Source organism: Cryptomeria japonica, chromosome 11 (assembly GCF_030272615.1).
Source record: "Cryptomeria japonica chromosome 11, Sugi_1.0, whole genome shotgun sequence".
Taxonomy (NCBI): domain Eukaryota; kingdom Viridiplantae; phylum Streptophyta; class Pinopsida; order Cupressales; family Cupressaceae; genus Cryptomeria; species Cryptomeria japonica.
Window position 1 is genome coordinate 145,346 of NC_081415.1, and position 122,689 is coordinate 268,034.

General features: G+C 37.5%; 1 protein-coding gene and 1 non-coding gene across 2 annotated transcripts; both read left to right on the forward strand.

The window, feature by feature from the left end:
- Nucleotides 1–14,474: 14,474 nt before the first annotated feature.
- On the forward strand, nt 14,475–117,847 carry LOC131075218 (protein DETOXIFICATION 46, chloroplastic). The gene is made up of 14 exons (XM_058012050.2): nt 14,475–15,506; nt 16,423–16,517; nt 24,678–24,786; nt 25,795–25,850; nt 76,489–76,544; nt 91,036–91,174; nt 91,292–91,429; nt 91,584–91,652; nt 91,822–91,932; nt 98,038–98,166; nt 114,769–114,846; nt 114,951–115,022; nt 117,376–117,438; nt 117,549–117,847. Exons 1-14 carry the CDS (start codon nt 14,732–14,734, stop codon nt 117,657–117,659), a joined length of 2,001 nt encoding a protein of 666 aa, XP_057868033.2. The 5' UTR covers nt 14,475–14,731; the 3' UTR covers nt 117,660–117,847.
- Nucleotides 88,619–88,689, forward strand: TRNAT-AGU (transfer RNA threonine (anticodon AGU)). The gene has a single exon. It is a non-coding gene; the product is annotated as a tRNA-Thr (tRNA).
- Nucleotides 117,848–122,689: the final 4,842 nt, after the last annotated feature.

Consider the following 122,689-nt stretch of genomic DNA (forward strand, 5'->3'; position numbering starts at 1 on the left):
ATGATTCCCCACAACCATCCATCACACGCACATACTATCAATTGATCAACCAATCAAACACAATCCAATGGACAATTACATCAATTGTCTACGTCTCAACGAGTATTTTGCTTCATATACCTTGACTTCATCGGGCAATTACATCAATTGTCTAAGTCACCATCAGGTCACTTTGATTCACTTACTCAGACTTTATCATGTCCAAGCGACCAACTGACATCAACTGTCACGCTTTGACTTGACCGGGGCAATTCAACCGATTGCACCAGATTGTCCAACCAATTTTGATCAATTGTATAGCATCAATCAAAACCCCACACTACATCTGCTATGTATCTCTTGCATGACCTCAGGGTACTCGCTGGCTTGTTGTTTCTTCATATTCACTCCATTTTCTCCCATTCTTTCATCATTAGTTCTAATTTCTTCTATTCTACCTCCCCTCCACTTTTCATTCTTTTTCGAGAGATCGCCCGATTTAAAAAAAAAAAAAAAAAAAACATTCGGCCCATCTCTCGAGGGGGCATACCACCCATTAAATTTACATTTTATGGGGCATTTCTTCACACCTATTTTTCTTTCTTTGAAACGACGCGATAAACCGCACCGTCTCAAAGAGGGGCAAATGTAGTCACATAAATCTGTCCACTTAATTAAATGAATACTTAGTATTTATTTGATTATTTAACCATCAATTAATAATTAATTAAATTAATATTTAATTAATTCATCTTAACCCCATTCTCCTATTAATTAAATAAATTATTCAATTTATTTGATTTAATTCACTTAACCAAATTCAGACCATTAATTAAATAAATAAATCATATTTATTTAATTAAATCTCCTCTCACATTTAAATAAATAAATCATTTATTTAAAATCACCTTTATCCTCCACCCACTTGCATTTTCCTACAAATACAACTTGCACACATTTATTGAAATAAATGAATTTTTATTTTAATAAAATCCTATTTTCCCTCACCCACCAAATCCACTTGCAAAATCTAATCCCCTTCTAGATTCTTCTAACCCCTTCCTAATTAGCTTAATCCATCCCCTAATTATTGTCACATTCCTAAGCAAATTGGAGTCACTTCTCAAAGACTCCAAAGTCTTTGAAAAGCAATTAATGCTTTTTGTGTTCAACAAATTAACCCTCAAAGTCTTTGATAACCATTGAAGGCTTTCAACCTTCAACCACTTAATCCCCAAAGTCTCCAATAACCATTAATGGTTACCTCAAACCCTCCCACATGGTTAAAACATTTGTTTTGACTCAACCTCTACCCAACCCAAAGGTCTCATCAAGCCTTTAATGCTTTGACCATGATTATCTCTTAATCATTTCCACAAAGGTTTATCCTTGGATTAACTCTTAATCCAATGGGTAATCTTAATTTAGACTTGACCCTTACCTTCTAGATAACCATGAGGTCTTCTCAGGCCTTTAATGCCTCCAACCTCTTCTCTCAACCCAATCCTATGTTGACACTTGTCACCATTTTATTGGTGCCAATTGTGCACATGGATCCCCAACTTTCAAACTTGGCCCTTGATTAAACCATTCAATCTTAACCCTTCATTTCCCCATTTCTTCTATAAATAGAACCCTTCTCCTCAAGCAAAAGGAAGCATTTAGAGTATTGTTGTTATACTGGCATTAGCATAGAGCTTTTTCATAGCATCACTATCTACTCTTGCATAGTATTTGCTTATCATATTCAACCATCTTGAATCTCCATGTGGCATCCATGGCTAGTGCTAAAAGCTGAGAGATACACTCATTTGGGACTTGGAGAGGAGAGGAACAAGGGAGGAGCAACTATGAGCATCTTGATTAGCTATTTCATTCTATGTTTATATGCTTTCTATTTCATGCTTAATATCTCTCTTGATATGCCTGTTTAGGATAATCTTTTGTTGCTAACACTAATGTTTGTTTCTTGTGCTCTTGTGTGTGTTGCCATCAAACAGATTTTCTAATCCTTTTTGCAGAGCATCAGGCCCAATGTGGGTTTAGGAGTCATGGAAAGCAACATTGAGAAAGTTGCTAAAGTTGCATGACAACTTTTAAAAGTTGTCAAGCAACTTTTCCACCAGGAGGTCAAAATCCTTAGTTTGGCATGGACAACCCTAATATGGGCACACAGACCAAGGCCAAGGTGGTATAAGTATTTTCAAACCCTAAATGAATGGGTTGGATGTCAGAGATTGTACTGCCCAAGCAAGAAGAGCTTGACTGTGATTGTTTGTTGGTTACCAGTCAGATTGAATGAAGTTACCGGGCAAGTAAATGAATTGAACTGCATGCAAAACTGTGTGAAATGTCTTCTATGGTGTAATTAATTTCATTGTGAGTGATTAGTTTAGGTTTTTGTTTACCGGTTGAGTGTGTTTGTAAATAGTTTGTAATTTGCAGTCTCATTGTCCAGTTTTGGACTGGTTGTGCAAATGAAGTCATAACTCCATTCCCCATTGTGGAATCACCATGAAACCATGGGGAATGGAAGTGAAGACTCTGTACTATAGTCCATGCAAGTAGGGCCCTTAAAAAAGCAGGAAGGCCAAGCAAAGACCCACTCCTAGGCGAGACTAGACAGTGCCCGGTTAGGAGAGGTCAAATTGCAGAGGTCTTGGAGAGCAAGGTTGGTCAGAGGAGAGTGCACCCTTTGGAGGAGGTGCAGAGGAGTGTGTGAAGCATTGCTGGTGTGAAGGAGGAGCCTCCACCAATCCAAACAATGTGGTTAAAACACAAAACCTTCATCGTGACCCAGGCAGACCCCAAAAACCCTCACAAAAACTCTTGAAAACCTTAAAATCCACCTAGGATGGTGTACGAACACTTGGAGGCCTAAAACCTAGAAAATCCTTGAGTCCTTTCCAAATGAATGGCAGTCCATTTTGGGAGTTAGGGTTGTTTGTGCATCATTTGTGAGAGGGATCCCTAAAAGACCGAGTAGGAGGCCTAATTGGTCCTAATCCTTGTAGCCCTATTTGAAGGCAAAAACACAAAATGGTGAAATCGGTAAGGGGTTGAAGGCTTGAAACCTCTTGGGGGAACATGAATGGGTGGGGAGATCATGAAATAGACCTGTTATAACATTGCTAAGACCTTGGAAGGTGTGGAACAAGCCTAGCCCTTATTAGCCATAGTAAGGGGTTTTGAGTCTCATGAGTAGGTGAGACCTTAGGAGCAACATAGCAACTCATTAGTGGGTGGATTGGGCAAGGTCAGGGGATTCCTCAAGCAAAGGAAGTCCTAGAGACCCTAGGGTGTGAGGAGAACAATAGGTGATCCAAGGAAAGGATCCAAGAGCATAGACTAGGCTAGTCTATCCCAAGCACCAACCCATCAGGTGCCTTAGCTCCCCCAGATTGATCCATATACTATGAATATGAGACAACCTACTGCGCTATTGGGACCACTACACTATAAGCTGCAACATAATAGGTTGTCCGACTCGTCCGATGTAACACCTCTCGCTGAAGAGCATCCCGCTCTGCTCTCACCTTAGCAAGGTGTTGATCATGCTCTACTTTGACCTCTGCAAGCTATTGATCTCACTTTACAAGCTATGTCTGCACCATTGTCAACTGTGATCACAAACCTGCCAATCTAGTCCTTAGAGACTGTACTGCGTCTGGTCCCCCCTACTCTCTCCCAGCCCCTCCGCCTCCCTCTTCGCCTCCCTGCTCATCCCTTCGCTACCTCACCTACCTAGGAGCTTCTCTCTCCTCCTCACCTCCATCCTCTACTGCCTTGGCACCGCCAGCCTCAACACCAATAGCTCCTAAGTATCCACCCTCCCCTCTCTGCCACTGTCTCACTCCAGCTGGTACTCTGCTACTACTAGCCCCGGGATCTCCTCCTGCTTGCCTAGGAACCTCCGCTCTCTATCCCTATACATGCCCTCATCCCTATCTTTGTACCTGTCCTGGTACCCATTCCTATGCTGGTGCCTCATCCTCAGCCTCCTCTATAAGAGGTGCATGCTCTCTGGGATCCGTAAACTGAGGAAAAGGATGTCTCTGAAACCAATCTTTTTACTGGGGCAATGCCCCCACATTTGCTACATCCTTTAGGTAATCCTACCTCTATCGCTGTAAACCGACTAACTCCTGCATGCTCAGCGCATACGATAGTCTTAGGGCCCATCCTCGTCTCTCCTCCTCTCCATACCAAGCATAAGCTATAAACTCCTCAGATATACCCTGTGGTCTCCCATACTGCCTCATCACCCTGGATACTATAAACCACTCAATGATAGAGATTGATCAACCAATGAGAGAACGAGTCATGAACATGTCCTTCCTCTGTGCTCTCCAATCATCCCACAGCTCTAGACCCCTATACGGTCTCCATACTACGACGATCAAATCATCCAGCTGCCTCCTCCAATTGTCCATCTTGCCCAGATGGGGCTGAGTAACATAACCTAAATAACAATACACAATAGGCTAGTGTGCCTCTCTCAAATCATCAACTATTGGCCTGCATACTGGGATATGCTCCCATGCCCATATCTGTAAAACTAAAACACCTACTGCCATGCTCTTTCCCTCATGATACACAATCTCGTGCATCTCATGATACATATGGACAAGCAAACATGATCCCCACCCTAATCTCTCAGGCTGGGTCAACAGTCTCTCAAGCTTCCTAGCCCAACCACAAAGAAAACCTCTCCAACTGGTAGATGGAAGGTGTTATGCTCTGAATGAAACTGCTCTACTAACGCAGTCAACATCCCATGATTCATACGGATATCCAACATCTGTAAAAGGTACCCAAAATTGCACAAATCAATATGTGCTCTATCTGCATCTGATAAACCACAGACTAGCCTCATTGTCGATGGATATACACACCGAAACAGGATATCTAACAACTGAATCTGCAAAATCAAACATAAAAACTATTAGCACGTGATCCAAATTGCGTTAAACTTATGCTAAAAACACTCACAAATCCAAATATGCAAAATGCCAAATCAAAAATTCATGTTTCGACCCTAAAAAATGCTTGTTGTTTTTCATACGAGTTTTCACCAAACAAGCAAAAACTCGTATGAGTAAATATTACACTCCGCACGATAAATTATCCCCATAAAATAAAACATCACATATCGCATGATATAATGGGCACCCAAGAACAATCTCGCACGAGACATGGAACCACATTAGATGACAAACCCTATATTACCATACGACAAAACACTAAAGGGATAGTTTGTCATACGAGAAAAAATGTCTCACCGCATGACAAAACGAGGCAAACCAACTTTGAATGAAAATAAAATACAAAAAAATCAACAAAAATTCAAAATTCAAGAAATGCACAGGCCTAAGATAGATCACTTACCGCTAGGTCATAGTTCCATGGTCGGTTATGTCATCTCTGGCACTCAAATTGATGCTCCTGGATCAGAATGGCCATTTTTCTTCAAAGAGGACTTTTCAAATTTCAAAATTTGGGAGGTGAAAATGAATTGAAAATGACACATGAACCCCTTATATAGCCTAAACCCCAATTTTCAAACTTTCTCTGATGGACGTGAAAACTATATCCTAAGCTACATTGACTGTCCTGAGTCCATTTTTTGGATCGAAATCGAAATCTGATGTCACTTCTCTAGTCGAAATTTCACGATGTTGACCACTTAGCACTTTCATCCTCAAGTCAATTTTTGAATCATTTTGCGCTTCAGTTCTAAATCTCAATTTAATTTCTCAAGTCAACTCTGATTTTAATCTTCAACATCAATCTTCATGCTCAAATAATTATCATCACTAAATATTGCTTATCATCGTTGTATCCTTGCTATCTTTCGATTTCGCTCCCGAGGGAGCATACTCATTACATCTTTTCAGTAATCATCATCATCAAAAGTCAAGAAATTTTTTTAAATCTTCATCTAAAGTCAAGCAAAAATCTTTTCAAACAAAGAAAATCAATTAAACCTTGTTACTGGGGGCATCTTAACTAAATCACGTTGTATCAAGTTGAGATTCTTTGATGTCAAATAAAGCAATCTCTAGGGGCATATCAATCTTTGTCCTTATCTGAATCAATCTTCAAATCGATGTTCAGTTTCATCATATCAAAATCGGTTCTTGTTCAATCAAGTTCAAAATCGGTTTTATCGCTTTGCTCAGTCGGTTCTTGTTCAATCAAGTTCGGAATGGGTTGCGTCTCTCGCTCAATCTAGTTCAATCAAGTTCTAGATTGATGCATGTTTCTTGATCAATCAAGTTCAAGAATGGTATCTCACTCTTTGTCGATTCTTGTTCAATCAAGTTCAGGATCGGTATCGCTTCAAATCAAGCTGAACGTCTCTCTCTTTATCGGTTTGTGATCTATCAAGTTCAGAACTGATTTCTCCTGGACATCAATTGTTCTTTGAATCAATGCGTTGCTCACACATTAATTCAGAGAGGGGAAAATGTAATACCCTAAAAATTGTCATCTAAACCATGGGCCCCTAATCTCAACAACGTCAACAAGGTCCTAACCAAAGACAATTAAAATTAATCTTGAGCACACAATTAATTTCTTAAATCATCAAATGTCACGTGGCAAATTAATCATTCAACATTAATTAAATATTTATTTAATTAATTAATCATTTCAAGTAAATCATTTTTAAACAATTATATTATTTATTTTATTAAATATCCTAGCATAATTTGCCATTAAATCATCAAAAAAGGAATTAATTGGGAAAAAAGAATTAAAAATTGAAAATAAATCAAATGGAGATAATCTTGAAAAAGAATTAAAAATTTGAAAAATATCAAGAAAAGCAATCAAAACAATTAAATCTCAAAATTGAATGAAATAGAGAATAAATCAGTTTTTTCTGATTTTATCTTAATTTTAGTTCAATTTCCCTTAAAACTGAGAAAATCAGCCAATCACATCAATTCATCTGGATTGTGCTTCTTCTTGGAAAATCTTGATCGCTCATCATCATTTGATCTCAGTCGTTGGTTTCTTTTTGAATTTTCTATAAATTCAGGCTCTCATCTCTCATTCAAGGATCCTGGAGAATATATTGTTATCATGTTGTTTTTTCTCTAGGTTCATTGAGATTTGTGCATTGAGATATTACATATTAGTTATTGCATACTTATTAAATCATCTAGCTTAATATTTCTTAAATCATGTTAGATTAATCATGCATATCTAGCTTAATCTTGCATCTATTTAGCTCAATTTCATACATATAGATTAAATCCTTTGTTTAGGTGTTGTCTAGTCATTGGTATTGCATATAAAAATCTGAAAGCAAGACTAAACTCGCATCTACTAGAAGGAAATAGGTCACTTTGTGATGGTTTATTGTTCATTGTTGATTGATTTATTAACCATGCATCTAATGACTTATTGAAGTGTTGTGTATTCCAGATATAGATACATGTCCACTTTCCACACACACATTATCTAGCAATGTGGTTTTGTAGGATGCTGTTCCTAATAGTGTACTACAGATACTGCTGGGGGCATCATTTGACACCTTATGCATATATCATTTTTCATGAATGTTTACTTTTCTGTACTTTAGCTTGCATATGCACGTAGTGTCATATGACCGCTAAAGTGGGGGCTAAATGGAGCATCGTAAATTGAACACCCTTAATTGGGTGGTACAATTCCATGCTTTGGTTAGCACTCGCTTTAGTGTGTTTTCATTTTGTATTTTAATTTTTATTTAAGCATTTAATTAATTAATTTAATTAAATTCTAAAGTCCTCTTTCATCCCTCTACACATCATAAAGTTGGGCCCTTTACCCTAAATGTTCCCCTTTTTATTTTATTCTTTCAATTAATTATTTCATCAAAAGCCCTAATTATGTCCTATTTCCACCTTCAAGGCCCAATTTCACATACCTAAACACCTTGAATTGTCCCATCCTTCTGGAATTGACTTTAGAATCACGATACCTCGCTTCTCTTAAAAATTGGGAAAAAGTTGGTCGGACTAGGATGATGCCTCTTGGTCCCTACTTTTTCTCCCCAAATTTTGAGAGCATGTTTTGATAGTATTTTTAAGTTTAAATCCAAAGGCTTGCAAAATTATATTGATTCTAGGTCGTCCTATGATCAAAAACAAAGTTAGGGTTTCATACATATAGCCTTTTCTTTCCTCATTTGAAGGATCCATCTAGCAATTTTGAAGGAGCCTCTTATGAAGTGAAAGTGCAGGTTTATGTGAAGTCTTCAATAAACAAATCAAGCATCTATCAAGTCTACATCAATCATTTTCATCATCAATTGAAGCTTTGAAGATATTGAAGAATAATAGGAGATCACTGACTGTTGATTGTCTTGTACCTCTCCCTTAGGGTTTGGTATGGTTTCATGTTATTTTCATATCTTTGTAAGAGTTTCATAACACTCATTTTCATATTTACATTCATTCTTTAGATCCATTATTGCATTTGTGTTTTGAAGCATTTACATTTACATTTACACTCATTTAGGGTTTACTCTCCAAGTGTAGGGTAGAACTCTAGATTTACTTTCTTGTTCATTTAGGATCTTGCACACACATTTTTCAGTACATTATTGGCTATTTGTGGAGGTGGAAATGACCAAAACAAGGGGTTTGACTAAAGAAAAACCCTATATAGCCACATAGACACCTCTTTTCAAGTTGCAGTTGTAGGTACAAAGATCCAATGGACACACGATCTTCAGGACCAAAAAAACACGTAGGTGCAAACTTAGTCTCAGAAGAAGATTCCAGTTTTCTGAGACCAAGGTGTGGCACCCTGGTCCTCTATGTTTTGTAGCTTTTTCTAGCAGTTCAACATTTCAGAGTCTTAGGATCCAAATTCCAAAAGTACAACTCTCTGTGGTATCAGGGACCAGGGCATGTCATCCTGGTCCTACTCAGTCAGCCTCCGATTTTAGTGAAAAGTGCACCTTTGAGTTCCTTTTCCTGATTTGTATTCAATCTCTTAGTTTCAGATCTGAAAATTTCAGTATTTATAGTTTATGTTTGCATCCTTGCTCATCTCCTAACATAGTTGATCATTGCATTGCATTTTTCACATCTCCTCTTCATAGAAGCAAAGGAATAGAAACCCTAAAGATATTCCTTGATTCTCTCTCTCTCTCTCTCTCTCTCTCTCTCTTGCAAAAAGTAGTCAAAGTGAATCATCAACTTGAGCTCTTTCATATTCCAATGTGTGCATGGGAGTGGGATTAGGTCTTAGTCTTCTCAATTCCATTTTTGTCCTACACACAGGGGTTTTGACTTGTAGTGGTGAAAATTTAGGGTTTCTACCATAGAAGGAAGAAACCACTAATTTATAACTTAAAGGCCATTACATTCAAAAGAGAGTTCCAATCCAATTGATCTAGTCATAAACCAGCAAGGATTAGGACTGAGAATTCTTATTGGATTGGGGGTTTTTGATGATGTGAATTAATAAACCTTTTTTTGTAAGTTGAATTGTTGAAATTAGGGTAAAAGTGTTGGAAATTGAAGTAGAAATGCATAAACAGTAAGCTACAATCACCGAATTGAGCCACAAACCTAGATATAAGCAATGTATGTAGATTCAAACCTGTTCCTAGATAGAGCTCCCAAAACGCTAGGACCATGGTGCTGATCACCCTAGTCCTTTGAACTTTTTGCATTCCAATGGGGGATCGATTCATCACTGTAAATAATGCTTATTCTGAAGATTATAACTCCGTACTTGTTTCCTACACACAAAAAGAAGGGGAAATAGGCTGGGAATAGGGGCTTGCCTAAGTCAAACCCTGGTTTATAAATTAACCTTGAATGAAATATTAAAAATATTGAAATAAATGATGGAAAGATATACCTCAGATCTGCAATGACTAGTAATGATGCTTTGCTTCCTGAATGTAACCATGTATATCTTATATGAAATGATATGAATATAGCAAAACCCTAATCACACACACATTCTTGCATATGAATGATGTAATGTTGCTCCACAATAGATAAGATCTCTAGAAATTCTTGAATGCGGTTTTGATTAGATGCCTTATGATTCTCCTATTATTTGAAATGAGAGGGATGTACCTCCTTTTATACTTGTTCACCGAAAAGTATCTTAATTTTCTGACATAGGCTGACATGGAGATCACATTCCCGCTAACTCATTATGATCATTAAGGGAGGCCAAATTAAGGTCCCAATTGAGAGGAACAAGGCGACATGCCCTGGTCCCATTGAGGACCATGGCACCACGCCTTGGTCCTACCCTATTTAAGGGATAAAACAAAGAGGTCATGTTATGTACAAAGAGAAAAGGAGGCTAGATTTGAATGGTATGAGCAGAATTAGGTCCTAGTCTAGCTTTGGGATATGAATGTTGAGATGAGGGCCCAAATTGTAAGGGAGTACAATTTAGGATGCTATATGACCTTTAGGTCATCTAGGGGTGGAAGGTGCTAGGGATGTTCTAAGGCTGTGTCTTCTACTTTGGATGGTGGCCTCCTCCTTAATGGTACTGGTTTGCTGTTGTTTGTGGGTGGGGTTTGGATGCAAAATGAGGGCTGGTTTCCCTGCAGACACTTAACCAGAGAGCATTTTGCGTCCCTCACACTTGCTTCAATGATGATTGTTGTCTTCTTTTGGTGGATGTTGTCCTGTGGGGTTCTAACACCATCTTTTTCTATTCTTTGACCTCTTGGCTAATCTATGAGGAAAATGTGCTTAGATGCTCCTGTTTGCTGGATGGAGAGGGGCCTTTCAAGTGGATTGTTGTCTTTCTCAGGCTCTACGACTATCAGACCTATTGAGGTGGTTCACACTAGGTTTAAGGATTCCAGTCAAAATCCTATGAGTTCTTTGGTTTGGATCCAGTCCTTAAGTTGTCAGGGATGGAGGATATGAGCCTGCATGAGGAGAGTCTGCATAGGTGAGGATTAGACCGGGCCTTAAAACCTATACTTAAAACACCAATCCCAATTTTTGATGTAAGAACCTTGAGCAAAATATTGTTCTATAATGAAAATGAGAGTTGATGATGCAAAAAAGAACCTATCCATAACAAACATGAAGAACCCTCACACAAAGAAGAAGATAACTGATCTACACAGATTTGAAGCCACCTCTAAATCATTTATGTGCCTAAGGAAGATCTCTATAAATGCATAAAAGACTCCATCATTACTAAAAAAAGATCACAAAGCCTACATGAGAGCCCACAATGTAGAATGAGGTGGCTAATTAGCATGACTTGAACATGTAGATGGCCACCTAACAAGCCAAAACAACATTAGTTGCAACAAAGTAGCCAAACAGAATAGATAATTTTGACAGTATAAAAAATAAGCAATAAAACATAGAGAGTAATCGATTTGTGCCAAATGATAATGATATAACAACTACTAAAAAAATGACCTCATTGGAAAAAATAATTGGACCTCACACCCTTATGGAAACTCAGTTGCCAAGAATGAGTTCCAAGGTCATAAGCTTTAATACCATGTTGATACACTTAGAATCTTGACCTGCAAATCAAAACAAACCTATGCAATGACAACAGGAAGCGACACATAAGAAGTTATTTCACTTGTCAATGAACTATTTCATTAATGACAATGAGACATGTTACAATGTACAAAGCTCGTGCTTATAAAGAAAAAGACAAGAGGTGAGAGAGTGTCTGATAAAGACACGTGTCTCAATCACAAAGGAAAGTAGATTATAACCACTCCCATCTACCCAACAACAAAAATTAATGCACCTAACATTATTAGCTAATGTACAACTGTATGCAACTAAATGATTTTAACTAAGTAAACTTAAATAAATGTGCAAGAAATACACGCGTACACCAACAATGATGAATATTGTCAATTTTGCATCATTTTATGTAAGGAAGTTAAGTAGTGGAACAACTTCCTACACTAACCTTGAGAGGAGGGTAATGCAAAAACTTTTACAGATTGTTACAATGGTTACAAAAACTTAACAAATATAAACATAAATATCATTCATACCACAACATAGTGATTTATGTGGGGAAAACTCTTTTGGGAAAAAAACCCCACACTCCAAAAGCAACTCAATATATTATTCAACAATCAATAACTGATTATAATATACTTGCAGAGCAAGCTCTTCATAGGAGTACCACTAATCAGAGATTCAGATGTAACTCAATAGCCATAAGACTCTTACCCACAACCTATATTTCACGCACCTCATATATAGGAGACACATTACAAGAAACCGTCAAACGATATTACAAAACCATGGGATAAAACCACCCAATAAAATAGAGCCGACCTTATCTCCAATCTAGATGCTTTATGATGTGTCAAAATGCACATCGACACATGTTCCTCCCTTTTACAACTCATTTATGTGTCCAATGCAATTTATATTTCCTATTTTAGGAGTCCAAACTTCTGGAGGCCATAACTTGTGAACTGCGTGTCCGATTGATGAACCGTTTGATGCATTGGAAAGTTTGCGAAGTTATCTATCACCTTGTAACCTTCTATGATGGTTATACCTACTTTTCAGGGCATTTCAGAGCCTCTAAAGTCCTCAAAATTAAATTTAAACCTTTTATCACACCCTTCCAAAATGAAAACTTCAATATCTTCAAAATTAGCTATGATCTTGTGACAAAAAATTTACCGCCATGCTTATCTAGCCAATTTGAAGCTTTGGGGAGAATTTCGCATCATTTCGTGCTCAAACGAAAACTTACTATGAATATTAACCTCATGTAAATGCAAGGTTGAGACACCATTTTCCCAACATTTTACGTAGTCATTACATATTCATATCAAATCAAATAAAAAAGAGGAAATGATCATACACAACATCTAGCTCTCCTCTAGGATTGAAGTTGGATCTTGGGGGCTATTTTCTCCAATAAATGATATTGATTTGGGATCTTAGTTTATGTCTCTAGGCTAGGACCCCACTTCAACACATTTCACTTGCCAAGCACACTTTGCTAAAAAATTACAGCAACATTTCAATTCACATAGATTATATAAAATGCCCAAGCAAACATAAGTCATCCTTTTTGTTTACCACAACACTAACTCAAACTCAATTATCAAGTATTTCTACTTTTGTAAACTAGCCTAACATACATATGCATAACAAAAAAAAGTAGAAAGAAAATCCCCTTGCTCGATATCACTTTCAATTGCTTTCAACAAAGTTCTTGAACCTCCATTTATCACTTTCAATTGCTTTCATCAAAGTTCTTGCACCTCCATTGTCTATAATAATGCACAATAAACCAATTAGACCAAACAAGCCAAAAAATAAGACACAACATTCTGATTCAAACATGCTTTCTTCAAAATCAATAATTCCTCTTGTTTTGCGCATCTTCACATAGAAAATGACTCTTTGAACCTCAATCATGAAAGAAAAATCAAAACAAAATATGACAAATCTTTTGAAAAGACATAATATCAAAAAAAACATAAAATTGTAATATCGCCATATATAAATTAGTGCATTTCAATATGCTTTAAAAAATACTATACAATCTTTAATAACAGTCTTTCACCATGTTGAATTGACTTTTAATTAAATAATAACAAGTAACATAATGTCATTAGTGACATTAATTAACTTTAATTACCACCTCACTTTATATTGTATCCAATCACATATGTATTGAAAAATAATGATAATAACTAAAAATACTTTCTACTATCAATTTTTTTTCGAAACCTTATTCTTCATTGACAAGAACTAAACAGCTAATTAAAATTAATCAAAAATTAAATTTTATCTCTACAATTTTCAAAATTAGTCAATAAGAAAAACAATAAATCATAAAATAAAATTATAAAAAAAAACAAAAACTTTTCAAACAATATTTAAAAAAATACTCATTGCTTATTGAACGTGCAGAAAAATTATTAGAAGGTAACCAAACTTGTCGTAAAAACTAATAAACAGTTAAAAATATTCAAACACTATAAGACAAATTAACTAGCGATGGAGCACTAGTCTCTCTTTCAACTTTGACCTATTGAACCTGAAAAATATTCTCTTATATTCGAAATAGAGAACCAATTTCCACAGTTACCTTGAGGTTTGGGGTTGATTTTACGACAACGACATAGTTTGAAGTCACGTGGCTACAAGAAGACATAACCCCATCAAGTCAGAATAAGACATTACCCCATAAGTCATAACCCCATAAAAATGCATCACGTGGGCGACGAACGTGGCGGGTACATGACCGGGCCCGATACTTTTTTCTTTTTCATTGATTAGCTTGTCACGCCCAATTTCTTTTGATATAATACTGTTAAATTGCCAGTACCTCCACTATTGGTTTTCAGACTACTGTCCTGACAAAAACTCGTGGGAAGTGCTAAATATATTTTGATAACCGCGTAACCAAATAATGATCATACATTTTAAATCACCACCCCTTGTTTTGATAACCGCGTAACCAAACAATGATCATACATTTCGCAATGCAAGTTTGAATGGGCCACTGAGAAAGACAAAATAAATAGAGACACTTCATAATTTCATTTCAATCCAAGCAACGGGAGATCAATAGTTAAATAACCAGAATGAATGCGTTTGGTGAGTTCTCTGTCATAGGCGCCAGTGCTTATCACATTTCCGAGTTGACGCCTTATTTTTTATTTGGTACTCCGTGCGCTGGACTTCCAGTTTATAAAAAGTATAAATACTATTAGAACTTGAAATTCTGTAGTTGTTAAGGCATTTATCTCATGGAGCGATGCATTAATCGTCTCCCTTCACAAAGCTCAGCTAGAGTCGTCAGGTCATACGGAATTTCCAACCAGATTGTTAAGGCCAGAGATGTATCCGTTTCTTTGGGGCTGGCTGTGGACAAGGTTGGATCACAGCACAATCTTTTGAGACTTGGTTGTGGATCAATTGTGCCTTTCAACCAGAAGAGAAAACCAAATGAATATTTCAGCCTTGGTTTTCGGCAAATGAGATGTACTTCTGACGCTCAACAAATAGTCGAAGTAGGGGGTTCGACATCAAAACCAGAAACGTCTGTTTTGGATAGCAGCTATACGGAGAATGGGCTAGAACTCGTCAAGTCTTTTGAAGGCGCGGACAAAGAAATTCTTGAAGTATCACTGAGAAGAGATCCGGTTCCAGATGAACTAAAAGGTCCTGGTGGGCTTGAGTCTGGACCTTCGCCAAATGGCAATGTACATGGATCCACGCTTGCAGAGAGAATGGAAAATGGGAATAAGAACAGGGCAGGGACATCCCATTCAGCTGTTGGAGATCGTGTTCAAATTGGGGAACACGTGGAGATGGAACGGGAAACTTCAAATATTGGATCCCGTCCAGTACTAAATGGGTCAGAGAAAGGAGAAGTTGAAGTTAAGGGTATATGGCAGCAAATGAAAGATATTATAGTTTTTGCGGGACCGGCTCTTGGGATTTGGTTGTCTAATCCTAGTATGAGTCTCATTGATACTGCTGTTGTAGGCAGCTGTAGCTCTATGGAACTTGCTGCTCTGGGTACTTTCCTTAAGACCAGACTTAGAGAGATGGGGAGACAAATGCTTTGTGAATTTTTAATTTTTCTGTAATTCATTGCTCTTAGCTTCAATGTGTTATCCATATGTTTCAGTGTTTTTCTTTTTTTTAAGATTAGATGTGTTTGCATGATGAAATGGCATAGCTTTTCGAGTGTTGTTACCAATACTTTTGGTTTCAACCTTACAAAAAGCTGTGTGGTGATAAAATCAGAGGCTCCATCCAAAAATCTTCTTGTTCGTTTTAATGTATTTTATGTCTCTGCAGTAAATCATTATTATTATATATCATTTTGTGGGTATCAAACTTTGAATTCAGTAGAGTCAATCTTTGTGATGGTCAGAAGGTCGTTGAACTAGGGTAATGAGGCATCATCTAGTGTCAATTGTGACCGCAGTCTCTTACACGTACTAACTAGGACTTCGCGAGATCATTCAACCCGGTATTTTTCTGGCTCAAGTGCGGTTAACCATGGAGTCCTAATTTTTTTCAAATCGAGTCTATTACGTAGCATTATCAGTAAGATTCATATTAGGACATTATGCTTGTTTTTATTTAAAGATTGATTAGTGATTCAATCGACCAATCTCCAAAATAGCGTAAGTTGTTTTCACAATTTTGAATTCAACCGGGCTTAATCCTGCCTGCTCTAAAAATTGGAGGATATAATTTTTCTTCTGTTCCATAATATCACTTTTGCCATGCTATTCAACCACACATAGCACATTCAATCACGAACTTGTCTTCTATAGTAGGCTCTGGCTACATCTAGAGCTATGCACAGATGTCTAGGCAAAGTGAACACGTGTATAATGTCTTATGCTTTATTCCTTATTCTGTGATTTTACCAAAATATAGCACGCTGAAGTTTGTTTACTTTGGACAACTGTTTTTTCAGGACCAGGCACAGTCATGTGCGATCAGTTAGGTTATATCTTCATGTTTTTATCCATTGCGACATCAAACTTAATTGCAACATCTCTTGCAAACAAAGTAAGTTTTTTCTATCAAAAGTTTTCATTTTGATCTCTTAATATGGATAATCACCTTGGAACTGTGAGCTCATATCATGATGCAATGTATAAATTGGTGAAGAAAATATGTATGTAGGTGGATCCTTTAATGGTAAAGGAGGAAGTCCTCTCCAAGTGATTCTCTGGATTTTGTGCACATAGTTAGTATATGTTAGGACGCAGATTTTTGACCTCCGAGGAAAAAAGGGTTTGAAAGTATGATGGTATGGGAAATACATGCGTAAGGCTATGGAAAACATCTTAGTTTAGCCCAACATAATTTAGTTTTGACTTTCTAATCTTGCTTTTTTATTTTTCTTCTCCAGGTTACAAGATATTTTATGATCAACGTACTTTTTCTTAAAGTTGGAATCTTGCCTTAAATTTTCTCAATATTTTGGCTTCTTTCTTTTTCTGCTATAGTATGATTCATGTGATGTGTTAAAACCATTGCTATTTCCATCTGATCAATCTCGACACAGCTACTCTCTTTTTGAAAATCCAAATGGAATTTTGTTTGTATCATATACTGCTACCTAATAGATATCTAGAATCTGGTGTTTTGAAGTGCTTCCTAATTGATGCCATTAAATTATATATTTGACACACCAAGTTTCCCCCTGGACAGGATGCAAACTGAAACAGAGGCTTCTGTAATTCTTCTGTGAACTGTCCCTGAAACGGATCAAAACAAGATGTATAAAGGACTTTTATTGCCTTTGCCTGTCCTTAGCCTAGAAAAAGGAAAAAGAGATGTATAAGGCAGTTGTACAAGGTGCTTGTTAATGTGACACTTCTGAAATTTCCTAACAGCTTGTGGAAATGACAAGATTATGCATATTCTAGGGACACCGCTGAAACAGCTGATGTAAGGGGCTGTCCTACCCCTCAACAAATACCTAAAACTTACTACAACACATATGCAAAACTGATTTGAAATCAGAAAACTAATGTTATTTTAACACCAAATTTGTGCATCAAAACTAGGAGAAATTTCATTGAAATTAAGAACAATTTTACAAAACAATATTCCACATCAAAACTAGGAGAAATTTCATTGAAATTAAGAACAATTTTACAAAACAATATTCCAAGCCTGTTGGCTTTTCATCTCCACATTACAATCTGATAGAAATCTGTTCCAAGACATGCAAATTAAAATTCCAACAACAGCAAATGACCTTCAGATTGATCTTCTTCCTTCTAACAGCAAATTGATGCAACAAAACTTTAAGAAATTCTTATTGAAACTTCAAACAATCTTGCAATACAACTAGGTGAGTCTATTGGCTTCACAATACCCCTTCTGAATCTGATATAAGACTGATTAGACCTGCAACAATGGTGAATTACTGCAGCATATGGCTTCTACAAGCCTTCGCCAAACTCTCCTAATTCCAACTTCAAAAACTGTAACTCTAGCTAATCAAAATTCAACTTGTAACTGTCCACCTGTAAATTTCATTTCATTTCATTTGGAATCCCAGAAGGGGTACGCCCAACTAAGATTGCCACCAATTTTGTCACTGAATTTGAAATTCAGATCTCCTATTGGTTGCACTTCACCTCTCTTACAATTGGCTCAAATTAGGCCTTCTGTTTATCCCAGAATAGGAAAACCCAAAACCTCCAACTTGAGCGCCAAATTTTGGCATTTACCAACTTGTCATATAGCATTAAATGTTTGTCATAGCTTGTAAGTGGTCCACTCCTAGATCCAATGACCAAGTTGGGTAACTGACAATTTACACAGTAAGAGTGGCCAGTTTTACAAGGAACTTTACCAAATGACAATTACGGCTTGCCAAATTATTTAAATAAAATAATTGGCTTATTACAAAATATTATTCAACCTTATTCCACCTAATATACTAAAAACCAAACCTTAGAAAATAAAAAATAAAAATATTCTTGTTTTGGTTGATGCCAATTACCATTAACTGTGGATATTCTTGCATCAATAGCATGCTCATTGCTGTGTAATAGCAACAATTGAACCTCAAAAAAGACACTTTGTCGAGGACCAAACTGTTATTGCCTTAGTGGGAATCGCCCAAAACTCAAAAATTCTTGAGTTATAATCAAGTACCTTATAACAAGGATTGCTTTGTGACAATTATTTATCAAGATTTTGATTTGATTGGAGAATATCTTGGATTCCCAATAAGGATTGATTCATTCGGTTATCTATAATGAATTTTGTAAGTTCAGTCATGATGCAACCCCAACGATTGGACTCCTTTTTTGGGGTTCAATATGCAAGCTAATATTATATGATCTTGAGAAAAAAACTTGTGAAGGCTATTAGCCTATTGGGAAAGAAAAGACGTTGACATAAAAAATGTTGACGTGGCTAAAATCGCATTGCTACGACTCCATCCGGCCAACGCAGAATAGAATGATCTTGCCGAGTATCCTATCCTCTCTTGAGATAAGGAAATCCCTAATGCTGTTTCAGTGGATCAATGGGGATGACTTCAAGGTTTCGATTGTCAGGTCTTGACTGCAGGATTACTCAGTGATTGATGTGATTTGCTGGGAGCACAAGGGGACTTACGTTTTGCAACAAGCTGGTCTGCTGCGATTCTTGGACTGTGAAATAAAATAAAATTAAAAGGGAAGGGATAGGAGATCTAAAACTAACAAAACCGATATGCGGGTAGACGGATTCAACATAACCAATCCTTGTTTGGCCATAATGGCTCACAACCTTGCAGGAACGGTGCAATCTTCAAAGGGGCTTGGAAGATTTTTCAGATTGCAAACGCACGGCTAAGCACCCAATTCTGGCATAGCTCAGACGGGCACCTGCAATTGAACTAAGCACAATTCAAGGCTCAGGTTAACCATACGAAAGGATACACAATCAGTATATCCTCAATGGTATGAGCTTGAATCTATCAAATACCTGCACACCCAAAACAGAAATATCTATCTAAAATGCTGAAAGAAACCATGCAAACAGGATGAAAACAAGACAATAAACACCAAATCAATGTCTATATATTGATTTCAGCTACCTATTACAACAATTTCTGCAACATCTCTATGCTACTGCTAAGATCTATCCTATTCTAACTTCTAAAATCTAACTCTCTAACAATCTAACCTTTACAAAAGAAAGGCCTCTGCCTTTTTCAGATTTTACAATATGAATCAGAGGCTAGGATGGACTGCATCCAAGGGTCCCCATCTGCCTTCCAGAAGCTGGCAGCCTTAACCCATTCTTATTAAACTCTCAGTCATCTATCCAACCACTATCCCAACTACCCACAACTGTTTGGCATTAATTTGAGTCTATCTAGTAGTTGGACATGACCGTCCACAACTGACTTGTTTCCCCTTCTTTCAAAATATCTGAGTGGGGCCCACAGACAGTTTTACAATAAAACAGTTCCAGTTTTCAAAAACTGAACTTCTGGAATTAAATCCAGCTATTTATTTCTCGTGAATGCATAGACTTGTCGCATTCGGAGTGTTCTTCGGTCTTTGGTCTCGGTGGTGGACTTCAGCTTTGTGGTTTGGTGGCATCCTAATGCTTTGTTCAGATCTTGCGCTTCTGTATCTTCTTTTTCAGCTTTCAGTGCTTGGCCTTGATTGCGATCCTTCTTTGATTTGCGTTTCAGACTTTTCTCCTGGTTCTCTGCAATGACGTCTTGCGACCTGCAAACAATTGATCTCACTTTGATAAATCAATTTGAAAAATTAATTAATTTAATTTAACAAATATTAAATTTTATTTACGACGTTTGGCTCAAGAAGCTCTTTGTGAGATGTATCTTTTAAATGCTTCTCATGAAATTCGAGCCTTGAAGAAGACTGCAAGACTTACATTTCGCTTTACAATTTTAAATGAAACCCGACAAAAAATGAATGATTTTGGTTTATATGAAGATTTTGTGCGAATTAGTTTCATTCACTCTTAAAAAACTTAGGATTCTTTTGCTTCAAAAACGCCGAACTTGCTTCCTAAACACCAAAAAGTCATAGCACCATAACTTGGATATGTATGAAGTATACGTGATCATGTCTATTTTGGCATTCTCGGCCTATCACAGGAAAAAGTGCGATTTTAACTAATATTGAATGCCCTTTGCAAGAAATTTGGGCAAGAGGATTAAAATGTGAATTTTGACCTCCTTGGTGTTTTCGGCCAAATGAGGTGTTTTGTGCGATTTATTTATTTTGTCAAACTCTGACATCCTCCATGAAATCCCGTGATTTGGTCCCTTTGAAGTTTTCGGGTAAATGAGGTGTTTTGTGCGATTTATGGCTTGGTCGCCCTTCCTCTATCTTTCGGCTTTAAAAGCAACTTTGTGAACTTGCACGATTTTGGTCTATTTTTCAATTTCGGCTAAGAAGCCGCTTTGGAAGCTTAAGTCATTTTCGGCCTAAAAGGCCCTTTTGCAAAATTAAAACGCCTTACTCGCCATTTTCACGATTTTTGGCCATTTTGCAAATTTCGTAATTTAAGCATTTTACATCACTCGATTTTTCGGCCGGGGGAGGGTTTTTTAAAAATTTACAAAACGCCTTATTTTCGGGCTGAGAGGGCATTTTAAAAAGTTTTAAAGTTAAACATTCTCCCTCTTTTCGTGATTTTCAGCTTGAGTCGCCATTTTGCAAACTTAAATAACGTCGGGCATATTGGACGTTTTGCGTGATTTTGGGATTCTATTTCCTTTTGGTGTGAATACTTATTTTCGCGATTTTGCAGATTTTTGGGCTGGAAGTCTCCTTTGCGAGTTTGATGATTAACGCCTTTCTTTATTTTCAGCATTAGGGATCGATTTGAGAGCTCGCATTTTATATTTTGGGCTCTTAGGCCGATTTGAGAGCTTGATGTTTTCGGGTTGTGAGGGCTTTTGAAGATATATAGAAGAATTGGTTTGGCCGAACCTTGCATCACCACAGGCCCTTTCTAAAGTTATCGGGTAGGCAGACACAACACGGGGGGTCCCTTGTCAACTGACGGGGTGAGGTGTGCGAGTACAACACTACCCACAACTGTTTGGCATTAATTTGAGTCTATCTGGTAGTTGGACATAACTATCCACAACTGACTTGTTTCCCCTTTCTTTCAAATATCTGAGTGGGGCCCACAGGCAGTTTTACAATAAAACAGTTTCAGTTTTCAGAAACTGAACTTCTGGAATTAAATCCAACTGTGTATTTCTTGAGAATGCATAGACTTGCCGCATTCAGAGTGTTCTTTGGTCTTTGGTCCCGGTGGTGAACTTTAGCTTGTTGTTCAGTGGCACACTTCCCAATGCTTGGTTGCTCTCGCGCTCTTGCAGTGCGTTCTTGCATCTTCTTCTCCAGCCTTGCAGTGCCTGGCTCCTTGACATTTCAGGCCCTCTCTTGGTTCTTCGAAACGATGCCTTCGACCTGCGAACAATTAATCTCACTTTAATAAATCAATTTGAAAAATTAAAATTAATTTGACAAACATTAAATTTTAACGATTGGCTCGAGAAGCTCTTTGTGAGATGAATCTTTAAATGTTTTTCGTTTGATAGAGGTGAAATGTGAGATTTTATTTTAAATGCTCATTTGCCTCTCTTTTTGGAATTTCGTGCATATTAGGCAATTCAAAACCTCTAAGCATTTTTTTTTTTTGAATTCTGTCCTTTGAGGATTTTGACTTATTAGATTTTCGGCCAAATTGATTATTCTGCGACTTTCCTTTTAAATCCCGTAAATTCCACCAAATTGCCAAGTTGTCTTCACTATGCCCATTATAAATTGGAAATTCGGCATTATGGGCGAATTTGAACTTTACGTTTTAATACGAGATTCGGGCCATTTATTAAAATCAGGCGACCTTAACTCTTTATTTTCGACTTAATGAAGTCCTTTGCGCGACTTTAGACATTTTGGGTTTTTAGGCGAAATGAGGGTTTTGATTTTCGGCTCATAGAGCGATTTTGCGATTTTTTCATTTTACATTTCGCTTATGAGCCGATTTTTGCGAGTTTACTCCTCCTTGCCAATTTCAACCTGAAAGCCGATTTTGCAAATTGGCTATTCTCCCAACTTTTTCGGCTTACTGGCCGAATTTGTGAACTTCCTCGCGATTTTCATTTGCTTTGGTGTTTTCGGCCATAAAGCATACAATGCGAAAACTTTCACGCGATTTTTCTCACATTTCGCCCTGTTGAGCCGATTTGCGGGCTTAACAACTTTCGGCCTTTTGGGCCATTTTGCAAGTTTATAAGTTAAGCGTTTTACATATCACGCAATTTTCGGTTTAAAGAAGGCTTTGCAAAGTTTTTAGTTTTAACGCTTTTTCACGTTCTCCATTTTCGGGCTAAAAGGGGGTTTTGAAAAGTTTAAGAGAATAATGCCCTTTTGAAAAAATCGCGTGAGGCCCAATTTTCGGGCTGCGAAGGCATTTTGAAAAGTTTTAATGTTAAAGCTTTACCTCACGCAACTTTCAACCCGAGAGGGGTTGCACGATTCTGCAGACCTTGATGATTATCGGCCTAAAGGGCCATTTTGCTAGCTTGTTAAAAAAATTCGGGTGTTTTGGGGAGAATGCATGACTTTGGAGTTTTACAGTTTTCGGCCTCTCAACACTAATTTCGCGAATTTGAGGATTACTTGGTGTTTTCGGCTAAATGGGGAGCTTTGCGAGCTTCGAAAGACATTTTAGCTGGCATCTTTACCTTCTAAACCGATTTAGCCTTTACTGTTTTGCATTTACTAAAATTTTCAAATGCTTTCTCTCTTCCGCTGGGACAGACAGATACAAACCGGGGGTCCCTGTCAATGATGGGGCGAGGTGTGCATAATGCACAACAAAAAATTAATCCAACGTGAGGCAATATTTTTCACCATAGTCTTAAAGGATTGTCCTATGTTCCTTGAAACAGAGTCTACTATTTTGGTACCATTATCAGATGATTAATCCCCTCAGCCTGTTCCTTTGATCACTATAATCTTTCGTATGGTTATGCTTACTGCATCTCAACGTGCATGTTTGTTGTGAACACTGAAGATTATTGTAGGATGCTCAAGCTATAAGTTAAAAGAATTTCAAATGTTAAAAGACACATCAGTTAAGCTATTTTAATAAGGGTGCTACTGGATGAAGGCTGTTTTTGGATATGTTCTGGTTATCTAATTTGTCAATTCCTGTGCTGCATTAAATCTTTTGCCAAAAAACTCTCTAAACTCACGATATTTAATGAACAATGAATGCAGTGCAGTCTCATGCATCTTCATTTGAATGCCTAGCAAAATATTCTTTTCAAGTTGAAATCTTTAATGACCGATGATTGTAGTATGATCACATACATTTTAGGTCATTATTCTGACACAAGCATTATGGACAAAACTTCCCAGGTGTAAGTGAGTAATAGAAACATTTAACATCTTGTGACTTTATCTGGCATGATTTCTTCTTGTTTACGAAGCTGAAATGCAAGGGGAGAAATGATATTTTGAAATTCTATATAATATTCAATATATATTGAATTCAGCTAAAATTTCGTTGTCGTCACTAATAAATCTCTGTATACTAGTATGTCTTCATTTTGCGTTTTAATTGTTCTTTATGCTTCTCACCGTCCAGAAACATTCTCAGTTCCTAGTTGTAGTTCTGAACCTCTGATAGAAGCTTCACTTTTAGAAAAATTCATTTTGGTTTAATCACAATGAGGCTTGCAATCTATATGTGTTCATCCCATATATATTCTAACAAAGCATATAAAGCATATATTTTTTATTGAAGGTTTTAATGTCTCAGATTCGGATTAATACCCACAGATCCTCTCATCTATGATTCAATTACTTTGCCAGGCCTAATAATCAATTGAAGATTATATAACATGATTTCTGCCAAATTAATGTGGTAGTCTTAGCCTTTGGCATCTATAGTATGCCTTTTCCATACAGAATATCAAATATCCTTTCGTCGTCAAAATATAGCTGCAGTTTTATGCTGTCTTGTACATGTAAACGAGAAACATATTTAGCAAACTGATAAAGACTGCTTAGCACTAAATGAAATGGAGTTATGATCTATAGAATATGTTCCTTTATTTCAGTGTTGATTCCATTCCGTGAATAGGGAAATCTCATCATATTATGATTAATGATGCTCTTTTTGTTCTCTTTTTGGTGTGCTTATTTACAGGACAGGACTAGTGCAGAGAAACATCTGTGTCGTTTGCTTCTTGTTGCCATGACTTGTGGAATTGGAATGTTTTTCTTCATAGAATTATGTGGGACATCAATGCTAAAAGGTACAACATCATGACTCATTTTAACAAGTATTTGTGAAGTTCACCTCCCTAGATTTGACATGCCTTCAAATTTACTGAAAGCATACTTACCCACAGATTCATACCTTGATCTTTAATACTCATTGCCAGTCTAGGAAACATGTTCCCCTCTGAAAGAGGAGAGCAGGATGACTCCAGGCAACAAGAAACCTGAGCTGATGTCTCTAGATGTCTTGTAAAATGTCATATAATATTTTTTTTCTTGTGCCTAGATAATTCTTCAAAGAGAAGAAAAAAGAGTTGAATTAGGCATGTATTTTACTTGAAAATGTACAGGCATATTGTTCAGTGCAGAATTTGATCATCCTACTAACAAGAGGATAAATTAATAAGACAACTTATGATGTTCGTGTACAAGTATTTTATCAAATGATGGAAGCACAAAGGAGCTGTACTACTAAACTATAACAAAATTCAGGACAAGGAATTTCTATAGTTATCAGATTTTGCAATAAGGCATTCATTATATTCATTCATTGTCAATACAGCAAGATTATCCATATAGTGTTAACCATAAAGCTTAAGTAGAACCATCCCTTTCGGTGAAGTTTGGGGGTAAATACTAAATAATTATTTTAACAGTGTCAAAGATATAATCTTGAAAACTACGGCTTAGAATTATGTCTCCAGGAACCTTATGGGTTCAAGAATTTTTTATTTGATCTTGTTGGAGAGTTGTTTTTTGAGGTCTCTGGACTAATTCATGTATGAATTTATCTGATTTCTAAAATTTTCAAAACTTCCAAATTACTATTTAATGATCTTGTAATATTTTTATTTAATGAAGTTTATATACATGTAAAGTTCTGTATTTTAGCTTTTTCCTTGTTTTTGTCTTTCAGACTGGGAACATTTCCAATCTCTAAGTGACTACGACTGGAAGTTATCTTGATAGAATCTTTCAATGTTCATATAGTCTCTAATCGATGAGTGACACATGTTAACAATTGTTTGTATTTGTTTTTTCAGCCTTTGTTGGGGTAAAAAATTATGCTTTGGTTCCTGCAGCAAGATCCTATGTTGGGGTATGTATTAAGTTCTTTTTACTCTATGAAAATTGTTGGTTGTAGAGTTTATGTTGAAACAATAATCTCACGGCTATTAGAAACTAAATTAAGAAAGCATAAAATAAATTTGTTTGCTTGACATATGTTTATTATCTACACGATTGCATATTTCTGTGATATTCATGATGAAGTCAAAAACTTGCAATATTATTTCCTTCAAGAAGCACATCATTGGGCAAAGGTGTTATGATTATCAATAAAAATCCTAGAGAAACACATATACTTGGCACTGCCTAGTGATTATTTGTACCTTAAAATCAAGTAGCACTCTTTATGATTCCTGATACTTTGCAATACTCGACAATGTCTTCTCTTTGCGCATTTGAGCCTTCCTACTTATAATATCCCACCCTAATCTGGATATTTTAAAATTGTTTGCAAATCTTTAATGCCAATGTGAATAGTTTGGTTGATTGATTTGTTTTCAGATTTCGTGCACCATTAAAGAGCATTCCAAAAGAATTAAATAATATTCAACATTAAATTTGATGGAACACTATTGTATCAACTATGAAATCATTTGACAATGTAACTATGGTTCCTTGCTGATGCAATTTTCTGATTTCATTATTTGATTCAATTGCTCATGCAATATTGTTAGTGTAATTATTTATTCATCTTGGATATAATTACACTTTACTTAAGTTTACTTAGGTTCATGCACAACATTGTAGTTTGCATATGAGACACTTAGGGAGACGTGCATACATTGGGAGTGTGTATGTAGGAGAATTTCCACCTTTTATGGTGTGATCTTGTTATTACTTTATCATATCCACTTATTGTGGGATGATAATTCCACCTTCGGAGGGTGATCCACCTCATATGGAATATTTTACTATTTCTTCTACCTACCCCTACCTACCCTTGCATCTCATTGATCCACATGTCACCATTCTGTGCTCTTTTGTCTCTTAGCCTGGCCTTTACAAGCAGGCTCATCTACATTGTATGTAATTCTTGATGATCCAGTTGATCTTTTTTGCATCTTGATAGGAATACAGTTTATTCTTGTCAAATATTTTATCTCTCTTGTCAGTGTGCTATCGATTGGTCTCTTTGATCTTGGTTGCTTTAAGCATAATCTCACATAGTATCAGAGCGGTTGGAACACCATTGCATAGCCTTTGGAGAGATTTTATTGTGTTTTTTAAGGAGGTCAAGAGGCAGATCTGAGGAGCAGCATCTTATAGAGGCGTCCTAAACCAGATCCGACCTCACCATCTCGTTCGGGTGGCCGTTTCTATGAATTTTGAGTATAAATTTGCCTATATTGGGTGAAAAGTGAATTTTGGCCATTGGAGGAATTTTTTTTCATCCTATTTGGCTAGCCGTACGAAAATTTTCAAATAAAAATAAAAAAAAAAATTTCTACGAATTTTTTATTAATCTCTATTTTTAATATTTGCAGTTTTTTACATTTTGTATTGGAAAGTTTTTATTAAAAAAAAATCAATCAATATATACGACCCCCCCCTGTGCGTATCGTACTGCAACCTTTTTTGCTTTGCAGGGGCTGTACTACCTATGGTGACCATTGACCCTGTAGATCTTTGGCGACTCTTGTGTTCACCGGCACCACCGAACACTGCCCTTCGCCGACACGTCTCTTTTCTAGTAGCCTTTGTTGGTGCCCACTTCTGGCTCTCCGACCACTCAGTCTCGCTAGCAACTATGTGTGGGCCCCCTTGCAAATTGCCGGCATTGCTCTCGACAGCCTCACTGTCGGGTCTCCACCTGCTTCGGCGCTGGTCACTGCTCTCTCTAGTGCCACCAGTCATCGGGACTCCAGCCAAGCCTCCACGTGGCCAAATCTTTGTGGCTCACTACACACATTCTGCCAGGTGGCGGTCTCAGACTTGTGGAGCCCTGTTCTGTTAGCGGCCATGTGGCGCTCATCTTCTGGTTCGTATTGCACACACAACAGCCACGTCACAGTTGAGTTGGCATCCCCCAGGCGTATGGGTTTGACACATCAGCTGCCACGTCAACCGTACGATCTTCCATGCAAGCGAACACATCATCAAGACAAGTCATCTGACCGTACAATATGTACAACACATGGCAGCATCTGATTAGTCCATGTCACCAATCCGTACGGTACAAACACCCAATAGGTAGGGTGGTGAAGTTTTCCCGATGGTCATACGACTGTCAAATTTAACCTTGCAGTTTGTTGACTTCATCATTTTTTTGAAAATTTTTAACCCCCCTCTTATTGAGCCTTTTGATTTTGTAGTTTAATTTCAAATGGCCATATCTTGCTCATTTTTGCTCTTTTTTTTGTGCAATTTTTTTTGAAATGGGCTAATTTTTCGTGTACTTTCACGTGGTGGTGTTATTTTCTGATTTGGACGGACATATTTTTCATAAAATTCATTTTTTGGTGACTATAATTGTCCAATCTCCATTTCTGCAACTTCAAGGACTCCATTCGGGCTCATATGAACTCCTTTTCAAGTGCCGTTTTTTTTAAAGTGTATTATTTTTTGTCTACTTTCATAATCTATTGTTAGTTTGCAGCGATTTTGAGTGGAAATTGTACTTTCAACATATGGTCTTTTTTTGGCCAATTTGGCACTTGTATTGCATAGATCTACACTTGTGGTCTTTTGCATTATAGTTCTAAGCCTATTGGGACAGTTGTAAAATAAAATCAAAAGTCCACTTTGTCTTTGTTTGCAAGTGGCCTATTGTACACGCACTACATATAAAGTGCCAAAATCATCATTTTCCGAGGGGGGGGGTGTAATATCCCAGTAATTTTTTTTTTGAATTCTCAAGGCCGGCAATAACATCAACAAGGAATTAACCCGTTAAGGTTAGAAAACATAACTGAAACCATATTGGAAAGTAACCCTTCCACTTTCTGATCACCAAGTGCCCAATGTGGGAAGGTGAGAGCATACGGTGTTGAAGGGATCATTAGCATAAGAAAACTGAAACATAATGCAATGCTTGGGTGGCAAGCCAGCCCCTTCCGCTTATCCAGCGGGAGAACAAGGAAACTTGGTGGTAAACCAAGTAGTGAGATACACCAAATAAGAATCACTCAACCACAATATTTCAGCGGGAGGACTGCAATTACATAATAACCTCAACTCGATCGCTTATGCAGCGGGAGGACCATTACACAAGCTATCACTCAACCACTTATTCAGTGGGAGGACTGAAAATTACAAAGTTGCTGAATATTAGGCGGCAAGTCAGCCTCTTCCACTTATTCAGTGGGATGAGAGTTACAAAAATAGAATTGGTTAGTAGTACTACTACCTAACCTTACAATAACAGAGATGAGAGAAGGAGAGTAATGCAGATTTCCACAATAAGAATATAAATTTCTGTTACAACCAATCTGCAGGCTGAAATTACAAATCAGCAGCCTATGGAAATGCCAAAATGCTCATAACTCTCTTGTTACACATCCAAATCAATTCAAACCAGTCCCATACACATAATATATCACTCACAACAGCAACCAATCAAAACTACAACCCAAACAACTCCTGATTTATTTTGCACGCATCCGAATGCAAAAACAGAAACCCACGCTATACCTAGGAATTTCGATTTGATCTAGGAAATTCAAAGCTTAATTAAAATTGCTATAAACTCACAAAATGTATTGCCATTGCTGGGAAGGAGGATAGAGCTGATACCCATAACTGTCAGTCGCTTCAGCAAAGAGGTGTGATTGAAAATGTGCTTCAGCCACAGGCAAAACCAACAAGTCTCCAGAATCACTTCTACACCAAAAATGTCTATGGCAAACTTTGAGAATGTAGGAGAATACAATGCACAACTAGGCACTGTATTTCAAGTACGAAACCGGGTAGCACTAGGGAGACGCACTCCGAAGCCTCAAGTTCTGTCGCCAAACCGGCAGCATAACATTACAATTTTTCCAGATGGTGCAAATGGGAGCCTGTTGATGTGTATTTTGTACAGGACCAAACATAGAATAAAATACCTAGAGGTACCTTATCCTCTCTTGAATAAAGCTCCCTAATGCTGAAGATATCGCAAAAGGATCAATCGGAGAAGCTTCAAGGTTCTTGTTATGTAGGATCTCTACTCACGGATAAGCTCTTTGTAGGGCCTTACACTCGATGCCCTGAACGTCTGATTTGCTGGAATCACAGGATTTCACTAGCCTAGATTTTTGAAAAAGGGAAAAAGGGATGAGGGTGAGGGAAGGATCTAATTCTGACACTAAGAATGTAGGAGCAATGAATGATCTTTGATGAAATTCTAACTAAGTCTTGTTTTGACATCCCAGGACCATCTCCACAAGCTTAGTGCGATCTTCGGAGGAAAGCTTTATGATGTTCAGATCATCGCTACAGGCATAGACACCATCAGGCTGATGCATATCAGTGAAGAAGCGACAATTGAAGTTAAGCTTAAGCTGAATGATTCCAGTTGACTACACAAGGCAAGTTTGCAATCAACAAATTGCTAGTAGTATGGATATACAAATTTCACCATCAATCAAACACATTTCTTCCACTCATCTAATAACATGAAATCAAATCTGAGAAGTATAAAGACCATGCAAATTGTTGAATCGACCCATAGATTTCACCATTTCTTCAATGAAGTTTACAAGCCTTTTACAACAACATCTTGGCAACAATCTTTGCCTTCTCTTTCTATTCTACTTTAATTACTATTCTATCAACTGACTATTCACTATTTCTAACTACTGACTAACTATTAGCCTTTACAAATGAGGAGCCAGGGCTTATATAGCGCCCCCAATACAATTCAATGGCTCCGATCAATTTGAGATCAATGGCCGAGATTTTACAATGAAAACCCTAATTAGGGTTTGTTACAATAAACTCAATTTTGACCAATGAAATAATTGCATTATTTGGAGACATGTCTTCTCTGGAATATTCGACCAATGGAGAACCGGGGTAGGTACATCGAAGTTTGTGCCATCTCCCATGAGTCAGGTACATTGAATCTAGACACGCTGAGGTGGACCAATCCGACTGGAGGAGTGATGACTGGGATGCCACCTTGTCTGACACTTGCAACTTGGTAGATATTCAATTTGATGTTGCTGAGAAGCTAGCTTTAATTAACTCTTCTGAAACTATTGGCTTCTTCAATGGACCCTTGCTTTAACCTCCTTTGTCTTTGATGTGCAGGATGGATGGTGTACCTTTCCTTCAAATGCTGGTCTGGAAGAGGTCGTCCCTGATGATGCTGGAGAAGGTCGTCCTTGATCTGGCCTGGAGAAGGTCGTCCTTGTTGATGCCGGACTGGAGGAGGTCGTCCTTGATGATGCTGGATTGGAGGAGGTCGTCCTTGATAATGCTAGGCTGGAGAAGGTCGTCCTTGTTGATGCCGGATTGGAGAAGGTTGTCCTTGTTGATGCCGGATTGGAGAAGGTCGCCTTTTAACTGCAAGACAAACAAAAAGATGATTAAGGAAACATGATAAATTCACTTCAACATAGAATTTTCAACTTAAATCATCAATGAAAAGATATCAACATGAAACTTGCCCAAGATTTTCTCCAGAAACAGACCCTATAAGAATTTCGCTCTGGACCCTTTGGAAGGGTCAGGAGCGAAATTCCAACTTTAGCTCAAAATTCACATTTTTTTGAGGGTCAAACATCTTTCCAAGGCATTCCAAATAGCTTTTCTCACCCTATTCCAGGCCTGACTTAGCACAAAATTTGGAGAAAAGGATGGTTTTAGTGTTTTTCGCTTTGGACCCTTTGGAAGGGTCAGGAGCGAATTTCTGGTTTGAAGCTCATTTTTTTCATCCTTTCAACTTCAATCCACCTCTCAAGGCAAGGAAACACTTTTCTTCTCTCATCCAACCCAAGTTTATCTTGATTTTGCAAGGCAAAATAGGTGATTGAAGGATTTTCGCCTTGGACCCTTTGGAAGGGTCAGGAGCGAATTTCCTCTTTGGCCTAAAATCATTACTTTTGGAGACAACCATTGACTTAAGGGCAATCACAAGGGCATCTTTTACCTTGGTCTAGGCATAGCTTAGCATAAATTTGAAAGGAATAGGTAGATTTTAGGATTTTCGCTCTGGACCCTTTGGAAGGGTCAGGAGCGAAAATCACTTTTTGGCTCAATTCCTTCAAGTTTGATAATTATTGCTAAGTCAAAGTCATTCCTAAGGACCTCTCCCATCAAAACTTGCCCTAGTTAGCACTTGGCTTGGCACAAAATTGGGAAAAAAAGGTGATTTAGAGAAAATTCGCCCTGGACCCTTTGGAAGGGTCAGGAGCGAATTTATTAATCTAGGCTTATTCCTCCATCATTTCAAGTTGCATTCACCTCAAAAAGCTAGAAAACACTTCTCCTCTCACGTCCAGCCCAAGTTTGACTTGATTTTGCAAGGGAAAATAGGTGTTTGAAGAATTTTCGCCCTGGACCCTTTGGAAGGTCAGGAGTGAAAATCTCATTCTTGACCCAAAATCATCATTCTTTCAACTTGAAACTTCTTTGCAAGGTAGAATCTCATCCTTCTTGCCCTAGGAACAAGGTTTCATGTCCAAGAAAGGTTAAAAAGTAGGCTTATAAGGAATTTCGCTTTGGACCCTTTGGAAGGGTCAGGAGCGAAATTTCCTTTCTTGGCTAAAATCCTTCATTTTCACAACTTCCAAACACTCTCAAAGGCAAGATCATGTCCATTTCCCCTTTCAACATGCTTTGGACATCACAATTTGGTCAAATAGGGAAGGAAATGAGGTCTAGGAGGATTTTCGCTCTGGACTCTTTGGAAGGGTCAGGAGCGAAAATCTTGATTTAGGCTTTAATTGCTCATTTTTCAAACTTCAATCTTCTCCTGGAGGCAAATATAGATTGTTTTCCACCTAAGGAACAAGGTTTCAAGCCCAAACAAGGTAGCAAATGAGGTTTGTAAGGAATTTCGCTATGGACCCTTTGGAAGGGTCAGGAGCGAAAATCATGTTTTTGAGCTTGATTCTTGACTTTTCCAACTCCAATCCTCTTTGAGAGGCAAGCATAGATCCTTTCTCTTGCATCTCCACCAAGATCCTGACTTTGGCTAGAGGAAAAATGAGTGCTTTCAAGAATTTCGCTCTGGACCCTTTGGAAGGGTCAGGAGCGAAATTCACTTTTTAGGCTAGAATCCATCATCCCAAGGTCTAAAATCTCTTCTCCAAGGCAAAGTTGCATCAAGCCTTCTCAATTATGCCTCAAAGTCTACAAACTTGGTCAAGCTAAGGAGAAAAATAGAGGAAATATGAATTTCGCTCTGGACCCTTTGGAAGGGTTAGGAGCGAAATTCACCTTAGGCCATGATCCTGACTTCATTTTTTCGCATTTCTTCATTCAAACAAGTGCTTTTGCCTTCATTCAAGCCTAGGAATGCGTTAGTTCTAGGTTTTGGTCAAAGTAGAATGTCTTATGGAGAATTTCGCTCTGGACCCTTTGGAAGGGTCAGGAGCGAAATTTGACTTTTTGAACTCTTCGTCAGGATCATTTTATGGAATATAACATTTAAGTATTATACTTTAAGTTATATTCCATGTATACTTTCAGGATGTTTGAGAGTGGTTTCGGACCTCCAGGAGTTATATTGCAAAATCTAGTTTTTGGAGGATTCTTTAGTTTTCCAGACTTTGTCAAATTTTAGGATCAGGACATTCTAGACTTAGCCAAATTTCAGGATCAGGACATTCCAGACTTAGCCAAATTTCAAGGCATTTGAAGATCGGGATGACATTCTAGACTTCATCACTCACCAACTCGACCTAACTCAGACTTTCAAGAATGATACCCACTCACAAAGCAAGACACAATTAGCGACAAGAGCAAAACCAGGCCCTAAAGAAGACTCTCGAAGAAACCCTAATTCTGGGGCCCCAAAGACTCACCTCGCTCAAGCCAAGCCTACCATCCTATTGATCCCCTGGCGACACTCAAAATGCAAAGGCTAACAGACAAACCCTAAACACCTAGAAAGCAAACCCCAGAAAGCAAACAAAGTAGGGGCCCCCATTTGCAATGGGGTGATGTGTGAATACGTCACAACAGAGCCCAAGTCTCATATTTATAACTTCACACACCTCAAACCCAAATGCAAATTCCTTCAAATTCAACGCCTTTCATTCACATTTCATTCCACTACATGTGGACCCCAAGTGTGGTGCCATTTCCCACAAGTCAAACTTCACGCCCAAGGCATGGACCCACGTTACACTTTGGCAAATATTAGAGAAAAGTAAAAAATAATATCTCTCTCAAATATTTCGACAGCTCTTTATTAAACATGAAATTCGCCAAATACTTAGGAGAATATAGACATTAATCCCAAATTTGATAATCAGTAGCAATTCAACAGATTAATTAAATATTAAATCTTAGGATAAGGAAATAATATTTAATTATGTCACATATGACTCCCGTACTGATTATTATCAAAACTAGGATGAAATTGAACCAGGACAACCATTGAATTGCTGTAGAATCAGAACCCTGTCCACTGCCAAAAATAGAATTATGCCACACTGCCACTTACTAAAAATAGTAAGTCAAGAACTAATGCTCGAAAAAGCATGATCTTCGCGTCCAAAGGCAAAGCATGGAGAGCTCAATAGGACAGTATAACCAGAATGGCCATTCCCTGACTTACTAAAACTAGTAAGTCCTCGTTTCATCAATGCTGGACCCTCATTCTTCATTCCACCTAGCCTACGAGTCTCAGGAATAGGCTAATGGACCACTGGAAGGTCGTCAATGAGAAGGGGACATTACAGTCCACCCTCCCCAAAATTGCTTGTCCTCAAGCAACTGTAAGGCTGGATGCAGTAAAATTTCCTCATTTTCCCACGCAGCATCCTTTGCTGGTAGATTCTTCCATTTGATCAAGTATTCCTTGATCACTCTTCTCCTCAAAGATCGTTCCCTAAATTCAAGGATATCTTTAGGAACCAAAACCAACTCTCCCTCCTCATCAAGCCGAGGTAACTCAGCTGAAGCAACAACATTATGTCCCAGAGCCTTTTTAAGGCGAGACACATGAAATACATTATGGATCCTGCTGCTTGTTGGTAATTCCAGCTCATAAGCCACTTCTCCAACCCTTTTGCTGACTCTGAAAGGTCCATAGAATCGGGGCTTCAATTTCTCAACCCCACTCTTCTTGAGAGTAGACTGTTTGTAGGGTTGGAGCCTCAAATAAACCATGTCGCCCACCTCAAAGGTGCGCTCAATTCGCTGCTGATCAGCATACAACTTCTGCTGATTCTGTGCATGCTGGAGATTGTCCCTCAGGATATCTTGACTTTGCTGCATCATATCCTTTGCTTGAGGGATTTTGCTATCACCAAATACCAAGTCCGCGAAGCTAGGAGCTTCATAACCATATAGTGCCATGAATGGTGACATCCGGATGGACATGTGATAGGAGGAATTGTAACAATATTCCCCTAGGTGAAGCCATCTCACCCATGTATTCTGCTGCTCCGAGACATAGTTTCTAAGATAACCTTCCAACCACTTATTCACTATCTCGGTCTGCCCATCAGTTTGAGGGTGATAACTGGTGCTTGGAGTGAGCATAGTACCACACAATTTGAAAATCTCCTGCCAAAAAGCACTTAGGAACTTGCTGTCCCTATCACTCACAATGTTCTTCGGTAACCCATGTAATTTGAACACCTCCCGGAAGAACACTTCAGCAACTTGTGCTGCTGTAAAAGAGCTAGTGATGGCGAAGAAATGAGCAAACTTTGTAAGTTTGTCCACCACCACATAGATACTATCCTTCCCTTGAGCCTGAAGCAACCCCGTGATGAAATCCATTGAGATACTCTCCCATTTTTGACCGGGAATAGGCAAGGGTTGTAACAAACTAGACGGTAGAGTGTACTGATCTTTGTTCCTCTGACATGTATGACACTCTTTAATGTACTTCAAAACATCACTTTTAAGTCCCTTCCAAGAGAATCTCTCCCGGATCTGCCTGTATGTTTTGAAATAACCTTGGTGACCAGCAAGGGGGATGTTGTGGAAAGTCTTCAAAATCTTCTCTTTTAACTTAGATTCAGCTATTATGAAGATTCTTCCCTTGTACAGGATCAATCCCTCAACCAATTTGTACCTTTCATCATGAAAAGTACCTTCTATAAGGCTGGTTGCAAACTGATTTTTGGCATAATCAGCAAGCAACAACTCTCTCCAATTAGCAGTAAGCTCGCAAAGTGAGCTTAAATGGGGTCTTCTGGATAAGGCATCTACCACAACATTGTTTTTACCCTTAACATACTCAATATCGAAATCGTAAGCCTGCAACTTACTCACCCATTTCTGCTGTCTCTCATTCAGATATTTCTGATGCATGAAGTGTTTAAGACTATTGTGATCAGTCTTAACAATGAATTTACTCCCCACTTGATACTGCCTGAACTTTGCAAGGGCATGCATTATGGCAAGCATTTCCTTGTCATAAATGGAATACAGTCTCTTAGGACCTCTCAACTTTCTGCTCTCAAAGACTATAGGATGCTTATCCTGCATGAGAACTGCACCAACACCTTCTCCAGATGCATCACACTGTAGCTCAAATGACTTGGTGAAATCAGGCAATGCTAAAACAGGGTAGGAACTCATGATCTTTTTAAACTGTTCAAATACTGTCTGTGCCTTTTCAGACCATTCAAAAGCTCCCTTCTTTGTAAGATCTGTAAGGAGGGCAGTCAACTGAGAATATCCCTTCACAAACCTCCGATAAAATCCACACAATCCCAAAAATCCCCTCAAATGTGTTATGTTTTCGGGAGTAGGCCAATCAATGATGGCTCTAATCTTTTCAGGATCCACCTTCACACCACCTGCACTGATAATGTGACCGAGGTAGAGCAACTCTTCCATCCCAAACTCACATTTGGACTCCTTGGCAAAAAGAGATTCAGATTCTAATATGCTCAACACTTCATCCAACTGTTGTAAATGTTCTTTCCAAGATTTGCTGAATATAAGTAAGTCATCAAAGAATATCAAAACAAACTTCCTTAGTTGTTCTTGGAAGTTTTTGTTCATGCATGACTGAAATGTAGCTGGTGCATTAGTCAAGCCAAAGGGCATGACTAGGAACTCAAAATGCCCAAAGTGGCATCTGAAAGCACTCTTCTCCACATCTGATGCTCTCATTCTAATCTGATGGTACCCCGATTTGAGGTCGATCTTGGAAAAGAACACTGCCCCATGTAGCTTGTCAATGAGCTCATCAATCCTCAGAATAGGATACCGATTCTTGATGGTTTTCTGATTCAGGGCCCTGTAATCCACACACATGCGCATGGTTCCATCCTTCTTTCTCACCAAAACAACAGCCGAAGCAAAGGGGCTTTTGCTAGGCCGTATGTAACCATATCAAGCAATTCCTGAATTGCTTTCTCAATCTCATCCTTCTGCTTCTTAGGATAGCGGTAAGGAGTAGTCATGACTGGTTTAGCTCCTTCTTCAAGCTCAATAATGTGTTCGGCTCCTCTTTTAGAAGGTTTGCCAGGAGGTGGGTTTTCGAACACCTTGCTTCTCTTGGTTATCGAAGCTTGGATGCCTTCAGGATAGTTCCTATGCTCCTTTTGTGGCTCTGATGGCATGACCATGATCTTGCTTCTATCCTTGATCATTGCTGAAATATCTGAGGAATAGCTTCCCTTATCTACCAATGGATTGGAAGGCATTATCAAACACTCTGCTGCCCACTCCACCTGATTATGGCGGATCAGCCTTTCCATTCTTTTCAAGGATACCACTTTAAGTCCCCCATGCGACATTCCTCTCAACACTACCTTCTTCCCTTTTGACATGAATTTCAGCTCCATGGTTTGTAGGTTTAGTGTGATCTCACCCAGAGATCTCAGCCACGGAATCCCGAGGACTGCATCATCAGTCCCTCCAATGCTCACCACAAAGAAATCATCTCTAATTTCATGATTTCCCAACTTCAAAGACATGTTGGAAATCATTCGATTATAGGATATAGTGGAGCCATCTGCTACCATGAATTTGAAGCCCTCAACTTCCTCTGCCACTAGTCCCCTTTTTGCAACAATCCTTTCATCAATGAAGTTGTGTGTTGCACCCGTGTCAATGAGAGCAATGACACGATGCTCTCCAATCACACCCTGAACCCTAAAGGATTCGTTTTTGTGAATGCTCAAGAGTTGAGCAACCACCCCTCTATCTTCTGACCCAAATTCAGGCCCTTCAAGAGCCTCTTCATACTCGCTGTCCTCAACTTCAGTTTGCTGTTCTGAAATTTCAGAATCTGATCCATTTGTTGAATAGCATTCCCTCTGATGCAAATTCCCCTTTCCATGGCACCTATGTCCGGGAACCCAAGGTTCTATGCAAGAATAACATAGATTCTTTCTCCGGAGCTCTTGACGGAGCCCATCATCCATACATGGAGGGAACCTCTTGGTCTGATTCGTGAACTTCTTCTTGTCCTTTCTAAAAGGGAAAGGCTTGGACTGAGTTTTACTCTTTGGGGCAGCCAACTCCATGCTTCGAGATTTTTTGATAGCTTCGGCCAGGGTGGGCGGATCAAAAGCTTTGACCCATCCTCTCAAAGGTTCTTCAAGTCCTTAAGTGAAAAGGACAACCAACCGCTTCTCTAAGATGCTACTCACCATGACTGACAGGTTTTGGAATTCAGTCACGTAAGTGTCCAATGAACCTTGCTGCCTAAGTTGTGCAAGTTCTCTAAACTTCACCTCTAGATCCCTGGTGTCGAATCTCTCAATCAACTTGTTGGTGAAATCAGCGTAGGTGGTGACTAAGTTGTGACCAAGGGTGACCAACCCATGGTACCACCATTCGTGGGTCACTCCGTCCAAGTGCAAGGTAGCAAACTTGATGGCGTCCTCCTCCGGCATAGGTCTCAAGGACAAGTAATTGTCCAACTTCTGTACCCATGCTCTAGCTGTACTCTTAGCGCTTCCGTCAAAGTGTGCTAAGGTCACTCTTCCAAGAGCTTGCTGGAAATCTCTTGGGGCAGCAGACTTGGAGTCATTCCTCCTTCCTCTCTTCATTTTCTGATTCATAAACTGATCCAGAGTTAGGATATCTCGGATCTCACCAGGAAGGGAAGCATACTCCATGTAGCTGTTTCTTATTTCATTAGCTGTGGGTATCTCTGTTTCAGCTTGTACTTCTTTTGGCAAAAATACGGGTTGTAAAGGCCTTGGGGCTGAACTTCCATTGTTACTCCCGTTTCTATTGCCTACAGGAGCGTTAGAAGTGCTGGCTTCCGGCCCAGTGTTGGGTTGATTAGGGGTCCCAACAACGTTCTGGTTAAGCTTGGCCAGCAGTAGAGACATCATGTCCATCATGGCAGTGAATTGTCTCTTTGCCTTCTTATTAGGTGCCTCATTCGGTTCTATGGTCTTATCTGCCATTGAATCCACTGAATTTGAAATATCTATATCCTTTCCTCTGTTCCTCAGTGCTTCTGAGAAAGTGTCCTCTTCTGGCACTATCGGAATCTGAAATTGCTGTCTCTTCTGCTCTTTGTTGTAGTATTTGACGTCTCTGTCACTCATGGAGACTTCTGAACCCACTGAAACTCATAGGCTGGCAGGAGAACCAGCTCTGATACCACTGTAATATCCCAATAATTTTTTTTTGAATTTTCAAGGCCGACAATAACATCAACAAGAAATTAACCCGTTAAGGTTAGAAAACATAAGTGAAACCATACTGGAAAGTAACCCTTCCACTTTCTGATCACCAAGTGCCCAATGTGGGAAGGTGAGAGCATACGGTGTTGAGGGGATCATTAGCATAAGAAAACTGAAACATAATGCAATGCTTGGGCGGCAAGCTAGCCCCTTCCGCTTATCTAGTGGGAGAACAAGGAAACTTGGCGGTAAACCAACCAAGTGAGATACGCCAAATAAGAATCACTCAACCGCAATATTTCAGCGGGAGGACTGCAATTACATAATAACCTCTACTCGACCGCTTATGCAGCGGGAGGACCATTACACAAGCTATCACTCGACCACTTATTCAGTGGGAGGATTGAAAATTACAAAGTTGTTGAATATTACGTGGCAAGCTAGCCTCTTCCACTTATTCAGTGGCATGAGAGTTACAAAAATAGAACTGGTTAGTAGTATTACTACCTAACCTTACAATAATAGAGATGAGAGAAGGAGATTAAAGCAGATTTCCACAATAAGAATATAAATTTCTGTTACAACCAATCTGCAGGCTGAAATTACAAATCAGCAGCCTATGGAAATGCCAAAATGCTCATAACTCCCTCGTTACACATCCGAATCAATTCAAACCAGTCCCAAATCCACAATATATCACTCACAACAACAACCAATCAAAACTACAACCCAAACAACCCCTTATTTATTTTGCATGCATCCCAATGCAAAAACAGAAACCCACACTATACCTAGGAATTTTGATTTGATTTAGGAAATTCAAAGCTTAATTAAAATTGCTATAAACTCACAAAATGTATCGCCATTGCTTGGAAGGAGGATAGAGCTGATACCCATAACCGTCAGTCGCCACCGAGGTACAATACATTGCAGCTTCTATGGCTGCCCGAGAGGTTGTATGGCTTAGGAAGTTGCTTGTGGGGTTGTTTGGAGAGCCTATGAAACCCACTGTTATACATTGTGACAATCAGAGCTGCATAAAACTTTCAGTAAATCCAGTGTTCCATGACAAATCCAAGCATATTGAGATTCCATACCACTATGTGTGAGATATGGTAGACAAGAATGTGATAATCTGTTTGTACAGGAGATCAAACTGCAGATATTCTGACCAAACCTCTTCTCAGAGTGAAGGCTGATCACTTCAGAAAAGGTTTAGGTATGATAGAAAGGTAATTTGCTTTGTAATTTGTATTTGCATATCAATAAGATGTTTAATGTGTAAACTTTTTAGTCATGATAGGACATTTTGGATTTTACCCCCTGGGTTCATATCTAAGAGGTTATGATCTCTCAAAATAATGAACACTTGTATGCAGACATTATAAGGTGACGATCTTATGATGTCCAAACTAGTTATCATGTTAGATCTCTGGTGTGTCATGGATGTGCCATGATTGTGTTGTGGTAAAACATTTATATAAGATGTTAGTGCACATACCACAACTTGGATAAGATGAGAATTTAATCTTTCTCATATGACTATCCTTAAGTATTGCGTGTTTAGGCAATACTGATATCACATGCTTAGGTGATATCCTCTCATCACAAGATTGACGTGATGGCCATTTGTATCACGTGTTTAGGTGATACTTCATATCATGTGATTAGGTGATATGATTTTCTAGAGAGTCAGATTGTGTAAAGAATACTAACCATCATTTGAATTGTGATGCTTGATATATTGTTTTCATTTATCTTACCTAGCTAAGAGGGAGTGTTTAATGCATGATAGCTTCGGTAAGATACATGATTGAATGAGAGATAAATGAAGTCTCTCATTCAATCATTTATCCTATCGATAAACTATTAGGAAAAACTTCAAGCTATTGTTCTTTCATTTGATGATCATTCTTCACTTGTATATGTTCAATCTACTTAGTTCGATCAATGCTCAAACTATCGATAATCATATCATAGCATAGTATACCGATTAATATCGGTTTGCATTACAACTGTGATCACCGATTATTATCGGGCTAGCCATGTATCCCGATTTATATCGGTTGATTTATTAACAGTAAACAAATGATGGTTATCGGGATTAACCGATTGTTATCGGGTGGCAAAGCATACACCGCTTGGTATTGAACTATTAATCAAGCGATCACCAATTGGTATCGGTTAACAAGTTACGTAGCCACTGATTGGCATCAGATAATAAATTACGTAGACCCCGATTTGTATCGGGTAATAAGTTAAGTATGCACTGATTAGTATCGGGCTGTTGATTAAAGTATACACCGATTGGTAATTATAAGTCAAAGGGTGCGATCAAGTAATGTCTTGATCAGTCATGTCTAAAAGACATGAACGGTCAAGGCATTGCTTGATCCTCCCCTCTTGCATATATATGTCAATATATATTTGTGAGAAGGACATTGAAATCAATAATTGCTCCTCCCACTTGCCATACAAAAGAAGATAATCAGATTTATCATATAAATAGATAATACATAGATCAAGAAAATATAAACTAGAATATATCTTGCATATTGAATTGAGAATTGAACATCATTTACATCAAAGACCACATTTAGCATGAGGTATGCATGTTTAATCCTAACTCTATAAATGAGTCTTTTGTCTTAGCACACACGGTAGAGGAGAAATATTTAATTTTTTGAAAGTAAGGGGTTAGTGGGATAAGAGAGAAAGGTTTCTCAACACCTTCTCATCCTTAGCTCGCTTGATTAACACCACAACAAATTGAGGAGAAGAGAGAAAAAGATTTATGTTTTAATTGTGATTTCATACAGTTGAGGACATAAATGCAATAATAAGAATTTGTTCTATATTGAGGGCCCATGTGAGGAAGAAGAGGAAGAACCAATATTAGAAAGTGACAAGGCATCAGATGACAAATCATATGATTCTCAACCAATCATTTCTTGTCAAGAACTTGTTGGTTTTACTGCTCCACAAACACTACGATTTTAAAGGAGAGAGTAATAGTGTTGATAGACTCAGGTAGTACTCATAACTTTATAAACAAAAATTTGGCTAGACACCTAAATTGTTTTATATGTCTAGCTCCATAGTTTTGAGTTTTGATGGCATATAGTGGTATGTTAGTTGTTATGGAAAATGCCATAACATTAAATTATCCATGGGAGATTATCATCTTGATTTGTATGCTATCTCCATGGGCGCAACATATATTGTTTTGGGAGTACAATGTCTTACTACCTTGGGGACAATTGAGATGAACTTTCCAGAACTATTCATGAGATTTCAATCAAAAGGAAAGACAATGAAGCTAGGAGAGTTGCATGCAAAATCCCCACAAATCCGAAGCTATCATCGAATGCAAAACTTTCTTAAGAAAGGATGATTTGTGGTCCATTATGTTCTTTGGAAGCCTATCAATTGAATGCTCCAATTCATTCAGATTTACAAGAAATTATAGATCGTCACTTAGTGGTTTTGGGAGATATGCCTAAAGGACTCCCCCTTAAGATGGATCACGATCATCCTATACATCTAGTGCCAGGAAGACAACCACCCAATATCAAGGTCTTATAGGCAACCACATATACAAAACACTGAGATTGAACAGATTGTCCAAGAGATGCTAGAAGGAGGAAATATCAAGAATAGCCAAAGTGCTTGTCACCAGTTGTAATGTTGTGTAAGAAGGATGTCCATTTGCCCAGACTATAGAGTGCCCAACATATACACCATCAAATGTAAGTTTCTTATTATAGTCTGTTGTGACGTATTCACACATCACCCCATTGCAAATGGGGACCCCTACTTTTTTGCTTTCTAGGTTTTTAGGGTTTTGTCTGTTAGCCTTTGCATTTTGAGTGTCGCCAGGGGGATCACTAGGATGGCAGGCTCTGCTTGAGCCAGGGGGAGTCAGCAGGTGCTCCAGGTTAGGGTTTCTATGAAAGTCTTCCTTAGGACAAAGTTTTGCTCTTGTTGCTAATTGTGTCTTGTTTGAGTTTGAGGAGGTCAATGAAGCTTGGTGAGTGAATATCCTCTTTGAAGGTCTGAGTTAGGTCAAGTTGGTGAGTGATGAAGTCTGGAATGTCATCCTGATCTTCAAATGTCATGAAATTTGGCTAAGTCTGGAATGTCATCTTGATCCTGAAATTTGGCTAAGTCTGGAAAATTGAAGAATCCTCCAAAAACTAGATTTTGCATTATAACTCCTGGAGGTTTGAAACCACTCCCAAACATCCTGACAGTATATATGGAATATAACTTAAAGTATAAGTAAGACTTATACTTAAATGTTATATTCCATATATGAATCCTGACGGAGAGACCAAAATGTCAAATTTCGCTCTTGACCCTTCCAAAGGGTCCAGAGCGAATTCCTCTATAGGACATTCTACCATATAAGAATCCTGATGGAGAGACCAAAATGTCAAATCTTGCTTCTGACCCTTCCAAAGGGTCCACAGGGAATTTCAATTTCGCTCTTGACCCTTCCAAAGGGTCCAGATCGAATTCCTCTATAAGACATTCTACTTTGATCCAAACTTAGAACTAACTCATTCCCAGGCATTATTAAGGGCATAACACTTATTTGGAGTGAAGAAATATGAAAATGAAGTCAGGATTTGAGCATAAGGAGGAATTTCGCTCCCGACCCTTCCAAAGGGTCTAGAGCGAAATTCATGCAAGACCCTTTTTTCTTCACAAAACCTTGAAGTGAATGCTAACTTGGACTGGAGGATGATCAAGAGAAGCCTAATGAATTATATCCAAGCCAAAGAAGGGAGGAAAAAAGTGAAAATGAGCCTAGAAGGAAAATTTCGCTCCTGACCCTTCCAAAGGGTCCAGAGCGAAATTCATATTTCCTCTATTTTGCTCTTTAACTTGATCAAGTTTGGAACTTCTAAGGCATGGTTTGGAAGACTTGGATGCATATTTGCCTTGGAGAGGAGGTTTGAGGCGATGAAATGATGGAAATCAACCCGGAAGGAGAATTTTGCTCCTGACCCTTCCAAAGGGTCTAGAGCGAAATTCTTGAAGGACACCAATTTTCCCTTAAAGATGGTCAAATCCTTGGTTTTTATGGCATAGATAGGCGTGGAGTGACATGTCCTTGCCTTTTGAGGTGGTTTGGAGTTGAAAGAATGAAGAAATGTGCTCAAAACTAGAATTTCGCTCCTGACCCTTCCAAAGGGTCCAGAGTGAAATTCTTAAAATCCCTCTTTTCCTTCCATTTTTGTGTCAAGCTAAGTGTGGATCAAGGTAGATTGAGCTTGGAAGGACCCCTAGGCATGCCTTTGAATTGATTGTGGCTACCAATGATCAAGATTTTGAGCTAGGACAAGAAATTCGCTCCTGACCCTTCCAAAGGGTCCAAGGCGAAATCCTAAACAGGTCCTGTCCCTGGCCATGATTTTTAGCGAAATTCTCCTTTCTAGCCATTTTGAGGGTCAAGCAAGTGTTGCATGTATGGGAGAGGGATCCAAAGATGAGAGTCCAAGTATAGAGAATGAAAAGGATAGACCTTGGTGAAGGAAAACAAGCGAGTCAAGAATTTAACGCCTGACCCTTTCAAAGGGTCCAGAGCGAAATTCTCAATTTCACCTAATTTGCTCATGATGAAGAGAAGGATAGCGTATGCTTGTCTTGGAAGGCATCTTTGGAGTAGAGACATGATAGAATTTGTCCAAAAATGCAAATTTCGCTCTTGACCCTTCCAAAGGGTCCAGAGCGAAATCCTTAAAAACTCAAGTTTGCTCCAATTTTGCATCAAGCTTGGTATTGGTTGAGATTGAGGGCATCCTTAGACATGCATCTGAGCGAGTATGGTCACAAAGTGAAAAGAATTTAAGCCAAGAATGCAAATTTCGCTCCTGACCCTTCCAAAGGGTCCAGAGCGAAATTCCTAAGTGGTCTAATATTTTGCCTAGGTCCAGAGTGAAATTCTAAATAGGTCCTATCCTTGGCCTAGATCAAAAGTGAAATCCTCTTTTGGTTTTTTTGGGGGTCAAATCAATGATATTTTTATAGGGCCTGTCCCTAGGAAGGATTTTGAGCAAGCTTCATTTTGATGTTTTAAGGTAGAAAATGCTATGTTGAATGAATTTATTATGTGTCCACCTTTTGGTTTTTTTTGCAGATGGAAGAAGATCAGGACAAGGACGACCTGTTCTAGTCCATCATCATCAAGGACATTCCAGAGGCATAAAGGTGGACTACATGTGTTCTAGGAGTTGCCAGCTACCTCCAAAACCTTCACTTCGCCACACTAAGGAACCACAAGATGACAAAGAAAGGCTTCGCCAACACTTCAAGGCAAGGTATTGTTAACGTGTATTTTGTACACAGCCAAACACAGAATAAAATACCTAAAGGTACCTTATCCTCTCTTGAATAAAGTCTCTGAATGCTGAAGATATCGCGAAAGGATCAATCAGGATGACTTCAAGGTTCTTCGTTGTAGGATCTCTATGTGTGGATAAGCTCTCTGTGGTATGATGTGATTTGCTGGAATCACAAGGGGACTTACACTTGATGACTGAATGTCTGATTTGCTGGAATCACAAGTCTTACTAACTTTGATTTGAAAAAAAGGAAAAAAGATGAGGGCGAGGAAAGGATCTAATCCTAACACTAAGAATGTAAGAGCAATGAATGATCTTTGATGAAATTCTAACTAAGTCTTGTCTTGACATCACAGGACCATATCCACAAGGTTAGTGCGATCTTCAAAGGAAAGCTTTATGATGTTCAAATCATCACTACAGGCATAGACACCATCAGGCTGATGCATATCAATGAAGAAGCGACAATTGACGTTAAGCTTAAGTTGAATGATTCCAGTTGACTACACAAGACAAGTCTGCAATCAACAAACTGCTAGTAGTATGGATATACGAATTTCACCATCAATCAAACACATTTCTTCCACTCATCTAATAACATGAAATCAAATATGAGAAGTATAGAGACCATGCAAATTGTCGAATCGACCCATAAATTTCACCATTTCTTCAATGAAGTTTCACAAGTCTTTTACAACAACATCTTGGCAACAATCTTTGCCTTCTCTCTCTACTCTACTCTAATTGCTATTCTATCAACTGACTAATCACCTTCTAACTATTCACTCCCTACCTTCTAACTATATATCCTTACAAAATGAAGAGTCGGGGCTTATATAGTGCCCTTAATACAATTCAATGGCTAAGATCAATTTGAGATCAATGGTCAAGATTCAATAATGAAAACCCTAATTAGGGTTTGTTACAACCATTACATAACATTTAATGCTTGACCAATGATAAAATTGTATTAATTGGACACATGTCCTCTCTTGAAAATTCAACCAATGGATAGCTGGGGTAGGTACATCGAAGTTTGTGCCACCTCCCATGAGTTAGGTACATTGAATCTGGACATGCTGAGGTGGACCAATCTGAGTGGAGAAGTGATGACTAGGATGCCACCTCGTCTGACACTTGGTTGATGCCAATTTGATATTGCTGAGAAGCTAGCTTTAATTAACTCTTCTGAAACTATCTGCTTCTTCAACGAACCCTTGCTCTGACTTATTCTGTCTTTGATGTGCAGGATGATTGATGCACCTCGCCTTGGAATGCTGGATTGGAAGAAGTTATTCTTGATGATGCCGGATCGAAGAAGGCTGTCCTTGTCGATGCTTGACTGGAGGAGGTCGCCCTTATCCTTGCTTGATCTTCTTGGAGGAGACCGTCCTTGATCTGGCTTGATTTTCCAACTCCGGGATCTCCATTTGATGCCTACACAAAATATTAAAGTTAGTCTTTTGAGCATCAAACCTCAAAGCATGAAATTTAAGACCTTTCAAAGGTAAAACTTAAGATGTTAATTTGAAAAAAGTCATGATAAATCAAGAACTATACATTTTCAAATTAATCATGAATGGAAATTGGATTTTCAAGACTTAGATTTTACAAAATTGCAATGGGATCACAATAAGTCTTGAATGAGATCTTCAAGAAAGTAATTCTACATACCTTCCCTTGAGTACTTAAGTACAAAACCTTGAAAAATGAAGGAAGAAGACCGGATTTTGTTGGGCAAGATTTATAGCCCTCCCTTGGATGAAGTACGCCTCCTTTAGCCTTCAAAAGAGCTTCACCTTCCACTAGCTTCTCCAAAATTTGGAAATTCACCTTCAAACTTGCTTAATTTCACCTTCAATCTTCTGGATTTCGCTCCTCAAAATATGCTCTTCAAGTTCGCATGAGAGATAATGCAAGAATGATTTGAATTTACTAAAGAACCTCTCTCATTATATAGAGCGCTTACCTTGATTCTTGTTGAGGCCGACCTAGCAATTAAGCCTTAAAATAAAATTAAAAAACCACCAAGAAGAAGGCCGACTTGATAAATAAAGACAAAATAATGCCTTGTGCGCTCAACCTTTAATCTTTTAATTATTTAAATTAATTTTAATACCTCTAAGATGTTTATTTTGATTATTTCAAGGTACAAAATTAATTTATTAAATTGAAATGCCTTTAATTTAATGTGAATTTGATTTAATCTTCCAAAGGCTTCGAAGTGAGTAAATTTGGTGAATTTTTAAGAATATCACGCTCAAATAATGCAAAAATGAAGGATATCACTAATCTCGCCCTGGACCCTTGGCAAGGGTTAGGAGCGATTTTTCAGTTTTGCTCTTAATCCTTCATCTTTTAAATGTCAATTCTCCTTGTGGGGTAAGCAATGATCTCCTTTACTCGTTCCATGCATGCTTGATTTGCTTTTGCAATGCAAAATAGGGGCTTCAAAGATTTTCGCTCTGGGCCTCCAGTGAGGGTCAAGAGCGACTTTTGCAATTTAGGCTAGGATCATCAAGTTTTGGAGGTAAATCCTTGTTCATCACGTTTTGGAGGACCCCTCCACCTTAGCACAACCTTGCCTTAGCGCAATCTTGAAGGGAAGTTGTTGGTTTTGCAAATTTCACCCTGGGCCTTCAATGAGGGTCAGGAGCGATTTTGAGTCTTTTGCACAAATTCTTGATCACTTCAACTTCAAATTACCTTCAAGGCGTAGAATATCATTCTTCACTCCCTTTTGAGTCTTGGAAACAAAATACCATCTCAAAATACAAGGGAAGTGAGAACTCTTGGAAATTTCGCCCTGGACCCTTGGAGAGGGTCAGGAGCGATTTTCCCTATTGTCATCAAAATTTGCACTCTCAGCATCTCAATTCCACTTCAAGGCATTTCAAACACTATTTCTAACTTATGCCTAGGCTTAGCTTTGCTCAATTTTGGAGAAAAAGGTTGGATATTAGGTTTTTCGCCCTGGGCCCTGAGTGAGGGTCAGGAGCGATTTTGCAAATTCAAGCTTATCCATCTTTTGTTAGCCCTCCAAATTATCTTCAACGGGCAAAACACACCCTTCCTCATTTATTTCAATCATAAAATCGCTTTGTCCTTGCAAGAAAATTGTGCCTTTGAAACTTTCGCTCTGGGCCTTCAGTGAAGGCCAGAGCGATTTTTGTCTTTGTTGCCCAAAATTCACCATTTTTCAAACTTTCAAACTTTCAAATGCATCCAGTAACGTCCAATTTTCTCTCTGGGAAACCCTGCACAAAACGAGTTAGCCAAAATTAGCGAGAAATAAACTTGAACAACATTTTCGCCTTGGACCCTCAGCAAGGGTCAGGATCGAAATTTACAATCTAGGCTAAATTGCTCAATCTTTTAGTTTCAAACCACTTCACAGGGCAAGGTAAGATCATTTTCAAGGCCAGGAACAAGGTTTCAAATTCAAGCGAGTTGGCATATGATGTCTACAACGAATTTCGCTCTGGACCTCCTGAGAGGGTCAGGAGCGAAATTCGCTTTGGACCCTCTGGACCCTCTGGAAGGGTCAGGAGTGAAATTTGACTTTTTGAACTCTCCGTTAGGATAATTTTATGGAATATAACATTTAAGTATAAGAGACATTTCTTATACTTTAAGTTATATTCCATATATACTTTCAGGATGTTTGAGAGTGGTTTCAGACCTCCAGGAGTTATATTGCAAAATCTAGTTTTTGGAGGTTTTTCAGTTTCCAGACTTAGTCAAATTTCAGGATCAGGACATTCCAGACTTAGCCAAATTTCAGGATCAGGACTTTCAGACTTCATCACTCAAGCCGGACTTGCTATCCATGTGATCCCCTTGGTGACACTCAAAATGCAAAGGCTAACTGACAAAACCCTAAAAGACCTAGAAAACAAACCCTAAAAAGCAAAAAAAGCAGGGGTCCCCATCTGCAATGGGGCGATGTGTGAAATGGTCACAACAGGTATGTTACCGGAGAAGGAAGACTTGACGATAAGAAAGCCTCATCAAGCACTTGGGAGTAAAAGAGGTACATCATTCATCAAATTGAGACAGATCAGAGATCAACCAAGACACAAACGTCAGACAAGGTGGCATCCCAGTCACTTTTCCTCTAGTCGGATTGGTCCACCTCAGCATGTCCAGATTAAATGTACCTGACTCATTGGAGGCCGCACAAAATTCGGTGTACCTACCCCTTCTTCCTATTGGTCCTCACTCTTGGAATGTAATTTTCTCATTGGTTAAGGAAGTTTGTTATAACAAACCCTAATTAGGGTTTCTATCCTGTAATCCTAGCCATTGATTCTAAGTCAATCAGAGCCATCAATCTGTAAAGGGCTCTCTATATAAAGCCCTGGCTCCTCATTTGTAAAGGTTAATAGTTAATAGTCAGAGAATAGGAAATAGTTAGAGAGAATAGTCAACAATTAGTAGCATTTTAGAGTAGAGTAGAAAGAGAAGGCAAAGATTGTTGCCAAGAGATTGTTGCAAAAGACATGTAAACTTCATTGAAGGAATGGTGAATTCTATGTGTTGATTCTACAATTTGCATGGTCTCTATACTTCTCAAATTTAATTTCATGTTATTATATGAGTGGAAGAAATTTGTATGATCAACGATGAAATTTGTATATCCATACTACTAGCGGTTTGTTGATTGCAAACTTGCCTTGTGTAGTCAACTAGAATCATTCAGCTTAAGCTTAACTTCAATTATCGCTTCGTTATTGATATGCATCAACCTGATGGTGTCTATGCTTGTAGTGGTGATTTGAACATCATAAAGCTTTCCTTAGAAGATCGCGCTAACCTTGTGGAGATGATCCTAGCATGTCAAAGCAAGACTTAGTTAAAGTTTCATCAAAGGTCATCCATTGCTCTTACATTCTTAGTATTAGAAATAGATCTTGTTCTAACCCTTATCCTTTTTCCTTTTTCCAAAATCAAGGGTCAGTGAAATTCCATGTTCCAGTAATATCCAAAGCAAATCAAACGTTCAGGTCATTGAAAGTAAGTCCCCTTGTGATTCCAGCAAAATCACATCATACCGCGAGAAGCTTATCCACACGTAGAGACCTATTGATGTGTATTTTGTACACGACCAAACACAGAATAAAATACCTAAAGGTACCTTATCCTCTCTTGAATAAAGCTCCCGAATGCTGAAGATATCACAGAAGGATCAATCGGAGAAGCTTCAAGGTTCCTGTTATGTAGGATCTCTACTCGTGGATAAGCTCTTTGTGGTATGATGTGATTTTGTTGGAATCACAAGGGGACTTACACTCGATGACCTGAACGTCTGATTTGCTGGAATCAAAAGATTTCACTGGCCTAGATTTTGAAAAAAAAAGAAAAAGGATCAGGGCGAGGAAAGGATCTAATTCTGACACTAAGAATGTAGGAGCAATGAATAACCTTTGGTGAAATTCTAAGTAAGTCTTGTTTTGACATCCCAGGACCATCTCCACAAGGTTAGTGCGATCTTTGGAGGAAAGCTTTATGATGTTCAGATCATCGCTATAAGCATAGACACCATCAGGTTGATGCATATCAGTGAAGAAGCGACAATTGAAGTTAAGCTTAAGCTGAATGATTCCAGGTGACTACACAAGGCAAGTCTGCAATCAACAAACTGCTAGTAGTATGGATATACAAATTTCACCATCAATCAAACACATTTCTTCCACTCATCTAATAACATGAAATCAAATCTGAGAAGTATAAAGACCATGCAAATTGTTGAATCGACCCATAGATTTCACCATTTCTTCAATGAAGTTTAACAAGTCTTTTACAACAACATCTTGGCAACAATCTTTGCCTTATCTTGCTATTCTACTCTAATTGCTATTCTATCAACTGACTATTCACTATTAGCTAACTAGTCACCTACTATCAACTATTGACTAACTATTAGCCTTTACAAATAAGGAGCCAGGGCTTATATAGTGCCCTCAATACAATTCGATGGCTCAGATCAGCTTGAGATCAATGGCCGAGATTTTACAATGAAAACCCTAATTAGGGTTTGTTACAACAAACTCAATTTTGGCCAATGAAATAATTGCATTATTTGGACACATGTCTTCTCTGGAATATTCGACCAATGGATAGCCAGGGTAGGTACATTGAAGTTTGTGTCATCTTTGATGAGTCAGGTACATTGAACCTGGACACGCTGAGGTGGATCAACCCAACATAGAGGAGTGATGACTGGGACGCCACCTTGCCTAACACTCGGAACTTGGTTGATGTTCAATTTGATGATGTTGCGAAGCTAGCTTTAATTAACTCTTCTGAAACTATCGGCTTCTTCAACGAACCCTTGCTTAATCTTCCTCTGTCTTTGATGTGCAGGATGGATGATGTACCTTGAACTGGAAGATGTCGTCCTTGATGATGCTAGACCGAAAAGGTCGTCCCTGTTGATGCTGGACTGAAGAAGGTCGTCCTTGATGATGCTGGACTGGAGAAGGTCGTCCTTGTTATGTTCTTCTTTGCTCTGCAAAAGAAACCCAAAAGATGATTAAGGACACATAATAAATTCATTTCGACATAGCATTTTATACCTTAAATCATCAACAAGAAGACATCAAAATGAAGTTTGCTCAAGATTCTTTCCAGGGACAAGCTTCATAAGAATTTCGCCTTGGACCCTCTGGAAGGGTCAGGAGCGAAATTTGCATTCTTGGCTCATTTAGACCTCTTTTCAACATTACCTCACAACCAACTCTTCGCCTTGATCTTTATCATGAGCAATTTGAGTGAAATTGGGAATTTCGCTCTTGACCCTTTGGAAGGGTCAGGAGCGAGATTCACCTTTTAGGTCACAACTCTTCATTTTCTTCACTTCAATTCATCTTGTAGGGCAAAGTAACATCAATTTAACCTCAACTTCGCCTTAGGACTCCAAGTCTTGACTTGACACAAGGAGGAAATAGGTAGATGAAGAATTTCGCTCTGGACCCTTTGGAAGGGTCAGGAGCGAAACTCACCTTTTAGCTCAAAATTCACACTTTTGAAGGTCAAACATCTTTCCAAGGCATTCCAAATAGCTTCTCTCACCCTAGTCTAGGCTTGACTTTGCACAAAATTTGGAGGATAAGATGGTTTTAAGGATTTTCGCTTTGGACCCTTTGGAAGGGTCAGGAGCGAAAATCTTATTTTAGGCTTATTTCCTCATCTTTTCAACTCCAATCCACCTCCAAGACCAAGGACACATCGCCTCACTCCTATCTAGGCCATAAAAACCAAAAAACTTGACTTGATTTGCAAGGAAAAAAGGGTGATCCTAGGAATTTCGCTCTGGACCCTTTGGAAGGGTCAGGAGCGAAATTCTCATTTTGGCTTCAAAATTTGCATTCTTGGTGACCAAAATCCACTCTAAGGCAATCCAAATGACTTCTCTCACCCTTGTCCAGGTTTGATTTTGCTCAAATTTTGGAAGAAAAGATGGTTTTTAGGATTTTCGCTCTGGGCCCTTTGGAAGGGTCAGGAGCGAAAATCACCTTTTAGGACAAATTCTACCATTCAACTCACCTCCAAGGTCAAGGAAACTTTGCTCCATCCTTCCCTAAGCCATAAAAACCAAAAGCTTGACTTGATTTGCAAGGAAGATAAGTGATTTTAGGAATTTTGCTCTGGACCCTTTGGAAGGGTCAGGAGCGAAATTCACCATTTGGCTCAATTCCTTCACATTTGATAATCATTGATAAGTCAAAGTTATTTCTAAGGACCTCTTCCATCAAAACTCACCTTAGTCAGCACTAGGCTTGGCACAAAATTGGGAAAAAAGGTGGTTTTTGAGAAAATTCGCTCTGGACCCTTTGGAAGGGTCAGGAGCGAATTTCTTGTGTTGAGCTCATTTCTTCATATTTGATGACTCTTGACAATTCAAGGACATGCCTAAGGACACCTCTAATCTTGACCCACACTAGACTTGGCATAAATTTGAGGGAAAAGATAGGTTTTGCACAATTTCGCCCTGGACCCTTTGGAAGGGTCAGGAGCGAATTTCATGATTTGCTTGTGTATCCTCATTCAATTCCATTCTTTTCACTTTGTTTACTTGGACTCTTATCCTTGGATCCCTCTCCCATGCTTGCAACATTTCGCTTGACCTCAAAGTGACTAGAAAAGAGAATTTCACTAGAAATCATGGCCAGGGACAGGACCTATAATGAATTTCGCCCTGGACCCTCTGGAAGGGTCAGGAGCGAAATTCTTCCTCTAGCCCAAAATCATCATTTTTTGAGACAAAAATCCATTCAAGGGCAATCTTGAGGGCTTCTGTCATCCTTGTCTAGGTTTGACTTGGCACAAATGTGAAAGGAATAGGTGGATTTAGGATTTTCGCTCTGGACCCTTTGGAAGGGTCAGGAGCGAAAATCTCATTCTTGACTTGATCCTTCATCTTTTCACCTCCAATCTTCTCTAGAAGGTAACTAAACATCATTCTCATGCAAGGAACAAAGTCTTAAGCCCAAGCAAGGTCAAAAAGGTAGGCTTGTAAGGAATTTCGCTCTAGACCCTTTGGAAGGGTCAGGAGCGAAATTCACCTTCTTGGCTAGAATCCTTCATTTTTTCAAGGCTTTCAAACATTTCCAAAGTCCAAACATGTCCACACTTCCCTTCAAGATGCCTTGCAACTTAAAATTTGGTCAAACTAGGGAGGAGATGAGCCTTAGGAGGATTTTCGCTCTAGACCCTTTGGAAGGGTCAGGAGCGAAATTCACCATTTGGGCTTGATTGTTCATTTTTTAAACTTCAATTTTCTCCTGGAGGCAAATATAGATCGTTTTCCATCAAAGGAGCAAGGTTTCAAGCCAAAACAAGGGAGCAAAAAAGGTTTATGATGAATTTCGCTCTGGACCCTTTGGAAAGGTCAGGAGCGAAATTCACTTTTTGGCTAAAATCTTCATCTTTCAAAGTGTCCAACTCCCTCCCAAGGCAAGAACATACCAATTTATCCTACATCACGCCAACACCTAGCCAAAACAAAGAAGGAAATAATAGCTACAAGGATTTTCGCTCTGGACCCTTTGGAAGGGTCAGGAGCGAAAATCATGATTTGACCTTGATTCTTGCTTTTTTCAACTCTAATTTTCTTTGGGAGGTAAACATAGACTACTCTCCTTTCATCTCCATCTTGGTCTTGACTTTAGCAAAGGGGAAAATGAGTGTTTTCAAGAATTTCGCTCTGGACCCTTTGGAAGGGTTAGGAGCAAAATTTCTATTCTAGGCTCAATTCACCTTCAAACTGACTTGACTTTGTCTTAGACTCGATCCTAGATTGTAATGTCCCCATTTTGCGAGCATAAGAGTTTGTAAGAATTAGCCTATCATTTGACCCTCGTAGGCTAATAATTATTGATAGAGGGCCTTGTGTGGCAGTTACTTGGTGATTAGAGACATTACTCTTCAGCTGGATTCAGGTTTTAGCCTTTGCACAGGTTTTTTGACTCAGATTGGCACACTTACTATTTATAGTAAGTTACTATTTTGGGAGAGTCAGGGTTCCTATTAATAGAAAGACACCTGAGCAAAGCTTATTGGCAGTGTCAACCTTGATTGGGCCTTTGCAGCTATTTCTAGACTCAGTTCCACATACTTACTATTTATAGTAAGTCACTATTCAGGGTTTCTATTTTTAGACAGGCATCCAATCACATGGAGAACAGGGAGAGTCGACTCCTGGCTCAGACGGCTTAGCAATCAGACAAGTGCATCAAGAGATATTAAAGTTTAAGTGACTTAACTGATTTATTTAATATTTTAATATTATTATAAAGTTCTAAAGTAACTTTATAATAATAAAGTCACTTTAATATAATAAAGTGCGTTAAGTGAATAATTTAATGTGGGAATAAATCTTTTATCCCACATTGGCTAGGAAGGTGTTTGAGCTCTCTTAAGGAAAGAATAAAAGGAAAGGCAAGAGTTCATTCTTGGCATCCAGTTGATGAATAGTATTTTGATTGATTTTTATTGTGGAGCCTAGGGCTTTCGCAATTTTCTTCTTTGATCATAGGAAACGAAAACTTCCTATTGATAGCAATTTTGAAGGTGTGAAATAACACCTGAATTATTGCAGTTGTGGGAAAGAATACTTCAGTTCTTTCATTTGTGCAAATTGGTGAAGTTTTCTACAAGGGTTTGAAGTTTATTGTTGGAGAACATTTATAATTGGTTGTGAATCATCCTTCTTTGGCACATGGAGTTATATCATTCTTGTTGGGAGAGATTATCAACAAATTATTCAAGGTTTTAAGAGCAGATTGCAAGTTTGTTCTTGCTGCTACAGTGTGCATGAACAGTGCGCGTGAACAGTGTGCATGAACAGTGCCACGCTACAGTATTTGTGCTTGATTCCGATTGCAACTTTCATCTCCATCATCGAGCATCACTATTATCAGGTTCCTCTTGCAAATATTAGTAGCTAGTATTGAAATCTTAGGCATATAATTTTGCTGTTGTAAGTGATAACTTACAATCAGTTTTGGCATTGCTGTAGTCTTTTTGTAAGCCAATTAGTCTTGGCAAATCCATAGCAGCATTGTACTTAGGAATGAATTCAATAAAGAAGATATATGTTGCATACCATTTGTTTGACGAAATGTCCTTTTAATAGCATATATGATCAGCATAATAGTTGCATGCCAGTTATTTGTCGAAATGTCAGTTGGCTGTAGGTATGCAATCCATATCTAATTTTCATGTAAATGCATTGAAAATACCAAAAAGAATTGCACTCGCATACTAGTTCATTGTAAGAGGTATTGTCAACATCATTGGTGAACTTCCTAAATTTCTTGGCAACTTTCAAAGTGTATCAAACAATCCGAAATACAAAAATCAGAATAGAGAAAGACAGCATACAAAGTGTTTGACAATATTCCTTGAGCCAAAATCAGTCAGTTTGGGCAAGGGATATTACATAGATCCATTTCCTTCCATATCCTTGCACACTTGCTCGACCACTCTTTGACTTAGGCGAGATCTTGAGTCTTTGGTGAATTTTCGCTCTGGACCCTTTGGAAGGGTCAGGAGCGAAAATTGAAATTCGCTTTGGACCCTTTGGAAGGGTCAGGAGCGAATTTTGACATTTTAGCCTCTTCGTCAGGATTATTTTATGGAATATAACATTTAAGTATAAGATTATACTTTAAGTTATATTCCATATATACTTCCAGGATGTTTGAGAGTGGTTTCGGACCTCCAGGAGTTATATTGCAAAATCTAGTTTTTGGAGGATGCTTCAGTTTTCTAGACAGTCAAATTTCAGGATCAGGACATTCCAGACTTAGCCAAATTTCAGGACATTTAAAGATCAGGATGACATTCCAGACTTTATCACTCATCAACTTGACGTAGCTCGGACCTTCAAGAATGATACTCACTCACCAAGCAAGACACAATTAGTAACAAGAGCAAAACCAGGCCCTAAGGAAGACTCTCAAAGAAACCCTAATTCTGGGGTCCTGTGGACTCACCCTGGCTCAAGCAAAGCTTGCAATCCGACGATCCCCTCGACAACACTCATCCCGCAAAGGCTAACAGACAAAACCCTAAAAGACCTAGAAAACAAACCCTAGAAAGCAAAAAGCAAGGGTCCTGTTGTGACCATTTCACACATCGCCCCATTAAAATGGGGACCCCCTCTTTTTGCTCGGTTTTGCCTGTTTCTCTCTCTGCTTTTAGGGTTTTGAGTAGGTGAGTCAGTCGTCTGGATTAGGGTTAAGCCTTAGGGTTTCCGTTTTGATGTTTTCAAGCCGGTGTCTAGTCCAATTTTGAAGACTGTTGAGCTTCCTCTCGTAGGATGCGATTTTGAGGTAAGGTGATCTGTCAGGGGGTCAAATGAGTCTGTCTAGGTTCAGTCGAAATTTTGAATGCAAGTCCGAATTTTTGCCTAAAGTGTTGATGATGGAATTTTGAAATTTTGTTTGAGTGATTTTGGCCAAATTTTGGAAATTTTTGATAATTGATCCCAGGCATTGGAAATAACCTAATTTTACCTTGTGAAGTGACTGAGGTCCTAAAAACCTGATATTTTGGCCTGTGGAAGCAAAATCGCTCCTGTCCCTCAGTCAGGGACCAGGGCGAAAATGATATTTTATGCATCCTGGTTATTAATTTATTTCATTTGTCTTGTGCAGGGTCGCCAGGAGATGCAGTTGAACGCGAATTGGAGGTTTTGAAGATTTTTAATCTCAAAATTGGCAAGTTTTTCAAAGTTTAAGGTCAAATCGCTCCTGTCCTTCAGTCAAGGACCAGGGCGAAATGACTCACTTAGACCATTTTGACCTCATTTTGATCAAATTGAAGCGTCAAGGACGTAATGGAAGGTGAAATCAACATGATAGAGCGCCAGGATTGAGTCGTTTGCAATAAAAAGTTGAACTTTTGCCCTCAAGGACAAAAATCGCTCCTGTCCCTCACTGAAGGACCGGAGCTTGGAATCCAAAATTGCCCTGTCCTTGAAAGATTTGAATGATTTCACGATTTGAGAAGAACAAAGGAAGACGCCAGTGAAGCCTATTTTGTCCTAGGACCTCCTGTCCCTCTCCCAGGGACCAGAGCGATTTCTTCCTTAGGCAAATTTCCCACGAAGTTAAAGTGAGTTTCATGTCGAAGATGAATGAAGGGGAGAGTAATGAGTCCGTTGAAAACAAGTTTGAAGGTTGGCAAAGCATGAACAAGCCTACAAGTGAAAGTTCGCTCCTGTCCCTCTCCTAGGGACCAGAGCGAAATAGTCAAATATGCTTAAACTTTGAAGGCCACGTTCGTTTCAAATGTTCAAGAAGGAATAAAGAACACCATTTTACGCCTTGAAGACAAGTTGATATCGATATGATAGAGGATTTGCAACATAGACTAAAGTTCGCTCCTATCCTTCAGTCAAGGACCAGGGCGATATTCATGAAATCAATCATTTTTCTTCCTAGATCACATCAAAGCAAGGTTACACAAGAACCAAAATGTCATTTGAAAGGTGATGAACAAAGAGTTAAGGTTAAAAGATGACGAATTTGAGCTAGAATTCAAAGTTCGCTCCTGTCCTCCAGTCAAGGACCAGGGCGATAAACACTCAAATATCAAATTTGCTTTGTAAAGGACAAGTAAGTATGCGTGGAATGAAAGGATAAAATTGTTACTTGCCTTGTGATGCAAATTGGTGATTAAAGAAGCGAAGACCAAGGAGTAAATGCAAGATCGCTCCTGTCCTCTAGTCAAGGACCAGGGCGATAATGATCTTAAGAGGCATTCATCTACAAAATTGAATAGATCAAGCTCGAGATTCCCAATGAGAATGCCAGTTTCAACGTAGAGGAAGTGGTTTTGAACGTCAAAGGCAAGAAATTCAAGAGCAAATGCTAGATCGCTCCTGTCCCTCTCCCAGGGACCAGAGCGATGTGGTTTGTACCCCTTACATCACCCATGTTTTGGCGCTAACATCATTTTCAAATTATTTCAAATGCTAAATTTCGATAAAATGGGCATTTAATAAGTGCGCACAAGACATTTAATTAATTAATTTTGCCTTTAAAAATCGAAACTATTAAATACGAAGGCATTAAATTAATTAATTATTATTTTAAATAAATAAATTGGGGCGCTTGGGTTTTATTTTCCATATTTTAAAAAAAGTCGGCCTTGATTTTTATTTAAAATTTGTTTTTATTTTGCTTTATTTCCAAAAGTCGGCCTTGAGGTAATTAAGGAGGTAAGCGCTTATATATAGGGGGTGTGATATGGCATTTTAAAACATCATTCAATCATCCTTTGCATGCGATTTGGAGAAGACAATTACAAGGTGCGAATTTCATCAAGGAGGGGTGCGAAATTTCCATTCGAAGGGGAGTGCGAACTTGGTTTGTGTTCAAGTGGAGCGAATTTGCCATCAAGACGTAAGACCCCAAAAGTTGGCGAAGTTGACAAGGAAGGCGCCTTTGCTAGAGGAGGATCGCATTGATACTTCAAATTTTGATTTTTGCCTAGGCGAATTTCATATTTTTGCATCTTTTTAGAGTTAGCTCTCAAGTGAGGTATGGCGAAGTCTTCCCTTGTCTTGAATTTTGAATCTTGATCGTCATATCTTAAATTTTGAATTTTGAAATTTTGAATTTCCTGTAGCTCAATCGAATTTAGGAAATGATAACTCAAAGACTTATCATGAAGTTTCCTAAATTCAATCTCTAATCTAATCTATGTTTATACATTGCAAAATCTATTACTTATTATGAAATGTTGTGTAGGTGTTACAATGGCGACCCCAAAGGCGGGAGCATCCACTAGTCGTCCAGCTCTCATGAAGGAAGATCAGAAGATCGAAGAATTGGAGACCAAGATCGTGTCGAAGTGGAGCAACATTGGAGATACCAACTTGGGCAACTTCAGTGTGAAGAAGTTTCGAGAGGTCCCCTGCATTGGCAAGCCATCACCTGTCGCAAGGAGAATAATTGAAAGTGGCATTATCAAGGCGGCCGGTTTCCCTCCAGCAATCCAGTGCCATGAGTTGATGATCGAGTGTGCTCGCCATTATGATCCACAGTCCAGATCGATAGTGTCCAAGGAAGGAGACACTTTTGCTTATCTTTTAGAGGAAGCTATCAGTGAAGCTCTTCACTTGCCAGAACATAAAGATATGATTTATAAAAGCTTAGAAGGGGCCAGGTCCATGTACGAAGATGATCCAGACACTTGCCTAAGCATCATCAACAAGAATTGGTTACTCAAGAGTCGTCCTCGCCTGAGCAAGATTCCGAACACACCACATAGGATTGACTTCCAGGAGGAGTACAGAGATTTGATAACACTACTCAACCGAGTTACAGGGGCCCCTCAAGCCTTCTATTTTGAGAAGTGGATGTTCTACTTCATCCAAGTGATAGTTCAGGGAAAAGGAACAATCCATTGGGCTAGAATGATTAGCCATTGCTTGGACGTACAGTTAAGGAGATTGAAGGCTACCAAGTCTTTCCACATGAGTTCATACATCATATATGCCTTGATCAGGAGCTTTGAGTATGCAGGACTATCTCACAGAGGAGTGATTGGAAGAGGACCTGGCGAGGTCAGGGTTTGTGATTCCTATGTTCACTTGCATCATCCGCCAAGGAGTAACTACAAGTTAGTCAATGATACATTCACGATGAACATCACCAAGATATTGCAAGGCGGGATTCACAACTGGTTATCTCAGGACGCACAAGAGCTTGTGAAGAGGTACGGTGCATGGTTTATCCAATTCCAGAAATTTACATATATTAGAGTTCATGGATGTCCTTCACCCCCCTACATGTTGCCGAGATATCCGACAGACAGAATTGTGTTACTTGAGGTAACAAGACAGTTGGCAGCTTATGTGAAGGCATTCAGACACAGACATGGAAATGGAGTTCCTGTACCTATCATATTAGGCAATTCAGTTGAGGTATGTCCTAATGCTCTAGCCATGGATGATGCAGAGAAAGAGTTAGCTTTATATTCATTTTCATTCTTTGCCTTGAGAGAAAGCTTTGATCCATATGGGTATATAGAAGAGACAGTCGGAAGAAAATATAAGCATGAGTTTCAGATAGAGGACTTTGTGATGAATCTCTTGGATGACCTTGAAGTGAAAAGAAAGATGCATTCTAGATTGCCTTTAGACTTCATCGGGAAATGCAAGATTTACAGAGTGGCCGACCAAGCTCAGGACAGTGGCAGACATCTCCAATCATCTTATGATCGAGAAAGCAAATCAGTGAGGCTAGATTGGAATGAACCCGAGGTTGTGGATCTAGATGCTTTGATGGCTCCAGTTTTATCTTGCACTCGCAGATGGGTTGATGTGCAGCATCAGAAGTTGAGAGAACAAGGTATATCTATGACTTTCACTTTGGAAGAGAAACTAGTTGAAGGAGGAGCAAGTGTAAGTGAGGGTAATCCTAATCCCAGAAATACAAGCGAAGGCAACCTTCGAAGTGTAAGTGAAGGCAACCCCCATCCTAGAGGCTCGAAGAGGAAAGAGAGACCTAAGAAAAGAGAATCTTCCAAGAAGAAGCAAGAGGCCAACCGAGATCGTTCATCCGGCACATCTTCTCGACATGAGAAGAGGACACTTGAGATAGAGGAGTCTATGGAATCAATGGTACAGAACGATAAAGAAGGACAAGCACCTCGAAGGTCACCAAGTGGGTCTCTCCAAGCTAATGAGCTACATGAAGATAAGGAAGATAATGAAGTAACGTCTCCTCTCAGAGAAGAAGAAACATTGCCGAATGAGATGCAGGTTAGAGAAACAAGATCGGCCATCCCAGATTGGTTAAAGGAAAGACTTACAAGGGTGATTGTGATCGAAGACGAGGATAGTGTGATTGATTTAGAGAGCCTTGTTGGAGATTCTCAAAAGATGACAGAGAGGAGGAAGGCTACTAAGATGTCCAAGATGATCAGAGATGAGACAGGATCCAGGAAATTGCAGATAGCTACACCGGCAGTGGACAAGTATGAAGGTGAGATCCTCGCAGAGGAATATGATGTAGAGACATTTGAGCTTGGTCCACCCACAGCCGAACAGACGTTGGATGATGCCACTGATTCATTTGAGGCACTTAAAGACAAGCTTAGGGAGGAAATGGAAAAGAATAGGAAGCTTGAGCGAGAGGTCAGTGCTTGGAGAGGCTACTTTAGCCATCTCAATCAGCCTTTGAGACGTCAGGATCCAACAGTATCTCCTACACATGCACTTCCCCTTGAATTAGTTGGCGAGGCAGAGAGAGTCAGGAGTTTGGTTCAGCTTATGAGCTCGTGGATTGACAAATCCCATACAGTTGCTATTGAATTTGCAACAAGGATGATGCAGACCATTCACCGAGCTCTTCAGGTTCTTGAGGTCATCCACAACTTGATGATAACTGTAGTTGCTTTTGCTCATACTAAGGATGTTATCATTCCTGTCCTGCAAGTAATCAGACAAACATCAAGGAAGGTTCTAGTGCAAGAAAAGATAATGGATGGAGGACCTCATAGTTTACTTTAGTGGTCGACTTTACTCCAGATGAAGGAAGTTCTCTTCGAGGACATCAGTACTAGATGCAATCATGTTGAGGAAGTTATCCACCCGATCCAGGACAGAGTGTTTGAGGTACTACGTACTATTCTTGGCAGGAGGATCGAAGTTGAGACAGATGTGGATTTGCAGGAATTGGAAGATAGAGTCAAGGTCATCTTTTGCAAAGATGAGAATGTTATTACAAATGAGCAACGAGATCAGATGTTTGCCACCATGCTCCTGATTGAGAAGACCAAGGAACTTGAACCTGAATGGGACGCTGCTCTTCTCAAGGCATTTGATCAGGTCATCCACTTAGAAGAACGAATGAGGAATCTTCCCGAGATTCCAATTGCTGAGATCGAAGGAATCGTGTCTAGATTCATTGCATATGCTAAAAAGGAGCATTGGAAAGGGAATAAGATTCTAGATGAGAGGTTGTTATAGATGATGTGGCACCTTAATTGTCATTGGTCTATGTCTCCTAGATTTTCGTGCCAAATTTAATATTTGGCTATGCATTTAATATTGTGCAATAAAAGGGGAACTTTTGTAATAAAACCCTAATTAGGGTTTAGGTGTCACAATCTTGGCCATTGATCTTCTTTTGATCTGGACCGTTCATTGTAATTGAGGATGCTATATATACCCTCATTTCTTTTCATTTTGAATCTAGAACTAAAAAAAACTAGAGATTAGATATCAGCATTAGTGATTAGAGATTAGCAATTTGATAGAAGCAAGTATTTTGCAGTAAGATTGAGCTTTGAAGAAGGAATTTCAAACAATTGTTGTTCATGATGGCTTTGAGATCAATAAAATATTGAAGTTATGGTGTTTTATTGCAATTCTTGTGGTTATCTTCATGGTTGTTCGTTTTCTTGAATCATTCTCAATCAAAGTAGTGTTTTAATTTGAAGGACAAAGTGTTGGACTTGATCGTCGGTGAGATTCACTTTCCAAACCACTAGCTTCTTGCTGATTGTAGGAACGCCTTGCGTGGTCAACTGGATCAAATTGAATCACTTAAACTTTCAATCATTGTTGTATCTTGGATATGTGCCTTCGTTGTAGTGTCTAAGATCCTTGATGAATTGAAAAAAATCATTTGTTACCTTAGAAGATCGCATCAATTTCAATTGAATTGTTATTTTATGGCAATATTGAAGTTGGCAGAATCTTGCCAAGTCTCGTCCACATTGAGTCATTCTTAGGATTAGATTAGACTAGATCCCTTGCAAGCCCTATTCTTTTGATCTTTTTTGAGAGCTTGTTAGTATTAGGAAACCCTGTTCCTGCAGTTCGGATTTGGCGTAAGACCCCTTGATGAAACAGCAATCACAATGGCCACTGGTGCTTATCCACATGTAGAGACCCTACTTAAAAGAACATTGAAGTCACCCTAGCTGATCCTTCTTGCGATATCTTCAGCAGTTAGAGATTTTATTCAAGAGAGGATAAGGTACCCTTGGGTATTTTATTCTGTGTATGATTGTGTACAAAATACACGTCAACAGGTCCCCATTTGCAATGGGGCGATGTGTGAATATGTCACAACAAGACCCTACATACAATAACCTTGGAGTTACTTCGATTGATCCTTCAGGGAGATCTTCAGTAGTCGGGAGCTTTATTCAAGAGAGGATAAGGTACCTTTAGGTATTTTATTCTGTGTTTGGTCGTGTAGAAAAGACACATCAACACAGTCATTGATTATTTATTAGATAAATTAAATGGAGCTATATTTTTACAAAGTTAGATCTTAGATTGGGTTATCACCAAATTCGAATTAAGGAAGAAGACATTCCCATGACAACATTTAGGACTCATGAGGGTCATTATGAGTTTTTGGTGATGCCTTTGGATCTTACTAATGCACCATCTACATTTCAAAGTTTGATGAACTTCATCTTTACGAAATTTTTGAGGAAGTTTGTATTAGTGTTATTTGATGATATATTAATTTATAGCGAGACATGGGAGGAACATTTACATCATGTTGATATAGCACTACAAGTTCTTCAAGATCAGTAGCTATATGCTAAGCCTTCCAAGTGTGCTTTTGGTCTCAAGGAGGTGGAGTACTTGGGATACGTAGTTTCACATAAAGGTGAATCTTAAGAAAATTAGGGCTATTGTGGAATGGTCTATTCACAAAACCATTAAGAAATTAAGGGAACTTTTGGGGGTTGATTGGGTGCTATAGAAGATTTATGTAGACCTATGGTTGTATAGCAGCACCACTCAACTCTATTGAAGAAGGATTCTTTTCAATGGAATGAGTTAGCTAATGCAGCATTTGAGAAATTGAAGGAGGCCAGCTGCACTACTTCAGTTCTTGCTACTCCTAACTTCACCAAGGATTTTATTATGGAATATGATGCTTTTGGTAATGGTATTGGAGCAGTTCTCATGTAGGAGGGTCGGCTCATTGCCTTTGAGAGCCATCAATTAAAAGGTAAGAATCAACTCGAGCCTATTTATGAGAAGTAGATGTTAGCTAAATTTTATGTAGTAAAACAATGGAGGCCATATCTAATTGGAAGACACTTCAAAGTTAAGATGGTAGCCTAAATTTTTTTTCGGAACAAAGATTATGTTAAGAAAAGCAACAAAAATGGGTCACTAAGATGTTGGGTTATGACTTTGAGATCATATACAAGGAAGGCAAGGAAAATATTGTGGCAGATGCATCATCCAAGAAGGATGAAAAGGATGAAGCTGTATTGTGTGTTGTTTCGATATTACAAGCTGATTGGGTGTCATATGCTAACAAAGTGGAAAAATTATGTTGCTACAGGTAATCTCATTCAACAATTAGAGTGATCCAAGTAGTTTAGATAAGTTTTGTTGGAAGGGAGATGCTTTGTGGGATAAAGAGCGATTATACCTATGCAAGAATTCCACTCAAACAAAAGATTCTCATAGAACTTCATGAGTCTCCAATAGGTGGTCATTCAGGATTTTTGAAGACATATTTCATTGAATCAAGGAAGACTTCTTTTGGGAAGGACTAGAATGGGATGTTAAAAAATTTGTGGTTGAATGTTGATTTGTCAAAGAAATAAAGGGGAGACAATTAAGACACTAGTCTCTTGTAGCCCTAAGTTATTCCTAGCCAGCATTGGGAAGAGGTCTCCATGGATTTCATCACAGGTCTCCCAACATATAAAGGTAAGAATGTCATCATGGTAGTGGTGGATCGCCTCACTAAATATGCCCATTTTATTTAATGATCACATCTTCTTATAACAAGAACATTGTCGAAAGCATTTTTGGAGAATATACAAAGGCTACATGGTACGCCTAAGGTTATTGTTGGTGACCGTGATCCTATCTTTACTAGTAAATTCCAAATAGATTTATTCTGATTTTTGGGAATTCAATTAGCTCATAATTTTTCATACAATCCTCAATCTGATGGGTAAATTGAGTTTGTTAATACGTGTTTGGAAGGATATCTACGTTGTTTCATTTCAGATAAGCAATCACAATGGGTAGATTGGCTACCACTAGCAGAATGGTAGTATAACACTTCCTTCCATTGTTCATAAAAAATGTCTCCTTTTATGGCACTATTTGGATAATAAACCTTCTTCCATCACATCATCATTGAGGGTGTCACCAAGAGTTCAAGCTGTGGAGGACCACATGCTTCATCAACAAGTACTTTTAGGACTCAAGGAGATTTTGGCCATGACACAAAATCGAATGAAGTAGCAAGCAAATCAACATCGTGTTGAAGAAGCTTTGAAGTGAGGGATTGGGTGTTCTTGAGATTGCAACCTTATAAGAAAATACAATTGAAGCAAACAAACAAAGAATAATAAGTTGTCATTGAAATATAAAGGCCCATACTAGATCATAAAGAAAATATAGGTAGTATTTCCTACAGGTTGGAGTTGCAACCAACAACCAAGATACATCCAGTTTTTCATGTTTCTTGTTTGAAGAAAGTAACAGGGAAAACATCCCTACAAAGACAATATTACTAGAGCTTGATGAAAAAGGAAGAATCATATTGGAACCAAAGTTCATTCTACAAACACGTACAAAGAAGTTGAGGACTAGAATACTTAATGAATATCTCATTCAGTGGAAGAATCTACTAGTTGAAGATGCCACATGGGAAGATGAAGAGTTCATTTAGAAGAATCCACAATTAGTTAGCATCGAAGACAATTCTTCTTTGAAGAGGCGGGGGGCATGCTATGCCCTTAATCCTAGAGTATACAGATGGTATGAGTAGTCGTATTGTGGCTATCTTAACTCCTAATTAAGTCATATTATCATTATTATATTGCTATTTAGCTAGTTAGGTCAGCCTTGGGCCTATATAGTCATGTTTAGGTTAATCCGGGTGATATCCTAGGCATAAGTAGGGTATATATAGGAGGTAGTGAGTCTAATTTGTCATCATATTGTGAAGCGTGTTCTTATTGGAGTTATTTGAAGGTTCACCCCCTTGAAGTGGGTTATTACTTCTAGATATTATAAAGCAATTGCAACATATTTCATATTTATCTTCCTCATTTGTACAAGTTATTTCATTACATTTTTTCCATGCCAAGCTCTTCCCCAAGGTGATCTCTAGGTCTGATTTGCATAGTAGTGACCTAGTTGGAGGCGTTTGTAGGCCTGCCTACAATGTTGAAAGTCTAATTCCAAGTTGTCCTGGAGCTGAGGTGTGAAACCCTTAGTCAATTGCCCAAATCTTGTAAAGGTGACGCAAACGAGCTTGGGGATAAGCCCAAACAAGTAGCCAAGTCAACTCACATTCATTTTAAATAGATACAATTCATGGAATAATATGCAGGTTCATAACAACAAAGTAAACCTATTCTATATTCAATTGAAATCAATATTGCAGACATCAAACTCAAATTCATTCATCTGTAAAAATATTACAATCCATGATATTTCATGGCTTCACACATTCACCTTCATATCTACTCTCTTTCTCTGTCTTGATCTGCACTCTTTCTCTGACTTAGACTGCAAGAAACTCTTCAAACTTTGCTTGCAATGCTTGCCCTTTTCTCATAGATTACTCTTCAAACCCTACTTCTATAGAGGCATCCAACTCCTCTTCTACACCTCCTTTCTTTTAATTCTGTGTTGAATGCTAATTAATTCATCCTCAAAAGGCATCCCAACTCTTCATTTCCTTCTTCAATGTTTCGTCTTCACTTCAATAAGCTTGCCTTTTCAATTTTCTCCAGCATAGATGTCCAATATCTCTGACAAGAATTAATTTATAACTCCTTTTCATGAAAGATAGTACCAAGAAGAGATAACGTATTCTCAAATTTCAAATTGTTGTTTAAAGTTTTAAACTTTAAATTTGGAGAGCCTTCATATTCATCTCATTTTAAACATAGGAACCAATAGTTTTCCCAAGTCCACCAATTTAATATTAATTGTGTTAGAGGGTGCAAAGGATGCTTGGAAGCCTCACAAAAGTGCATAAAAAATTGTTGACAGATCACTTTTCAGTGTTCAATTTGAATATGCACACATCTTCCAATTGTTCTAAAAACTTGAACATCTAGAGTTCCCACCTTCATCTATGGGAGTACATGTGGATCCAAATTTTTTCAATAGAAATAACATTCTACAATTTAAGCCAAAATCCCCAAAAAAGCCATTTCTGAACACTAGTATTTTGACCCCTTTTCCAACATTTCAAATTTTGCAATTTTGCACCTGTGAGTGACTTCTCAATTATGTGAGATTCCTAAAACCATCATAAAAGACCAAAAAATTAGAAAACAAAAGATAATATTTTTTTTTGGCGATACCAAATTGCTTGTGGACCTGGATGCTCTTGCATCAAAAGATGAGGCTCAACACCCTTGATCTTACTGTTGTAGATGTGCAGTAACCTCATAAGTCCTATATTTGCCCACAATTGATTTTATCTAAGTCGTTTGGCCCATTTTAGGTGGCTAGTGATTCAAGTCTGAGTTTAAGATATGGCAGCCCACGTGATGCTTGCAAGGCTCCAAATTTTTCATAGAAACCCTAGATATCAATCCTCTGTTGCTTCCCAATCACTTTGCCTAGTGTTGCTTCCCAATCTCTTTGCCTAGAATTTCCAGGTCATCCAGTGATAATAGTTGCTTAACTTCAATTGTTGGTGGGTTTGCCCTCCTAATTTCTTCAACTTTGCCCTTACTGTTGGTCAAACCCATATTTGCATTGAAGATTCAAGAAAGAGTGAAATGTTAGAAAATGGTTCACAAGGAGTTAGGAAGATAGTTGGATAGGATTAGGGTTTAATATAACCTTCCCACACTTGCCAAGGGTGCCATTTTGCAAGTGTTGGAAAATTTTGCCAAACTCTAGATAGATCCAATGACCAGCAAAAAAGCAATAAATATGATGCCTCATGTGGTGTGTGGCTTAGTTTAGATGACAAAACAAAAACTTGGCCAACCCAAATTAGAATTCAAAATTAAATTCATTTATTAATTTTTAATATTTAATTATTTATGACAAATATTTATATATTTGAATATATACATTATAAAAAAAGGCAGATTAGGGTGGCTTTCAAAAACATCTTTGTTTGGGTCTATTGTAGCCGATCTATTTTGGGAGAGTCATGAGAAACATTGTATTACAAACCCTCCTATGTTTCCCTTCTCCATAACTTGAAGCAGAAGAGAGAAAATGTCAATGATTCTTGTCACACTTGTATAATTAGTTGTTAGCATAAGGATTCTTATTTATTCTTCACCAATAATTAACATAATTGAATTATCTACCTAATCTGTACAATAATCCAGTGATTAAGCAAGGCCAACTAAACAAGTTGTAATGTCCTTCCCCTCTAATGTTAGTCGTGCCTCGACGACTATATGATATAGAAAATAATTATCACAATGTTAAGCATTCAAAATTGATATTATTCGGGGTTGCCCTGTAGTGCAACGGTTAGTTGCAAGCAACATTAATGCTATGATTCAGGTTCAAATCCCACCTAGTTGAGCCATGTGGATGCAGGTTGGAGCAGAATGGAGAGATAAGGAGTAGAGTGGAGGGATAAGGAGCGGAGGATGGCACAAGAGATATAAGGGTGTTATTGCCAAACAACTTTGAGGATGAGATCCCTCAAAAATGTTGCTTCACTGGTTCATAGCTCCAATCAAAAGCATTTATGTCCTTGGCCCCTTACCGATCAAAAACAAAAATTGATATTATTCTACATTATTTTTTTTTGTAAGATTCATGCATGTGCTTATCATACCTTTATAGCTTGACCATATTGATAGGTATTTCTCAAAAAAGTACTTGATGTGTTCCTTAGGTCTAATCACCATTCAAACACTTGGACTAGTGTTAGCTCACTACACAAGACAATTTTTCTTGGGAGATCTCAAGTGTGAATCGTTTCAATATCCAACATTATTAAATATATAAGCAATCATGTTAAGATTTAAAATAAATCGCTTACAGAGTCTTACAACTGAAAGTATCATTAAGCTAGATCAAAGTTTGATCATTTATAATTCATAAACTACACATGCTTGCACTCTAAATTATTCATAAAATCTTTTTAGACAACATTACTTTATCACAATTGGGAAGTAAGCTACACATAACTGAAGTAGATGGAACCTTTTAGGATATAACTTTCAAATTTTAAGATCATCATCTTGCTTATCTTTTTAACATGGTTAGTTGTTATACAACCAAATTATTATCTCAATCTTTACCTTTCTTTCACAGAAGATTGGAATAAATAAATCATTTATCTTTCATCAGATAAGAATCAAGCTATCTCATTTAAAACTTTCATGCCTGAATAGTCGATGAATAAGTGCTTTCATCTTGTCAATCATGTGACCTAAGCAATATGTTTATCTTGTCATTTATGCCTATTTGCATGTGACTTGAACAATATGTTCATCTTGTCATGACATGTGTGAAATTTATGGTATCATGAAGTAACTCACACTTGCAACTTATTAAATGCTCTAGCAAAAATATCTTTGCAAATGAACTTTTATTCATGAAGTGATTCAAGCTTTGGCCAAAGCAATTCATTCTTTATTTATTTCCTCAAGATAACTTGTAAGGCACTTAGCACCCCTTCAACACAGGATCCTTTTCATCAAGAAATTACACTTATTTTATAACTAGATCATATTTTATCTCTGTTTTATTAGCAATTGAAATGTTATACAAGGCATCTCATACTACATAGATTTATCACTAGCAAGTAGGTCACACAAAATGGTATACTTAACCTTAAACTCAAAACAATCACACAACTTAAAATCAGTCATTGCAGAAGGTTTAATTAGTAATTGAACTGTTATACAAGGCATCTCATACTACATGGAGTCGTCACTAGCAAGTAGGTCACACAAAATTGTATACATATCCTTAAAACAATCACAGAACTTAAAATCAGTCATTGCAAAAGTTTTAATTAGGTTGTAGTCTCAGAGTCGATCTTAGCATAAATAGAAGTTTATGTGATTTCCTACTTATATCAAGCTCATCAGTAAGCCATAATCATGAAATAAATCAATCACTAATCGTGCTCAGTTCATGTGTATTTTCAATCAATAATAATCAAACAACTAAATTTGAAGTCATTCTTTCATGCACTCACATCATAGATTATTGCTCTTCCGACAATGAAAATAGATAACAATATAAGTCAACCTTGTTTTAGGTCATTGACTTCCAGCCATTGATCATACTCCATTACTTGATTCCCACACCGAATCATCTAGGAAAAAATAAGATGATCCTATTTCCTCCTACTTGATTCTGAAACTGAACCCTTTAAGAAGCAACACGATTATAGATCATTGTCATGTCCCCTCCTTGATCGTTATATATATTTACTAAATGAAATAATTAATATAATAAAGACCAATGGATGATTATTTGAAATTTATTTATTTATTAAATATTATTATTTAATTAATATTTATTAATATTTATTTCTAAAAATATTGTTGAAATTTTCAAATAAAAATAAATTAATATATTACAAAAACAATATACATATTCTTAATTATAAACACAATGTATATATTTAAAATAATAATAATAAATATATAATTGTGAAGACCAGGAGAAATTTACTTTGTGTGTTGTATCTAATTTGATCTGCTTATTTTGTGTGTTGTATCTAATTTGATCTGCTTATTCAAGCACTACGACGGTATGGAGAAAGCATCAATAATTGTGATACCCAAGGTGTCACGATTATGCCATTACCACTAAATATATCTTCTTTGAATGCATCTCTAATTGGCTGAATTGATCCTAATACCCGATGGCCAATTGATATTTACGATGGTATATGAATAAAGCATTTCATATTCTTACTATGAGAATCGGTCCCACTATAGAGACACATATATTCTTATCATCCAAATGATTATATCAAACGAATCCTTCAATAAGTTCTACGATATTGTTGAATATGTCTATTCCATAAAGCCCGTAGAAACAAACATTAATCTATCAAAAATCACGTACATTTTCATATTAACTCATCCTTATAGTAATCAGTATAAGTATGTTTATTTTGACCAACGAGTGTCCCTAAGGCCATCGTATAACAACCGAACTCATGCTATTTGTATATAAGCGGTGATCTATATATAAACACACATCAATACCGACAGTTGACTTTATTAAGCCATGATTCGTATATTATAAACAAACACCAAAATATAGCGATTATAACAATAGAGGTATGATCTGTTAGGAAGTATCGCTTCTCTTTGGAAAGGCATGTCTTTTAAGGACATGCATATTTTGGAAGAGATATATGAAGATGAAGGAGGAAGGATAGAAAGGAGACAGGAGAATAATATGGCAGTGACAGGTACGAATTTCCTTAACTTTCTGATTTTAACATTTAATATGATAGTCAGCATTATTAATTAAAATAAAATCTGTGCATCAATGAAAATAAATTAAGTGAACATTCTTAAATAAAATAATGACAATTAAAATGAGATATGTATATCTCTGTCAAACAGTATTAATTCACAGCACTGTCAAACATAACATATAAATATATGCCTGTAAGGATACATAATAGTATAATACTCTTAAATTTGGGTCTGCACAAATTATTGTAATGCTGTGAATATAAAGGATAATAAATTGATTGTAATGAATGAACACTTCATGTTATATATTAACAAATATAAATAATGAACATTTAATTATATACATTAATAAATATAATTAGTACTTATTTAATGTATATGTTAACAAATACAAGTAATTAATATTTTTATATATATATTAATGAATAGATAATTTAATATATATGTTAATAAATATAATTAATGTATATTTAATATATGTTAATGAATATTTTTATATTAAGGAATGGTTTTTTAGGAATATGTGTAAACATATGTTAAATGGATATGTGAAAATATATGTTAATGAATACATATTAATGAACAATTAGGAATATACGTAATAAATAAATGTGAATATTGGTTAATGAACATTTTTATGAAAATATGTTAGGGAATACATGTTAAATCAGGAATATGTAAATGTGGATTATAGAATGGAAAATAGTAATCAAATGCAAAAATGTATTATAAATGTGATTATATGATGGAGGTTATAGGGAGGAGACTCATTTAGTCTAAGGGAGGGATTATGATAATCCCTAGGACATTATATATACTGAAAACTGATATGCATATGTATGGCTTGGTTGGTTAAACTCAACCAAGAAGAGATGGATTTGGCCGGTCCCCTCTGAGGACTTGGATGATGAAGGCATCACTCAAGGCAAGGAATAGACAAAGGTCTTCCTTGGATGGCTTGGGTGTAAGAGGTTACACCCAAGACAGGATTCGAACTCATCTTCAATTTCTTGGAGGGCTTGGAGCTAAGGGGTTCCAAGAGGGCGAGCTTCGCGACCGCCTAAGGACATCTTGGAACCAAGAGGCGAGCTTCACGGTGTTGATTTTGTAACTAGGTTAGGAAAATAAATAGGATTTGGATTGCCTTAAGGCATCATCCGAATCCTTATAGGGCAGGGCCCTATCTATTGTATTTATATGTAATGTGTAAAACAAATAGAGCTGGGCCCTATTCCATTGTTGTCTAAATCCCAAAAGGGGGGTTGGGCCCTGCTTCATTAAGGAGGCGTGTAAATAGGGCTGGGCCCTATCTCTATGTACACAAACTCGAATAGGGTTGGGCCCTTTATCTCCTACATGCCAAGCAACATGAAACATGTTCATCATATTATAGGGCCGACCCTATATCACTTCATGTAACGTGTGGTCCTAAATAGGTGCGCTCCCCTTGCAATATAACTTAGTCATTATTAAGATGCCAAAATAGGGCAAGACTTAAGGCAACGTGTAAGCCTTATAATTGCAATTAAATCTTGGCACAAAACTTAAGGTAAAGCCGACTTGAATTGGTCTCCATGCCACATACAAATAGAGATTCATTTGTATGTATTCATCATTCAGTTTTATCATCATCAATGTGAAGTTAGCTCTACAAGATCTGGAGGTTAGCGAATATTCATTGAAGGCAAGTGAACCACCTCTGAAGATCAGCGAATTACTTCTGCCATCAGCATTTGCCATACATGCGATCTTGGACAGTGAATACATTGAAGAGGATAGCGAGTTCCTCTTGAAGGTCCACAAACATCATTAGGTCTGCAATCTTCAGTGAAGAACTACGAAGAGCTGGAAGTTGTATGCTAATAAGTCTGTTATCTTCTGCTGTTACATTGTGCCCTAGCTGAGTTACGACTGTAACTCTAATTCTGCCCTAGGTTGACAGTTATATCAGATCAGTAATCTGATCTTTATTGCCATTGTATTCTACAATTAATAAAAGGATCTAGATCTAATTTGTTGCTTGGTTTTTCCTCCAAGAGGGAGGTTTTATATATATATATATATATATATATATGTTGTGTTCTAACAATTTGTTTGCAGGATAATGATCTCTAACTAGTAGGGACATTACAATCATGTAGATATCTCCACAATTCTAAGAGTTTTAAACTCTTAAACAAATGCAACTTCAATGTTGTAGACTCTCGCCCTAGTGCTGAACCCAGAATTCTAATACCACATGAAATATCCAACCAATTACACACTAATAAAGAATGGAAATTAGTGAATCAAACATTTGATGCTTCAACAACAATTAACATAATCAAATTATATACGTAATTAGTACAATAATCTAGGATTAAGCTAGGCCAACTAAATGGGATGTGACATCAACCATCCTTAAAAAAGCTAAACAAGATGTGGTGAAATATGCAAAGCAATGTTACTCTTTGAAAAAAGCAACGGACACATGTAAGTCAGGCCCTTCACAAACAAGCAACAAACAAGTATTTTGTAATGTGCCCTTTTCATCGATTCTTTGTGTGTTAGACCCACAAGGCCATTTCTATGCTTCTCGATAGGCGAGGGGTGATTTCTAGAGAAGCATATACTAGTGATGATTGGTTCTATTCATTTGTCCGTAGTATATTTATGAGTTTTGCTCCATTTCTTATATTTTAGGAGCTTTTCCTTAACTTTAGGAGGTTGGTTGGAGGTGGGATTCTCACCATTATTAGTCTCCTCATGGGGGATTTACTCTAAGAAGACCTCTTTATTTCTGACACCGTTCATGCATGCAAATATTTAAAGTGTACATCTTTGTTATACGTTCCTTGAGGATAAATTGTTCCTATTTCTTAGGGGCTTTTGGATGGCTATGGAGATAGGAGCATGCCATCTAGCTTGTCCTTAGATCTAGGTGTGATTCAACTATTTATAATGCTTTATCTATAGTGTTTTTCGTGAATGGTTGTCAAGTTATAGTTGATTTACGGGTGAGAGGTCAAGGTTTATTGGTTACTTGGGCAATTTCATGTTATCAAACTCACCAATGTTATGTGATATTTGATTTTTGAGTCATATTGAAAAAAATAATTTAAGTGGGTTAATGTGCAAAAAATATTCATTCTGAGTTATTGTCCAAAATGTGAAGGCATTCCTTAGTATTGTTTTTCTCTATAGGGCATGTAGACAATCAGCAAATGTAATCTCCAATACATAGTTTAAATCATATTATTGAAATTATTTTATGCTTTATTTTTATGTGGTCCAAAGTTTTTAGGATAGTGTTGTTTGTATCTTGTTGAATTTAACTGATTTTTGAGTGTCTTTACTGTTAAAAGGTAATCATTGCCATTGAAATATAAAATTGATGTAAGCTTGCTATTTGTTTTGAAATTTTGAAGTTTCACATGGGTACCCTAAATGATTCTCTATTGAAAGGAAAATATGATGCTACTTATTTTGTTATCTTTTCCTCCAGTAGTAGCTTTTTCAAGCTTTTGAATTCAAATACTTATTTATTCAAAAAATTATTATATATATTAAATCTAATCTTTTTTCTTTTTCCCTTTTCCATTTTTTTCAAGAAAAATCAAACTGCAATTTCTTTTTTGTTATTATTTTGGGCCAAAAATACTCTATTTAAGATTTTGAAAAGTTGATCAGAACAATTCTTATATATTTCTTTTCAACACAGATTCGTGGTTATGCATGGCCAGCTTTACTAGTTGGTATGGTTGCTCAAAGTGCCAGGTATGCAGATTGAACGGATTGCCTGCGTAATGCCAATTTGCCACTAGATAATGGATTAAACAGCTCGATTGTTTTACAACAAAGCAGAGTTAGATTTGTTGTAGTCAAGAAGCACTTAAAAAGATAGGCTAATAATGATGATCAAGTAGGATAAATAGTAACCCAAGCATTAACAGATGAGACAAATTCGACAATGTCAATGGAACTGGCACAATTTTAAGGGAAAACAGAGTGTCTAAACTCAGTGATATATCTTTATGATAGTCTTTAGATTTTTAATACTACATAATAAGAAATCAGCATAGAACACACTGTTGTACCCATACACAATTTTCGTAGTGTGCCAAACATCAAGTCAAATCATTTTTTTTTCATTGAAACAAATGGCTATATATCAAAGTTTGGCCCTGTTTGTCTGTGTTGATTTCTTCTGTATCGTTAAAGGATCATGAAATGAAGCTATGGAAGCCATCCATCACAACAAAGAAAGGTAATTTGTGTCAAATAAAATTGGTAATGCGGGGAATCATGTTTTCATTTTAAGAAGTCCAAAATTGCACTATGAGAGGCACAACTGTATGAGGCAGACACAAGTATACTTTCAAAGAATGGATGCACCATGAAGTGCACACCTTATAATGGAGAATTTGTTTGATATTTCAAAGATCAGATTTACATTGTTGTGTGTGCGCCTATGTCAAGGAAATATAATAATCCTACTAGGAAATATTGTTCCAAACTTGCAAATTTTCTGATTTATAGCATATTGTTAACCCCATAATCACTCTAATGGCCCTTTCCAACGTATTTTATTAACTAGTAATTTTCTTTAATATATGCTCATGAATATTTTGTCAAACAGCTGGTGGAACATTGAATTCTTAAGTCTTTCTGCATCTTAGTGCTTAAAAACAGCTGTTACTAATGTTTCATTGCATAAACATTTTTGCAAACACTTTACATTCAAAAAGAAATACATGGGCCTAACCCCATCCTTCTGCCCATAATCCATTTTGAGTCAGAAGGTGGACATAACCCCATCCTTTTGCTCATAATCCATTTTGAGCTAGAAAGTGGGCCTAACCCCATCCTTCTGCCCATAATCCATTTTGAGCCAAAAAGTGGGTCTAACCCCATCCTTCTTCCATAAGCCATTTTGTGCCAAAAAGTGGGCCTAACCCCATCCTTTAGGCCATAATTGATTTTGATCCAAAAAGTGGGCCTAACCCCACCCTTCTACCCATAATCCATTTAAGCCAGAAAGTGGGCCTAACCCCATCCTTCTGCCCATAATCCTTTTAGAGCTAGAAATTGGGCCTAACCCCATCTTGCTGCTCATAAATATGAAGAAGTCTTCTTTGAATAGGAGTGATATTCAACAAATTGCTTCCTTTCTTTTTCCAACACCTTTGAGCCCTTTGGCTAGTTTCTATTAACTATCTTTTGTTCCTCAAGCTGGCAGGAACGGTGCTCTGATACCATTTAGAATGCCCCCTTTTAGGATTGCCCTAAATCTTGTCGTTGTAAATATTAAAGTTTGCCAATTTTCTTCCTTACTAATTCTGATATTAGATATTTCTCCCTTGATCCACTGACTTTCTTGTCTTCTTTGATCTTATGCATGATTCTGTCATGTCCCCTCCTTGATTGTTATATATATACTAAATAAAGCAATTATTATTAATTGATATAATAATTAACAACAAATGATTATTTTAAATTTATTTATTAAATATTATTTAATCAATATATTAATATTTCTTACTAGTAATATTTTTGAAATATTCAAATAAAAATAAGTTAATATTATATTATGAACATAATTTATATATTATAAATTATAAACATAATTTACACATTCTTAATGGTAAACACAATTTATACATTTAAAATAATAATTAAATACAATAATAAATTAATTCTAAGAATATAAACACATTATTTAATTAATAATTTTATATTAATTAAGGAAGAATATTTATTATCAATTATTAATATATTTATGATATATTACCTGATCACTAATATAATTACAGACTGAAACTACTGCACATATTCATATTCATTAACGGTAAAGAAGCAACAATAATTATGAGACATAATATTAAGGCTGTGATTTGTTGAATACTAGAAAGCGATCAAGGAAAAGGAATAACTTCCTCGACAACGATTAGTTTTTGAATTAAAAACCATGACCTTTCTAAGTGGATATCACTCTTACAAAGGATGCATCTATTCAGGAAGGCACGGGGATATAAAGTGAAGTAAGGAAAGCGTGAAAAGGGGGGGATACACAAAGAGACTTTTAGAATGTTATACGTCAGAGAATTATATACTTTACATATATTTCAATAAGATATCAGAGATACCGATCATGATTAAGGAGGATATATAAAAACTTATCTTTTAATCTCATTACTCAGTTAAGCATTAGTATTCAAGGGCCAGTCAGGTTGCATATATTCAACGGTCAGTATTTTAGAACAACACCATCACAGTTACAGGTTCCCACAGCAAAATTAGGCTCAACAATATAGCATTATTACTACGATGTGATAGAGCGGGAGACATTGAAGGGAAATAAAAGGAAAAGCCGTTATTGGTGAGTGGTGCTACCAACGGTATGTCTATTCTATAATTATTACAGAATTTATGCTTCTCTCTATAAACTATTTTACAGCTATATACAATTATAATATTGTCTGAGATATATATGTTAATAAATATAAATAATGAACATCTATATATGTTAATAAATATAAATAATGAACATTTCAATATTTAGATTAGTGGTAATGCATGAATAGTTTATTATATATAAATAATGAACATTTCAATATATATATTAATGAATATAAATAATTAATATTTTAATACATATGAAATGAATATAAGTAATGAACAGTTTAATACATATGTTAATGAATGGTTTTTAGATGTTAATAAATAGGTATAAACATATGTTAATGAACACATATCAATGAATAGTTAGGAATATACATTAATAAATAAATGTGAATATTTGATAATGAACATTTTCTGAATATATGATATGGAATACATGCTAAATTAGGAATATGTAAATGTGGATTATGGAATGGAAAGTAGTAGTAATAAATTATAAAAATGTAATATAAATGTGATTATTAGACTATAGGGAGGAAACTCCCTTAGTCTAATGGAGGGATTATGATAATCCCTGGTAGGCAGTATATATTGAATATCTATATGCATATATATGGCTTGGTTGATTAAGTTTATCCAAGAAGAGACGGATCTGGCTGGTCCCCTCTGATGGACTTGGATGATGAGATGCATCATCCAAGGCAAGGAATTGATCAGCTATGATGGTCTTCCTTGGTATGGCTTGGATGTAAGAAATTACATCCAAGACAGGAATTGAATTAACCTTCGATTTCCTAGATGGCTTGGGTGTAAGAAATTACATCCAAGACAGGATTCGATTTCCTAGATGGCTTGGATGTAATGTAAGAAATTACACCCAAGACAGGAATCGAATTAACTTTCGATTTCCTGGATGGCTTAGGTGTAAGAAATTACATCCAAGATAGGAATCGAATTAACCTTCGATTTCCTAGATGGCTTGGAACCAAGATGGGTTCCAGGAAGGCGAGCTTCACAGCCGCCTAAGGACATATCACAGTACGGCACTCATATCCTTTTTATTAGATAAGAATTGAGATTAGTGTTAATTAAGTAATTTAAGTTAAATTGCAAATTAGATTGGTTATGTATATATTTTGTTGTGTTCTAACAATCTGTTTTGCAAGACAGTGATCTCTAACTATTAGGGACATTACAGATTCCTCCCCAAATGAAATCTCCTTTTTATATTCTCCAATGTGAGGGAGAGTAACACCTCTTCACCATGTCTGCCCTTTGCAATGGTCACAACCTTCATAATTATCATCCTTTGAAAGAGACAACTTTTCAGAATTATTACCCTTTTAAAAGAGTCATAATTCTTCATTATTTCTGTCTTTTTGAGAGAATCACTTCCTTATTTACTTCCCATTCCTTCTTCTTCCATTTAGCTTTCCTTAATTCCCATGCTCCATTCTTTTTCCCCTTCCACCTTTTCCTCTTTCAAATGAACTCTCCTCCCTTTTATATATCATGTTTGAGGAATTCACAACTCTTCATGTTGCATGCATCTTGACTTTTCATTAAACTTAATTAACTTGTAGTTATAGTATATTACCTTTTATTATTTATTTATTTATATTGTAATTTAGTTATTATTATTTATTATTAAATCCTATTTCAGAAAAGGGACATTACATCAATCCGCATTATGAAGCCCCATGGGAGATCATACAAGGCACCTCGAGCCTATCCATCAAGCCCAAGAGCACGGAATGATACCCACCATTCGGTCTCCCAGCCCCACTCGGCGTTACTACTACTCGAATGGAATCTTATGCTACTTGCACTCCGTGTATGTATATTGTCCCCTTCATAATGGGATAGTTCATTGCTTTAAATATTGAAGGGTCATATATATAAACTATTATGCCTAAATATCATATTGGCAATAATAGCAACATATATATACATTCACGCGGTTATGTTAAGATATTAATAATAATGACTGCTAGATATATTTGAATCTTTGTGTTGATGCTTATCGATGTGTCTTGTCTTCTTGATTGACAATTTAATAGGTAAATAAGACAAGTTTCTCCATAAATTCCATATATTTACCACTGTTCGCATTCCTGATTTGCTGCTCTAAATTTAGGTTCTGATGTTCAAATATATTTCCCATGATACCCCTCTTTCCAACCCTTTTTTATCTCCTACTTATACCATTTCAAAAGCCCAAGAGGTACGACTATATGAAATGAGGCGACCATTCAAATGAGGTCGGCTTTCCCAATATTTACTTTATTTCTGCCCTACATTTTTGGGTGATTAACATATATTAAATTTGACTTTTGTCTCTGTTGATGGTGTTTTTTTTGCACAATTGAACACAAAATAAAGTATTGAATACTCTATCCTCTCTTGAACAAAGACTTCTCAAATACTAAAGATTAGCAAAACAGGATCACTTGAGATGACTCCAAGGTTCTCGATGTTAGGTCTTGACGTGTTAGATAGCTTCAATGGTATAATGTATTTGTTGTACCTGCCAGGGGACTTACATAGTTGTTCTTTTCTAGATTCAATTCAAGCTCAAATGGAATGACGTTCTTTGAATGATGTTGCAATATCAATCTCTACTGCTACTATTGATCCTATAAAAAAATTTGAAAAAAGGAGTAAGGTTTAGGAATGCTACGCTAATGCTAAGAATGCAAGACAATGGACAACTTCAAGTGAGCTCAACTAAGCTTTGCTTTGACATGTTTTAAACATCGCCACTTCCAAGATCTTGTCATTTATCAAATTAATTGCCTGATCAACTTGGTTGGATCCACCGTTGATATCTTCAAATATGACCTTCCTCATGCGAAGCAAATTGCACTACTGCTGGAAATCAGGCGATTGCCTATCTTTCAATCTCCTTCATTCACCAATGTTTGCTTCAACGCCATCTTCATTACTTTCAATATGGGTATGGTGAAATCTCTAGTGTAGACGAAGGTATCATATGTTGTCATGAGTGCTTGAGTTCTTTCAAGAATTGCCATAGCTCTATCAAATATCTTTACTATCTCCCTTATGAATGCATTCACCCTTTTGAAAGTCTTATTGATCCAGGTGTCCATTAGTTGTGCTGAAGCTTTCATCTTTTCAAAATCATCAACTGAGTCAGTAGGAGGCAATGGCGGTGGCATAGCCGAAGGATCATGCTACCTCAACGGTATCTTGAGCTGCTAGAGATGACTCCTCAATATACTATTCTCTTTTTCCAACTTCTTATTCTTCTCTACTTCTAGCTTAAGCATGTCATGAACTGTCTTCGCTGTGTCATTCATATCTTCCAATGCCTGATTAGTGGTGGGAGGACCTAGATCAATAGCCTCCAAGTCATACTCTTCCTTTGTGATTTCATCCTTGGGTTTGTCTACTCTTGGAGTGGCAATCTGTATTATCCGAGATACTTTACCATCTCTTGTCATGTTTACCATCCCTTGTCATGTTTGACATTTTGGTTGCTTTCTTCTTCTCAATTTCTTGAGTTCTATCTAGGTAGCTGCCCAAATCAGAAGGATCCTCCTTTTCTACTATCACCTCCTTTGTCAACCTCTCCTCAAGCCATGCAGGAATAGCTGATCTTTCTTCTCCTACTTGCACCTTGTTCAATTGCTGATCTTGTTGAGGTGGAGACATAACTTCCTGATCTTCTTCTTCAATGCTCACATATGCATCACTGCCTACCCTATCATTGACTGACTTAGGTGGGACTGCTTTGTCTTGATTCACTGGTTGTTTTCCCTTGTCTGAACCTTTATTCTTGTTGTTTTGAATTGTAGATTCCATGGACTCATTCATTGCATGATCAATGCTCTCTCTAGATGGGTGAACTTTCTGGGCAATTGCCCAATTCGTTTCCATTTTGTGCACAAAAGAAGTATTGGTAGAAGGGCGGTGTTTTGAACTTGGCTTATGCTTCTTCTTTGGAGGCTCTTCTTTGTTGATTTCCTTCCTCTTGGAGCCTTTGGAACGAGCCAACTAGTTGGTGCTTCCACTCTGACTTTAACTTTTTGTCTCATCATCGCAAGACTCTACCTCTCCCATCAATTCAAATGTCAGCTGAGTGCCTTGACTCTTCAATACATGGGTTTGCACATTTACCAATCGCCTTGTGTATGATAAGACTAGCCTCTTAAATCCTTCAAGTTGGTGACTTCCACCTCAATCCAATTGATTTTCACTTCTTTATCTTTCTCTTGCTCATATACTGGTAAGAGGTGCCTTCCATTTTCCTGTGTTTGATCGGGAACATCAAAGACCTTGTTTGCTCTAACAATGACAATAGGTAGCCTCAAACACATTCTTTTCCTTATATCTAGATCATCTTTAGCATTCATGAAATGATCTTCCAATTGTCTCTGGAAAAGTATCGAATGAGATGGAGAGACTTCAATTCTTCATCCACCTTCTCTACCACTTGCAAAGATAGGCACACTTCCAATGACTGTTCAACTGAGATAAACTAAGCACCGAACTTCTCTATTAGCTCTTTCGCTTGTGGAGATAGTCTTTGATGAATGCCACCTTGCAACATTCTTGTGATGTGCATAATAAAAGCATCGTTCACTCTTCTATTATGTGTCTTGCCAGGATAATGCAACTGTGTGTATGACTCACATGCCTTCAATTCTTCGGCTCTTGTACCAACTAAAACTCTATAGATTAATCCTACATATCTATGAGTTTTGGCAAGTGAATATATGGTGTATGAGCTCATGTAGAATGTCTTGGTTCACTCAAGCCTCTTGAGTTGTATATCAATGTTGTTGCTAATAATCCTTGCCCAATTAATTCTCTCCTTCCAGTTGATATGATCTCCATAAGGTAGAACATCCAATTCTTAAACGGAGATGCATGGGGGGCTCCTACGATTGGGTTGAGTAATGTGATTAGATCATTGAATTCTTTCTTAAAGTTGATTTTGTGGAGCTTGGCGGGTATCTTGGATAAACTAGGCTTGCTCTTCAATAGCCAGTTGTAATGTCCCCTTCTCATTGATGACCTTCCAGTGGTCCATTAGCCTATCCCTGAGACTCGTAGGCTAGGTGGAATGAAGAATGAGGGGTCCAACATTGATGAAACGAGGACTTACTATTTTTAGTAAGTCAGGCAATTGCTATTCTGGTGATACTGTCCTACTGAGCTCTCCATGCTCTGTCTCTGGGCGCAAAGATCATGCTTTTCAGAGCATTAGTTCTTGACTTACTATTTTTAGTAAGTGGCAGTGTGGCATAATTTTATTTTTGGCAGTGGACAGGGTCCTGCTTTTGCAGCAGTTCAGTGGTCTTCCTGGCTCAGTTTCATCCTGGTTGTGATAATAATCAGTATGAGAGTATGTGATGCAACTAAATATTATTTCTTTATCCTAAGGTTTAATATTTAATTAATCTGATTAAGTGTTACTGATTATTGAATTTGGGATTAATGTCTATTTTTTCCTAAGTATTTGGCAAATTTCATTTTAAATAAAGAGATGTCGAAATTATTGAAGGAGATATTATTTTATGACTTATCTCTAATGTGCCAAGTGAAGTTCATGGGCCCATGCCTTTTTGGCGTGAGGGTTGATTTGAGGATATGGCGCCACTCTTGGGGTCCACGTAGGGTGGAATGTAAGGCAAATGAGAGAAGTGAATTTGAGGGAATTTGCATTTGGATTTGAGGGTATGAAGTTATAAATAAGAGACTTGGGCTCCCATTTGCATCATCTTGAAAAAATTGTAATGTTATGCTGCCGGTTTGGCGACAAAACCTAAGGCTTCGGAGTGCATCTCCCTAGTGCTTCCCGGTTTCGTACTTGAAATACAATACCTAGCTGTGCGTTGTATTCTTCTACATTCTCAGAGCTTGCCATAGACATTTTTGGTGTTGGAGTGATTCTGGAGACTTGTTGTTTGCCTATGGCTGAAGTACCTTTTCATTTATATCTCTTTGCTGGAGCGACGGACTATTATGGGTATCATCTCCTTCTTTCTTCCCAGCATTGGCGATAAACTTTGTGAGTTTACAGCTTGTTTGATTAAGTTTTGAATTTATTATGCAAAATCGAAATTCCTAGGTATGGCGTGGGTTTCTGCTCTTGCATTGGGATGCATGCCAAATTTATAAAGGGTTGTTTGGGTTGTAGTTTTGATTGGTTGCTGTTGTGAGTGATGTATTGTGGGTTTGGGACTGGTTTGAATTGATTCGGATGTATAATGAGGGAGTTATGAGCATTTTAGCATTTCCATAGGCTGCTGATTTGTAATTTCAGCTTGCAGATTGGTTGTAACAGAAATTTATGTTCTTATTGTGGAAATCTGCATTACTCTCCTTCTCTCATCTCTATTATTGTAAGGTTAGGTAGTAGTACTACTAACCAGTTCTATTTTTGTAACTCTCATCCCACTGAATAAGTGGAAGAGGCTGGCTTGCTGCCTAATATTCAGCAACTTTGTAATTTTCAGTCCTCCCACTATAATGGTCCTTCCGCTGCATAAGCGGTCGAGTTGAGGTTATTATGTAATTGCAGTCCTCCCGCTGAAATATTGCGGTCGAGTGATTCTTATTTTGTGTATCTCACTTGGCTGGTTTACCACCAAGTTTCCTTGTTCTCCCGTTGGATAAGCAGAAGGGGCTGGCATGCCGCCCAAGCATTGCATTATGTTTCAGTTTTCTTAAGCTAAAGATCCCCTCAACACCGTATGCTCTCACCTTCCCACATTGGGCACTTGGTGATCACAAAGTGGAAGGGTTACTTTCTAGTATGGTTTCAGTTTGTGATTTCTAACCTTAACGGGTTAATTCTTGTTGATGTTATTGTTGGCCCTAAAAAATTCAAAAAAAAATTTACTGGGATATTACACCAGTATTTGTTGATGCCTAGGCATTTGTCAGGATTGTTGTCATAGATTACCCACGCTGAATCCTTGCTCTTGTAGATCATGTTGTCGAATTCAGGTATATGGAATGCTTCACTAATAGCCTCCTTGGAGAGGTAGGCAAGTTCTCTACCATCAGGTGCTACTATCAACCTCTTGCTCACATCATAGTGCTTAGTGCACTCAAGGATCAACTCATTGCACTGCATTGTTGCGAGGAAGCCCGTCACTTTCACTATTCCACTCTCGATCATCATCTTGGCGTATTCGAAAGGCTTGGTGGTGTATAGTGGTCCTTGGAATTTCTTCATGTTGATCCGATTGAAGTTGATATCTCCTACATTGCTCCAAAATGACACAATCTTGGAATCCATTGCATTTCCCTATAAGTCCTCTTTGATGAGAGTTTGTTGTGCTCTGGCCATGTCCTACCTGTGAGAGTTGCCCAAGTTAGCTTTGTGATATGGTATGAATGCCTGCAAAGTGAAATCAATAACCTAGGATAAGGTTTTCAGCTCTAGAGTTAATGGTTCATTAAAAATCTCAATATTGCCTAAAACCCTAGACTCATATGCAAAACCCTAGATTGCAACACTTGAACATAATCATCTAAATTGATAACTTATGCCTTGAAATACATTTTGATAATTAGAATGCGATGAATTAAAGCCTCCTATACCAAAACCCTCATAGAAGCAACAAGCAAGGAGCTGGATCAGTCTTTAAACAAAGTCTGATTTCGTGTAAAAATCATCAAATGAGCCTTATTTCAGACCTGCGAATTGCTTAAAAACACACTGGGAACTTTAATTTGGTTGCTTTTTGACAAAATTATCTTTCTAGATGAGTGCGCCTTTGATACCAACTGCTGGATTTCGTCAAGTTACTGATGTAGAGGTGATAAATTTGTTTCCAGAATTCGCTGTTGATCAGCTTGCTGATATTTGAAGGAAACAGTGTTGCTGTCTAATGACATTGGAAGAAGTCGGTTCGCTATGATTGATGACCAAGTTTGATACCTTGAATGTCTTTGCCTCAGGCTTAGTCAAAATCACCTTCAATCAAAAGTGAATTCAATGTGATTTGCAATAACCATCTTGACAATATCTGATCAGAATTAGAATCACTATGCTTGGAGACAAATTTGCTGTAAAAAGATGATCAATTTTGATTCCCCTAATAACTTCACTTTGTTCTTAATCAAAATCGTCTTTGCTTAAGGGATGAATTCGCTGTAGCATGTAAGGAATCATTGCCTTCAATAGAAATCATTTTTAGTTTGATCAAAGGAAATGATCAAACACATCTTTATAGTTGCTTGAAGGGGTGTGGTAGTTCATCTGAAGGCTGACATCGTTAAATGATTGCAATAAAAAGAACTCTAAGGCTGACATGAATCACTAAATTCAAATTCAAATAAAACGTTTCTCCTCAAATTGTGGGGCCCATGCAAACATTATTTCCTTAAGTCACTGATCTTGGGGGTCAATGACAGGCACTCACCCTTAAGTCGCACTTCTTTGGGGGGAAAGGAAGTCATAAAAACCTTAAGTCACACATTTGACCCATCAAAGGAAATTACTTTAATCCCTCAATGAAAATGGTTAAAACCTTAAGTTGCACATTCAATCTATCAAAGGAAATCACTTTATTTCTGAAGTCACACATTTCACCTTGCAAAGGACTTACCTTATGTCGCACATTTGGGGTAGCAAAGGAAATAACATGGTTCCTTATGTCACACTTTTGACATAGCAAAGGATTATGCCTCACTTTCAAGGTGGCAATGACTAAGCCTTGATCCTTATGTTACACTCTCAAAGGAAATGCCTATTCGCTGATTGGAATGATCAAAGGAAGCCTTAAGTCGCTCATCTAGCCCAACAAAGGAAATTGCTTGATCTCTTAAGTCGTTGTTTGAAGGAGGCAAATGAAGTGATTAAAACCTTAAGTCCATAGATTTGATCATATACTTGAAGTGGCCAACTCCTTCACTTGATACTGCTTGATCCTAGCAACGTCCTTGTCAAACAATGATGATCTTCGATCAAAAGTAATGTTGTGCAAGACCAGGGCAAGGAAGCGTCTAAAGTGCTTGAGTCACACTTTTTGGGGGTCAATGATCGAGCTCCAAAGTGCAAACCTAGAATGCTTATCCTCCAAAAGTAACTTGCCCTAGCCAAATTTGTGTCTGACTTCAATTAAAATCAATGAATGATGTGAATTCCTGACCCTCAAAATGCCAACTGTGAGATCAACTCTAACTTACTCATTCCCAAAAGGATCGGTTTAGCAATCTAATCTAACAAAACCTTAAAACTGAAAACAAAAGAAGGGGTCCCAATTTGTGATGGAGCGATGTGTGAAATGGTCACAACAGTCTGCCTCGTTAATCTAGGTCGGCTTTCTTAGGAGGAATTATCTCCATGGACGTGGTTAATCAATTCCTTTGATTGAGTCAGGCTTAGTTTACTTTGTTTATTTTATTGCTCAGGTCTGTTGGTGTTGGAAATAAGCCACACCCGGACCAATGATGGACTGGTCCAAGAGGGGTTAGTAGCTCAGTGGTAGAGCACTCCAGCAGTGATGGAAGGTCCTAGGTTCGAGTCCTAGCTGGTCCATGTCTCAACATGGTATCAGAGCCAGGTCTAGGCTAGGAGCCCCAAGCACACAAGAGGTGTGGCTTAAGGGGGGGTCTTGGTGTTGGAAATAAGCCACACCCGGACCGACAATGGACTGGTCCAAGAGGGGCCAATAGCTCAGTGGTAGAGCACTCCAGCAGCGATGGAAGGTCCTAGGTTTGAATCCTAGCTGGTCCATGTCTCAACAAGGTCAGCCCTAGAAATCTGAATTTTATTTATTAGAGCATGTGACTTGTATAAAGGGCGAGAAGCAGACAGGAATACTGAGAGGGGGAAGGGGGGTAAATGAGTATTTCAAAACTCTTCAAAATTAAAAATGCCTGAAACCACATATAGCATAAAGAGAAAAACCATTAAGACACAAACACAAGGATTTCTTGTGGAAAACCCTTTCGGGTAAAAAACCACGGCATCAAATAGCTTTCATTAACATAAATGAGCACCAACCCTGAATACAAAAAGTGAGCACCAACTCCAAACAGTTGAGGCTTCAACCTCAGTTTGAGCACCAACTCAGAAATACTCTTCTTCTCAAATCTGCCAATGAATTCTGAAATATGATATTTTCATAAACCTTCTGCTGTCAGTCTGATAATATTCAAAAAGCATACAATTTCCAGCAACTCATCTTGATTGATCACATGTGGCTTTGACACTTCACTCAATGTTTTTCATTTCGAATTTTTTACCGCTACGCGTCCAAACTCTTTTATCTAACTCCTCTGTTGCATACAAAGAAAATCAACAATGTAAGCTCATTTCAGTCATATTGTAGACAATATAGGAACTTGCTCTGTCACAAAAAAAATTATTTCCGTTTTATCAGCTCTACAGATAAGAAAAACGAAAAAGACTTCGGCATCCACGATGTATGACCACCACCCAAGCCACATTAAAAATCATGTATGTCTCTATTCGAACCTACTGTCACTTCAGAAACATAGCCCCCTTTTTTTTAGACATCCTATAAATGGCTGGACAGATATGGCGAATTTAACCTCCAAAGGAAACGTATCGATCCACTTATAAAGCTTATAAGTCTGACACAAAAATAAATAATAATGCTTGATTACAAAGCTTCGTCTATTTTTGTTTCGATAAAAAAACGTGTTCACACGAACACCAAAGGGACCCTCCCATCATTTCAAAATAAGAACTCGCTATTTAAGATGAACGATTGTTCCAGTCAGGAATCACAAAAACGATTGTGAAGAGCCGCCCCATTCACACCAAAACCACAGGCAATAAATAATGCATTCTATAAGGAAGAATATTCACAGCTATAACGCCTCAATCCACCAATAACATTCAAAGCACCTGTCTCTCTCATTTCGACCTGCAGCATAAACGTCTTTTAAAAACATCGTGAAAATATTTGAAACACAAACTCTGTTTTTAAAATTCGGACCACATCTATACGTTCAAAAAATTTCTTCAGCTTTAAACGCACGCACTGTCTTTTTGCTATGCGCCCAGCAAATAAAACCGACACTACAATAAGAACAATTCCCCTTTTTAAAAAACTGGCACAAACATGCCTTCTCATCGTTTCGACCTTAAGAAAATTAACAAATACTGCCAGAAATGCTACGCACGACTCCCATGATTTCATTAAAACTGAGTTTTTATTATCTGCCAAGACGTTACATAGTTTTGAAGCTATCGCACCAATATCTAAAGCCGTTGAACAAAAATAGGGAAAGTAAATCAATTTATTCCCCAAACAAAAAAATACCAAAAGAAGTAAATATGCGATGCATATTAGCCGCCACAAATGAGAACATAAGAAATCAATCTTTAGAATACTCAAACGCTGACATGACATTCAAATGCTGACAAGGCAAACAAGTAGACATGTTGGCTACTCAAGCTAACAGCCAACGAGCTTCAAGTAGCACAACCAGGCACCCAGGCGGCTCAACCAGGCAGGCAACCAGCTCAACCAAGCAGGCAATCAGCCAAGTAGCTCAAGCACCTCAAGCACCTCAAACAGCTCAAGCAAATTCTCTATTACTTTGAGTAATCCTCTAAGATTTATATGACCTTGAACATCAACCTTTGACATCAATGACAAAATATCCAACAAAGAGCAGGGGCATGACGTAGTCACATAATTGGCTATAGAGAGAAATACGTTATGACCTGCTCATCGGATTGTTTCTCATCTAAAACATAAAACATATAATGGATTCTGTACTTCCTGATGGCTGAAATTTATGTAAATCTTAGTGTTTGAATGTCTTCGGAGAACTACTTATGTAAATTCAGTTGGTATTTAATAAATGTTTCTTTGATTTTGTTGACACGGTTTTTATCTTTTGTCAGCTTGGGTATGCAAGATTCACGGGGGCCATTGAAGGTGTTGGCAATAACAGGTCTTATAAAAATTGTAGGTGATATTTTGTTATGTAAATTTCTTGGATATGGGATTGTGGGAGCGGCATGGGCTACAACAATCTCCCAGGTAATAATTTATGTAGTTCTTATATCATTTTTGTAGGAAAGAAATAGTTAATGTTGATATTTATAGACTGTTTACTTTCAACAGGGATTTTAATAACTTGTCCTTCATAAAATCTAGAGCATTGCAGCACTTTTTATGCTGAAATCTCTCCATCACAAGGGGTACAATCCCTTTGCAATAGTAATTCCTTCTATTGGGGAGCTAATGAAAATTTTTCAAATCGCTGGTCCTGTACTCTTAACGATGATGTCCAAGGTAATAACTTACCATTCTTCTATGCTTTCTATTAAGAATAAAATATATTTGATTGTATATCCAGTTCTGATTGTTTACTTCAATTTTGGATTTACTGCCTATTAATCAGATGGCATTTTCATGGTATAAATTTCTTGCATTGTCTGTTAATCAGATGGCATTTTACACGTTTATTACCTATCTGGCTACTTCCTTGGGAGCGGTTACTCTTGCAGCACATCAAGTAATTGCTTATCATATACCATAAGCCTTTTGCGGTTTTCTACCTATACCTGGAAATTGGAGATGAAAGATTGATATTACTTTCTTCTTTAGTCAATCTTGCAGTTTTTGCTAGTTTGAGTCATAATCTAATACATCATTTGTTTTATTTTATATCTTTATTAAAACAGGTTATGATTGGTGTTTATTCTCTGTGCACTGTATCGGGAGAGCCTTTGGCACAAACTGCCCAGTCATTCATGCCTGAATTTATTTATGGAATCAACCGTAATATAAGAAAGGTTTTTCTCTCTCCATGGGGAACCAAAATGTTCATTTCATTTATAAGATTTAATAACTTCCTTCATATTTGTTATTTGAAACTGAAACTTTGCTCTCTTTCTTGTAGCACTTTGTTTGAAGCTTTCCCTAACTAGGATGCATGGTTAGTTCAAAGCATGCATTTAATTATCCATCTTATAGGAATCATTCAGAATTGTGAAATGGTTTATTGCATTTCTTTAATGCCTATATGTGCTTTTTATTTCCATTATATTTGATAAAAGAGAAGTTATACATATGGTATTATGAAAAGTCCCGGATAATACCCCCGAGTAAAATATTGAGAGAGTTTCATGGAACTGATCAGATCTAAGAACTACCAGAAAGAACTAATTAGGATTGATTATATTCTTGAAAGGGAAGTGACAAGATATGGGTTACTGGTTTCTTTTTAGTGAGATTAGAGGTTGAAAATATTTAATGGGCTGATTGGTGGTCATAGAAAGCCTTAAATTCAGAGTAGTGATGTGACGATATATATTACCAGTGTTAATGGGCTGGTAAGCTGTTGATATACTCATAGATAGAGTGGTCTAAGCTTCATACCCATTTGTCTCAATGATTTCCTTGTTCTCTTCCTCAATAACAATTGCCAATCAAGTATCCTATGAAGGATTGTTGATCTTAGAGGCATCATTATTAACAGATTACCAACATCCCTAACAAAGACAACAAGGAAAAATTCAAAAGATCAGTTCTTCCAAGGCAATTCCACATGGCCATGTTCCAAAACTCTTTGTTTGGTCATTGATTTTTATGCAATCAGTGTGGACATAAAGCAATGGGTTGTAGAGTATGTGAAAGAAATGATTTTGGGTTCTTAAAGAGAAATTACAACTGTTTTGCTCCGTTAATGGATTTCAACATTGTGTGCTATAAGTGCAACAAGTATGGTCACACAACACATCTTTGTAGAAGTGATTTTTTGGAACCTCCTAGACAAAACAAGGAGAATACTCGTGGCAAGCAAAAGGGGGAACCTACAAGAGTTTGGAAAAAAAAGCAAGAGAAACAAAAGAAAGAAAAATCTATGATTGAACAAACAGCCTTCCATGTCTAAAATGAAGTAAATCAATGGGATATTGATAGTGGATGCTCAAGCAATATGACAGGGGACAAGCAATTTTCTCAATTTGAAGGAAGTGAGGAAGGTATGGTAAAGTTTTGAGACAATGCTACAACAAGGATAATAGGAAAAGGAAGTCTTAGTCTTCACAATGGGAAGACAAGGATAGTCTTAGTTTTAGTGCGAAGGATGATTTGGGCACCCTATTGTGCTTGCCTCATTCAATCCCCTATTATGGTTGCATTCTAGAAATAAACTATAGATTTAAGTATGTGATGTTAATTGCTTATTTACTTTTTAAGTTCAATGGACATTATATGATTCAATAATGGAATGCTATTTAAGGGATATTGCAAATGATTATTAGTACAATTGATTATAAGTGAACATTTGTATGCTATTAGATCTCTAATTGGTCTTATGAATTGCATTTCAAATACTGGCTAACATTATTGTAGGGTTTACACCAAAGTTCATGTTGGAAAGGAAATTGTTAACTAGCGAGTTTGCCTTGGATTTATGATTTTAGGGCAAAGATTGGAAATCCCTCAAGAGGGTACATTATGAAACTGCAATAGAATGTGGTACCAAAGCTCATGTAGTGCGACTAGGTACTAATATTGTCTTTAGACTTTGAGTAGTGTACCTCAAAGACCCACCATGGAGACTTCCAAACCTCTGCAAATATACTAGACAACCAAGAGCAACTAATAGTGGAGCCTTCTGTTACTTCTTTGCTTGGCAAGCTCCACAAACATCCTATGTCTACTATTGGATGTTAGGAAGATCATTTACTAAATTTTCGAGTCAACCAAGAGAAGTAGGTCATTTGAGGTGCCCATGTCATTAATGTGAAAGTTTGCTGATGTTTGATGCACTCTTGTCTACTGACTCATGCTCCTTGATATGTCCAATGTCAAGTAGTTTGTATATTCCATGATCTTCTACTTCAAGATCAATATAGTCTTCTTAGTCTCTTTGTCAACTATGTAGCACTTGTATTTGCTAAAGATGACATCTAGATGGAGGTAATGTCACATAAGAAAAATATCAACACTTTCCCTCTAGAGGATATCTACACATTCCCTTTGCCTAGTACCTTGTACTCCTCCCCACCACCAAAGATCATTGAATCTTTAGAAGAATTGCAAGTAGAGTATTTTGTGAACTAATCCTACTTGTTGATGAAGTAATCTGATGCTCTTGAATCTATGTATTGAGCAGATGCTTTGGATTGATTTGTTGGTTTTTTGGCCATGAATGCATGGAGGGTTCCTTTCTCAATGTGGTCTATGATATGAGCCTTTTTTTGAGGCCCTCCTTGGTTAATTTTTTATCAATTAACTATTTTCTACCATGCTTCTTCAAGTTCATATATCCTATCTTAATATAGTAATGTCATGTGATGTTCTTGAGATTCTTTGTTGTGTCATAATTATTGCGAAGGCCTTTCTTCTATGTCCATTTGTCTTTGCACTTGTCTGTGGTTGCAAAGGATTTTTCTACACCTTTTATCTCACTGCTACTGCCAAATTGTCTCTTATGTATATCTTGTTGTAAGAGTTTATTGCACAACTCCTTAAACTTTAGGTTAACATTTGTAGAGTTGATTTTTAGGGTCTCAATAAAATGTTTCTAAGCATGTGGTAATCTTTATAGTATGATTCTCACTATGTGCTCTTTCATTTTTAATTCAGTATTTGTCAACTAATCTTTGATGTCCTTGATCTTGTGTAGTTCTCTTCATCCATTGTGATTAAAAACAACATATTCTTCAAGGAAAAAGCTCTAAACTTGTTTGAAGTCTTATGAAGATCTAACAAATGCTACCAAACATTAGTTGAAGTGTTCCCATTTTGGATTTCAAGAAGCAATTAATCTGTCATGTACAACTTGATCAACATTACTACTTCTCTATCACTTTCATCAAATTTATCTTGGTCTTTATGCATAGTTGCTAGATGGGGATCTTACCAAGGACAATACCTATGAGGTATTTGTAATTGAAAGTGGTTAATATATGGTGATTTCATGCATTGTAGTTTTTAGTAGAGAATCTTTGGCTGCCTTCTAGCATGATGCTGGGTAATGAGGCCACCTGAAAAAATACCTCCTTGCTGCAAATATGCAATTTTAGCGAATCACTTGTTGCAAATCTAGCTTAAAAACTCATGCCCTAGTAGCAAATTCATTAGCAAAAGAAAGGTACTAGTAAAAACATGCCCTAATTGTGTGAATATTTTTTGCTGATTTTGATCAAAAGACCCATGTGATTTTCATCCAAAAAACCTGTGATAACGATATGAAAAACCCACAATTTTTTTTTATAACTCTTGTATGTGATGTTCGAGAGGAAAAAAATATTGTAATTTTTTGCAACTTTTGACCCACGGTTTCATTGGTTTTCTAATTAGTCAACCTCAAACTTTCCCAAACAATTTTTATATTAAAAACTCTTGAATTTGACTAGCTCTGCTGACAGTTTTCCTCAAAAAAATTCTGTATGGATCTGACGTATGATATAATGTAGTATTGTTGTATGAATCCTTCTTTTGGCCCTTTATTCTGTTACACTAGTGCTTTGATCAATCTCTATTGGTATCAGTTCCTTGGTCTTCATGCTCACAAAACTCTGTTGGCTCTAGTTGGACTTTGATGCCACATTACGGAAATTGAGCACATAAAGATAACCAACATATTCATTAAATGAATCAGAAAGGAAACTCTATTTATAAAGGATAACAATCAAGGGAGGAAACCCATGTTATGAATTTGGGATAAATAAAAAGAACATTATAAAGGGAAATAAAAGACAAAAGTATATCCCAAAGTTTGAATGACTTTATTAAAGCCTACATCCAATAAGAAGTTAATTATTATGATTTAATATTTTCTTTAATGTTTATTGTCATGGATTGATGTTTTGCATTGGTTGGACTCATAGATATCGGGCAAGTTTTTTGCCAAAAAATTGCTAAATTTTGACACAAAATGTCCTTGAGTTTCTGGGCAAGTGACTTGGCAGCAATTTTGACACATGAGAACTGACAAGTTAGGTGAGTTGTTTACAAATTTTTAAATCTATGGTGTAAATAATACATGATTGCACCCTATATTTCATCTTGCCTAGGTGGATTTTATGTAGATGATCTAGATATTTTAGATGATTCTATGCGAAGTTTTCTTTAGCTCTTATTTTTTTCTGTTGGGCTTTGGGAAAGTATTGCTATTTTTGGAGATTGAGTTGCCATTATGATCTCCCCTCGTATTCTTTATAAAATGCAATGAATGCAACTTCATTGCATTTTATGGCGGTGCGCTTTGTCCATTTATTTAGTGAATAGGATTATTCTTTGATGAACTAGGCTATTTTCCTTGTTGCTAGACTAACTTTATTTCAAAACATTATGATCCTTATATGACTTCACTATACAATGTTAGTTGTTTCTTTAAAGATTCTCTTCACTCCATTGCTCTATGCTATTCTGGGTGGATTTCTTCATTAATGCGAGTTAGGGACAGGAGGTCTTCTATTGCTACTTCTAGAATGCTATTTCTTTTCATTACAAATGTAATGTTCAGCAAATTCCTTGTAAATGTGTGCTAAAGCAGTAAAATTCATCATTGTACATTCTAGATAGGTAGTTATAGAAGTGAATCCTGCCCTGTGAATAGCAAAGGGACTGCATAATTCACTTAACCAATTCGCCCATGAAAAAAATTAGGGATAACACTAGATAATATCAAGTTACAGTAGTTTTTCTTTAAAGCATTGATTAAGAATGGGCCTTGACAAAATTTGCATAAACAATATGTCAATTAATTCAGCTAAGAAGTTACAAGAAGGATGGTTAACATGCAACATATGAGTTTCATGCAAAAATAAATTGCTAAGCAGATGAATCCTCAAAACACATGTTTAATTTGAGGCAGGGAAGAAAATAAGTTAAAGAACTTATAAATCTATCACCAATTGAGGATGTCTCAAGTTGCTAGATTTATGTTTAATACTTCATTCCACTGTCACATTTCTCCTTCATTGTGGACATTGCTCCAATGTTGTTACTTACCCACTTGCTGCTAAAAACACTAATACAATTCTTATCTTCTAATATCTTTGTTTGAGCAATTGTATGCACGCATATATTTAGCTCAAAGGCACAGCAATATACTTAAATTTTGAAACTCCAGAAACTACTGAAATTTAAAAATTTAAAATCTGATCCAGCTACAGATACATCAATGTGGATGAAATGTCATACTAAATCACCTCTGAAATCCCTCGAAGTCATCATCTTGAGTCTGCCTTCACATTTATCAAATTGTCTATGTAAGACTGATCACTAAATACATCATAGCTTGTGAGGGTTAGACATCAATTCTTGAGCTAAATACAGCATAGCTTGTGAGGGTTAGAAATCAATTCTTGAGCTCTTGTTTAACTGATTTAAGTGCCTTCCTGTAGCAAATTTGCTCTTGATAGTCTGATTTAAAATGTCTTCCTATGCACATATCACAAGCAAATGTCTATCAACAGTAATATCTTTCCATACCCCAAACTTAGTCAAATTCCCACATACAATGTTTTTTAATTGCTGGCCTCATATTAATACAGAACATTATACAAATTAAAATCATTGATTGTATTAATCGAAATCCACAACCTTACTTTTTCTTAACTTTATTTATTTGACACTTTCTGTTTTTCGAAGTGTTTTTCTTTTATATAATTTGCTGTAACTTATTTATGTTTCTCTTATGTTGCTGTTTTTTAGACTTTGTTTGTCCCAAGTACATGTTTATTTAACTTACATAGAAGCTTTGCTGTAAATCATGCGCGACAATCTTTTTGACGTTGATTAACAATGCTCTACTTATATAACGGTTTCATTTGTGATGATTGTAAGCACACTGGAATTTAAAATTAACTTGCTAGTAATAGCACCATTGAATCAATATTTGGTGTTTGAATCCTAATATTATGGCACTGGTTTTATAGGCACAGAAATTGCTAGAGTCACTGATCATCATTGGAACAATATTTGGCCTTTCATTGGGATTTTTAGCTAGCACAATGCCATGGTTCTTCCCCCAGATGTTTACAAGAGATGCAGCCATCATCAAACAGGTAAACATTGATGTTTTTTGCTAGGAAAAAAATTTAGGAGGCAGAAATAAATGTGTTTAATCGATTCATGTTGTAAGTTGAGACAGTTTTTTTTTTTTGATTAATTAATGTCAATCCAAGGGGTGATCTTCAATGTCTGTCAACAGGCTAGCCTTTTGGGAGTGATCTTTATATTTATATTTTTGAGTTTAACTTGAGCAGCTCTCATTGTTTATATTCCTAGTGATATTGTTATACTTTGTAGTTTGTACACGAGTAATGAATATAGAGTCAGTGTTATATTCTTGTGTATATTTATATTTTTGTCATACATACTATATTTTTATTTTTCCATTATATTTTGCTATGTTAGCCCGAGTTTCTAGGATGGGGGGACGGGGAAATGGGTTCTGGGACAGATGTTTTTTTTTGCCATTTTAGGGGACGGCAGAGGGGACGGCTATATAAAAATTAGGGAAAATTTAAAATATATAGGGAAATTTCAAATTTCAAATATATTCATATTATAACAATGTAACATTTGATAAATCTAAAATTTAAATCATTCATCTTTGCCACTGCTGCTGCCCATGTTTTATGAGTGGAATGGAAGTTTGAAGTACTGAAATATGAGATATTTTTTCAATGAATATAGTGATGTTATTGGCTATTTGGCCTATTTTGTGCTTAATTAATTTAAAGTAAATGTTTTTCATATTTGCAATCTGTTACTATGTTGATTATTATGTTTGAGTTTAGTGTCAGTAGAGTAGCATACACGAGTAGGTTTTGGTAAAAGTAGTGTTGATATCTAGTTGAAACATATAACTAACAAGTGATATATTGCATACTCAATTATTTCAACTGTAGATGAGGCATTATGAATTTATATGTGCAAATTGTACTGTCATTCCATTTACATTGTATTGAGTTACTATTGACATAGTGTGACAAAAGTGTAAAATGATTTCATATAACTGACAAGTTTTGAGATTGGACCATTTTTTTCCTTAAATACGATGACAAAAGTGTAAAATGATTTCATATAACTGACAAGTTTTGAGATTGGACCATTTTTTCCCTTAAATACGTTGGCATTTTAGGGTTGACAAAAGGCCGTCCTCAAGACGATCGGGGGATGTCTGAGGTGTCCCCAGCCATCCTAGGGACGAACGTCAGTCCCCCCTCAGCATTATCCCCATTTCCAATAAGCAGAGACGTTTCCCACTGACCCCCTGTCCCCAGGATGTTTTTGTTTCCAAAATGGCTAAAATTTTCCAGGAAACGCATCCCCGGGTATCACTGATATTTTGTTGTCTCTGATTTTTCAGATTCAGGTCATATTAGACATTTGTTGGTCGCCAGTGAGAAGCTTTTTCCTTGAGTTATGAAGGTTCGGTAAAAAATTATTCATGGGCAGATGATTTCATTTGAAACAACTGTATCAAAGTCAAGATTGAGACATGACATAAGAATTTGGTTTCTTGTGGATCATTGCATTTCATAGATGCATCCAAGAAGAAGGTTGTTCACCCAGTTAGTCTAACAATGCCAAGGATATCATATCCTGGTCTTGAATGAATACGTCAAGCAATCAATGGCTAGTCTACCTAGACTCTTGGCACCTTGTTTCATCATTTTTTGAGACCTAATTGTGTAAAGAGAATGAGATGTTCAAAGAGAGAAGCTGTCAAAGGTTCAAGGATATGCTTTGATAAGAAGAAGAAGAGAGATTTGAAAAGATTCATCAATAGAGTGACAGTTCATCAATAGAGTACGACAAAGTTACGACCTTAAGAATATTAGGTAGAAAATGCAAATACTCGTAGAAAATTGGAATTTAACACATAATTTAAAATTTGTAATTGTCAGATTCACCCTTTTCAGTCACTTTTGACTTTAAAACCTATGACTATCTTTGTTCTTCATTTTGACAGACTGCCCTCTTACTAACTGGACTAATGATAAGATCTGCATTTGTACATGGATACCTAACATGGCCTGGTAGCCAGGATCCATTGTTGTTGTGTTTGTGTACTTCTCTCTAAGCTGCACTTAAGTGGGGTTGTTGGTGAGAATAAGGTGTTCTACCTAACTAGTTCACCTAGTAGGTCCTATTCACATGTCAAGTTTACTTAGATCCTCAAAATCTTTCTACAAGTCTCAATTATCATAAGCTCTTATCCTATCTTTTGCCATTGACTTCTTTTTCCCTCAAGTCATTTAGTGTTTGTTGTCTCATACCATAGGATTAAGATACTTGTCATAATTTTGTTTAATCCTATATCTCACTTTAGCTATATAACTAAACGGTTCTCTTTGTAATCTTAATCCATTGCATTGAATGGCATTGATCATGATTTGATGTATTGCATATTGATCATAGTTTGATATAAAATTATCTTGCATCCATTTTGCAGTATTTACAAGGAGCTTGAGCCCTCAAGTGACTCTAACAGATACAAATTGGGTTACACTACAAACCCACTTTGCTAGCCAATGCAACACATTGAAAAAGAAGGAAGCTCACTCCAAACTGAAAAAACCATGAAATAAGCACTCCAATCTGCCACTAACACACCCCAAACACATTAGAATTGAAAATTAACAAACTGTTAGAGAAAATCAAAATTTGCACGAGTCTGATATAACTGCTAGGAACAATACACACCAAAAACTTCAAAAACCACATATAAGTGAAGAATCTCACCCTAAGATCTTGAGGGTCGGGCTTCCCTAACCTAAACATCATCCTTTCATCAATGAAGAACAGCAAAAATGGAGCGCTTGGACACTAACACACTCACACCTCCCTCACATAGTATGCCTAACAAGGTACTAGGTATGGCCTCCATATTTGTTATTTGCGCTCTTCAACATGTACGACCTGCAGTGGTTGGTTTATAAAACTCAAACAGCAAGAAAGGAATGTCTGTTAGGGGTAAAAACGTATGTTAGTATGAATAATAATTATAAGTGTGTTATGTGTGTTTATGTTTTGCTGTTGCCGAGAGGTTCCCGTCGGGTAGTTGGGAGTTGGTGACGGTTGGCAACTTGGCCAACCGTTAGGTCTATATATTGTTTGGTTGGAACCTCGGCAAGGAGAGGATTGATGGACAATTCTGGACATTGGAATAAAGATATAACTTTCTAGTCTAATTATTATCATTTGTCATTTATGTTATGATGTACAATTGTTCTGTCCCATGAATGCTTGGTACGTGCAGGAACTACTGTGTTTTCTGATTATTCACCAACCATACATTTAGGACTAAACATTTTGGCGCCGTTGCCTGAACGAACCTGGAGATAACCATTGCAGCAGGCGGAAGCAATTAATGGGCTGACCATTTAACTAGCAATTAATTGTCGTGGACAGCAACACGCATGAAGAGAGTACCGCGAAAGAGGAACGAGAGGATCAGTTGACGGCAAACTTGGTGGAGTTGTGGGACGTGTTGGTCACACAGTACCTACGGCGAGAGGCTCAAGAGAGAGCCGTCTCGGAAGGTACGGTACATGGTGAACTCACCGTCAGCACCCCCCTCTTTGACCTACTCGGAAGTATTCCAAGGTTACTCGCTAGGAATTTGATTGCACTCCAAGACCAAAGGGAGGAAACAGCAAAGGAACTTCGGCGGCAACAAGTTCTCCGACAGTACGAGGAACGAAGTCGTAGGGAGGAAGAGGAGAGGGAGGCCAGTCAGTGCCATACCTCTGGTACTTGATGCCCCTACGACCGAACAAAGACAGACGTACCACTGCTACCGAAGGAGTAAACGAGGGAACTGTACGACGATCTCTCCGCATAAAAGAATAGGCTGACAGGAGACGGCAACTAAGAGAGGTTGCTGACTCGAGGAGTCCGGAGAAACACAATAGAAGTCGGAGTCGTAGTCGGGAGAGGCAAAAAACCGTGTACGTGGAAGGAGTTGGCCGAGGTCGCCAGGAACTTGCCACTTCCAGACGTAGCGGAGGAAGATCTCGTCGACCAGGCCCCACACTTGACGTCAAGTGAAGAAGACTCTAGAACCGAATCACAAAGCACCCAATTGGAATTTTCCGAACAAGGAGAGGAGGCGGTACGAGACTTGCACGAGGAAATCGCCACTATTTTCGAAGCGACGTCCGGCATTAAAAACCTGTCCTTGTCGGAGGGCATCAAAATAGGAAGATCGGATCCGGAAACCTCGGGAAGGAGGGACTATAGAAGTGAAGGTGACCAAAGCCCGGTTGGTAGGGGCCCAACCAAACCAGGAGCGTACGGTACCTTCCAGACACATAGTACCTTCTCGGCATATAGCCATTTCCAGGCACTGCATAAAACTGCACAGAAAAGAACGATGGCACACCCTGAAGAAACAAAAAATTCCAAAATTCATGGGCGACGGGTCAAAGGACCCTGTACGGCATTGCAAGACATGCGTCACCATCTAGGAAGCAAATGGCCAGGACGACCGGGACTACTGGGTGAAGGCATTTCCGGCCACTCTGCGAGGAATAGCTATTGACTGGTACACAAACCTTGATGCTCAGCATAAAACATCCTCGAGCAATCTGAAGAAGGCCTTCGAGGAAGAATTCAAACTCCTACGGGATGACAACGAGATTGTGGCGGAAATTTACAACACCAAACAAGGAAAAATTGAAAGTGTGCGCGCATATAACAGAAGGCTGAGGGAATTGCTTAACAAAATGGAGAACCAGCCGACAGATGGCCTCAAGAAGCGGTGGTTCGTGGAAGGATTGGTACCATCCTTGAGAAGGACGATGAAAGTAGTCCCTCCGCCATCGTACGATGAAGCATACAACCGCGCCATGGATATTGAAAGTGAAAACAAGACATCCTGGGGGAAGCGATGGACCAGTGATGGTGACAACACGGACGAAGATAGTGACGGGGGATCCAAAACCGTGCAAGCACTTCGGAAGGATATGATGAGGATGATGAAGGAGTTAAAAGGTGACAAAGAAAGTGGTAGGGAAGGAAAAGAACTATGATGTACTGACTACAATACTAAAGGACACACTAAAGGAAGTTGTCCCCGTAAAGTTTTCTGTGACATCTGCCAAGTAATGGGACATTCCACTAAGGAATGCCTGTACAACTTGAAAGCACGGAGCACACAAGTGCTCTACGCCCAACCCGACCAAGCCACACCACCGAAGCCAACCACAAACTCTGACGCCTCACTTGGAGGGTATAGAAACAATCGGGGTAACAACAGATCCAATAATAACACACTGAGGAGCAGAATTCAATACGACGGGAAGGGGCGACCCATGATTCAGTGCAAGAAGTGCAACGAATGGGGTCACTTTGCCCGAGAATGCCAAAACGGAGGTGATGTAGGAAGTTTGCTGTGTAGATGGTGCGGTCCAAGAAATCACGAGGATATAGATTGTCCAAAACAAAAAGGAGTGAACATGCTCGATGTGGAGGGATCAAGAGAAGACGTATTGGCAATCACAAGGTTGCAGAACAAGAAAGCCATGTATTTGGACCCTCGCATAGAAAAAGAAAGACTCCAGGAGGCAAGGGCGGATATCGAGCGAGCGATGGCTGGAGAGCGGAGGGCCTCGCACCTGGCTGCCGATACACTAGTCCGGTCGGAACCAGAGAAGAATATCATCAAGCAGATGTTACAAACCACAATACCCGTACGGGTGTTGGACCTTCTACAGACCATGCCACAGTTAAGGATGGCTCTGACAAATGTAACTGGGGACACTACCATCGGTCAGGAACACCAAACGATGACAAAGTCTGGTACGGACTTGGTGAAGGGATCCGGTACGGATGCCATGAACTCTATGCTACTAGCGGTGGGCGTCGGACGGAAACCCACAGTGGTAGAGATGGATATATTGGGACAAAAGCTGACAAACACCATTGTTGATGGTGGCTCCGGAGTCAACGTACTGTAGGAGGAAACTTGGCGGAACCTCGGCAAGCCGACTCTATGGCCACCAACCTTCCACCTGGTTGGTGCGGATCAGCACGACATCAAACCCCTTGGCACCCTCATGGCACAAAAGGTGGTAATTGGGACGCAACACTTCCTTCTAGATTTTGTAGTCATCCCTCTGGAAAGGAAAGCATACGACGCTCTTCTAGGAAGGGGGTGGTTGATCATGGCCAAAGCTAACCACAATTGGAAAAGGAATACGCTTTCAATTGAGAGTGATGGTCATAAGTATGTAATTGATCTAAGGAACCAGTCCGTTAGTGAAGAGCTCGAGTCATCGAACTCCGACTCAGAAGATTCAAATAGATGGGAGTGGGGTTCTGCAGGAGACAGAGGAGGGAAAGAACCCAACGAGGAAGGAGTGTTGGAATTGGACGAATGTTCCGAGGATGGAACCAGTTCACTGGCGGGACTTTTTCATTGGCAAATGGAGGACTATGAGGTCTTCCACCCAAAGTGTCACATGCTTCAAATATGTGAGATAGGACAATCAAGCAGCGGGATGGAAGAACAATCCTTTTCCTCGGAGTGCGGTAGATACCAAGAGGGAATGGCACAAATGGACGACATGCCAACCCACTAGTTTGAATGGGATAAACCCATCAAGTACGAGGAAAGGGATGTGAAAAAAATCAATCTAGGCAAGGACGAGGACTCGCGGGTGATACTCGTAGGGGATGATTGGAACCCCGTACTAGATCACTCGTACAACGTACGCCAGTCGAGGGATGTTTGAGTTATCTGTACGACATAAGATCGACAAAGAAGGGAGACTGGCATAGCCCGTATGGTGTACGACCTACAAGAGGAGGAATATCGTACGGTGGAACATTGCACCCATAGGAAACTAAGTCATACGATCTTGTACGACTAGCAACGGATAAAGGAGAAAGACCGTACGGTCAAAAAACAGACAAAACGTACGTGCAGGATCCGTACAATCCCCTCCTTCGCGGTGTTTGTACACGCAGCGAGCGGTTGTATGAAAAGTTTGAGGATATCTGTGCAGAGATTTGGGCCATCCATGTGAAGCTAAGTGAAAAGTTGGCACTAGGGAAAAACGAGGTCGTCGTACAGGTAATTGGTACTAGTATGACATGTTCAGGTATTGGTATGACGAGCACTAGTACAGTACCAGCAAGTATTGGTACGGTTCCAGTAGAAATTGGTATGACAACAACAGAAATTGGTACGATGTCGACAGAAACTAGTACGATGGCAATAGAAACTGGTACGACGGCAACAAAAACTGGTACGACGGTAGCAGAAATTGGTACGACGTCGACAGAAACAGAAACTGGTATGACGACAACAGAAATTGGTAGAGCGGCAACAAAAACTGGTACGATGTCAGCAGAAACTGGTGCGCTGTCGGCAAGTACTGGTACGGTGCCAACATGTACTGGTGCAATAGAAACTGGTACGATGCCAACATGTACTGGTACGACAGCAACTGGTACGGGTACGACAGGAATTTGTATGGTGCCAACAAGAATTGGTACGGTGCCAGCAGGAACTGGTACAATACCAGCAAAAATCGGTACGGTACCAGCAGAAACTGGTACGGGTGACTTGGAGGCAGAAACCGATAAGGTACCAGCAAAAACTAGTATGGGTAACTTGGAGGCATTAGCAACCCAGGGGGCGATGCTCACTTCACAGTTGGAACAAAAAGATAAAAAGCTATTGGAAGCTGCTCACATGGTAAAGAAAGCTTGGGAACGGCAGTTAATGGCAAAAAAGAACCTCAAACTCTAGGCCGGACAGCAGCCTCCTACCGTGACCACTACAGGGACGCCTCCTCCCTCTTCTCGGTCTTAGCTATGTTTTTCATTTCAGTTTCTCTTGTCTGAGTCGTCTAGAAGACAACTACGTTTTTGGGGGGGCTAATGTTAGGGGTAAAAACGTATGTTAGTACGAATAATAATTATAAGTGTGTTATGTGTGTTTATGTTTTGTTGTTGCCGAGAGGTTCCCGTTGGGTAGTTGGGAGTTGGTGACGGTTGGCAACTTGGCCAATTGTCGGGTCTATATATTGTTTGGTTGGAACCTCGACAGGGAGAGGATGGATGGACAATTGTGGGCATTGGAATAAAGATATAACTTTTTGGTCTAATTATTATCATTTGTCATTTATGTTATGATGTACAATTGTTCTGTCCCATGAATGCTTGGTACGTGCAGAAACTACTGTGTTATCTGATTATTCACCAACTATACATTTAGGACTAAACAATGTCAAATAACCTTAAAAGCTATACAAGCAGAAGGAGTGGCCAACAAAGTACAGCTTGCAAGTGGTATGGTCTATTTGCATCAGTAGTCTCATTTCAAACCCCTTCAAAATCACCATGGAAATGAGAAAAAGAATATCAAAATGCATCAAACATATCCATTCTTGCAATAATTGAAAAAATTCTTCAATAACAGGCACATCTATGATTCTTGGATCAAGCCACCAAGACTAGCTAGGGGGTTTTTCTTCCCCGAAACTAGTATTTCAGGAGGATTTTCATCCTCAAGAAAATTATAGATGAACATAGGTTGTCTCATACGCTAACGAAAAAATATCATATCATGTCTAACCTCAACAATGAGCTCACAACCTCCTTTAACATTTTGGAGGAAACAAAATAATACTTTCTCCTCTTCCCTCCAAAATCAATTTTTTTTCTTAAATATGATGAGCACACTCTTATATTGAAAGGGGGTTAGTGAATCAATCTAACACAACTTTTACTTTTTCAAAACTTAACAACCACAAAAGCAATGATATCCAAAATACCCAAGATCCACACAAATAAGAACACAAGATTTATGTGGAAACTCTCGCATGAGAAAACCACAACAAAATATTGTTTATATCAAACTTTTTTACAGATTCATAGGTACCAACCTACAAGAGACATAAAGCCCCTCAAAAGCAATGATATCCAAAATACCCAAGATCCACACAAATAAGAACACAAGATTTATGTGGAAACTCTCGCATGAGAAAACCACAACAAAATATTGTTTATATCAAACTTTTTTACAGATTCATAGGTACCAACCTACAAGAGACATAAAGCCCCTCAATTTGTAGGCATCAACCTGTACAAGCATGCCATCAAAGTACAGAGCAGTTGACAGGTGCACTATGTATACATATTTTTTTGATTAATGAATATCGAGTTCTGCCAATTACTGAAGTACTAGCAAGTATGAATATCTAGTTCTGTCAATTATTGAAGTAATCCCTGCTTGAATGCTATTCATTGTCCTGCCATGTCTCACTGGCTGTAATGGAAAAGATGTTGCTAATAAAAAGGATTAATATCTAAAAAAAATAATTAAGGAATTTTACAAATTTAATCTTCAAGCCTGATCGCATTTCAAGTGTCATGTTGCATGACAGGTTTGAAGGATTAGCATGCATAAACATGTTGATGAAGAGATAGCCACAGGGCTGATTTGTCACTATTCTGATTGGAATTTGTCTGTGTTCCCCCCTCAATTTGCCGCGATGTATTTCACCTTTAATATCTTGCTTTTTTGTTTCAATCTGGTCATGGAGAAACTTCAATCTGCTTCTTGAATTTGCTCCGATCCTCGATTTGCATGGGTCTGCTTTGCATTATTGTATAAAAATGATTTCTTACCTCTTGCATTTATATGTTTCAAACGTCTTAACTCTCCCTCCCCTGCTAAAGTCGGCCAGCTTATGTAAAACATTTCATTTCATTTTTCATGTTTAAGTCGGCCTTATTGTACTTAAGTGTTTGCATTCACATTCTTTTTCTTTGAGGGTTAATTGTTTTTCTCGACACGATAGGTCGGCTAGGTTGAAGGTCATTTGTTCTGTCTTTTAAATGTTTGAACTTCCCCTCAAAAGGCTGACTTAGGTGCACACACACCCTTTTAGCAGGATTAAGGGGTATAAGGAGTTCTAGCGCTACACCTTCACAACACACAACTCAGACTTAATTAAATGTTCTGCTCTGCCTTGCGAACTTTAGGTCTGTCTTTAGGACTGATTACGAATTAGGGCCCTGCCATCAGAGTTTTGATTTTCATGACTTAGGTCTGATCTGCCAAAGTCGTGGATTTGCTTTGGGCATGGATTCTTGATGATCATGGATTTCTCCACCTCAAGGATAATTCACTTGCTTACTTCACCTCTCATCCACATTGAGCATTAAGGGCATTGATTTGTGGATTTTGAAGGTTCAAGGATAAATTTGTTAGTGCAACTCTTGCTTGATTTTGACCCTCATGACCTCGAAGTTGTGGATTTCTCCAAGTGAAGGATAAATTGTTGTCTCTCACCTCAAAGTTGTGGATTTTGGAGACCCAAGGATAAATTTGTTTCCCTTATTCAAGTTTTTGATTGCATTAATCCTTTCACTTCTTCATGAACTCAGCCATTCACTTGTTCAATCATCGTGATGTTGCACTTACCTTTGTCAAGTCGTGGATTTTGGCAAGTGGAGGATAGTCTTGCTCACATTCACCTCCAAGTCGTGGATTTTGGCAAGTGAAGGATAATCATCATTACTACTCAATCTTGCCTACTTCAACACTCAGTCAATCAATTCGCCTTTATCATGTTGTTGATCCTCATTCTCCAAGAAAGGATTGAGTTAGTTCACTGTTCTTCTTCACTTCATGCTTTAGGAATGGATTTTAGCAAGTCATGGATAATCTCAAGTCATGAATTGATCATTGTCATTCACCTTCAACATCAAGATCCCCTCATTCAGTTCGCTTCAAGGCATCTTCACTATCATTCACTGAGGCATTAGGTTAGCATCGCTCTCACTCATCATTTCTTTTGGATCTCATCAAGCATTGGATCTCCACAAGTTGTGGATTCTGCCAACTCAAGGATAAAAATCACCTAGGTTGTGGATTTGAGCAACTCAAGGAAAAATGCCTCCTAGGTTGTGGATTTGAGCAACTCAAGGAAAAATTTCATCACTCGGTTCCACTTCAAGTTGATCACTTCATTGCTGGACCAAGTTGATCATTTCAATGCCTTTGCTTGCAAACTTGGAGGATTCAAAGGGGTAAATTCACTTATTGCTACTTCCATTTGACATCATCATTAAGACCTTCAAGGTTGTGGATTTTGGCAACTCATGGATAATTCACTCCAACCTCATCACTCGTTGATTTCACCAAGTGTATAGTGACTTTTTCATAGGATTGACTTGGAGTTTTCTTTCCTTTCATCATCACCTAGACCTTGATTGATCCTCATTAAGCACTTTATCTTGGTTAATTGATTGATCATCACACCTTGATTGACTCTCGCTTCTACATTCTAACCTAAGGGCATTGACCTGCTTACTTGACTGCCCATCACACCTAAGACTCATACATTGACCTAACTTGAAGGTTGCATTGTGAAGCATCGCCCAATGACTACCTTCACTCTCACCTATCACTTGACTCTCACTTATCACCTAAGCACTTAGAGCTGCAAAGGCTCCAAGTCAATCCAAAGGGAGACTAAACTGCTGCTAGACTACTTGACTTGATCACATCCTAACAACAAAGGCATTGCATCCCCTCACAAGCAAGAGGTTAAAGGCTCGAACTATTTCCAAGCTAGACGACTAAGCCAAAACAACTACACTACCAAGCAAAAAAGTCGGGGTCCCCATTTGCATTTGGGCAAAGTGTGAAAACGTCACAACAACCTATTGGAGGCACCAACCCTCACTTATAACCACCAACTTAGTGAGAGACACCAATCTCTCCTTTAGGAAGCACCAACTCCCAAAAACATAATTCCACCTTGAATGTTGCTTCTTCAACAGATGGTGGTCAATTATATCTCCTTCATTTGATCAATCTATGATTCCATTATTCTGATTAAGCATAACATAAATGTCCTTGTATAATCTCTCCACATATATATCCTTCATACGTCTGCCATACTCACTCATATATGCTCCATCATTGATTTACTTCATCATATTTATTCACTCCATAATATGATCTTCACATATATTCTATTCAATCTATCATTGCTACACTTATTTCTGCTCTAAACTGCTATAAATCTGCTTTTAGGTCTGATCCAAATCTACTGTAAATCTGACTATAGGTCTGCTCCAAGTCTCCTATAAATCGTCACAAATCTGTTCAAAACCTTTGTCATAAATCTGCTCATGAATTCTTCATAATTTTCTTCACAAGATCTTCATAAATATGCTCAAACCTTTGGCTTAAATCTGCTCATGAATTCTTCAGAATCTGTTTATAAACCCTTCACAAAAGCTGCCTTCAATCAACTATAGATCTGCCTTGAAGGTCTGCTCCAATGTGCTTAAAGGTCTGCTATAATATGTTCCAAAGATCTGCTCATGAAGTCCCTTTGGATCTACTCATAAACCTCTTTTACATCTGCTCTCAACTTTGCCCATGGGATGTAACTCTTCCAAGATGGGTGACTCTATCGAGAGAGGTTGGCCCTTGCAAATATATTTAATTTTCTTTTTGAAATTAGTTTAAATGCAAGTAAATGGCCACAATTTTGGGTCAGCCAGCATAATAGGACATGGGTTGGACCTCACAAATAAGTGTAAATTTATTTATTTAAAGCAATTTAAAACCTCTAAGTTGGACGCCAATGTAGGGAGGGTCAGATGAAACATTTAATGCCTTCATCATGAGTGCTGATCATGGGTTGGCCAGCAAGGAAACAACCATTATTTTTGCAATTTAATTAACTCCTTGCTCAATAAAAATCTTGATAATGGTATACACGATCTAACCTTTAATATTTTAGTCTTGCTCTTTGACCAACAAAATAAATAATAATTCACTATGTGAGCAAAGTCCCCCTTGTGCCTAGGCATCCTCCTTGAAAGCACAACTTAAAACATTTTTTTTAATAAATAATTATACTTTAGTTACCTTTTTAATTTATCCTCCTTAGGACAACTTAAGTTATAACTATTTAATAAATTAATAAATCATCCAATTGTGGAAAGCATCAAGACAAGATAGATATGAATATTTGACCATACCATAGTGTTTTTGAGGACTTGGGATGATCAATTGAAGCAACTTGGTATCGCCTCAATTTAAAAATAACTACTTCATGAAGTTTGGAGGGCTCCCAAAGGATGGAATTGTATTCTAAAAGCATCACGAGGCTCTCCAAGATCACATAAACTCTTTTTTATGAACAAACCTATTGCTTGATCAATCTTGTGCTCTCCAAGAAAGTTGGAGTTCTCCCTTGCCTACCAATTAGTCTATGGGAAAAATTGGAAAATAGGCTGATTGTTCACACATTGATTATGCTTAAGAACGGGACATCACACTCATGTACTACCATAATGGCTAGCATATGTGTGAAATAGCATGTATTGGAGATCTTGGGTAAATCCATAGCGAACGTTTTGCAATTTACACACCAAAGTCAAATGTAGAAGAATTATTGTAACATTTGGTGGCAGCTATTGTAGTTAGAAGAACACAAGGTTGGTATGGAATGAGGTTTACAAGGGGCTTTGGCTTCAATATCTAGTGGTGGAAGAAAAAAGACAAAGGGAGAGGATAAGGATTCGAAGCTAGCAGCCAAGATTAGGTTGGATGGAAGAAGGGTGGATATTGTTGAGACATGGACCAGCTAGGACTCGAACCTACGACCTTCCATACGCTGCTGGAGTGCTCTACCACTGAGCTACTGGCCCCTCTTGGACCAGTCCATCGTCGGTGTGGGTGTGGCTTATTTCCAACACCAACACCCCCCCTTAAGCCACACCTCTCGTGTGCTTGGGGCTCCTAGCCTGGACTTGGCTCTGATACCATGTTGAGACATGGACCAGCTAGGACTCAAACCTAGGACCTTCCATACGCTGCTGGAGTGCTCTACCACTGAGCTACTGGCCCCTCGTTGACCAGTCCATCGTCGGTCCAGGTGTGGCTTATTTCCAACACCAACAGATATGACTAAGGTTTTTGAAGAGTTTGTAGATCTTTTAGAGAATCAAATCTCCAATTGCACATTGTGCCTTTGGGTTGTGGATTTGGAAGCTTGCCAAAGACATCGCTAGTTCTAGACCTAGGCCAATGAATAGGGTGCACAAATGTCTTTAAGTGGCTCAAACCTTGAGTCATGCATCCATGATATCTATGGTTGTAAGGGCATTCCTGGTTCACAAGGACATTGATGGGGTTGTGGACCAGGCAGAAACTTGGTCAACTTCATCTTGGAGCACTTTCAAATTTTTAAGGATGGCCAAGCAAAGATCAACCACGAGCAAGAGGAAATTGTTGAGTTAATCATGTTTGAAAAGGGAGCTGCTGGTAATGTCATTTGTTGCGATGAAGTTTTAGTGATTAGTCTATGGAAATTATTAAAAAATCCAGTAAATGTGTGAAGTTTGATGGGGGGTGTGGCGGAGCATGCTTAATTTGCTCCCTTGGCCTTATTTTTTCTGATTATATCAAGGCTATCAATGAGGGGCCTAGTCATAGAAGGATGTGGACTATATATGGTTCTTGTTTTGATCTTTACAGTAGGATAGTTAATTCTGTTTTTGGAACTGCTAACCGATATGCTACCAAAATTCCATCTTATTGCTATTTTTTATGGCCCTGGGTGTATAACCCAAGATTTTTAGCAATGATAACTAATATAATTAATATTTAAAATTATATATATAAAGTATAATTACAATTTATTTTTTTCAAGGTCACCAGGAGATGGGTATTCTTGGAGACTCCAAAGATTGGTACTGGTACCGGTACGACCAATTTTCAAAAGTAGGAGATTGGAGTACTTAAAGATGCCATTTTTTTTAATATGATCTAATAATTTCCAAAAATATCATGACATAGAACTTTGAAAACAATACCCGTGGTAAAGTTTAACATCTTTAAAGTTTAAATACACAAATCAAAATATCAAATGTGATTGTGCCAAAGAGTCGAAGAGTTCAAAACTCACACTACATATTTCATTTTAGATTATCATTACATATTGAAATTCAAAAATATTGATACTTCGATGCTGATATGCTAACAAAAAACAAAAATCAGAAATCTATTGTCTACTCTGCAACGTTTTGATCATCCATATCAAGGTCCTTAGTTATGATGCTCTCCAAGTCCAAATAATCATCACTCTTAAACTTAGGTGCCTCTGATTGTAGTAGAACTGGGGGTAATTCATTAAGGCCATCTGGTTTAACTGCTTCATCCACCATGGCTGCTGAATGATGGAAAATAGCGTTTTTGTTTTGTTTTGTTTTTGACCTTTTCACATGCCTTTAGTCAGAGGAGATCCATGGGAAATGGCCAAAAACCTGGTGGGAGATGGTAGGAGACATGGAAGTGAATTCTCCGGCTGAAAATGAAGACTAAGGAAGCGAGAAAATTCTTTGAGATGTGTCTCCGTCTTGGGGGGGAGACACATCTCGAGGGGGAGACGTGTCTCTGGGTTACAAAGCTTTTTTTTGAATATTTTTGTTTTATAGTCGATGGCACCATCCCTCTTTGTCAGTTCAAATCATGGGCCCAATGATAACAAGCCATCTAGTCACCTTTTCCTAGGAAATAGTAAAGGCATTTTAGAATCTTGCAATCATTTATGTAAATTTATAGAGCTGAACCACATATTCGTAGAACTGTCACCTAAACAATCTCCTGCAAGTTGAATAATGGGTGCACTTCCTCAAGCCTATTGATAGCTCATGTCAAGAGTCTACTAGCAATCAAACAGGGACAAGACAAGGACAAAAGGATTCATAAGAGGGTATCAATGGTGGATAAAAGGGTGCAAAGGCAGGAAACTGAATCACACGACATTTTTTTCACATTCTAGGGTTGAAAGGTTTGTTTTAATTTTTTTTTAATCATTTTTACAAGTTGTTTAAGGGCTTGCACCTTGTGGGTTCACACCTTGGTGAACCCCAACATACATGAGGTGTACCTAGCTCATCTAGGCCATATAGGCCATGGTCAAACACAAAGCAACAAATCATTGGATGCTAAGCTTTAACTAGAACCTAATATGAAATCTCAAGTTTTCATTTTTACCGAATTAGATCATTTGGTGCAAGCTTGAGAGAGAGGGAGAGAGAGAGAGAGAGTGGGGGGTTTCTCAAGCTATACTGTTGGATGGAGTTGAATTCTGGTAAAGACGTTAAGTTCATGGCAACAACATGAAGGAGAATGATTAAGAGAATAATCTTTAGGTAGGATGCATATTCAAGCTTTAGATAGAATCTTGCCTAAGGTGAAGCAAGCTAAAACTCAGGTAGCAATAAAAAGGTAGGAAAAATTAAATGGTTTATAAATGATAGAGGTTAATTCTGGCCCATTGTGAACCTATTTTAGGAAATGACAATTGGATTCTCACCTGCCTCTCCCTATAATTTGCAGCTTGTTCAATTCTTTTTTATTTTCTATCAAAAAGGAATTTACAATTTAGAATTTACAGAATTCCATTCATGTCACTATATTTTGGAACGATTCTTGCAATCATTTACATCATTTTATGTAAATAATATGTGCTCTCTTTATTGCTTTTACAATGCATATTCATTGTACTTTGGTCCAATTGTGCAATCATTTTTATGGTGGATTAGAAAGCAATTCCAAAAAAATTCTCTTTCTTGGCCACGCGTCACTAAAACTTTGACATGTGCAGATGCAAGGAGTAACACTGCCCTTCTTTTTTAGCTTGATAATCACACCGCCAACACTTAGCCTAGAGGGAACATTATTGGTACATTGGTTTTCTCTTATTGAATTTGTCATTTATTTAACTCTTACTTTTTGTGTGTTGCTGATAATTGGTGGAATGATAGTAAGCATATACTTTGTTTGCAGGCAACAAGAGATTTTAAGTACTTGAGCTTCAGTATGGTATCATGCTTTTGTGGAGGCTGCATTTTTCTTTTGGTATGTAACTTATCTGTATTGAGAAGAGTGCATTTGAGTTTTCCTTATAATGCTGATAAAATTCCACATCATTAACACATCATTACCAAACCTCAAAGTAGAAGATGCATATTTCATGAGAAGGTCGAACGAAACTATAGAACTAATGTCCTTAGAGATCAAGAAGCATGTGAAGCCCTTGACATAAGAGATGGAAAGGAATCTCCTACTTATGCCGAACATTGCCAACTACTAGAGAAAGCTTCATTAGGCTATCAAAACTGCTAATGACATTCAAAACCCCATGATGAAACTAATTAATTTTTTATATGACAGTCAGAAGATATATCTCTTCATGTTGCAGACTTTTGTAATTTGGATTTGTATGATGATTTTTTATTAATGGCTGCAAGATTTATGTTTCTTCTTTGTTAAAATCTCATACCAATAAATTAATGACTTTGTCTAAGGTCATACACGGGTGCCTACTTAGTCAACAAAGGGAATATGATGATTTATTGTTCACAACAAAGCAATCAATACAACCTTGTTAAGAGAAAATTATGCTGTATTAAGTGAAATGTGTAACCTGACAGTGACGGTAACACAAAGCTTAGATATTGCATATAGATAAAAGTATAAATATTAAAACTTTAAAACAAAACCTAAAGAAATGCAGAAACAGCTTTTCGCAATGGAAACAGTTGTAAGCAATAAAAACATGAAATGAGACTCGCTGTTTGCATTTCAAGGAACATTGGATTCATATGAGGTGAATGTCATTTGCTTTACGTGGTCCCCCTTCTCAGTAGGTGAATATCTTCCAGCCTTCCAGGTGAGCTAATTCTACCACCGAATAGCTAGAAGAATAAGACTTCTAAACTTAGTGCCTTAGATCCTAGAACTTTTTTTTTTAAATTTTGGGTAAGAAATTCATCTTATATTCTACTCCAAAGTCTACGTAAGTTGATTGTCATCACCACATAGAAAGCCTAGTCATGTGAAATCTAGCATGCACATTTCCGTATGGAAACAAATTATTATCGTTTCAGAATCCGTTGATTGTGGCTTTAAAATGCATATCAAGATCCGTTTTCAAAGCATTTATCCCTCCTAATTGGAGCTATTTTCTTCACAATTTTGTTTTACATCTAATCTTCAAAGGATATCTACAAATGATCATCCAGGTGTTCCCTAGAACAGAGCCTCTGCATGAAAGGGGTAATGAACAAGCGAGTGAATTTTGCTTGCACCCATGCTTAAATTTATTTGAAGATAGAAATAAGACCTGCATTATTTGTTGATTCTTTCTCCACATTTGAATTGCTGAATCATTTTAGATTACCTTTATAGGGTGGAAACTGCTTCCATAACTCCATAAACAGAACCTCGTGTAGAGAGCTATTAGATTAATCTTAGTAAAGGTTGAATATTCATGTAACGTCCTTGTTGCACAGTTATAATGATGAAGAATGCTAAGTAGGTAAAGGCTTTCATGGGGATTGTAATTAGATTAGTAATGTTTGTAGGATCTAACATACCTGGTTAGAAGATCACCATCATGAGGAGGAAACTGCTTCCATAACTCCATAAACAAAACATCGTGTAGGAGAAGACCAATGGGAGGGATCTATTAGCTTTAATTGGAAAGGTTGATTATTCATGTAATGTCCCTCTTGAACATAATCAGGGATGGAGAGTTATATAGGTGAAGGCTTTTATGGGCATTTTAATTAGATTTTAATGTTGTGGATTTAATCAAGTACTTGTGTACAAATTGTTTCCTTCTAATTGTAACCAACATAAATGAAAAAACATGTCGTTAGTTTAATAATTATTTGTTAAAGTAATTATAGATGAAGAAAAACTAAAATGTAAGAAAAATGTTTGGGAAATAACTGGGTGAATTTTTTAGTTGAAAGAATTGTGAGACAAGGGTGACTTATAAGGTATTGCACGATTCTAAAACTTTACCAATTGAAAAATAACCTAGAAAGTAGAAAGCCATCTAATTATTACCAACATAAATGAGATAATCTTGGCGATGACTAAAAATCACTTTTCACCTGCTAATAAATTTGGAAAGTAGTTTATAATTGAATTAATTTATAATGGACTAAGACATTTAAAAAATAATAATTTATTAGAAAGAGGCAAAAGGTGAAAAATTGAAAAACATATGATATACTACGAAAATTAAAATTCTAATTTCGATAGTGATGTGAAAACGTAGTAGTCAGTGTAGCTGTACGCATCAACCTCTTGTTTTTACTTCCCTGTCATTGTTCTTCAGGTTTATGTGCATAACTTATGTGTACCTTTTTCGCTATATGGTATCATAACATGATGGTTCTTCTTTTGCTACTTATGGCAGTTATTGAATAACTTCGGTTTTGGGCTGGTGGGAAGCTGGTGGACACTTGTAGCCTTTCAATGGGTATATGATTTGTTTTCTATATGAGATTATAGAATTAATGTAATATAATTTAAAAGATAAAAGAATTACTCTGTATTTATTAAAACTGACCAATCGTATCATCTATACAGGGTCGTTTTGCTCTTGCATTCTTAAGGGTGGCATCTCCAAAAAGTGTGATGATGGAAGTGATAGAACAGTTTGATTGGTTCAAGTCTAAGATCCATTTGAAGGCTATCTAAGGTGTTTTTTAATTATCTAACCATGAACCAATGTGGTAGGACCAAGAAGGGGTTAATATTCAAGTCCTTTATTTCAAATGTATTTACATAAAAAAACACGAATCTACTTTAATGATTTCATATGTAAAAATTGCATCGATTTTTTATTTATTTATAAAAAATAGTCTCCATATCATAGCTATTTTGCATATTGGTTCTCATGTTTGATTCAAATTTGTACAGCCTTCCAAAGTAGTCATTCAACTAATATTGTGTGTTTTTGAAAAGTGAGGCATTATAAGAAATATCATAATTAGAAAAATATTTTGAGTAATGCGTATCATTTTAATAATAAGAATAAAATCTAAATATATATGGAGTAGCATGAACTTTGGGGATTTTATAAAAATAAAAAATAAAAAATAATTTATTTGTTTTTAAACAAAATATGTATTATATCTAATGCAATGTGATATAAATACATTATTCTTATATCATTTAAATAAATTAAATAATTGAATATTTAATTTTGCAAGAAAATTGAGAAAGGAAAGGGTTTTGTGAGGTGTCTATTAGTTTTTTCGTGAGTGTTTTGCTTCTTTTGTACTCTTTGCTTTCTTTTCATTTACTTTGTGGATCCAAGTGGGGCAACCTATCTTCCCTTGCTCCTTCTAAGGTGTGCTAACAAAATTTGGAGCCTTGATTCTTGAGAAGGAAATCATTGTGTTGATTTTTGGGAAAAGTGGAAAATTTATCCACCAAGAAAAAGCTCAAATCAATGTATGCAAGCTTTGGAGGAATCTTCAATCATCAACATTAATGTCCAAGAAATTAGGAATAACATTTCTACCTTGATGTAGAAATGTGTGGACTCAATCTGCGCTATCCTTGGAGTGTAGTTATCTTATGAGAAACTATATGTGTTGGCTTGAAAGAATTGGAAAGCCAATGGAGACTTTATTGATATATTTCTTATAGATTTGACATGTTAGATTTAAAACCTTTGAGAAAATGTCATATATAGCATTGTGTGGATTTGCATGCATGCATTGCTTTAGGAATTTTGGTCATTATATATATCACACAATTGTCAAATCATTGGGTCTATTGTAAATATCTCAAGGTATTTCCACAATATGGAGTTGGGTGTCATTGTTTTACTTAAAAAACATATTACTCTAAAGGCTAGAGATGTGGAATGAATCCAAGCTTTAAATTATGAGAGCCTTCTATTTAAACGTTGATATTGACATGAATAAGGATATAACTTATTTGAGAATGCTTAATCCTTTGATGGAAAATGTTAACTAAAAAATAATTGACAAGGATCTAAAAAAGCTATGGAAGTGTACGTTAAACCTAAAAAGAGGAATACAATTAAGAACATGAATCATATCACCAATGTACTTACCACATTAAACAAGTGGTTATATTGTAACATTCACTAACTTTATAAATGGAAAAGTTGCTCTATTTACCATTGAATAAGTGGTAGTTGTTCTCTCTCGCTATTGAATAAGTGGTTGTGGCCATAATGAAGTAATCACTCACCAATGCATAAGTGGGAGAGCTTGCTTTTTATTGTACTAGAAACACTTTGTTGAATAAGTGTGAAATGTCTTTTCATTTCAAGTTGTTTAGCACACCATTGAGTAAGTGGGATTGGCTAGCTTGTTGTCTAGTGCTCTTTACTTTCAATTGTTGCATTGAGTTTGAGTGGTACTTTCACCATATGCTTGCAACTTGCCCATCTTGAGAATTAGATGATCAAAAAGTAATTGTGACATAACATTCATTTGAAGTTGAAATCTTCAAAAAAATAGGGGTTTCATAGCTTTTGTCGATGTTACTACTAGGAATCAATCTTAGATATTGTTTAGTGAGCACCAAGAAACCAAAGGTCACTCAATGTTGACATTGAACAACTTCAAACATAGTTTTCTTCTATCATAAATGATGATTTCAAACAACATAACATATCCTTTAGGTATTGTAGTGTCATAAATTGTATCCTCCTACAATTTCATGCTCGTTTGGGTCTCATCTTGGTCTTTTTCCTTCTTTGCCTTGATTATGCCTAATTCTACTCAAACCAATGCTAGATCTGAGGTCTTTGCTTTCTTCTCTTTCTTTCTAACCTTGGTCCAATCCAAAAGGACTAGACTAGGGCATTAGATGCCATAGTCTAGACAAAAAGGGGCCCAAATCTGAAACCTCTAACAGTCAAAAAAAGTTGAGTGGGAAAAGATACTCAATGTTGGCCTTCTTTGTAATTTTCAACATGTTTTATGAGGTTGAGTATAAAAAGCAAGTTTTGTCCCCTAATTGTAAACATCTCTCATCAAGGAATCCATTTCACATCAAGCAATTCAATTGAGAAAGCAATCAAGCATCTTTAAGGTAGTGAAGGAGAGGTCAAGTATTCAGATCTTCAAGTATTCAAGATGGCGTTCATGATCAAACTTATGTGAAGGCATGCATAGCAACGTCAACCTTTTTATTTAGACTACAAGACAAAGAAGATTCATAAAGGAAGGTATAAACATTTAAATTCAACATTTCATTCTAGATCTAGCCTTTACCCTAGAAGGGTATGTTCTCTTTTCTATCAATTCTCCATTATAGGGTCAATTACAAATTCAGAGTTTGACCTAGGCAAACCTTTATCAACCCAACTCTAGTTTTCCTCTCTCATGTGTGCAAGTTATAGGTTTAGTAGAGAAGGATTGCATATTTAAAAAGCGCAGAATGAGAAATAAATCTAGACCTTGAAGAAGCGTAAAACCTTGGATAGTGGCAATTGTCTTGTAGTGTAGGACACTTTTCCAACAAAAATTTAAGGAGATATTTTGAGTGATTATATTTTTTGTAATTTTTGCACGTATAGGGCTCCAAACAATTAAGTAGACATTATTGATATTTATATCGACCAAGAAAAATGTATATTTTGCGATTATAGTATGTAGTTGGAGCTGGCAAACTAATAGATTGAGGTTACGGTGTGGCTCCTTAGGGGTTTCAATGTCATATCTATGGTTCAGACCATAAGACTTTCTATTTTGTACATTTTATGGATAATTAATATAATACAATTTTTCACCATCATTATCATTCCTCAAACATTTTATTTTATTTATAGTTTGCAACTCAACCATTACTTTAAATTCTTTAAATCGATTGAAAACTTCATATTTACTCTTTAAAAAATATACCCATGTCCTTCTATAATCATCAATAAATGAAAAATAATATGTGGATTTTCCAATGGAAGGAACATCTACAGGACCAAACACATTAAAATGAAAAATCCAAGACACAACAAGATTTATGAGAACATGAGTAAAACTAAACACAATTTTGTTTTCCATAAATATAATGCTCAAAAAAATTGAAATCAAATTACAAGCATTCAAACCTTCAACATAGTTTTTTATTTTTCAATTTTCTTAGACCCTTTTCTCCAATGTGGCCAAGTCTCTAATGCCATAACATAGTCTTTCCTGTAGGTAACTTTGATTCAATAGAAAGAGAACCCTTAGGAACTCAAAAGCCATGACAATCTGATGAAGGTGAAACCCTCACCTTTTCTAACAAAATGTTTGCATATTTGCTTTTCACATAAGTACTATTACTCAATAGTGTATGCATACAACTTATACAATGCGTCAAATCTAACACCTCTAGCAATCACCACAGCATTTCTCACTATTTTGCATCTTCCATTAGAAAAAACTACTTGCACACCTACATCTATTAGTTTTTTCATAGATAACAAATTTTGTGCTAGTCCAAGGATATGCAATACACCATGAATCTTTTTTATTCTACCATCAAAAAACCTTATTCTAACTTTATCACAACCAATAATATCTCAATGAGAATCATCACCTAGGTACACCTTACCTTCATTGAATTCTTCATATTCAAAAATTCAATCTCTATTGGAAGTTGTGAAAAGATGCACTTGAATCAATTAACCATGCATCATTACTTGCATGAGTGGCCAAAGCTGCAATGAATGCATCACAATCTCCCTTCTTAGATTGAAAATCATAATCAAAATTCATCTTTTTCTTCTTTTCTTCTTTGCAATCCTTATGGAAGTGTCCAAATTTACTGCAAGTCTAGCAAATGACTTAGGACTTTCCAAGAGTTTTGATTCTCCCCTTAAACTTAGATTTATCATGCTTCTCATTCTTCTTTGCTTTTCCTTTAGGTCTTCCACAAATATTTAGGGCCTCCTTAGAACTAATGGATACCTTCCTCCTCATCTCTTCGAAAAGTAAAGAACCCACCACATCTTCAATCTTCAAACCAATAGAAGTATTGTTGATAGCTATAACAAGATAATCTTATGAATTAGGCAAAGAACCAAGAAAGATATAGCATTTCTCCTCCTTATCCATCTTGAGACCAACAAATGCCAATGAGACACCAATATATTAAATGCTTCCAAGTTGTCTATAATTCGTCCACCCTCTTCCATTCTCAAGGAATACAATTTTTTCCTCTAGAAAATCTTATTCACTAAAGATTTTGCTTGATACATCTCATTAAGTTTCTTGCATAGCTCATTTGCAAAAGGACTCTTCATGGACATTGATTAAAACAAAGTTTGCCAAGCACAATCTAATTAGACTCTTGACTTTACAATCGACAACATCATACAGAGTAGCTAAAATAGGATTTGTAGGTCTGAAGAGATTCTCATCAATATCATCCCATAGACTTCAATCAATTTATAGATACTTCATCTTTAGCTTCCACATCTCAAAATCATTTCTTGAAAAAACATTCACCTAGATTCTCCTTGATGAACTTGCCATTTAAAAAATTCCTACAACAAGATCACAAAGTATATTCTACAGAAGCTCCCACTCAAATCTAGAGTAGTTCAAAAAACCCAACAACCTATAACTGAAAGCAAAGGTGATTATGCTCTAGTACGACTTGAAAGGAAGTTAAGGTAGTGGAACAACTTCCTACACTAACCTTGAGAGGAGGTTTATGCAAAATTTACAGATCTTTGCAACAATTATAAAACTTAACAA

Bases quoted from the DNA above. Each gene is read 5' to 3' on its own strand.
- LOC131075218 (XM_058012050.2), top strand. From the start codon at position 14,732: ATGGAGCGATGCATTAATCGTCTCCCTTCACAAAGCTCAGCTAGAGTC. The intron at 91,430-91,583 runs GTAATAACTTAC...TCTGTTAATCAG, and splicing joins TCTTAACGATGATGTCCAAG to ATGGCATTTTACACGTTTAT. The intron at 114,847-114,950 runs GTACATTGGTTT...CTTTGTTTGCAG, and splicing joins GCCTAGAGGGAACATTATTG to GCAACAAGAGATTTTAAGTA.